Source organism: Vitis vinifera, chromosome 13 (genome assembly GCF_030704535.1).
Source record: "Vitis vinifera cultivar Pinot Noir 40024 chromosome 13, ASM3070453v1".
Classification (NCBI taxonomy): Eukaryota; Viridiplantae; Streptophyta; class Magnoliopsida; order Vitales; family Vitaceae; genus Vitis; species Vitis vinifera.
Window position 1 is genome coordinate 20169169 of NC_081817.1, and position 144179 is coordinate 20313347.

General features: G+C 33.6%; 6 protein-coding genes, 1 non-coding gene and 1 pseudogene across 34 annotated transcripts; 5 read left to right on the forward strand and 3 right to left on the reverse strand.

Annotated features, from left to right (window-relative positions):
* Positions 1-12220: 12220 nt before the first annotated feature.
* On the forward strand, positions 12221-21123 carry LOC100249912 (uncharacterized). Its single transcript, XM_010647171.3, has 9 exons — positions 12221-12342; positions 12465-12578; positions 14801-14846; positions 14961-15012; positions 16617-16712; positions 19962-20015; positions 20090-20155; positions 20777-20855; positions 20945-21123. Exons 1-9 carry the CDS (start codon positions 12280-12282, stop codon positions 21020-21022), a joined length of 648 nt encoding a protein of 215 aa, XP_010645473.1. The 5' UTR covers positions 12221-12279; the 3' UTR covers positions 21023-21123.
* Positions 21124-24764: 3641 nt separating this feature from the next.
* Positions 24765-24918, forward strand: LOC132255008 (5.8S ribosomal RNA; annotated as a pseudogene).
* Positions 24919-34093: 9175 nt separating this feature from the next.
* LOC104878644 (disease resistance protein RGA2-like) lies at positions 34094-43740 on the forward strand. Of its 16 annotated transcripts, XR_009467360.1 has the most exons (12): positions 34094-35795; positions 39267-39352; positions 39453-39538; positions 39635-39752; positions 39879-40199; positions 40287-40338; positions 40465-40918; positions 41598-41727; positions 41869-41962; positions 42357-42446; positions 42588-42711; positions 42830-43740. XR_009467360.1 is itself a non-coding variant. In XM_059741723.1 (2 exons), the coding sequence occupies exon 1, from the start codon at positions 34400-34402 to the stop codon at positions 38453-38455; it is 4056 nt and encodes a 1351-aa protein (XP_059597706.1). In that variant the 5' UTR covers positions 34094-34399; the 3' UTR covers positions 38456-38486; positions 39267-39352. The 16 variants fall into 16 exon arrangements, 1 of the variants encoding a protein (XP_059597706.1); XR_009467362.1 differs by having other exon boundaries at positions 39477-39538; positions 39879-40338; XR_009467363.1 differs by lacking the exon at positions 40287-40338 and having other exon boundaries at positions 39480-39538; positions 39879-40224.
* A 1-nt stretch (position 43741) lies between these two features.
* Positions 43742-97591, reverse strand: LOC100853276 (SAC3 family protein C). Of its 5 annotated transcripts, XM_059741726.1 has the most exons (9): positions 97273-97590; positions 59328-59428; positions 56636-56857; positions 55531-55752; positions 55346-55431; positions 55075-55171; positions 54606-54698; positions 54356-54510; positions 43742-44281 (listed from the first exon to the last, which is right to left on the reverse strand). In XM_059741726.1, exons 1-8 carry the CDS (start codon positions 97571-97573, stop codon positions 54358-54360), a joined length of 1275 nt encoding a protein of 424 aa, XP_059597709.1. In that variant the 5' UTR covers positions 97574-97590; the 3' UTR covers positions 43742-44281; positions 54356-54357. The 5 variants fall into 5 exon arrangements, with proteins under 5 accessions (XP_059597709.1, XP_059597707.1, XP_059597710.1 ...); XM_059741724.1 differs by having other exon boundaries at positions 55346-55752; positions 97273-97591; XM_059741727.1 differs by lacking the exon at positions 97273-97590 and adding an exon at positions 66902-66956 and having other exon boundaries at positions 55346-55752.
* Positions 47647-48690, reverse strand: LOC132254910 (uncharacterized). Its single transcript, XM_059741973.1, has one exon. It carries the CDS (start codon positions 48688-48690, stop codon positions 47647-47649), a length of 1044 nt encoding a protein of 347 aa, XP_059597956.1.
* LOC104877895 (putative disease resistance RPP13-like protein 1) lies at positions 74348-83034 on the forward strand. 9 transcript variants are annotated; one of them, XR_002029201.2, is made up of 9 exons: positions 74348-76041; positions 79585-79649; positions 79737-79788; positions 79909-80327; positions 80699-80827; positions 80907-81256; positions 81640-81739; positions 81881-82007; positions 82126-83034. XR_002029201.2 is itself a non-coding variant. In XM_010647283.3 (2 exons), exon 1 carries the CDS (start codon positions 74613-74615, stop codon positions 78750-78752), a length of 4140 nt encoding a protein of 1379 aa, XP_010645585.1. In that variant the 5' UTR covers positions 74348-74612; the 3' UTR covers positions 78753-78783; positions 79585-79672. The 9 variants fall into 9 exon arrangements, 1 of the variants encoding a protein (XP_010645585.1); XR_784845.3 differs by having other exon boundaries at positions 79927-80327; XR_002029198.2 differs by lacking the exons at positions 79585-79649; positions 79737-79788 and having other exon boundaries at positions 74348-78783; positions 79927-80327; positions 80907-81043; positions 81129-81256.
* On the reverse strand, positions 82962-95369 carry LOC100252235 (SAC3 family protein C). Its single transcript, XR_002029202.2, has 9 exons — positions 95330-95369; positions 92397-92497; positions 89640-89861; positions 88541-88762; positions 88356-88441; positions 88142-88238; positions 87672-87764; positions 87422-87576; positions 82962-83567 (listed from the first exon to the last, which is right to left on the reverse strand). It is a non-coding gene; the product is annotated as an SAC3 family protein C (transcript).
* A 33880-nt stretch (positions 97592-131471) lies between the features above and the next one.
* Positions 131472-141328, forward strand: LOC132252559 (uncharacterized). The gene is made up of 9 exons (XM_059741753.1): positions 131472-131549; positions 131672-131785; positions 134881-134926; positions 135041-135092; positions 136661-136756; positions 140114-140167; positions 140244-140309; positions 140980-141058; positions 141148-141328. Exons 1-9 carry the CDS (start codon positions 131487-131489, stop codon positions 141223-141225), a joined length of 648 nt encoding a protein of 215 aa, XP_059597736.1. The 5' UTR covers positions 131472-131486; the 3' UTR covers positions 141226-141328.
* The last annotated feature ends 2851 nt before the right edge of the window (positions 141329-144179 follow it).

The following is a 144179-nucleotide window of genomic DNA, read 5'->3' on the forward strand; positions in this document are numbered from 1 at the left end:
ATGGTTGAGACTTCTCGGGATTGGTCAGAGAAGCTCCCTTTCGCATTGTGGGCATATCGGACTTCTTTTCGCACCTCTACAGGAGCCACACCTTATTCATTGGTATACGGTATGGAGACAGTGCTACCAGTTGAGATCGAGATGAGTTCATTGAGAGTAGCACTAAAGTAGCAGATTCCCGAGGCGGATTGGGCTCAGGCTCGATTTGATCAGCTCAATCTCCTATATGAGATGAGATTGAGAGCAACAGACCATGTTCGTGCATAATAGAGGAAGATGGCCCGCGCTTTCAAAAAGCGGGTCAAGCCCATACCACTACATATCGGTGACCTAGTCTTGAGAGTCATTAGAGGTTTGATAAGAGATCCCAAAGGGACGTTTAGAGAAGAACGTTTCTGTTATGGGAGGAGCGTATCTGCCAGTTGTAGAGAAGAGGGAGATGCTTTTTGGAGGGGGGTTGGCAGAGGAGAAAGGGAAGTTTTTGGAGAAGGTTTTTTGGTCGGAGATATTTGAGAAGGGTATTGTTTTAACTTGAGGGGAACCAGAGGAAGGGGGAGAGAGCAATGGACTAGCAGTTCAGCTGATTTTACTGGAGAGGGGTATTTCCAGGTATGTTTCTTATCCATCTCTATTTTTTTCTCTTGCTATTCATTCTCTTTTGTTCATTAGTGGGTGTTATTTAGCTATTTGTGTGTGGATATCATATGGCTACTTTTGTTGATCTCTGAGCATCCACTGGATTTGCTATGACTATATATCCATCTATTGTTTATGGGTTTTAGTTGAGAGAAATAGTATGAATCTTGTCCAGTTTTATTGCGTGATGTCTGAATGTATCTCTCCTATCATTTCTCCTTAAACCCATTTCCCCTCCCACTAACTGGTAAGCCTGTTGATAATTTATGGGACCAGGTTTTGCTTAACAAACTCTCATTTCACCTATCCCTGTTTTGTTTTATCAATTTTCTTCTCTATACGTCTCTGTTTTTGGTGTTTGTCTGTGGTTTGCTTTGATTGGTGCATCTCCATCTGAGAACGCAAATTCAAGGAGCGGAAGCTATGATTACAGATGCTTAATCTCTATGGAGTACCCGAGATGCATGTTAAGTAGATTGAGGTTGGTTTAGTGTTTTATATCAGGGATGGAGGTCATAGTTGAGTAGCAATGCTTCAGAATATCACAGAGCCTTTAAAATGTCATCCACAGAGGATTTCTAAAGATGCCTCATGTCTGCTTCATTGTATCATTTCTTTCTTGTGCTGGCTATCCCTTGATACAATGGAGAAGTTTAAAATGACACTGAACTCACCACAAAGGACAACCAGTTGGCCTCTCAGACAGGGATGTGATTGCCAATGTTGCTGAAAGTAATGCAGAATATGTAAATCAAGCTTTCTTGGCTACCCGAAAGGCTTTCCTTCGGCTTCAATTACTTGATTCCATCTCTGTGCCTTTGAGGGAAGGGGTATATTCCCTTATTCCATTCTCTGCTTCTTAACGCACAACTCTCCACCCATTTCTCATATTTTTAACAACATTCAGCTTGTTGCTTACACCATTAGTTGGAGATTCATTTCAGGCCCATGAACTGTGATGGGAGTCTGTGAATGGCGGTTGCAACTGGTTTGTGTTCATAATACTAGAGGTGATGATGATGGGGGCATAACAGTTGACCATTTTCAACCATGCATCTAAATGGCTTCCTCTTCATTTTCTTGATCATGAAATTCAAAAAGTGACTACAACATGGACTAGGTTCAATCAATGTCTTCGAGGGCCACATCAGCTTGTTATCAGTTGGTGTGGACTAATTTCTTAACAGGATTTTGGACAACCTAGCTCTTGAAGTCATCTGGTGACAAGGCATAATCATTGTTAGCTTAAGTGGCGAGAAGCAAGGAGTCAACACTGGGATTTAAGTTATTATTTTGTCAAGGTTAGAGGATATATATTATTGAGAAAAATATAGATTAGTGGAAGGTTTAGTTCCACCTCCAGGCCAAAAGCAGAATCATCATACAGTTGCTCGCAAAATTGTATCAAGTGCATCTCTGACAGATCTGTGGCTACTTGTGCGTGAAGGGTCCTTGGCTGATATGGATTTGGTACTGGTGCAACTGAAGAAGAATGGAAGAAAGTTATACATGATCATGGAAATTTCTTGTGTCTTCGATCAGACATACAAAGAGCATCTCGATGGCGTGCGCCTAGGTGGTGATAAAATTTACCATGTCTTTGATAACCAACTTCCTGCTGCTCTGCCTAGCAACAGAACTTGTGATAGCCTGGACCTCGATAGTGGTGTTGGTGATACATGCAGTACCTAGCTGGTTATTGATGCTGAGACAGGGATATGGTTTAGTAGGAGTTGCAGTCATGATGAACCTATCGTGGTGGCTGAGAGCATATACACGGGCCAGTTCGTTTGCTGCAGTAAGAAAGCCACCCTCATTGCCGATAACGTTCTGCCCCTGCGCTCTACTCCCGAAGGTGCCGAGGTCTGTAACGTTGAAGATCACGTTGGTGATCGAGGTGTCTTCGCCAGGGCATCCGGCAAGTGAGCTATTGTCGTCAGCCACAACCCTGATAATGGCACCAGCAGGATCAAGCTCCCATCTGGGGCTAAGAAGATTGTTCCAAGTGGATGCAGAGCAATGGTTGGGCTTCATCCACAGAGGATGCTCTTGTGCTGGGTGTATGAAAGAGAATGATGGAGCGGTTTAATCATGGTGTCTCTTCACAAAATTTGATTTGTGAGGAGGGGTGCTGCTAGAATCACTGGTACAATCTTTCAAACGAGTTCAAGGTGCAGTTGCAGTGGAAATCCTTCCATCAAACTGATTTCATTCTCCAAACAAGCAGTTGAAACTTTGATGATAAGTGGGTCTAGTCGTTTATGGTCGGACTCTCCCGAGGATTGAGCACATAGTTATACAGTTGTGATTATATCCCCAAGTACTAACATGAGTGAAGACCTGAAATTTCAGCAGAGGTGGGAGTTCAGGAGGAGAGACAGTGACGTTGATTCTTCAAGTGATAATTCCAAATCGAGTTCCAGTGGTGAGCCAGTTCTCAAGAAGCACAAACTGGTTTCCTCTCTTATTTCGCCTGAAAATGATGAAACCAGTGGTACTCCTAGATCTCAACAAGAAGGTAAGTCTGATCGTAGTTCAGGGGATCAATTCAAAATTGGGAAAGCTAACAAAATGCAGATTGGATCAAGCAAGAGGAATAATTTATATAGTAAAGAGACGAAGAGGGATTCTTTCAAGAAAGTTAATAAGAAGAAGAGTAAGAGCAATGCATGTGATCCTGCAACATTGGATGATTTTAAAATCTTCATGGAGTCCTTATTAGAGGATCTTAAAGTTGCAAGAGAAAACTTGTTTGTTTGGATGAGGGAAGAAATGCATAACTTGATGCCTGATGGTACTAATTCTCGGTCAACAAGGAGAAAAGGCAGTAATAGCCAAGAGAACATCCAAGCACAACATCATGCTATCTTTGAATCATGCATAAAAGCTCAGAATTGTAGAGGTGGATCTTTACAGAAGTTTGTAAAAGGCAAAAAGAAGGTTGGTTCTGGTACACATCAACAAAGGAAGGCCTCATGAAGTTGCTTGCCGCTGGGGTCTCTTAATTTACCCCATTCCTATTGGTTATCTTATACCCAATTCCAGTACTCTTACCCGTAGACCTACTCTTGCATGAGTTGCATGGTCACTTTTGACATGTAGTCTTGGTGACCACGTACCACCTCTTTTCATTTCATCATCCTTGATTTTAAAATAATCCATCATATTCCAGTTTTCAAATGGTTTCTCAAATTTTAAATTCTTCAAATAATTTTGACATTTTTTTTAAGTTTTCATCCTTAGTTTATTTTTAGGACCTAAAAATCCCATTTTCAATGAAATTTGGCCACCATTTCCTTTCCGGCGAGCCACTTTTGAATTTTCCATGATTTTCAAAATGTTTCAAAATAAGTGTGAATTTATTTTTCGTAATTCTTGATGATGGAATTTACGAAATCGATTCACTCAAAAGTAGATGGGCTATGGTGGGGGCCCAACATCAAATAAATTTTCTTTAAAATAAAAATGAATTTGAACGAAATGTCATGCGTGCTATTGGTGGTTCTTTCTCTTGTTTGGTGATAAGATTGACACATTTTATGTTCATTACTATGCACTAATCCCATTTCTTGATAGCGCATTGTGGCTCATCACCCAGGTACGCATCTACTCCCATTCTGGTCTTTCTATATGTATGTTTTAATTCTCACTTGTGCATGATTACACTAAGTATTCATTGATTCCCTCATCAATTGCCACGTTAGCTTCATTTTATTAGTAGAGACCCGACTTTAGGGACTTAGAGGGGTGCTACGGTCTTTACCATACCTTCCCGATAAGTAACCTGACCCCCGAGCCCGATCCGGTTTTTCGTGGATTATCTTTTCCAAAATAAGGAGTCACACTTAGGGTTTTCTTTCGTATTTTGTTTACCCTTTAAAAATAAAACAAAAATAAGTGGTGACTCCAAGTCATTTTCTAATAAATAAAATCGTTTTTCAAATAAAAATCGAGCTCGCCATCGAGTGGAAGTGCATGAGCCGAAATGCGGGGTCCACATTATTAGAATAAGCAATAATAATTAATTTTGAAAAATAAAATGTTAGGATTTAATGTTGAAAATCTAAAATATAAAAATTAATGAATTAATCTCAATAATAAAACACATTTTTCAATTACAAATCCATAAATCCAAAGATACACCAGATAGAAATAATTGTTAACTTAGAAGTTTTGTTTAATATTTTCTTAGTAATCAAGCATAATTAGAAAGTCTCATTATTATATAATTATTCTTAACTAATTACAATATTAGTTATTGTAAAATTTTTATTATAGTAATAAATTTTGATATTTTGGAAAATATTTAAATTTAAATATGAAGACACACCATATAGAAATAAGTGTCAAATTAGAAATTTTTTAAAATATTTTTTTAGTAACCAAGCATAATAGGAAATCCTTGTTATTATCCAATTATGCTTAAATAATTACAATATTAATTATTATAAAATGTTTATTATCGTAATAATTTTGATATTTTGGAAATATTTAAATTACTATATATTTTAAAAATTGTAAATTTTTAAAACTAAAATAATAACAAATACTATAATTAATTTTGTAGACATTTTTAACAAGTGAAATAAATAAATTTAATACTTATAGTATTTTGACATAAGTAAAAATAAACAATTTAACACTTAACATATTTCAAATACAATAAAGCACAAAGAGTCTAAACACTTATGACATTTTGCTCTATTTAAATTCAATCCAAATTCAAATCTATTTAGATTTTAGAAAAAACAAACAAACAAGTAAAACATCACCTTAGGTGGTGTGTGTCTATATATATATATACCTTAATATAACTCAAAACTAAATACTATTTAATAGTGTTAAGTGTTATTTTTTTATATTATTTTTTTCTATAAGATTTGTCATTTTTAAAATGGTTATTTTTTAACGTATCATATTTTCTAAGATAATTTTGTGTTAATAGAAAAAGTAAATTTCTTTTTTACTTTTATCTTAAATCTTAAAACAACTTGCTTCAAAACTCAAGTTAAAAAACAAATAGCCCATTAATTTACTACAAGCTATGAGTCACTATGAAAAGATTGATAAGAAATGTTTCATACTCGATCTTGTTGGAATTGTATCATTCTCTAATTGATTTCTCAAGTCTAGTGGCTTCTCCTTATGGAATAAGAGAAAGTGATACGTACAATAAAGAAACAGAAAGGTGGGTGCACAAGATGAATGTATAGAAAGAATAATTTTGAGTTACATATGATAAACTATTTGTTATCACAAGATGGACCAGAATTTCATATTGATCAACATTCATACTTCCATGGATGAAAATTTGAACCTTGACTCAAACCTATCATTAGCACAAAGTGGAAACTATTTCTCATTGATTCACATCCCTCTTAACTATATATATATACACCAAGATTAGTCATTAGTTATCAAGATAACTTATCATAATAAACTTTTTGTTGAGCTAAGAAAGTGAGGCCTTGCCTTGAAGGATATATACTCGTTGAAGATGATAGTAAATGGTGTTGCCAAAACTACTTGAAGTAACTAGGCTATCTACCTAGGAGGTAAACTAAAACAAGACATCTTCGATTATTTTATATACTATTTAACCATTTATATGAAAATCTATTCATTGCTATTGAGATGTCCTCTAAGTTGGGAAGTATATCCCCAAGCTCTCACGCTTTCTTTTTCATGGAAGCTGTTAAACACTATATTAATGATTCTACATAAACATGATATGTTTCACCTACATGGAGGAGAATACCAAAACTTAATGCAGTAACAAGCAATTCACAAACAAAGGTTGTTAAAATTACTTAGTGCATAGATCTCATTGACAACTGTGATGTTTTATGAAGGGAAATTGCAAACGAACCACTTGAACTCTTTCTATATCCACCTATTTATTTTTATTTTTTAAAATCCAAAAATGGATATGAAAATAAAAATGTTTTTATCTTTTTCATACCCACACAAACCCTAGCCTTAATCCTTCCCTTTCACTACAACTCACCATAGACCTATCTCTCTCTCTCTCAAATTAGTATTTGTTGAACTATATTAATCTATAAGTAGGTTTATAACATCATATCCAACATACTACCTAGAGTAGGTAGTTATTCTATTGACGACATCATATTAACCACTACCATTATCCTAACAACCGGCGAAGGATAAATCACTAAAGTCACATTGGTGGAAACCAAATCAATCAAGTGCATAAAAAAAAAAAAAAGATAATCATCACTTTGTCACGAGAAAATACAATATAGCCAATGGCATCAAATGAAAGATAACTTATTGTTTTATTAATTTTGAAGATTGTGAAAGCATAGAAATTTAGATGAAAGATAATGTTACCTTTTCTTATAACTCATTTGATATAGAGACCATTATTTCAATATCCTAATTTGTTGGCCAATTTAAAATATTTGAATTAATATTTTTCTTAATTAGGAAATACTTATTCATGTTTGCTTATACTAACGGATGATGTAACTTTTGCTAAAATGGTTTTGTATATGCAAATGTTGATTAGATGATGGACTACCTTTGTGTTTAATTAAAATATTTTTAGAGAACTTAGAACATTATTTTTGTTGTGAGCTTGACATCTCTTAAGGCCAATGGCTATTTGGAGTCATCGTTGATTTGTAGTGATAATATACAAACAAAATTACATGGAAATTGTCTGTATTTAAAATAAAATATTAATTTCCACGATATTTCAATTTTTTATTTTAAACATTGTCCTCTCTTAGAATTTATTAAAACATGCATCTTCACTTTTAAAATTAAATAATAAGAAGCACCTATTTTAATAGTAAAATAAATTCATAAGGCAAACAAGTGAACATGAAAATTCTATTTTTATCTAAGTTTATTTAATTATCTATTTTTGTAAATATGGAAAAGAAAATCTAAAAGATAAAAAACAAATTTTACATTAACCAACTTTAAAACTTTAAAAAATCAAAATTTTCCCTAAATGAAACTAAGAAAAAATAATCTTTTATACTAATATAAAAAGAACATTTATTTCATAAAAAACTAAAGTATCACTTAAGGATTTGTCTTGGGTTAATTGTTATACCTCATTTTTTCATTTGATCATAAAATAGTTGTCTCTATTATCAAAGTATACCTTAGAATAAAATAGTTGTATTGGGAAATCTGACACATCATTCATCAATCTATAAACCTGCACAATTTCCCTTTTGGTATATATCATTTTCCTGGTGCTATGTTTAATATTTCTTTCTTCTTGGATTTTTCTTCTGTACTCAAAAGAAAAAAAAGGCATGAATTTTTACGTATTTTCCTACCTCCCATGAAAGAAAGCGTACAAGGATTATTAACCTGGTGAAGAACTCCGAGGAGTGTAAGGTCATCTCCAGGCTTAAGTGTTAAGTCATGGAGAATCCTAAGGATTGCTCTTGAACTAACATCTCTGGATGCATCCTGGACCACCACCACTTGCTGGGCATCTCTCGACATGATTTATCTGGTTGAAACTTTGTGACTAGGACTGAAAGTAAGCACAATTATAGATTTCTATACAATCAGTTTTCTCGGTTTCTTCCTTTGATAATGCCTTTAATATTCTTAAAAATATGTATAAATGTAGCTATATTTTCAGAAAAAACACAGGAAAAACACGCCATGGAGGTTCTGGTTATGGTCTGGTTATAACGAATTCATTGAGTATGATTTTCTGATACCATGAAAGGAGAACTCCACTCAGAAGGACGTACGTAATGGATGAAAAAAAAGTCAGAAAATGATGGAAAAAAATCATAAGAACTCGCAACTATCAGGAACTCTTCATTTGATTAGATTCTACTTCTAACAACATTGGGGTGGAAAGGGTGGTGGTGAATCTAGGCATCTTTAGTGTTAGTTCAAGAGCATATTCTGAGATGCGAGCCTCGGGTCTCTCAAGTTTTTTATGCTGTTGGGGAGGATCTCTTATTGTTTATGATTGGAATTGTTAATCCCTATGCTTAATTCAATACATTGTAGCATCGTGGAATCAAAATAAGCCATTGGATTACAAGGAACTGATCTTGGCAGCTCAATATAGACAAAGAGATAAACAATTTATATGGTTTGACAATATGCCTTCATCTATGGTAATGATAAGATGAATGCACTAAAGATATCAAAATAATATACAAGAATTATAAGCAATTCTCAAAAACTCTCTTGCTCTGTTTTCCTTCACTGAAGTTTCTTGGGAATTTTAAATGAAACTAATAAAACCAACTAAAATTATAAATTTATACCTTTTTAAAAACCTAAATAGTAATTATAACAACTACAACAACCAAAATCTAAATGTTCTAGTTCAAAAAGTCAAACATATAATTGACTATGTAATATTTAACTAAGTAATTTAAATGAAGCTAACCAAACAATCTTTAAAGATTTTGCTACTACACACCTAAAGGTACATTGATCCTTTCAACATGGATCACATTTAAATATGACCTACCTCATTAACATCAGTAATTTTCTAAAATAAGGTATGACTTTCTTCTAGAATCTCTTAAATAAAATGAAATTAGACATCAATATGCCTTACCAATGAGTGATGAATTTTATTCTTAAATAAATTTAGGGCACTCCCATTATCATAATAAATCACAATGTGATCTTGCTTTACTCTTAAATTCTCCACTAAACCATGCAACCACATAGCTTCCTTGACTATCACTGTCATATACTTTGCCTATGTAGTAAACAAAGTCACCTACATAGTAGACAAGGTCACTTGCATAGTTTGAGTTTAATTGTTCCAAATATATGTATTAAAATCTATTTTTCTATTTTTAAATATTTTTTCCTAAATTATGCATATACAAGAACATGTAAGTGAAATATCTTAATGAGAAGCAAGTCGCATATGTGATATAAAAAGGATGCATAAGCACAATGGGTTGGAGAACCAAGTGGTGTAGGCAAAACATAAGAGTTCTATATCTTATTTCTTGGAACGAAGATGCATAAGTGATGTGGAAAGAATGCAAAATTGTTCTACACTCATACAAAAATGTTTGAGTGAACTAGTTAATATTTGTAATCATCTTCACTAAACATCCTAAAGTAATTAAGGAAAAATGGCTAGCAACCAAGGATGATTATGAAGACGTATAAGCATCTTCGCCTAAATTATGATTGTTTCAATGCTAAGTTTAGGATCACTCAAGAAGAGTTAAGGAATGCTCATGTAAATTTATAGAAATCTACTATGCTCGAGACATTATAGAAAATGATTAAACAAAATGAGAATGATTAAAGGGCACTTAAAGAAAAAATGTAATCATTCAATGTGGAAGGTAAAGGTTTTGAATTTATTATATATCCAACATGTAAAACCTTGTTTACTTACATTCTTTGACATCGTAAGCTAATTTTAAGTATTCATTGCATGATTTAAAACTTAAAGAAAACACTAATTACAATCGAGAATCAAATTTTCATTCATCATACTATTTGTACATGAAAGGGAAAAAAAAAAATCTTGCTCACAAGCCCTTGTTTAAATAAGTTTTGCAACATCTTATTGTGGTTCTAGTTGGTCATTCTTTCCAAAATACATCAAAATAGACTTTAACACAACAATAAGCTAACAACACTACACACAAAGTCTAAGAAGAATTCTTCATACTTCAAATCAAGTATCAATTTTTCTTCTTACTTTGACCACTTTAGCCTAATCTAAATAATATGTTTATAAGACGATGAGTCATACAAGCCATTGTGGACCATTTCTATATTAAAGTTTAAGCACTTGATGTATTTATTAGATATACACAGTTGAAAACATAATATTTCAACTCATTAGATCATCATTAACAACATGATCATATCAAGATATATAATTATTTTATACCTATTTCATTAATACCTAAATTATGGGAACTCTTACCAAAGAGATATATCTATGCCCCCAATTTGATCCTAACAAGAATCTCTCTGAGCATGTTTTTGGTCTCTTATCCCTTCCTTTCAGCCACTACAACTTCATGTGAGCCTCAATGGTTGGTCACTCTCAGCCACATATTCAATAACTCACTCACCTATTTGTTTCCTCTATAGGTTGGACAGGCCACTACTAGTTCCCACAATTTGCCATAGTGGAAGACTACTAGGAAAATTTTAGCTGTAGTTTACCCTTAATTAAGTCACTAATCAGTCCTACTAAATATTTTAGCTGTAACCTACCCTTAATTAAGTCATTAATCAGTCCTGTTAAAAAAAAATTCTTCAAATTGGTTCTACATGATGAAGACTAAGCAAATTCATTACTATTATATTATTTATTAGTTTATTTAAAATATGAAATTTATAAAAGGGATAATGAAATAACTATAACTTTTGCTAGTTTTATTACATTACACTATAAGTCTATCATTTTTGTTTAATTACTAAAATATTTTTAAATATTCACACTTGTGTTTCATGTTACCATTAAAATTAGTGAATAGTAATATAATTTATGACTTTGATATATACTTAGCTTTTAAAATTTTATTTTATAATATGGTTTAATTTATAATTTGAAATATGTCTTTTATATATTAGGAGATTCCATTATATGTGGTTTATTTGATAATCCATGAAAACTCGTGGGAATCCATAGAAACTTTAGTTGTTAATGAGTTTAGTAACTACCAACCTTACTTTGAATCGAGTTTAGCATAGGTTGGACATATTGGTAACTAGGTTTGGCTTGGGTTAGCCAACCCTAGCTAATTGGCTGCAAATATTATTCAACAAATAATCAAAGACTTCAAATGCGATAACTAATTGAATTCTATTGTAATTCTTCTCTACCATAAATTAATCAACTCACTTGTAACATTGTTAAGGTGACTATTTAAAACCATATAACAATTTGGTCAATTTACAAACATACTGTTCTTTTTTAGGTTATTTACGGTTTTTAAGAACAATTAACACATTAAATTATTTAAAAAATTATTATCAAATTTAAATTTCTTTAAACTTTTAATGACATGTATATATTTTTTATAAGTATTTTTTTTTATATAAAAGTTGTTATTATTTTTTAAAAAAACAAGCCATTAAGGCATGACTCAAGTGGTAAATGATTCGGGAGGACTTGTGGGAGGTTCCACAGGTCCTAATGAGAACAAAAATTTACTTATAAAAAAAATTAAAATTTTAAAAATAGAAGTTATTCTTATTTTTTCTTTTTTTTTGTAAAAATGAGAAAATAGGAAAAACAGGTTATCGGATGATTTGGTACATATGAGTGTGTCGCTAAGGATGAACATTAAGAAGTGTGGTCTCAGTAAATGACATATGGTCCTAAGTTCGAAATTTGTCATTAATGATACTTTGAATATACTCTATGCTGGTTATTATAGGGTGATTAGCATCCCGAGATTTAGGCTCCATGGAGAGTTCTAAGGCCTTCATCATGGATGGCATATAAGGTATGGTGGACATTACACTTCAATAACCTGAAAATAATAATAGCAATAAAATAATAATAATAATAATAAATGGTATAGCTAGACATTGCACTTCAAATAACCTGAAAATAATAATAATAATAATAATAATAATAATAAATGGTATAGAAAGAATATTTTGGAGGGATTGTTGTCGGAGGCCGGTATGCTCATGTCTCTCCCGTCGAAAGTTTGCCTTCACCAGCTGAAGCTGCTTTCACATCATCAGGTGCGTCATACACACTCTTCTCTATTTCATTTTTACGCTTCTTTTTTATTTCTTGGATTTATTTTTTGTGTTTGATTCTTCAATTTCCAATTCTCTCTCACAATCCTCTTGTTTCAATCCAGGGTTTCAATCCCAGCATTCCTAGGGTTCCCACATTCCACAAACTCAACAATTTCTCCCAATTCCACCACCATCATCGTCATCTGCGTTTCTGCTCAATCAATGGCCATGCTGGTGTGAGTCTGCTCTCCCAATTCTGCAAAATCTGTCTTTTTTTTTTTTTTTTCTATTTACATGCGCAAGCTATAGGGTTTTTCGATTTTATACGGAAATGGGGATTTCTCACATAAGCTACTATGTGGAAATATTGCTGAAATATTATTATAAAAATTATGAAATTAAATAGGGAAGTATATTTTAATTGCATTTCTGTAATCCATACTCATTGAGGCAGTTAGGATGTTAGTGAGATTATGGTTGTAGTTTGGTGTTGGAATGACATGCTGAGATGATGCACATGTCAACTAGTAAGAAATTTTAGTATGATTTGCTAGTTCATAAACATTTGTTCGGATAGATAACAGAGTTAGGGCAATGTTAATTGGTGGGTGAAAAATAAGTAGAAAAATCAACCTAAAAGGACCTGATGGCAAAATAAAAAATAAAAAAATAGCCAAGAATTTTATGTGCTTCAACCAAAAATAAGTCTATTCCCTCAGCCACAGAACCCTAAATTATTGGAGATTTAAAAAAATGGGTGTTTCCTAGAACCTGGATAGAAGTAACTTGCAAAAATTTGAAGAGCTCAAAAAGAAAAACAGAAGACCAAAGTTGTTCTCATTTAAGGGTGGCATAGCCATGAGGACGCCCAAAATTGAAGCTTCTGACAACAGTAGAATAATAAATTGATACCTATAAATATGGAATTGGCATAAAATCTAAGAAATAATTTTTATCCATACGTAGAATTGTAAATAGTTTTCTGCCTCTAAGCTTGCCTCAAGTAGCAAGTGGTGGGTTGGGAGGGGCAGGTTTGAAATTGAATTCTATATATTGGCAGAAAAAAAAAATTCCATGCTAATAAAATTTTTTGCATAGTTTTCCACAATTGGTTCATTCATTGGCAAATGACAAACTTTGTTGCTTTATTTTAATAAGCATTACCTATAAAGTTCCAAAATTTGAAAATTATTTTGCCTATTATTTTTATTTTCTTAGTGTAAGAAAATTAAAATTCCTTTTATACTAATTTCTATTAGACTCAAAGACCTAAAGGAAACTTAAATTTAATAATATTAAAGAAGGTATTTTTTAATTGCTCTCAGGATTTTCTTAGTGTAAAAGGATGGAACCTTAATTTCTAATGACTGATGTAAATTATGATATATTAAGAAATTAGTTATACACCTCAAACCTCAACAGCCGTAGTAGTCAATTCATAAAAACATTGGCTTTTCTAACTCAAATAAGAGAAGACATTGGAAAGGACTTCAAAAAATGTGTATTACCTTAAGGAAATTTTGGAGTGGGTTTGTGAGTATATAGTTTAAGCTCTTCATCCAAAATTTTGTCACAGGCTTTTAAAATTGCAAATTACTTAGAAAATAGTTTCTAAGCCCTGCAAAGGAAGATTTGGAAGGTTTTATAGTCTGAACCTATTATGACCTGCTACAGGCTAACTTGTACAGGTGTAATGCTGATTGGAGATTGGTACACGTGATATGCATTCCGATATGTTGGTGTGTTTTGGTGTTAATTGCTGATGATACCATTTCTATTGGTTGATATAATTTTTTATTTTTTTTCTGGAAATTAAAATTAAGATTTGATCTTGGCCTATACTTGCATGTTTTTCTGGGTCTAATTTGCTTACTACCAGTGTTTTACTTTAATATCTTTGGAAAGTCTTTCTATGTATGACTGGCATGTTAGTGTGTCCAATGCTAATTCTGGCATGTGTCCACATGTCCACACTATTCTATATTCTGGTATGCTGATGAATGGAATTGCATGCCTTCTTGCTATGGGACTCATTGTAAAGCTATTATGTTTTCCTTATTTGAAAACTCACCGGGGCTTGATGTTCAAGGCCTCATTTTAAATGGAAAGTATGTTTACCTAATCCTCAAGTAAATGCAGATGGTTTGTCTGCACTAAGAACATGTCATAATAAATATCCCCCCACAAAAAGCAGACACGCATTCAGAGATACACAAATTTGCTGCAGCTATGTCTAGATTAGTTACTTGTTTGATCCTATATATGTGCTAGAATGCAACTGCATATCCATTGATCATAGGTTTTTTTCTCAATATATTCCTTGTTCCTTTCATTTGGTTTTTCATTTTTGGAAAACAATTGAGTGTGATGATTTGCTATTTGTTCATTTGTTTGTCTTCTGTTTTTTTCATTGAATTTTGAATATTGCTTTTTCAACATTGCCTTTGTTGTAGGTTAGGCTTCTGGCATGTCAAATGGTCATGACTACTCTGCCAACCATGAAGGTATCAATATCTTTCAAATGATAACTAGAAAAATGGTGTAGCTTTCTGTGATACCATATTTTACATTTGATAAACTTGATATTTCTAAAAATCTACTTATACATATTTTTATAGACTCCAGTGCAAAGGGCGAAAATGGTGAAGGAGAACTGCACACATCAAAAGAGTACTTCCTACTTGCCTTACAGTGCTATTAGTCTATGTTATAGACAAATGATTTATTAATGATGGGATGGCAGTTTATATAGTTGTTTTTGTGTACCCATGTATTTTACATTTTACATCAAATTTTTTGGCTGATTGACAGAGTCAGAAAGGGAATTTTATCTGGAGGTTACTTAATGGGATAACATGCTAGGGAAGAATACATTGTGTGGATTATAAATAAAACAAGTGTGGTGATATGCAGTCACAATTCTTGTTTCTTTTAAAAAAAAATATGCAGTCACAATTCTTAACTTTACTGTTTGAACTGTTTTGAATGAATTTCATTTATAGCAGTATGTTCTTCTATTCTTTAACATGGAATTTTTGGAAACAACATTGTTTAATAATTTTCTTTTAGTGTACTTCTAACGTAATGGTTGTTGGAATGATTACCCATTTATATGCATTGATGGACCAGGTTGAAGTCCTTGTCTCCCTGTTTAGAACTTGTAGAGTCATTTAAGATAGAACTTGGATGGTTTCTCTCTTTATGAGCCAATATTTTAGGCTTTAGCTGTATTTTTCAATTTTATTGTCTTACCTTTACCAAACTATCATGAGGTCTATGCTGCTAATAGGCATGTGGAAGGAGCACTAATGGAAGCGAAACAAGTGAATGAGGGATTTTAAATATGATTATTCAATGTGTATGGAAATGAATAAAAACATGCAATTCTCTGAAGTTAATTTGCCATATGATCTGCATCTGAAAATCCCTCACCAAAACTTAATCATAACTTAATTTCTCCCTGCCTTCGCAGCTCATGGTCCTCAATGATGTTTTACATCACATTCCTTGTATGCTCAATAATATTGTCAGCTTCAACACTGCACAAGGGACAGAAGAATGATTGAGAATTTTCTGTCTTAAGTCCACTACATCCCACCAAATGGCATAACTTTGTCCAGCCACCCCATGCCTGTAGTGGATGAAATTTACCTGCAATTTCTCAATAATGGAGACAAGCCATTTATTGATCCACGTGTTTGTCATTCCAAAGCAAGTTGTGAAACTTCTTGAAATGTGTCTGACCAGCCTCTATGACATATGCACATACATGCATTTATCTATAGATATAATATGTATGTATTATACATGGAAATCCCATGTTTCTTTTCTTTCCCTCTGTTTTTTTTTTTTTCCTCCTGTTTTTCTTTTCTTTTTTGTATCTTCCTTTTTCACATTGGGAGTTTGAAATTCAATTTCAATGCAAGGATTTGGTCGTAGTCTGGGTGCTAGCAGTGTAACAACCAAACTATTGCAACAATGTCTTTTCTTTCTTTTTCTATGTAACCTTATGAATTTAATGTAGTTTGTTAACATTATTGGAACATGACACAAAAGATTCATTTTGTCTACTGCATGATTATGCTTTAGACCTTTTCTCTGTAAATAAACTATTGTTTGGATGAGTGATCTTGTCCCAATCATTTTAATTTCTCTTCTACTACTGAATTTCATGCAAACAATCTGTAAGAAGTGATACCTCAATCCTTTTGCCCTTTGTATGCTGAAATGCATGTCTACTTACATTGAGAGCTCATTCTTGCTTAACCTTTCAGTCTTCTAAAGAAACTGAAGAGATATGGAATTTCTGGAATATTATCCTATGGACTCCTGAATACTGCATACTATCTTACAACGTTTCTCTTGGTATGGTAAGTAAATAATTCATTCATGTAAATTAGTCAAGGATGAGGTATTTGTGACTTGTGAGTATGCATAGCTGCTGAGCATTATTCTTTTGAAATTTAGGACTATTTGATTTATTGTTGTTGTATATAATTGATGAAAAAAGTGTCTGGCCTAAAACTTATGATTTTCTTTTTGTTCAGTCATTTATTGTCTTCAGCCATTTATTCTTTGGTTGATTAAGATGCAAATACTTGGTTGTTGCACAAAAATGAATGTTTTTCTCACGCCTTGTCAGACCATTTACTTGTGCATAGTCACCTGATGATGTTTCTACAAGATAGTTTTTTTTAAGAGATTAGTACCTATTATTCAGCCTCTTTATGCTCATACCATTTTCATTGATCTAATTAATAAAATAGCAATAAAAAAGTTTAGTTCAACATTAGGAACAACACTACATAAACTGTAAATGTCTAAATGAACAAGATGAAAAGGACTAGTACTCCTCTTATTGATTATAGAACAAAAAGGACTAGAACAACACTATGGTGATGCTATTTGCTTGACTCACAAACTTGGTGCTTTAACTTGGAGTCCAATATAACTAGAAGTCCCATATGCTAAAGATGCGTAGTGAAAGGTGTGCCACTACATAGAAGAAATGGAAGTACGTAGAGCAATTGGAGTAAAAGGTGGGCCAATATGGTGATAAATTCCACTTACTTCATGCCCTCCACCAATTGTCTTGTTCATTAAGAGATCTTGAAATACACTATGGGAAGGGAAGGAATGTTGCAAAACAATTAAGTGACTTGGTTAATTCGCTTAGAGATAAAAGATTTATAGGAACCTTCAAAAGGGAGACTCCAAGTGGAAGCAAAATTTTCTAGATTTTCTTGAATTAATTAAAAGGGCTTAAAATGCTCTTTTAAGGGGGGTGAGGGTGGGGGTGACTCAAGGGAGACGAGGTGGCATGGGCATGGCCACACTTAGGGGCTTTGGTGCAAGTCCTCAAACATGAGCAAGGCACATGGGCAAGCCTTGCTAGCAACCATATATGGGCTCCATGACATGTGATGGTGTGCAACTCAAGGTTGCAACGACATGGGGTGCTATGCAGTCTTCCCTTCCCAACGGTAGCATGAGGGGGAAATGCCTTGTGCAATGAGGTGGCGTGGCACAAGGGCACAATGCCTTGTGCATAGAGATGAGGAGTCATGGGTGCAATGCCATGACTCGTTGCTGCACCAAGAAGAGGGCTTGGGCATGGCATGATGCCATAACAACAGCTAGGCAGAGCAAACTTGGGCAGGTTGCCTCAGCATGGACGTGATCCAGATGCGGGAACACATATGAGCATGACTGACACGCTCAAGGAACAACAAGGGGCTACAGCCAAAGGAAAGATTGGCACCAAGGAAAATTGCTAGATCTGTAGGCTAAGAGAGGGCTTGGCATGCACACTAGTTGCATAGAGACACATGTAGTAGGCTGCCTAGAGACGCTATAGCAAGCTGATCGGATGCATCAGCTGATTCAAATGCATGAATGGACTGACTCAAGGCACAAGAGTGGGTAGACTTCAGGCAGAACACAACAAAGATGTCTTGGCATTGGGACAAGCTTAAGGAAGATATATTGCACCACAAACCAGGGAATTGAAGGGCTGATATGTGGCCTGATACAAGGAGTTTCAAATGAAAGAGGAATGGGCCGAAGACATTTGAAAGTTCAGAGTTGAATTCAAATTGTTATTGTAATTTGAGTTTGAATAGGAGTTTAGATTCTTATTTTAATTGTAGTTTGAGTAGAACTAGGATTCGTTGCTCCTTATCAAATAGGGAGTGGTTGGTGTCACACCTATAAAAGGAGGACTGGAGTGCCCTTTGAATTATCGTGCAATCTGGAGATCATAGAGAATATACATAGCTTGAGAGAGAGCATGAACTCACCAAAGAGATTGTGGAAGTCTTGTTAAGCTATGTCTGGTATTGTTATTTAGAGAAGAAATAAAATACAAGTTAGGGATTGAGCTCCATAGCCTTGTGTGTCTTTGTGAGGTTTTTCTTGATTGCAATCTCATGTGGGTTTGAGTATGTTGGCTTAGAGGGCTTCTAAGCGCTGTGTGAATGCGAAAAATTTGTGGGAAAATTCGTGCCCATGACAACTACCGTCCCAAGTCATTTAAACTATGATAGATTGAAGTAACTTACTTGAATAACAAAATGAGCAAACTGCAACTTCCAGTGCAAATCAAGTATGCAACTAGGAGTTAAGAGTTTGGAGACTGCTTTAATACCATGTTAAGGAGAAGAGAATGTACTTACTCTTGTTTCATTCTTTTTTATTAAATATTAGATATTGATATGAAATTTTTATTTGTTCAAAATTTTAAAACAACCCTATTCTTGTGCTGTACAATGTATATTATCGTATAGAGTATTGGAAAACGGAATTGCATGAAACAAATAAATTCAAGACTTTTCAATTTCTCATCTCCTCCTCCCCACCTTACCAACTGTATGCATTACCTCTGGTTCTTATGGCCAGTGTAAATGACACTGCCAACATTCAAGTCAATGCTTTTGTTATTGACCTTCCCAACATTGTGGCTGTTATTCCCATCTGAATTGGCTTTTGATCACTTACTGATGGCATATTCAACTATAGCATGTCTAAAAATGAACTTATGGTGGATCTCTTTATTTGGCAAAGGTTGTAACTTGGCTTTCTGCATCTGGAATGGGGAGTCCTTGTATTTGGTTCCCTTCATTATGTCATATAAAGAAGTATTGCATTTCCATCTTCATTTTTATCAAGCTTATGTTCATGGTAGAAAAAATTTAATCTGATATACTGGGTCTTAACTTGCTTTAGTGGATATTATTTCAATGTGATGTTAGTTGCACATGATGGAATACAAATGTGACATCCATGCCCTTCAATCTAGAGTTATTAGAATGCTGGTCTAGTTCATAAACATCATGCTTAATTATTAATACTGGAAACCGACATAACTGGGATTCATGGCTAACAATTGCATATTGTTGCATATGGACAAATTCAGTTTGTTAATTTTTTTTTTCTTTTTTGTATTTTATGTTATGTTATTTTATTTATTTATTTATTTATTTAATTTTCTAATCAAATACCTTATAATGTAGTTTGAAATATGCCTTAGTGTTTTACCACATCCTGCAGTCTCTATCATAGGTGTTCAGAGTAGATTTCAAATAACCAGTATAACTCTGAATTCACTATGCTGCTTCTAGGTTTTATATTGCTCCAGCACCAGGAAGGATGGGTTATTTGGCGGCAGTTGAAAGGTAAAAACTTATTCCAAAAAGTTTCTTTTTGCACAAGTTTTTCAAAATATCTTGACATGGAATCCAATTGGCAGATTTGTCAAAATCATGGCTATGGTGTGGGCAGGCAGCCAGGTCACTAAACTTGTCAGAGCTGGAGGGTAAGCAGCTAAATTCTGTTTTAAATCTTTAGTTAGCGTAACAGTTTATTGGGATATTGCAATGCTCTTATCACAAAATAACCCAAAATCAGTGAATTTCAGCTAAATTTTGTTCAGAGATTTATGCTCGATTCCTTCAACAATGATTTTTTTGGCCTATCAGTTCTCTCATATATGTTTTCTGTTCATTTTCTTTCTTATCCTTATAACTTGCAACTGGGTTTATGATGATTGTTTAGTCTATCATGCTGCTGCTTCTTTGAATCAAAATGACAATTGAAGAATGAAAAAAGAAAGTCTTCAAGAAATGGTGTCAATTTTTGAACCTAGCGTTGATGATGGGCCTTGCATTTTCATTTTCACTGAGGAGGTTAAACTTGCTCCCATCCAACCCAATCTTTGACCTCTGTAATCCAAATGGCTCCTTATCCTTTTTTATTCTAGATTTCTCTGATGAAAAGGCCTTTTAGTGGCATTTGTAAATAAATATTAAATCTGACATTTGGAGATTATTTGTTGCAGCCTCCTGGTTTCTGATAGACTAGTTTCTATTTATTTACTCTTTTTTTTTTTTTTTCCTTTGGGTTTTCTGTGATTTTTGTAGAGGTGCTTCTCATGCAGGGCCCTTGCACTTGCACCTATTGTAGATAGAGGATTGTCATGGTTTACAGTAAAATTCAAGTTTGAATCTCAGGGAAAGGTAAGTAAGTCGTACATGAGATTTTGATATTGTTCTCACTTGCTTAATGATTCCTTACATGTCTCTAGTTACATTTCCTCTGCATCCAGGCTTTCATGGCGATTGTCGGATTTTGTTTCGGGTTAGCTCTCATTCTATTCTTCATTGTAACATTGCTTTGGGCATGACACATTTTTCAGCATTTTTCTTAGTCATCCTGGCGGAGAAACTCTTTCATTAACTAGCATTTTTGAATCTCATCAATGTTAATTTTTTTTTTCATAATTCAGTCAGTTATCTCTCGTCTTCATTTCACTATGAATTGTAGAATCTAAGAAATCTCACAATGAAATCTAACAATTTTGCTTATGTTTGGATACATTTTTTATTTTTCATTTTTTAAAATAGAGTTTTATATCAAATATAGGAATTTTTATTAAAAAAGAAAAAAGTGGATATCTTGGTATTTAAAAATATTTTTAAATTTGTTTAAAATTTTAGGACACGTCCTCATTTTTTTTTAATATTGAAAAGTAGTTTTAAGATTATAGGATAAATTTTTATTTTTTATACAAAGGGTTGTCATATTTTATATCAAAATTTTAATTTTAAAAATAAAAAATAGAATATGTATCCAAATATGACCGTAGTGTCCTATTTGATTAATTTAATTTTACTTGAATTTTGTATGGTATTATTACATCAAATCTCTGCTCAGCTATATTGATAAATTTTATTATGATAAGCTAGTTGATCCTGCATGAAAATTAAAGTAAAGTTTAGTGCTTTGTTAAATTAAAATATAATTTACTTACAAAGATTAATGGAAAAAAAAACAAAATGAAGAAAAATTTGTTTGTTTATCCGAGATCAGAAAAATACTAATTGGATCCATTGAAATATGTTTTTATTTATTTATTACATTTTGGTTTCAACTGGTATTTATGGGTTTCTATTTGAGTTGTACAAGATGAAATTTTCATATACGAGTTATGAGAGTGGAAGCTCCCTTGGTTAACCTATCTCAATAAAGTCTATGGTTGGTTCGAAGAACGTCACGAGATTGAGGCTATTGCAAATGATATAATTAGTAAATATATTCCTCCTTGTGTCAACATATTTTATTATCTAGGAGGAATTATGTTTACTTATATTTTAGTATAAGTAGCTATTTAAAAGAAAGAATAATTCGTACTAATTGGTCATATCTTTATGTACTGTATATTCATTGAAATCGTGTCAACATATTTTATTGTTTAGGAGGAATTACATTTAATTTTTAATACAAGTAGCCATTTGAAAGAAAGAATAATTCGTATTGATTAGTATCTTTATATATTATATACTCATTGAACTTTATAATATCGGTTGTGCTATAGAAATAGAATTGGTTGAAGTTGATAAAATATAAAATAAAGGACCCAAAGGGTTTCCATTTATATTTTTGTCTATTTTTGTCATGTTGCATTTATAAATGGAATAAAATACATGAAAAAGTTTAGTGTTTTGTTTCCTTGAATTTAAAGAGGTTACTTTTGTTTTGTATCACATTTTAATTTCTTTTTCTTTTAAGGTATTTAACTCACATACTGTCTTTGCGTTTATGTGGTAGCAAAGGGAGAAAAAACTTATAAAAGAATTTTAAATTCTATTGTAATTTGATATATGAAATAGGAAGTGGACAAAGTATAATAAAAATCATTTAAAATTTGAATATTTTCTAATTCTTTTATACTTCATATAAAAGATGATTAAGGTTCCATTTGAATATATATATATATATATATATAAATGAGAAACAAATACTAAAGAGAAAATATACTAATTTTCTTGCACAAAGACAAGAAAAGTTTTGGAAAAAAAAAAAAAGGTGTAGTCGATGATTTAATTTTTCTTTCCAACTTTTCCACTGAGGAGCAATTAAGTAAAATATCATTTTTGTGGTGCTGGAAAAACTGAGACCATTTGTTGTGCAAACACAAAAAGCCTGATACCACCTGTTATTATGTAGTAGCAAGTTAGAAATGGGCAAGAAAATGAAAAATAAATGAAAAAAAAAATCATATGAGAATACAAGATTTAACATAATTTAGCATTTACCTACATCTAGAGGGAGAAGGTAAATTAATTCACTATTATCAATTATTTATATTCAAAGGTGTAATTACAATTCTAAAACTCTCATATTTTAGTTCTAATTACATAAAAAAAAGATTCATAATTTCAATAAAAACTCTTCCTATATTCCTTCTTAATTTCATAGGAATATTTCACACGAGGAAGAACCTATTTTCATAACAAATCTCATCATAGGACTACCTTATGTAACAAGAGAAGACTTCCCAAATATCCAAATAGGATATATCAAACTTAGAAAAACATAAAATTGAAATTTGAAACATTTTTAGACCATCTCTTCTTTAACTCAAATTTCCAAACTTGTAAACATCTTCATATGTGCTTTTCCCAAAATGCTAAATTGTTCTCCTTTATACTCTGCCTAAGCTTTCCAATCAACCAATCCCCTATTTCAGGGACATCTCTGCATGGGCCTATCATTTATTGGTCGATCCGATTGGCAGCTCTTGCATCTCCGTAGGGCCCCTTCATACAAATTTACTGCTAGGAGTCCCTCTAGTCAAATCAAGAATCAATGGAAGTCCTAATAGAAGTTGATTGACCTGGCTCTTCGATAAAATTGACCTTCCATGTTCTACAAAATGAAAAATTAATGACATTCAACCAATGCTTGAACTTATCCTTAAGAACAACTTTAGTCAACATGTGCATTGGATTCTCATTTGACATAGCACCAACACATTGATAACTATCATCCTTCCTAATTGAGCCCCAAAAAAATTTAAAGATCTCCTATTCCAATAAATAATGAAAAAAAATTAAAATCTTAAAATTGATGTCCTTACCCAATTCGATGATTCTTTAGAGCAATAGAGAAAGATGCCCATATAAAGTTCTAATAGGGACATCAATTAGGAGGGATTTCATATTTAATGACATTTTTCTCAAATTTCATCTCGATGATTGGTCATGTAGTTGAATTTTTTTTCAATACCAATTTCATTTGTCCTTGATCTTTCTTTAACATATGTTTTTCATTGAATTCATCTCTGCTCACCACTTTTTTTTCTTTAATTGTTGGATCCCAAAGTCTATAGTCTTTAATCAATCCTTTTTTCAAACCCAAGGAATATATACCTTTTTTATTTTGGATTGAATTTTTTTTTCACCTATATATGAATATAAGTGCAACAATCAAATATTTCAATAGATGAAAAGTCAATTGATTTACTTGACACTTCTTTTGGAATATTGAAAATAATTGTAAAACTTGACAACTAAGTAATTACATGATAAGTTATGTTGATAGCTTTAGCCCTTAAATTCTTAAGTAACCCAATGGTTAATCTTAGCCACCTAGTCATTCCAATGGTGTTCTATTCATCTTTTCAACCACTCCATTTTGCTTTGTAATTTCTTTACATGTGATGTTAAGTAATATAAGAATTCTCGCAATACTTTGTGAACTTCTTGTTCTAATGCTCAAGTCCACTATCAAATCTAAAATATTTTATCTTCCTCCCTACTTAGTTTTCAACTTTTGTTTACCATCGATTAAATATCCTAAAAACCTCTTATTTATATTTCATGAAATACTCTCATAGTTTTATTAAATAATCACCAATGACAGACAAAATAATATATGCCACCAATGGAAGAAACTAAGCGTGTAAGATGCTAAATTACGGCCCACTCTGTATTATCCCTTTATTACAAAGATTCACAAAAGCCCTCTTGAGCGAACAACAAACTTTGGCACAAAACGCGCTAAGTAACTTGGGCGAAGCAACACGCTCCAGTTGCCTTGATCTTGGGCATGTCGGTTAGGCGCCTTTGTTTTCATACATAAAGAATTCTTGACAATGGATATCTAGGCTCTCTTATTGATGAAGAACGTCGCAAAATGCAATACTTTGTATGAATTGTAGAATCTTGTGAATCATCAAGTCTTTCAATGCAAGTTGCTCCCAAAGCCATAAGGTCAAGCATATTTACCTTGGTGTCACACACTTGTTGCCTCTCTCCCTCCTAGAGCCTTGTACTAGAGGGGTGTGGAGCGAGGGTAGACATTGGCCTCCCGTGGATGCCCTCATCCGTGATTACCCGACGATGTATGTCATGACAAGTGATGGTTTCACAAACCCCTCCCCTTCTCGTGGAGCAACTTGGTGCATTATTGCCCATTAAAATGATTTTACAAACAATTTACATGTCAAACCAGTCTCTACAAGGGCTTGTATGGTACAAGTAGACAATTCCTAATTCAAGCATTTTAAAAACTATTAACAAATCTACTTTTGATTTATTACCTTCATTTCGCAACTTTAAGAACACTAGTTACACTTGTAGGCTTCTTTGATTTGTTTTTTTTTTTCTTCATTTTTTAGGTCTTTTTCAAAATTTCATAAATTTTATGATATACCCCTTTTTGTGATAGTAGTAGTGATACTCTATGTCTTGCCTTAGGTTCTTGGAATTATTTCTATTCAATAATCTTCCTTTATAATGATCTCTTCCCTTTTTCCATGTAGTCCTTTCTTTATTGTTTTCCACCAAAAGTTTAATTCTTTTTGTCCTATGGTCTTTTCTTTAAATATTAACCCAAATTGCAAATCCAGTGTTGTAGTAGATCTGTATTTTCTATCATACATGAACCATAAAACTTTACACATAACTTGTTCAACAAGTTTCTCACCATGTACTAAAATCAAGCAATGTGCCCTTCATACTTCTTAAATAGTTGCAATGTACATTTGTTATTTAACAATGTTAGCTTTAATGAATGGAAGTGTCATGTGCTCAACACACGAGGGTAAATTTGTAATTTCATATATATATATATATATATATATATATATATATATATATATATATATATATATATATATATTGCAATTTTGTGAGTATTTTAAACCCACTTGTGGAATTAACTCTTTTCTTTTTTAAGTTATTTGATTAAGAGGACGAAATAGTCTCAAATTTGTAAATATAAACCTATATATATTTTAGCCTTAAAAAAAGATCAATTTTTAACAAAAATGTCTTTCATGTTTTCCTGTCAAAATAACACTTTCTTCTAAAATTTATATTAAAATAATCCAAATATTGAAGAGTATTTATGTTGGAAATGAGTTATTTTTCAAATTCAAACATAGAAGAAGTTATTTTTGCAAATTTGGGATTATTTCATCCATCTTAATAATTAAAAAACATAAAATTACTTATATATATATATTTTTTTTTTGAAAATAAAAAATATAAGTAATTTTAACTTTTAAAGGAATCATATTGAAAATATAATGATATTTAAATATTGATTAAAAATTTTGAGGTATTAAAAAATTTAAAATTTTTTATTTTATAAGGATATAAGGTGAGCCTTATATTTGTTGGATAAAATTTTTACTTTCTATATAGAAGCTCCTATTTTTATTTATTTTTATTTCTTTTTAAAAAAAACACTGAAGCTTATTTAAAAAAAAAAATCAAAAGCACATTCAAATAAAGTCAACTCTCGAATTTAAATTGGAAAATGTTCTAACATTATGTTAAAGAATTCTTGACGCTTAGGGGTTGAATCATCCTAACTCTGATTTTTATCTATGAAATCTATGATTAACTAGAGTCTCATGCACCCATGGGATTTTGGGTCAAAATGGCATCTTTGATCATAAAATTTATACCTTTTAAGCCACTTTTGAAACTTATATTCAGTATGGCTTTTTTCTAGTAACGTGAGTGTCACATAATCCTTCCACAAAAGTAAAGCCTCAATTGACAATTGAGATTTCAGTTTTAAAATAAAACCGCAATTGTCAATTGAGGCTTCAATTAAAAAATTAAGTCTTAGTTGACGATTGAGGTTTCTTTTTTTAGTTGAAACCTCAATTGGCAAGTAAGGTTTCGGGTTAAAAATAAAGTCATAATTGATAATTGAAGCCTTAATTGGCAATTGAGGCTTCAACTTAAATTAAATATATATATATATATATATATATATATTAGTGATATGACTCCTATGTGATAATAAAAGGATCATTTTACACATTAGTTTGACAAAGTGGTTAAATTTAATATTTTTCCCATCAAAAGGGTTGTTTTAACCCAAAACTCTGCACTCATGGGTACAATTTCTCTCTTTGCTAATCTTTTTATTTTGTAGTACAAATATGAATACTTTTTCTTTGCTAATCTTCTTGTTTTGTAGAATAGACAGGGGTGGTGAGTTTAACAAACTAATACCTTTTAAATTTCCTAATTTTCAAAATGATTTGTTAGGTAAAACTCAACTTTTACTTGTTCACATATCCACATGTGATTTTTGAATAAAAAATTTGAGTTGAAGGCTAGATGGACCTGCATATCATTTGGAAAAAAAAAAAGAGGCTAACTCAAATTAAGACTTTTTGCTATAGACCAGCTTTAACCTTATTCAAGTTTTTTTTCTACATCGGAGAAAATAGGAGAAGAAATGCCTCAATCATTGTCTTTGAAGACTTAAGGTTGGTGCAAAATCAATTGGGGATGTTACACTCTAATATTGTTGAGTTAATTGAGAATAACGATGTAAAATGTATAGAGTAGACTTGCATGAAAATTAATAATAAAATTAATTTAAAAGAGAGTTTTAAATTGATAATTTAAAAAGAAAATATTTCTTAAACTCTTAATAAATTTGAAAATAAATTAAATTGAGAATTTAAAAAGGAAACATTTTCTGACTCTCTTTGAATTTTTTTTAAAATTTATCTTTCCAAAATTCTTGAAGTTTCTTAAATTTATTTTTTTATTTTTAGTAAAATACATGCTTTAAATTGAGTCTTAAGTTCACTTAAAAACTCACACACAAAAGCTATGCATTATTACTCTTTGTGCCTAACCCAAAACTCTCAGAGCTAATTTGAATTTCATTATGAAGTTTGTGAGAAATATTCACATCCTTTCAAGTCACTTAAGAGTACGATGGTGTTGCATTGTAGATATGAGATTAGTGTAGGTTGGTAGATAAATTTGTGTTTCTATTCTTGATTCAGTGGGTTGGAGTTCTACAGTCTTTGGCCTTATGGTTTTTACATCTGTAAACTCAAGATTTTATCAGTCCCTTTTCACGTAAATTGTTTCTCGATGTGGCTGAAATCTTACCTTGATTAATAAGTTTCAATTTAAGTAAAAAAAAATTATAAAAAATAAAAATTCATAACTTTGGACAAAATTTAAGAAAACTGTTAATTCATCCCCTCTTAGTAGTTCCATGACTGATTAAACTTTCACAGGTCTTTTAATAAAACATGGTTCTTATGCTCTTTCAGTTCTCCAATTTCATATGACTTATTGTACTCTTACCATTAAGTTTTCTACTCAGGAGAAATCTTGAAAACTTCTCCAATGGCAGCATAAAGAATTCTTGAACATCCTTCTTCATTTTCTCGATTACTTCTTCTGCTACCCCATGGTTTAGTAACTATTTCATTGCAGCATATTCAAATCAAAATGAAATGCTTTTCAATAAAGTAAAATTTCTTTCTATTTTTCACCAAATGACAATCCGAATGGTTTGGAAATTGAGTTGACATGATTTGAACACCAACAAAATCTATTCCATTATAATGTTATGATATCGTGAGGTAAAAATATTTAAGCAAATTAAGTGGTTTTGGGAATGGAACAATTTTGGAAAAGTGCTACCAAATAATAATAAAGACATTTAGCATGAAAACCCAAACTCATTCTGGTATTTTTGGCATCTATACCCTATAATTCAAACCTACAAGCCTTGTTTGGTTCTCGAAAATTATTAAGGAAAGAAAAAAAAATGTTAAAGAAAATGATTTTCTCATATGTGAATTACACCATAGAAAATACAAAAGAAAGTCAAATATAATTAAAATTCTTTAAAAAATGATATATTTTTTATTATTTAATATTTATATCAAATGGTTAAATAATTATATAATAGAAACTATTTAAAATAATTCAAGTTTTATGGGGGTCAAAGGTACTACTTATATTATTAAAATATAATACCTAAATTATCAAATATAATATATTTGACAAAAAAAATGCATGAAATGATAATTATTTTTAGATGAATGCTTAAAATTTGTATTTTATAAACTTGAGTTCCTATTTTATGAATTTTTTTTTCATACGAATGTATCGAAATATACTTTTCCTAATCTATTTTATAAAGAAAATCAAATTCCTTGTTTTTATTTATTTTAATCATATTGCTAAAAAATCTATCCTTTTTAGCTAATTAATATAAACATGTCTTATACAGTTTCATTTAATTAAATTTCAAAATAAAGAATAATAATAATTGAACCTTAAAATGAAAAATAAATTAAGATAATAGTTGCCACTTGAAAAAATAAAATAAAATAAAAACTATATGATTGTTAAATAGATTTAGAAAAAGATTTTATTTATTATTAATTTTTCTTGAAATCTTAATATATTAATTATCATGAGTACTTAATTGTCCTTTTTTAAAAAACACCCTTAAGGGTATTTTGAGCATTTTTGACTCACAAAGTGGGTTTATATCTTCCACAACAATCTACAAACCTTTTCTACCTTTTTAGTTCAATTATGCAAGATTTGTACCCTTTAGTCATTATCAACTCCATCCACTCCTTAAATATAATTGTTCCCTATGTTTTGTCATTCCTTTAACATTTTTTTTCCTTCTTTTAATTTATTTAATTGTCATAGGGTGGTGTATATTGACAAAGGGATTTGGAAGCCAAATTTCAAAGATGCCTACTTGAATTATTGTCCAAATCTTCATAATGATTTTTAAATTTTAAATATATTAGTTTCCCTTACTTTAATTATTTTTTAACCTCCAAGTGGATGTTAAGATACATCATATGTGGAGCGTAATTATTATTATGATGGTATTCATCCTAATGCAAATTGACTCTATGTAGAGACAATATGCAGATTGCTAGTAGATTAATGAAATTTTGTAAGGATATTTTAAGTTGAGGCATTTTAAAGATTTTACACATGTAAATCTATAAAAATAATATATAAATCTTATTTTAATTTAGTTGATAGATTAACTAATTTTAATTTTAAATTTTTATAAATCTTTACTAAATATATTTTAAAAATAATATTTTTAAAACATAATCTTTGAATTAAAACTTTGTATTTCCATGAAATCAAATAACATAAAACTAATTTTATTTTTTACAAAAATTTAAACTCTTTACAAAAAATTTCATCCCATAGAACCTTAAGACTATAAAATCTTCGATCAATCTCCTCGTCACCAAACAATTCTTCAATCTCTCCATTCTCAATCCTCCATATAAAATGATTCAAAATTGTATAAATTTATGATATATATATATAAATTTCATTTTAATTTAGTTGTTAAATGAATTAAAATTTATTTTTAATTTTTAATCTCATTTAAACAATATATTCTTAAAAGATAAGATTGGTTGTTATAAATTTTTTTGTTAGTGTTAGATATGGTACATTAAATTTTAATTCTTAACTAATAAAATAATATTGTAAAAAAAATTGAAAGTCTTGTGCATAAGATTCTAAACCTTTAAGCTATATTTGGCTCTTGGAAAATTTGAGGGAAAATGAGAAGGAAAGAAAATAGAAAGAAAAAGTAGAAAAAAAGAAAAAATGAAGGAAAATAAGAAATAAATTTAAATTTAATAAATTATTTTTATACATTTCTTCAAACTCGTTTTACTTATTTTTCTAAATTATAAAAAGATTAGTGATTCCTTCAAGTCTTCTATATTTTGGTAATTCAAAATTAGTCCTTTGAGGTATGTGTTAGCCCAATGATTCTCCTAATCATGTTTTGATTATAACAAATCATGGTTAAGTTACTAATTGATTTGAATTATAAAGAATTTCAGGTGTTAATTTGGAAATTCATTAAAGGACCTAATGAATGCAAGATCAAGACTTTTGAACGACCTTTTAATCATAGGAAACATACGTAAGATGAATGCATGAGTGTACTTAGGGTATTCATATCATTTCATACATCTTTAAAACTCGGTTTATGCATTAAAGTTACATTTCCATCAAAATCCGAGTTCTATCAAATGAACCTTAGGCAAAACATTTCAAAATTGACATATTATTTTATCTAAAGTCCTTACCTAAGTGCTAGAAGCAAAAAGACCAGAAAAAGATAGGTTTTCAGACTAAAAATGGTGAACTAGTCGAGGCACTGGCCAATCGGCTCAATCAGCTAAGGTATCGGTCTACCGATTACTCTTTCTATGTCAAGGTCCGGTTGAGAGATGTGAAAAACATTCTCTCTCTTCTAGTAGCCTTTCTTTCCTGGTTGATGGATTTGCCTTCTCAGTTAAGGTTTGGTCGAGGGTAACGGTCACCTGCCAAGCATTTAATGTTCCAACGGCTAATGAACCAGTCAACCCCCAGTTCAACCAGTTGAGACTGTTTTTTGGCTTTTTAGCTCCTGAGGTTAGAAACCTATAAATTGAGAGCTCTACCTCATTTATGAGTAAGAGAACACTTGCATTTATTTGTTTACCTACTTATTATTGCCATAAAAGCTCTCATTATTTTATTAGTGCATTAAATTTTCATTTGCATATTCTTTAGTGCACCTTAGTGATTCATCCTAGCCTTGAGTTGTATTTGAGTCATTGTTGAGCTAGGTTGAGAGATTCAAACTTGTTAATTGAGTGTTAAAACCTTCAAGTGAGTAAAGACTTGAAAAGATTGTGTAAGAGTCCATTGGAGATGGAATCCAAGTGTAAAAAGTGATTAGAAGTTTGGTTGAAACTTCAAGTATAAGTGGAACCCTCACTCGATTAGGAGCTTGAGGAGAGTGGATGTAAGTAAGGAAGTGTCGAACCACTATAAATTTGAGTTTACTTTCTATAACCTTACTTCTTTATATTTGTACTTCTTATGCTTAATTTTATTGTGTTTAAAAAGAAATTTTTTAACTTCTATTCACCTCCTCTCTTGGGTGTTTTTATCTATTTAGAATAGCCCTTTATTTTCTCAGTATGGAATAACAACAAAAAATCCTACTAGTTTGTTTTGTTGTTTTTGCTCCACCCACCTCACGACACCATGTTTGGCATCACTTCTTTGTTTTTTCTTAACTTTTTTTTTTTTTTCATTTTCTCATCACTCAATTATGGTGTTTGGCAAATAATATGGACATCGGGGTCCACCACCATCAATGATTCCATCAAGTATTCTGTATTTTGATGATTCAAAATCAATCCTTTGAAGTATGGAATAGCAACGAAAAGTCTTGCTAGTTTACTTTGTTGCTTTCGCTCCACCCACCTTACAAGACCATGTTTGTCATCACCTTTTTTGTTTTTCATTTTCTCATCACTCAATTATGGTGTTTGGCAAATAATGTGAACATCTTGGTCCACCACCATCAATGATTCCTTCATGTCTTCTATATTTTGGTAATTCAAAATTAGTCATTTGAGATATGGAATAGCAATAAAAAAATCCTACTAGTTTGTTTTGTTGCTTTTGCTCCACCCACCTTACAAGACCATGTTGGCATCACCTTTTTTGCTTTTTCTTTTGTTTTGTCATCACTCAATTATGGTGTTTGGCAAATAATGTGGACATCTGGTCCACCACCATCAATGATTCCTTCAAGTCTTTTGTATTTTGGTAATTCAAAATTTGTCCTTTAAGGTATGGAATAGCAATGAAAAATCCTGCTAGTTTCCTTTGTTGCTTTCGCTCCACCCACCTTATAAGACCATGTTTGGCATCACCTTTTTTGTTTTTTATTTTCTTTTCTTTCATTTCCTCATCACTCAATTATGGTGTCTGACAAATAATGTGGACATCTGGGTCGTCCACCATCAATGATTCCTTCAGCTCTTCTGCATTTTGGTAATCCAAAATTAGTCTTTTGCAGTTTGGTGGTATCGTGGTAATACAAACTGATAGTTGAATTCCTGTTGGAAAGAATATTTAACTATTAAATCACAAGTGTGTCTAAATTGTTATCGGTGGAAGTATTTTTTAAAGAAATGTTTTTGGAAGATGTTTTTTTTAAGGAAATATTGTAAATATTTTTTTAACATTTTAAAAATATATTTTAATTTTAAAAATATATTTTAATTTTTTTAAAAGTCTAATTTTTATTTAAATATATATTTTATATCAATAGTGCTTTAATTAAAAAAATGGGCATGTGTGAACTCTCTGTTGAAAAGTCAACACTGCACATTTGGCTTTTAGGTTCATTGAATTTAAGTGCATTATTGCAACACGTTTTGTTTGTCAAAATTGTGAAAAAAAAAAGTTTTTGAAAATTATTTTATGATATTTTATAAAACAAGAGCTTGAGAAGATAAAGTGTTATTAACTAATTTTCTATATTTTAAAAATAAATTTTATTTAAATTATTTTATTTTTTATATTTATATAATTACTTTTTAAAAACAAATAAAAGTAACTAAAAGGATATGATCTAAAAATGCCTTATTTTTTATTTTTAAAAACAAAAATTATGTTTTATTTCTAATTATTATATATATATATATTAAGGATAAAAGACCATTTTAAAAAAACAATGATAAAAAATGGCCTTAATTATCACAAGATGAGTTAGGGATGACAACGGGACGACATTGGGATGGATCGATCCCATCCTAATCCCGTCCCATTTAACTTTTTTTTGAAAATTTTTAAATTTTTTAAAATTATTTTAATTTTTTTAATTGCATTAAAATAAATGTATTTTATAAATAATAAAATTATTATATTTTTATAATTTATTTTATTAAAAAAATTATTTTTGTTATTATTATATTATAAACTTTTTTTGAATCAAATAATAATATTATTATTAAATAATAATAACCATAATATTCAAAATTTTAATATGTCTTATGCATATATCATTGTTTATGTGAAAATACTAATAAATTTTAATAATAACATAATATAATAATAATAATTATTATTATAAGCAATAAAAGTAAGGATACTAATTATAAAATCCTGATACTAATATAATTATTAAAAAATAATATTAGTATAAATATTATTAATAATAAATTTTATAATATTAAGAATGAAAATGTTATAAACAAATATTTGTGTGTATATGTCTACTAATAATAATACTAGAAGAAAGAAAGAAGAAATGCGTAGATGAAAAAGAAAAATACCGAATGCTGTTGTTGATTCTGCTTTCCTTGGGGAAAGCGCATCTACCTCCCACTCGCTTTTCCTGTTCTTTTTCTCACCACTATGGTGTTTGACAAATATTGGCAGCTGGGTCACCACCAATAACTTCAAGCATTCTGCAGTGTAGCTGGGTCCACCACCAATATCTGGCAGCTGGGTCCACCACCAATAATGATTCCTTCAAGCATTCTGCAGTGTGGTAATCCAAACCCAGTCTTTTGCAGTTTGGTGGTATCGCGGTAACAGAAACCAATCCTCTGAATTCCTATTGCAAAGCAACAGTCGACACAGATATGGCGGACGCCCTCCTCTCAACTTCGCTTCAAGTTCTATTCGAAAGGTTGGCTTCTCCAGAGCTCATAAACTTCATTCGGCGACGGAGCCTTAGCGATGAACTCCTCAACGAGTTGAAGAGGAAACTCGTGGTTGTTCACAATGTGCTCGATGATGCGGAGGTGAAGCAATTTTCGAACCCAAATGTCAAAGAGTGGCTCGTCCCTGTCAAGGATGCTGTGTATGGTGCGGAAGACCTGCTGGACGAGATCGTTACCGACGGAACTCTTAAGGCGTGGAAATGGAAGAAGTTCTCTGCTTCTGTGAAGGCCCCATTTGCTATCAAAAGCATGGAGTCCAGGGTCAGGGGCATGATTGTTCAACTGGAAAAAATCGCACTAGAAAAAGTTGGGTTGGGGCTGGCAGAAGGTGGGGGCGAGAAACGGTCACCAAGACCAAGATCACCAATAACCACTTCTTTGGAGCATGACTCCATTTTTGTCGGCAGGGATGGAATTCAGAAGGAGATGGTGGAGTGGTTGCGTTCTGACAATACAACAGGCGACAAAATGGGGGTGATGTCCATAGTGGGCATGGGCGGCAGCGGCAAGACCACGCTTGCTCGGCGTCTCTATAAAAATGAGGAAGTGAAGAAACACTTCGACTTGCAAGCATGGGTCTGTGTTTCCACTGAGTTTTTCCTTATCAAACTCACCAAAACAATTCTTGAGGAAATTGGTTCTCCACCTACTTCCGCTGACAACCTAAATTTGCTTCAGCTTCAACTCACAGAGCAACTTCGTAACAAGAAATTTCTGCTTGTTCTTGATGACGTCTGGAATTTGAAGCCTCGTGATGAAGGTTATATGGAGCTTAGTGATCGTGAAGTTTGGAATATTCTACGAACTCCACTCCTCGCAGCAGAGGGAAGCAAGATTGTCGTGACCAGTCGTGATCAATCTGTTGCAACAACCATGCGAGCAGTCCCTACTCATCATCTTGGGGAATTAAGCTCTGAAGATAGTTGGTCCCTGTTTAAAAAGCATGCATTTGAAGATAGAGACCCCAACGCATACCTTGAGCTTCAACGCATAGGCAGACAGATTGTGGACAAGTGCCAAGGATTGCCTTTGGCTGTGAAAGCACTCGGCTGTCTCTTGTATTCTAAGGACGAAAAAAGGGAATGGGACGATGTGTTGAGAAGTGAAATATGGCATCCGCAGCGTGGCTCCGAAATTCTTCCGTCTTTGATATTAAGCTACCATCATCTTTCTTTACCTCTGAAGCATTGTTTTGCTTATTGTTCTATTTTTCCCCAGGACCACCAATTCAACAAAGAGGAGCTGATTTTATTATGGATGGCAGAAGGTCTTTTACATGCACAACAAAACAAAGGAAGGAGAATGGAAGAGATCGGTGAGTCATATTTTGATGAGCTTCTTGCCAAGTCTTTCTTTCAAAAATCTATTGGAATAGAAGGATCATGCTTTGTAATGCATGATCTAATACATGAATTGGCTCAATACGTGTCTGGAGATTTTTGTGCTCGAGTGGAAGATGATGATAAGTTACCACCAGAAGTATCTGAGAAGGCTCGCCACTTTTTGTACTTTAATAGTGATGATACCAGGCTTGTTGCATTTAAGAATTTTGAGGCTGTCCCTAAAGCTAAATCTCTTCGGACATTCTTAAGAGTGAAGCCATGGGTTGATCTTCCTTTGTATAAGTTGAGTAAAAGAGTTTTGCAAGATATATTACCAAAAATGTGGTGTTTACGCGTGTTATCATTATGTGCATATACAATAACTGATTTGCCTAAATCGATAGGTAATTTAAAACATTTGCGTTACTTGGATTTGTCTTCCACGAGGATTAAAAAATTACCTAAATCAGCATGTTGTTTATGCAATTTACAAACGATGATGCTGAGAAATTGTTCAAAACTTGATGAATTGCCTTCAAAGATGGGAAAATTGATTAATTTGCGCTATCTTGATATTGATGGATGTGGTTCATTGAGAGAAATGTCAAGTCATGGAATTGGTCGATTAAAAAGTTTACAAAGGTTGACTCAATTTATTGTGGGCCAAAACGATGGATTAAGAATTGGAGAATTGGGGGAGCTGTCAGAGATTCGAGGAAAACTTTGTATTTCAAACATGGAGAATGTGGTGAGTGTTAATGATGCATTAAGGGCTAATATGAAGGATAAAAGTTATCTTTATGAGTTAATCTTTGGTTGGGGTACCAGTGGTGTTACACAAAGTGGTGCAACAACGCATGATATACTCAACAAGTTACAACCTCATCCAAATTTAAAACAACTCTCCATCACAAACTATCCTGGTGAAGGATTTCCAAATTGGCTTGGAGATCCTTCAGTGTTGAATCTCGTGTCCCTTGAGCTTCGGGGTTGTGGCAATTGCTCAACATTGCCACCACTTGGACAGCTAACCCAGCTTAAATATCTGCAAATCTCAAGGATGAATGGAGTAGAGTGTGTGGGTGATGAGTTATATGAGAATGCTTCCTTTCAATTCCTAGAAACACTATCATTTGAGGATATGAAGAACTGGGAGAAATGGTTATGTTGTGGAGAATTCCCTCGTCTCCAAAAGCTTTTTATACGAAAGTGTCCCAAACTCACTGGGAAATTACCAGAACAGCTTCTTTCATTGGTGGAACTTCAAATTGATGGATGTCCGCAGCTGCTTATGGCTTCACTCACAGTTCCTGCAATTCGTCAGTTGAGGATGGTGGATTTTGGTAAACTGCGGTTGCAAATGCCAGGTTGTGACTTCACACCTCTTCAAACTTCAGAAATTGAAATTTTAGATGTGTCTCAGTGGAGTCAACTTCCAATGGCACCACACCAGCTGTCAATTAGAAAATGTGATTATGTGGAGTCTCTGCTAGAGGAGGAAATCTCGCAAACCAACATTCATGATCTGAAAATCTGTGATTGTATTTTTTCTAGATCCCTGCACAAAGTTGGTTTACCCACTACACTGAAATCACTGTTAATCTATAACTGCTCGAAATTAGCGTTTCTCGTACCTGAGTTGTTCAGATGCCATCTCCCAGTCCTTGAACGTCTAATCATCGAACGTGGTGTTATCGATGATTCTCTGTCGTTATCCTTCTCATTAGGCATCTTCCCCAAGTTGACTGATTTCGAAATCAATGGTCTTAATGGGCTTGAGAAGCTCTCGATTTTGGTTTCAGAGGGTGATCCCACATCTTTATGTTCCCTGCGTCTAAGAGGTTGCTCTGATCTTGAATCTATCGAATTACGCGCTCTCAACTTGAAGTCTTGTTCGATTCATAGGTGCTCCAAGCTCAGGTCATTGGCACACAGACAGTCATCTGTACAGTACTTGAATTTATATGATTGTCCAGAATTGTTGTTTCAGAGAGAGGGTTTGCCTTCCAACCTACGTGAACTTGAAATTAAGAAGTGCAACCAACTCACGCCCCAGGTGGAGTGGGGTTTGCAAAGGCTGACCTCTCTTACTCATTTCATAATCAAAGGTGGATGTGAAGACATTGAATTATTTCCCAAAGAGTGTTTGCTGCCCTCTTCTCTGACTTCTCTTCAAATCTGGAATCTTCCAAATCTCAAGTCTCTTGACAGCGGGGGTCTTCAACAACTCACCTCTCTTTTAGAATTAAGGATCTACTTCTGCCCAAAGCTCCAGTTCTCGACAGGATCGGTTCTTCAACACCTTATCTCTCTAAAACGATTAGTAATTTGTCAATGCTCGAGGCTCCAATCATTGACAGAAGCGGGTCTTCAACACCTCACCTCTCTTGAAAGTTTGTGGATCCATGAGTGCCCAATGCTCCAATCCTTGAAAAAAGTGGGTCTTCAACACCTCACCTCTCTTAAAACATTGGAGATCATGATCTGTCGTAAGCTCAAATACTTGACAAAAGAGAGACTTTCAGACTCCCTCTCTTTTCTGAGGATCTACGGGTGTCCTCTACTGGAAAAACGGTGTCAATTTGAGAAAGGGGAAGAATGGCGTTATATAGCTCACATTCCAAAAATAATGATCAATGGTGTGCTATATTAATCAAAGTGCCACTCCGCCAATATAGAGTCAGGTAATTCTTTTGCACTTGAACTTTTCTTTCAAGTTCCAATTCATTCGCTAGTCCTATTTATTTGATTTAAGATTTTCTTTTTCTTGATGCTTCAAGCCTGAAACAAATATTGAACACGTTTTCATGCTCTGTTTTGATTTGGTGGTTTGCAAAAATAACCATTTATAACCATTGAACAACGCTGTTTATTTTCGTTTGTTTGTATTTTATTTTCTGGTTTTTTATTTATTTATTGTGTTCTCTGTTTATTTCTTATATACATAGAACAACTCTAGGGCATATTCTAGTTAGTTGCTTTATTAGCAAGTCATTCAAATTGCTTTGTTTTTTTCTTGCTTTAATATACCAAATTTTATGGACAACTTTAATGACATGAATTTCAATGCTTTTAAATAATTTTATTCACAATTTCATTTCATGTGTTTGATTAAACTTATTTAATTGGAATTAAATACATTTAAATTATCGATTTGACAACATCTAAAACATTTTTTGTTCCTCAAAAGTGTTAAATAGATTCCTCATAAATATTTGTTTTTCCCTCAATTTTCCCATAAACAATCAAACAAGAGAAAAAGTTTACACTTTTTTTTCCCTGCTTTCCCATAAATTTTCTGAGAACCAAACTAGTTTTATAATTGCTAGTTTTAAAAAATTATTAAATTCATTTTTTTTTTTACTCTTTCCTTTTTCATACAAGAAAAAGGGAATTGTGTGTGCTAAATTTATCAAACCAAACTAATCGTCATTTTTTGTGTTTTTTTTTTCTTTTCATTTCAGTGTTCATTGTAAGTAATCAGGATGAGCATAGAAGATTTGTTATGATAAACAAAGTTTCAATTATGACCATGGAAGAAACATGTAAGGTAAACAACAATAATTTTATGCCAATGTTTTTTAGATATGAGATCATTTGGAATTCATGTGAAGCATTTTTATGATACTTGAGTTAGTCAATTTTTTTAGATGTTTGAACCTCCTTTGGTTCAGCAGCTTGCAGTGATTGGGCGTCCATGTAAAATGTGCTCTAACCAAGTGGACTTCTGCAAAAGGTAAGCAATAGGCATAAATCTCTTCTTGAGACAGTTGATGCACTTATTTTTGTCTCAATTTTGATGATATTTTCTTCATGTTTTGACTTTTGCAAGGAAGTGGAATATGAAGAAAGATAGATTGTTCAGATTTTCCCTGTAGAGGAAGGGAGATTCCTGGGTGCTCAACACTTGATGCTCATTGCTCTGTTCAAGAAGACTAAGAAACTCAGAGGTATAAGGTTCATCTCCCTATAATTATCTCTAAAATTTTTTATTATTTCATTTATACATTAATCAATTGAAGAGATTCGGATCCTCTTCTGTTAAATATCTACTTGTGTGGGATTTTTGATTTCAGGATCAGTTTCAGAAATTGCTGCTTGGCCCATGGGAAGGTTAACAATCCCCTCAACTGTGAAACAGTTTTTTGATGAGGTTGGCTAAATGATCAAATTCCACCAGTTCACTATGATTTATACTGTAACATGATCATTGGTATAAACCCTAAAGTTCTTATATAAATGCTGAGAATCTTCTATTGGGCCCTAATGGATTATGGAAGTTGTGTAATTTTGGAAGCACCTCCACCAATCATAAGCACTTTAAGAAGCCTGAAGAAATGGGCATTGAAGAAGACAATATCAGAAAGTACAGTACACCTGCACATACAGCTCCCGAGGTTGAATGGAAAACTATGTTTTTTGGTAAGTTAGTGCTTTTGGTTGAAAAAATGTTGACTCCCAGTTTCTTCCTTTTCCTGTCCTAGATGTGGGGATTTGATTAGGAGGAAACCTATAAATGAGAAAGTAGACATTTGGGTAAGTCAATTTCTGGGGTATAATTTGCCTCTTGTGAAGTTTCCTGTGCTTTTCAATAGAACCAAAACCTGAAGTTTACCTTTTTGTACCCATTCATGTGTCTGATAGGTTTTCTTCTCATAACAGCACAGAGAAAAGATTGAAGCAACAGACTGGGAACTCCAGCAAAGAAAATCCGTTTCCCCTGGCCCAGACTCTGATCTTTGGCAGGCTTTCTCTGAGGCAGGTGCCCAGACAACAATAGCAAGTCTGTTAGGACCCGAAATGGCCATCACAACAAACCAGCCACAGAAGGAACTTCTGGCCCTGAAACTTGGGGTTTTGGAACAGAGAGTTTTACAGCCACCCCTGCTGCCGGCTCTAATATTTCCAGACCCTCCATTGGAGGCAATAATGCCCAGCTGTTTGTTGACTCAAAGAAGATTGAGGGCAAGCTGGCTACTCAACCTGCTGAATGGGCTGGTTTCTAACTTATTTGGTGAGGTTATATCATCCTGGGCACTTCTGGCCATAAGAGATGGGAATAGGTAAAAAAGCAAAACAAAAAGGGATTCATGGCTTTCTGGGCATGATTATGCTTGTAAGTATTGAGTGTTTGCCTTATGCAATAGAATACAACATCTGCATATGTTCCCTGGTTTCCATGGACTACTTACAAACTTGTACTGTTCTGAATGCCTCGATTTTCAGGTCGGAAAAATAATAATTTCTTTTAATATTGTCCTGTCTGTGACCTTATCCTTCTATTTTGCCATCTATTTTTGTTTAATCCATGAAAATCTTGTATCATATTTCATTTGCATTTGTTACATGCATAAATCTCTTTATTAGATAGTTGATGTACTTGTTTCTGTGCCAATTTTGATGTTGTTTTCTTCTTGATTTTTGGCTTGTCTTATGTCTTGAGCCCAAACAACATCCACTGTCTCTTAAGACCATAAATGGTCATTGTAACATTTTATTTGGTATTGAAGTGGTGTCAAGGAGAGGGGTGGATTCTTCATCCTGGTTTTATGTTTCTGTTTTTAAAAAATTATTAGTCAAATGAGTTTTTGGACTGTCTTTAGCTATTTTCGACTATTTTTCCATATGTTATCTTAGATCTAAATGCATTAGCTGGACAATAGAATGGTGGTTACTTATCTAACAGATGTTGTTTTACTAGACCATGGGTGAGCTCTCTTACCAATTCTTATCTTTAGAAGGGCTTCTATATACAAACTTTTAGTGTTTCATTGATGTTTTTAATCTTATTGCAGAATGAAAGAAAACTCAACCCTCTCGTCCGTAATTCAGAACCATCTAAAGCCTGGGCCATGGAATAAGCTCAAGCCTTTCTGTACAGAGCAGCTGGACTCTCTCAAATTTTTGATTTGTAAATATCCAAAGGTATTTCCTTTTCCTTTTCCTTTTCCTTACTGATTGATAGTTGTTGACTTGTTGATGTATTTTGATTTTGATCAAGGCTTTCTTGATGTATACTCTGATGTTTTGCTCAAATTAATCCTGATGATTTTCTTAACTGGAAAGGTGACTTTTCCCAGTGGAGGAATTGGAGGAAGGGGAGATTCCTGGGTGCTGAACTATTGATGTTCATTGCTCTGTTCAAGAAGAACAAGAAACTGTGAGTAGAAGGTTCATCACTTTAGAATTGTCTCCTGAACATTCTGAAATATAATTTACTCATCCGGGTTGAGCTCTAAAATTATGGTAATGGTTAGAAAGCAAAGGCCTCTTCCAGAATTTATGGTCTTGTCATTTTGTTTTCTCTCCAGTGTTGAAACTTTCCCAGTCTTACAGAATTTTGTTGTTACTCCAAACAATGAATAGGATTCATTTATACATTAAATCGATTGAAGAGATTTGGATTATACAAAATAGGAATGAAGTTATACATAGAAACCCCTAGAGTTCTTGTATAAATGCTATAACAAACACCACTGAAAATGCAGAATGATCCATTTCTGTTCCTTATTATTTAGTTTGAAGGAAACATTGATGAATCCCTTGCTTTGCAGATTGAACCCTGGCATTGAGCTGATGCTTCATAACGTGTTATTATAAGTGTCCGAGTTGTCTGAATATACCCCATAGTCCCTCTGATGCCTGTGAGTGTTCTAGTCTGGTTGCTTATCAGAAGCTTTCCCAGTCGAAGTTTGCAACTTTGGCTGTAAAAGAATCATCCAAGAGTTATGTTCTGAGGGCTTTATGTCACAATGGATGATCTGTTTACTGCATTCTTCATGTAGGTACACAAGTCCTCGGGCGCCTCCAGAAAGGAAGCTTGATAAAGAGCCATTGTGCACAAAAAAAAACCAGTAGTCAGTGTTCACCCTCACAACAGTAACGCAGCAAGTGTCCTTGATTCTTATGGTGAGTTTGGCCCATCACATTCACTTCTGCTTTGAATTCTTTCTCATCTTCTCCCACCACCTTCTCCAACTTTTCAGCAACAGAATTTCCAGAACCTGATGGTAATATCCCTTTATAGACAGTGCCAAAGACTTCTACCATCGCTTGTACTCAGGATTCTGTGATAAAGCTGCAGATTTTTGAGGTTCAAGCGGTAGAAAACTAGTGAAATTGCAGCCAGAGAAACGAAGAAGAAGAACGCAGAGGGGCCTAAGAGGACTGAGAGTATTAGAATTGCTTTATTTTGCTTGCATCTGCCTGAAGTTAGTTCACTGGACTTCAATATCTTGATTAGAGCACTTCTGGAAACAGCAGTTTGATCCAACCTCCCATTTGAAAGAGGTAGTCTTTTCCTCCAACAGCTTCCAGTTCCATTTGGAAACCTCAGGTCCTCAAAAATAGCAACTGCACAGTAGGCTCCAACACCAATCCCTGGGTTGGCAATATGGTATTAGTTGGGTGCTTGAAGCTCTCCCATATACTGGTATACAATTTCCATCTCCAAGCATGGCACCATGCACTGATTCGCTGCTCACATTACCAGTCTTTGTCTTCCATATATCTAAGCCTCTAGAGAACAAGCTGTCCATTGGTGGTAAGCCCAAACTTTTGATCCTCTTGGCACCAGTTAACTTCCATTTGCAGTCCAGATAGCAAGAAGGAATAGGTCCTCTTCACTTGGAGAGGGTCGGAATCCAAATGCAAAATCACCAGAAAGGCAAAGCCCATGTGGAGTTTTCATCAGTGGCATAGAGAGATGAACCCAAGCTTATATTACCATAAGCTTGGCTGATGAGTAACAAGTAGGGGTAGAGAGACAATGTATGTAAGTTATTATTCACTGCTTTTCTCTGCATGTTGATTAAGTTGAAAGAGACTAGCGAATATTATTTTCTTCTATGATTGAACATTCTCCTGTAATTGAATAGTGTAAAAGCATTTTTTTTTCTTCTTCAACAAATGAATATTGAGAGCATAGAATTACAGTAAGTGACAGCTGATAAGATTTCCTACTATTGAATTTGACATATTAATTTCAGAAGCTCTGTTGTCTTCTGCAATATCATATTGATATACATCATGCTCACCAATTCTCGGAACATCTTAAACCTACTCAAGCTTTTGAAACTCATCCCCTTGATCTAGATCCTTCCAGGGTGATATATATCAGAAACATATATGAACCTGGCATCAACATTCATCTGCCCATATACAAACCAGATCACAAAGGATACGTATACTTCGCCGATCTCTAAGTATCACCAAGGGGACATGTACAAACCAAACAGCTTATCCCCATGAAACAACAATTCCTAAAACACATTGAGTGGGAGTTTTAGGTCTTTATCTGCAATTTGACTCCAAGTTTTCATTGAGAACATCTTTCTTTCCTTAGTCTTTTGAAGCTAGTGATCTTGATAAAGTCTCTACAAACCATGTTTGGGAGTCATTGTAGTGCAAACCAAAGTGTCCCCAGTTATATGAATGTAGGCCACCACAGCACCATAGATTCATGGAGTTTCGAATGTTTCTGCAATTTGGATCAAATTAAGATGAAGTTAATGAGCTTCAAGATGAAGTACAACACACTTTTTTGCCATTTTTTATGTGATCAAAATAATTGCTAGCTGTAGAGGTTTAATGGCATTTGTCAAATGTAACGTTCTTGGCGCCCATTTGGATGGTGCAGTGTGACATGTATTTGTTACATATTTTGCCTTGATTGAATTATGATTAATCAGCATTGAACCACCACCTAGTCATGCCCATCCTGAAAACTATTAAAACTCATTCGATTTTTTGGGTCTTATAGGGTGTTTGGAAATCATTCATTAACTTAATAACTTAATTTAATTATTAAATAGATTAAATATATTTGATAAAATAACTTAATATTATATCTTAAAGTTACTTTTAAGTGTTAAATCAAAGTAATTAACTTATTCTTAATCTCAATTTTTTTTTTTGTTTCATTTATCTGCATCTAGTTACCAAATTAATGAAGGTAAATATGACAATTTGATAATTTAAAATGATTTTTAAATTAACTTTAATATTTAAAGTAAATATTAAATAATAAATTTTACGTAAATAACTTAAATATAATATAACTTAAAGTCAACTTAAATTATTAAGTAATAAATATTAAGTTTTATCAAATAAGCCTTAATCAACAGCTTAAAAATAGGATCTCCTCTACTTAGCACTACAATAAATGTTAAAATTCTCTATTCATTTAATGACATATAAACTTTTATTAAATAAGAATATTTACGTAATGTGCCTATAAAAATATTTCGATGAAGTTTGTATTATTCATTTATTACTATTTTATACTCTTGAGGTATTGATTAATAAGGTCAATAATTTAATTTAGTGTAATTACTCATTACTTTAAATGTCCAAAAATATGACAAATTAATACATCTCAACCATAATATAAGTTTTTATATATAGAGTAAAAATGTTCATACAATATGCCATCTTTCGATGAATCTAATTAAAAAATGTAGTCTTATCTTATGATTCACACCTTCTAATCTTTTCTTATTCTTTTATATTTTCTAGGTATTAATTAATGAGATCCTTAATCTAAACAGTTTTTTTTCTCTCTATATATAAGAAATCTAATCAAATTATGTACATGGATATATTTTTTTTTTTTGATAAGTAAAGCAAGATATATTAATGAAAGGGCAAAGAGTTACAAGTATACAGGGGTATACAAAGCAACAAACCCCTCAAAAAGCCAAAAAAATAGCTGGCCTCACCATCCCTTAGTTGGACGCCAACCATTCTAGGAACCCTATAAGGGACATACGCTCCTTACCAATATACAATCTAGCCTAGCTCCACAAACTACACACAAAAGAATTCTTAAGCTTTTGGATATCTAACACTCCTCCCCTAAAAGCTAGCCTATTTCTTTCCTTCCAAACCGTCCAAAAAATACACAACAGAATGGATTTCCATATCTTTTTCCTTTTCTTTCCCACAAAAGGGCCCCTCCAGCTAGTTAAAACCTCCTTTACAGTTTCTGGAAAGACCCACTGCACACCTGATAACCCAAGAACAATATCCCACAGAACTCTGACTACTATACAATGAATAAGAATGTGATTTACAGTTTCTTCTTCACAACCACATAGAAAACAACAATTAGGAAGCTGCCATCCTCTTTTCTGAAGTCTATCAAGAGTGAGCACCCTCCCCCAAGTAGCCTCCCAAGCATAGAATGCAACCTTGGTTGGTACTGAATCCACCCAAATGCATCTAGAAGGAAAAACAATATCATTGGGTCTGGTCACCAATCTATATGCTTCTTTGACCCTAAATTTACCATTCCTTCCTCCCTTCCAACAGACTGAATCTTCCTCCATAGAAGGCTTGTAATCCCTCAAAACATGCAGCAAGTTCCCTATCATATCCAGCTCCCAATCATTAAAGTCCCTCAAAAATCTTAGATTCCACCCCCCTTGGCCAAAATTCTGATTCCACATCTCCTCCACAGTCGCATTCCTATGCAAAGCCATAGCATATAGGTGGGGGAAGTTTTGGGACAGCCTTGTACCCTTACACCAAGCATCAGTCCAAAAGTTGATTTTGCTTCCCTTCCAAACTATGAACCCCATGTTATCCCAGCACCAATTAGATTCCTTCCCTATTTCCTTCCAAACCCCCACGTCGATAGTCCCATAAGCCCTCTTTGCTCTCCATCCATGACCCTCTTGCCCATATTTCGCTGTTATCACTTGCTTCCACAGATCATCTTTATCATAAGCAAATCTCCAGATCCATTTACCAAGCAGAGCTTTGTTCAGGAGCACTAGCTTCCTTAAGCCTAGTCCTCCCTTGCTCTTATCCTCACAAATCGCCTCCCACTTGATTAGATGAGCTTTCCTTTCCTCACTTCCCCCTCCCCATAGGAAATCTCTTTGAACTTTATCTAATCTCCTAGCCACTGACTTAGGCATTCGGAACAAAGACATGTGATAGATTGGCATGCTAGCCAAAACGCTTCTTATAAGAGTGATTCTCCCCCCTTTTGAAATATATTGACGTTTCCACCGCGCTAGTCTCCTCCTCACTTTCTTTTCCACCCCATCCCAAACTGAGGAGGCTTTATTAGGAGCCCCTAAAGGCAAGCCCAAGTAATGAGAAGGAAGAGATCCCACCCTACATCCTAATTCTACTGCCATCTCCTCAATCTCCTCCACCACACCAACTGGGATAATTTCACTTTTGTCCAAGTTGATCCTTAGGCCTGAGGCTGCTTCGAACCACAAGAGAATCCAACTCAAGTGTGTTAGGTGCTCTCTGTTAGCCTCACAGAACACGATTGTATCATCAACAAAGAAAAGATGGGAGATTTTTAGATTGTGACTCCTATCACCCTTGATACTGCAACCCGAAAGGTAGCCCCCCGCAACCGCCCTCCTAATTAGGGCATCTAACACTTCCATTCCCAAGACGAAGAGGTAAGGAGACAATGGATCCCCCTAACGAAGCCCTTTAGAACTCGGGAAGAAACCAGCTGGAACCCCATTAACAAGAACTGAGAACTTGGCTGTAGAGATACAACTCCACATCCACCCCAACCACTTAGAGCCAAAACCCATTTTGTGTAGAGTCTTCAACAAGAACTGCCAATTGATGTTGTCATACGCTTTCTCAATATCCAACTTGCAAATGAGCCCTTTCTCTTTTCTTTTCTGCCATGAGTCTATCACCTCATTCGCAATAAGAGAAGCATCAAGGATTTGTCTTCCCATCACAAATGCATTCTAAGTTGGGGCTACCACTTTGTTTAACACTCTCTTGAGTCTATTAGCTAACACTTTAGCCATCAATTTGTATAGCCCCCCCAGAAGACTAATGGGTCTAAAATCTCCCAAGTCAGCCGCCGCCCCCTTTCTTAGGAATCAGAACCAAGAAAGTGTTATTGAGGCTTTTGAGAAAAGATCCTTGCTCATGAAACTCCTTAAACATCTCCAAGACCTCATCTTTCACGAAATCCCAAGAGCTTTGCCAAAACGCCATAGTAAAACCATCCGGCCCAGGGGCTTTATCCCCACTCATCTCCATTAAGGCTGAATGGATCTCATTTTCAGATAATGGAATCTCAAGACTCTCTGCTTCTTGCTGGCTAATCTGATCTAATTGGATCCCCTCAATATCCGCCTTCCATCCCACGTCTTCTGAGAGCCTCTGATGAAAAGCATTTGCAATCCCCTCCCTTACATCCTGATCCTCTTCCAACCAAACCCCATCAATCTTTACTCTATCCAACGAATTGTTGTTACGATGGGCATTCGCCATTCGATGAAAAAATCCCGTATTTTTGTCCCATTCCTTAAGCCAAACCTCCCTTGAGAGTTGTCTCCAATGACTTTTTTCCAACAGAACCCATTTTTTATAGCTTTCCTTTGCTTCCTTTTTTAATTCTGTCTCTTCCAAGGACAAACTTCTTTCACTTTCCACACCATCCCAATAGTCCACTTGCTGCAAGGCTGCTCTTTTGTTACCTTCCAAATTACCAAAGACCTCTCTATTCCAAACTTTCAGTTTCTGTTTGAGCTCCTTCGTCTTTGCTGCCAATCTGTAGCTAGCGGTGCCCCCGACCTCAGTTTCCCTCCACCAACTCCGGATAAGGTCTAGAAAACCCTCAACTTTTAACCACATATTTTCGAACCTGAAAGGAGAAGGACCTCTTCTTAGCCCGCCTCCTTCTAGCAGAATAGGAAAATGGTCTGAAACAGGACGAGGTAGTTTCCTTTGAATCACCCCACTGAACTTGTCTAGCCAGCTAGGAGACACCAAGAACCTGTCCAACCTTGCCCAGGACTGGTTGTTCAGGTCCCCACTCCAAGTAAACACTCCCCCTTGCAACGGGAGATCTACCAGCCCTAAATCATCAATGATATGAGCAAACCTCCTCATGGTCGGAGTTATTCTCCCTTGGCGGCTTCTTTCTCCTTGATAAAGGGTACTATTAAAGTCACCTCATAGGCACCAAGGCTCGTCCCAGATTCCTCTTACAGCCCCAAGCTCTTCCCACAGGCCCTCTCTTTCCTCTTTGGTGAAAGGGTCATAGACTCCCGTAAACACCCAAACAACCCCATCCTCCACATTCTTGAATCTACACGAAAGGGAGTACTGTCCTTCCTTCCAGTCCACAACTTCCAACGATCTTTTATCCCAGCAAATCAACAGGCCTCCCGTCGCCCCATCCGCATCCAAAGCCCTCCAATCTAAGAATCTTCCCGAGCCTAAACTTCTCACCACCCCCTCCGACATTGGCTGAATTTTTATCTCCTGAATACACAGTAAGTCAACTTTTTGATTCCTTATAAAAGTCTTAATAATTTTCCTCTTGAACCTGTCATTTGCCCCCCTCACATTCCAACTTAATAGCTTCAGCTTCATTAATCTACTGCAAGTTGATCCCCTTTGCCCTGTAAAAGGCTTTTTTGCTTACGTTCTTTCTCATAATTAACTAAGCACTCCAGTCTCTTCAATTCCCTCTCAAATTTTGACTTCTCCATCACTTCTTTGCTATGAATTCTCTCCAGTCTCTTCCTTATTTTGATCAAGAAATTCAAAATTTCCTTTTCCAACCCTTTTGTCGAAAAGTCCAAAAAATGACTGAACTTGGCAAAACTGCTTTCTTCCCATCTATCCTCTTTCTCACTTCTGGCTTCTTGAAGTTCTGTCCTCTCTGAGTTCCACTCCACCCCCCTAGCCAAATTTGGGTCCTTATTGAATTCTACCAAGTCCCAGCATCCCCTGTCATTCATTCCGGGACCAATTTCATTGCTTTCCTTTAGCACCCCAGAGTGATCGAAAGGCTCCCCCACCGGAGTCCGATCAAAAGAATACAAGATGAGATGAGAAGACCCGTAACCCATTTCCCTCTCTATCCTTAGACCAGAATCATACCTCATGGCCTCCTCTGCCAGCGCCTTGTCTGTTGCTGAAGGTATGACTTTCTCCCTTGTCTTCCTTGCTTCCTCTGACTCCCATATGACTAGGTGTTCCCCCTCTAAGGAGCTCCCGTTGCTAGCAATTCTACAGTCCAGAAGACTTCTTTTCTCCAGGGATTTTTTACCTTTGTTTTGGACCGTGGGTTGATTTAAAATGGCCTCTTCCAATACAGCCACTGGGCCTCTCCCAACCTGAGCCCATCTTTTGGGATGGCTAATCTCTGGTCCAATGGGAATGGGCATCCTTTCAATTAATGTCGGGCCCCTCTCTGTATTCGGCCCACCTGAGCACTTCTCTATCTCCCCTAACCTTGACTCCTGGGCCTGATCTCCTTTTTCTGTCCAGCCCAAATTACTCTCCTGCCAGCCCATCTTTTTATCTGAATTTATCAAACCCGTGGGCCGTTCAAAGTGGGCCTTGGGCTTAATTGAAATGGCTCCATTCATAACACAGCCTTCCCCTTCAACAACCCAGCTCTTGGATGGCCCAGCCTGTAGCCCCGCCCCTTCTTCCATTACTCCCTTTAGTTTTAGGCCCAAATGATCCGGCCCACAGACCCTATAACCTATGGGCATTGACTGTTGGGCCCGGTCAGCTGTCCCCTCCTAGCCCATATCCCTCTCCTGTCTCCCTGTCCCCTCCTCTAACGGTACCAGTGCCTCGGTCCTTTCAATGGCCGATTCCACCTCCACGCGCGAGCCAGAGCGTGAACTACTGTCGTCCTTGACCTCCCCCCATCTTCGACTATCAACCCTTAGCTTCTTGACTGTCGGCCTGATCTCCCACTAGAGGGCAAGGGTGAAGACTTCCTCCTCGATCCCAATCTCCAGCGTGCTCGGTTTGTCACTGCCGTCCGACCTAACCAAAATCCTAGCCCATTGAAGCTCTTCCAGCTTCTTCGTCTTCGAATCGATATCAATGAAATCACCACATTCCTCCCCCACCCTTCTCAACATAGTCGGATTCCACAACAGCACTGGTAGACCAAAAATTCTAACCCATATCTCGTTGCTTTCTTCCTTTTCCTCTCTGCATCCATTCCATGGACTCCATTTCTCGAAACACAGCCTTACCGCTCCCATCATTTTTTCACCTGACAGGGAAACCCGTTTAGCTTCTTCCAAATATTCAAACTCCAACAAGACTCTGCTTTTCTCCAATTTTGCCAACCCTAGGCTTCCTTTCAATCCCCAAGAACTAGCCAGAAATCTCCCCAATTTTTCCAAATCTTCTTCATCCCCAAACCTAGGGTTCCAACTCCCGACAACACAATGCTCCAATTTTTCCAGATTACTTTGGATTTCCTTCCTCCATACCTTCACTTGAACTGGGCTTATACCTCTGCAGATCGGTTTCTTCACCACTTCCGCAAAAGTTCTCTTCAGATCCATGTTTTCCCCTACCTTTTCTTCTTGCATTTGGTTCTTTCTATCGATTGACCTGCGCAGAACCTGTAGATTTTCCGCCATTGCAGACCATCCCATTTTTTCTCCTCTACCTTTTGGGATGTAGATCCGGTATTGTTTTCGTTCCAAATCCGTTACCCCTAGCCTGAGGAAACATCCCGCTTTATTTACACTTCGCAGCAAAGAGAAGGATCTCCCCTGTTCCTTCCACTCCTTCATCCACCGGTCTTCCTTCTTCTCCCTTATGCAGTGGTTTAGGCCCTCCATTAGAAACCCTAAGCTCTCCACTCCCATTTTGACCCAAGACGAGACTCCCCCTTTGCTTTCCTCTATAAATATTTGGGGTTTTCCTCTTCTCTCTAAAAGCTCCAACTCAAACATCTTGGATTCGACTGCGAACCTAAACCCCCTTCGCCTCCTTCGATTCCCCTCTTTATCTTCATCTCCCTCGCCATCGTAATCTCGCCGTTTTCCTTCTTCGCGAGCTCGCTCGCTGCCGCGTACACTTTCTCTCTCTCGCTCTCTCTCTCGCTCTCTCTCACCCATAAGTGTGTCCCAAACTTTTGCTTGGCATGTACATGCATATATAAAGTCTCTTTTTCTATCGTTTATTTTAATTAATGTATCAGAGGTGTATATCTTTTTTTGCACATGTTTAAGGGATAATGGACTTGTGTTTCATACCAGAGATAGAAGGGCAACAAGGTTTAATTTTCACTTTATTACATATACGTTCCTTTGTCAAGGCTTTGAGTATACATTAAGCCAAGTCATTTGAGTTGAAACACTTACACAATACCTAAAATTGAAAGATACCTAATTTGATATTCCATATCGAATAAGAAGAAATTCATGATATTATATACATATGAGTTGCTCTTAACCATGTGGATGCAATTTAAAGTGACGATGATCCATTGAAATTAAAACAAATAATATTTACACGATTGGAAGAATCATTATACCCTGCTGTCACTTAACTATTGAGCACCAACCCAAGCATTCCTCTATTAACTTCACAACAAGATGAGAACAAAAATCAAACTACCCTAAATTTCTTTCTTTATTTTTCTTATATCCTTTGTTTGGTTGTGGAGAATGTGAAGGAACAATCAAAAGTTTTGGCATTAATTTTATACCACATTAATTGCTTCACTACCTAAACTTGATAACATATATCTATATATATAAATGATTTTTAAGTTTTGATTTCATTTCTTAGTTGGAGGATTATATTTAAGTATATATTAGATGTTGTGCACAAACTCTGGTCAGTTAAAAGTTTTTTACAATATAATTAATTTTACCTTTAAAATAAATTAATATTAGATGAGTAATTTAATAGGATGAGACAATTAAAAAAATTAAAGAAGAGAATCCAACCATTTAATAGTGTATGATATTCAACTTTCATACAATATTTTATTAAATATTTGAAATGTAAGCCATGTAATTAATTTTGTTTTTTCTAATTTTTGTGGTATTTTTTTAATCCTCAATCTCTATTGAATAAATAAAAATATTGATAACAATTAATATGACGACATCTTTGGACTACCTAATATTGTTGTCCGTTGTCATGTCCCAATTCAGAAATGTTAACTTGATTGCCTTTCAAAGCTCGCACATTGTGTGCTGTTAGATGAGCTTCCCCCGTCTCTTAAGATTGACTAACCCATGTGCAAGTGTTGTTCACATGGAACCTTCCCATCACAATGAAATTTCAAAGATTACCCGACCTGTCAATAAAGGTTAGAGACTCATTGAATACATTAATGTAACGCACGTGTGCCTAAAACATCTAAGGGCATCACAGACATATTATCACCTTAAACTTCCTTGGCCTAAGCGATCATGGTCCCTCTAAGAAGCTAGCTATAGAGGTTCATCTTCACATAGCTAGTTAGCAATCCTTTTAGTATTAGTTTTTCTTTTTGGTGTTCTTTTTGGGTTTGAAAAGACTAAAGAGCCCATCATATGGTGACGTGGCACTACAGTATTGTTGGACGAACAAAAAGTGAGTAACTGCATAAACTCCAATCTATGTGTAATGCATGCAAAAGAAAATACATGCAACGTGTGTAAAGCCCTCCAGTTTCCACACCAAAACCTCTCCTAACAAAAATTAGTACCCAAAATACCACCTCAAAGAGTGGGCCATGCCTTAAAATCTGGAGGGTAGTTTAGGTATTTGAGAGACTACCACAAATTTAGTACCAAAATACCCTTAAAAAGAGCGCCATGCCCTAAAATTTGGAGGGCTTTTTTGGGATATGTAGAGAATAATGTGGGCTCAGCAATGGGTTGTCTTTTTGTATAAAGGAGATGATGCTTTGTAGAAAAGAATCAAAGCAAAAATGGTGATTAGAGGGTCTCTTCTTGTGTTATTCTCTGCTATTGTTGGATCAGTGGCCCCAAATATTTCTGATATCTCTAGCTATTGGTTTTGTTCAACTTGCCATGTAACACCTTATGAACTTCCTGTTAAGTACATCCTTTATTGGTAGTTGTCATAGGGAAATATTCTAGAAACTTTTACCATCTTACATTTAGCCTCAAACTTTGTGTTAGCACAAGAATCATCTGTTGTGTTGGAAACAACTCTGATACCACTTGTTATGCGGAGACAATTGAACAATAAACAACAAAATAACAAAATAAACCAAAAAATAATTAACATGATTCAAGAATGTGCTTACATCCGTGGGAAGGGAAGAAATCAACTCACTATTAACCTAATTTTTCTTTGCTTTCCAAGAGCCAAACCAAGGCTAAATTTATAGAATTTCCCTTTCAAGTTAAGTTACAACATCAGTTGATAGCTTACAAGAGGTCAACTCTAATATTTACACATAAGACTCAAAGACAATTTTGAGAAAACAATATTACAATAGATGGAATACTCTTAGAAGATTTTAGAAATACCACTTATCATCAGTTGCTATTATTCCATTTGGCACAATACTGCATGATTGGGATGCAGAAAACATGCATCTCCATGCACAGACATAAATTTGGTCTTGCGGGGTTATCTACTGTTCCTTTGACGATAGTTTCTGGGAGTGAATAGATTGCTTTACTCTATTCCCAAAAAAACTAACCACTAGAAGGTGTCATAAATTCTTGAAATTATGGGATCAGAAATGGTTGCACATGCAAGTTATATTTGTATAATAAGAAGTTTGAAAGAGTAACTAGTTCCAATTGATTGTTACCTCTAAAAGTGTTCCAAACCCAAAAGGCAGTAGCTTGGAAAGACTTCCTTGGGATAGTGGAAGTTTGTTTGCTTGGTTGATAAGAACTTATTTCCCCGTTCATTAGTGCTGGTCTCAAGACCACAAGCAGTGCAAAATGATTCCACATCTAATTCCTAAAAAAATGCAAATGAAGTCTTCAAGGTTCAAAAGATATTGGAACTTTGGATGACAAATTTTAGCAATTTAATGCTAGTAAATGCAATCATACCTTCATCATCAAGAGTTTGGACAAGTGTGCAATTGGATACAGATGAAGTTTGTAGCCACAATAATTTACACATGACAATGCCAATGCTCGAACCTTTTACGGTCAAAAGAAAACCAACAAAAATGTATATAAATCAGGCATGTCTTTTAGAAGCACTAAAAAATGGAATTGAGAAGAACTTCTAAATAAGACCTGGTTTATGAAACAAGCAAATTGAATTTGAACACTTCAAATGAATGAAGAAAGTGAGGAGCAATAAACCACATAAAGAAACAACTGGTGAGAAATTTAAGAATAATGAAGTACAACTACTAACAAAAATGAAAGAAAAATAAAACCTAAAAGCACAAGTACTCGAGTCTAGATTTTAGATATATTCTCATAAATGAAACTAGAAAACAATAAATCAATAAAGAAGCATATATTTTTCAAACTGAAAAATCTAGCAAAATCAACATATTTAAGCAACCTCATTGATGTAAGGTTCAATTATGTAGTACTGTAAATAAGATGCCTCAGTTGCTGTAGTACAAAGGAAACGCTTATAATTGCCCATCCGAAATAATCTGTTACAAGAAAAGACTGATCTTTCAGTTCATGAAAACAAAATTTTTAACATTGGGTACTAAAAGAAGAGAAAAAAATCGATTGGAAAACAGAACCACTCTACATTGAGTTAAATGTAAAATGAATATAAACAATTTAAATGCAAGTCGAATCTATAATAGCTTTGTGGTCACCTTAAAAGTCTCCGAGCAAAACACATTTCCTTTGACTTCAAAATGAGAGAAGGTACACGACCCAACCATAAAGAGAGTGACTCTCCCTTCAAAACAGAAATAGTAACATATTCAGAAACCAATACAAGGCAGCAAGAGATACTGAAAAAGATGAACTCAAACAAACAATGGAAGCAAGTATCCACCAATGGTTGGCTGTTAGAGCCAAGATGAAGAAGAACGTGAAATGAGTAGAACTCAGGTTCATTCTTGTAAATAGAATTTGAATTTCGATTTTCTTTGTACAGAGCATATAGAGATATCAGACACTTTTTCAGCTGCTCCATATTGAGGTAATGAACTGAAGAAAAACTTGGCTTGCTGCTACAACTGCGAAGCTTGTGGTGGGATATAATATGAAATTTCACCTATATTATGAAACAAACCACAAGTCAGAACATAAGATGCGGCTTTTAGCTAACTCAAAGGTTTTAGGATGAGATTAAAATATTTGATCTATTATCATCCAAAAAACACAATTCATTCATATGCATGCTTCTTGTGCATTCTATTGCTTGGCTAAAAATGTTACTGGCCATGAATTTGTTCCTTTGCTTCAAGAATTTGAATCAAAAGTGAGAGAGAGAAACTATATAAAATTTTGAGGAACAAATTGATGGAGTTCTTGTTAAATAATTTCCTCATTTTTCCGAATTACTAGGATAAAGATATATAGGTTTAAAAAACTTTAAGAGAGGGAACAGGAAATACAACTTTTGAAATATGGTTAAGAAACTTCTATGATTGGGAATTAGGAGGTGGTAGCCCTTTTTGTAGGCATATTCTACAAAGTCAGCAAGTGTACTGGAAAACTTGACATTATGGAAGAGAGCACCAATTCCTATCACAGGTGGTGTGAGTTGCTTTGGTTCTATGGGTCTTTCATAACTTGGAGGGTGACTGGAAATAGACACTTAATAGTGGATAATTTAATTAGAATGGATTGGATAATAACTAATGTGCCAAGAAAGATTCAGAATCAGACCATTCATTTATCCATTGTAAAGTAGGCTTCAAGTTGTGTGATCACAGTTTCACCTCATTTGGACTCCACTGAATAAATTATCTTATTCAATAAAGCAAAAGGAGAGGATAATGACTCAATTATTCAACATTTTATCTCTTGTATACTTTGATTATTTTCTCCAACTAGGAGAGTGTTTAGCAATGGGTTGGCTAACTTATTGTATGTTGAGGAGATGAATGCTCAGAAAAAAAGGTAATTGAGATTGTGTTTCAAGAAATTCATACCATTTCTTCAAACATATGAATTGTTTGATCATTAACGATATTCTGCATGCTAAGATCTTGTCTTATTGATCTTGTCCTATCAAATCCGAAATCATGAACCACTTCAAAAGGATGTTCCGTGGCATCCAACAGGTTTAATAGGTAGTTCAAAGTCTCTTCCAACACTGGAAGTGGCCGCACATCTGACGCCTGCATGTGCTTAGTGGCAATGGTTCTGCAAAACTAGTGAGAGAGATGGAGGGTGAACAGCTTTCTGCATCAAAATATAGACATTTCATGGCATTATAAAATATCAAGGAACAAATTGGAGAAAAAGATCCTACAATTTATGGCATCTTCATTTCTCATGCATCAAGTGTATAAATGATTATAAGCTAAGATGATGTTGAATCAGAATAATAAAAATGACGAGATCAAATCATGACACCCAACATAAGCTTCACAAGATGTTGCATTATGATAGATTAATATTTTGCTATAATAATGTTATGCAATTAAACATATGAAAGGAAAATCAAAAGTAATTATTGTAACAACCTGCAGCCAACCGTATAGATATTATCCATCCTATGCTTAAGTGGCCTTCATGACTTTAAAATATGTGTACAAGGATAAGAGGAATATATATATATATATATAACGTTAGGAACTTTTTCTCCTATGTAATGTAGGATATTACAATCACCCTCTCATGCAGACACAACGTCCTTATTGTGTCCCACAGGATTGTAGGGTCAAATAAATGGACACCCATTTTAGGCCAAGCAAACTCTCCTACCGAGGTCGAGGATTGACTTTGATACCATTTGTAACAACCTACTCCCAGTTGTGTGGATATTATTTGCTTTGAGCCTAAGCGACCCTTGCGGCTTAAAAACGAATCAACAAGATTAAAAGAAGTTCATACATATATAGCACTAGGAACTTTTTCCTCTATACGGTGTGGGATATTACAATTATACACTTTGACAAAGACAAAAACAACCAAAAGAACATACAAGACAGCAAACACTTACCAATGATTGAATAAAGATATATGTTTAAAAAACACAAATGCCACTTGTTTGAAGGCCTCTTCCTGAGTTCGAATCCACACTAATGGTAAAAGAAGAAACAAGATGAAACCTATTCTAGGCCAACTTGCCTTTGTTTTTTCCTTTTTCGTTATGAAACATAAACAGTTTTTGCAGAGAATAAAAAGTTGATTGGTGATCCTACAGCCACAATAAAGAAACAAAGAAAGCAAACGAGCAAAATAAACAAAAGCATCCCAACTAAAACAACAAGAAGATTACCATTTAGAAAGCATAACACAGGCTACAACCTAGAGCACATCCAAAATTGAGACCACAGGACTCCCAAGGTCAAGGGAGAACCAAAATTTTTACAAACCCAAAAGGAGAGGTGGCAATCCTCTTAAGCAAGCTATTGTCTTCCTAGTTAACCTATCTAGGCCTCCACAAAAAAATTTGCAATATAAGCCTCTTGCTAGAGTCAAGATCCAAAAAGCATCTACTTGAAGCATTATTTTAACTGGAGTAGTTCATAAAGCATAAGAAAAGCAACAGGTTGCAGCCACCTAACAATACAAGAGCCAACAGAAAAAGAGGAGCTGCAACTTGAAGATTTCGCAATAGGACTTTGGTTACAATACCAATTTTAGTGACATGATGACAAGCCTATGATAATTAGCCTTAAGATTGATTTGAAGCAAACTTTGAAGTATCCTTTGATGGCAGCAGGGAGTTGTGGTGTTTGTTTCTTGGTATAGTTTCATAAGGTAAAAGCATAAGAGGCAAGGGGGTTTACATCTTGCTATGATAGGCCTAAACCCTCAAGGGGTTGAGCCGCTGAGGCCTAAGCGCTCCCTAAATTTTCAATTTTACTAAAAAAATATAATTTTTTGAGCACAAGAAAATAGATAATAAATGAGTTTTTTTTTTTAAAACTATAGAAAGGTTTAGCCTGTTCCATACATTTTAGAAGCATTTAATGCTCATAGGAACAATAGATTAAACAAAACAAAAAAGAAAAGTTACATGACAATAATAGTGCAACAAAATAAAGCACACCCCACAATAATAAGGAAAAATAAATTAATGGTGGCTCCATCAAATTCAAATGTCACAAATTCAAAAAAAAAAAAAAAAAAAAAAAACTAAGAAAAGAAAACAAATGAGATAGATGTAATATCAAATAAAAATATTGAATAGTGAATCAAATGGGATCATTAAAATTCAAACAATAATGCTTTGCACGTCAAGAAGCAAAGGAAAAAAAAAAAAAAAAAGTTTCAGCAAATGCTTGATCAACAACAAACACAAATCCAACAATAGCACCGATATAACAGGGGAAAAAACAAGTTTTCTACTAGAGAAACTAAAAAATCAGTTTGGCATAAACCCTGTAACAGATCAATAGCTTATTAGCATAGTCTTACTTTACATCAGCATTAAGATAGGCTTTGGTGTCTAACACAGATATAGGTCATCCAACACAATCACCTCCAAAACAAAACAAGACAAGATAAAACAAAACAAAACAAAAGCACAAGTATCAGTGCCTGAATTAGCGCTCAATAAGTGCACATGTTGATGGCTGATATGGTAAAGATGATTCAATAAGAGTATCATTGTCCGATGCAAGATGAGAAGCTAAGATGCGGTATAGAGGAATGAGATGTAGGGTTTACCTTTTTGACAGCAAGGCTTGGAGATGTTTTCCCAGGATTTCCATGTAACCTCTCAAACACAGCCAAGTCCCGAAGGCGTTCACGTTGGGCCCTTTCTCCAGCTATTTATTACAAATGAACATCAGAGATAAGAGTTGTTAAAAGAAATTACCAAGTATAAGTTGTTGAAATAATTAAACAACATCTTTATTAATAATTCATATTAAGCCATTGAAAATTCAATAGCAGGCAATGTGATTGCAGAAATCCTGATCAAAGAGTCAGAATAAACTCATCAGGAAATAAATACAAGCATAAGAAATACACAATTTGACTAGATGCATGCATCATTATGGTAAATAGAAAGGAGTAGACATATAAAATGCAAATTAGCTACGATCATGGCAGCATGGGTTTCAAAACATTTTAATTTGCTTGGTTGCAAAGAGAAACATTAGTCCCATCAAGTGTTTTTTCTATTTCAACCTATGGAATAAGAAAGGTCTTATGGAAGCAGGGTCGTGTAACTTGCTTTCTACTATATTAGTGGCAACCAACCTGTAATAGCAAGAAAGGAAGAAAAAAGGAAAAGAATGGTATGATGTAGTTGTGAGACTGCATACTTAAGGAATTCAGTTTAATAGAAGATGACTGTGTTTAATATGAGAGTTCTCTTGATCACTAAGCATTTGGTGCAAAAATATCCCATATAAGGAGTTGTGCAATCTAGAATACAAATACTTTAGTACCATCATCTGGATGGTAAAACCAGAATAACTATGCTCCTGAAGCATAATTATACAGCTATAGGAACATGATGCACAACCACCCAAATCAGCAAGACAAAGAACAGGATAGAACTTGTTGGCACAACCAGAACAGGACAAAATCCATAATAAAGTCCTCAATTACCAATCTATGTACGACACTACACCATTTGGAATGCTACAACAGATTCACTTTTGACAGGAGAGTTTATAACTGCCAATGGAACATTACCAAGCAGCAGATTTGTTGGAGAACATTACCAAGTAGTTTGAGGGGAAAATGATTCCTATTATCTGTGTCAAGACAAGTACCAGCTTCAGAGACACTAATCTGGTGAAAATCTCAAAATTTTCCATAAACGTAATCCTTTTGCATCATAATTTGTTATTTATTTTAGTAAGGAATCAAACAATCATTAATGGAAGCAGGAAAGATATACAAGCAAGCTTGAAAAATGAGGAATTTTCAAGAAAAATCAAAGAAAATTACATTACCAAAAAGTAACATCAAGGGGCATTGGCCAAACCTATCCAAAAAAGAGACAATGCTGAACAGCCCAACAACCTACTGTATAGCTCTAGCCAATAGATCTAGGTTTTGCATATTCCATAACAGAATAAAGTCCTTCCATCATGTAACATAATATCTCTTTTTTTCCTTATAACAAATGAGAATTTATTGAGTTAAACAAGATCAAAAAGAGGGATGATATGCATGTATGGCAAGAAGAGAACAGAAAAGCCGCTCCATGCCTCAAACCAATCAAAGAGCAGTAAGTGTTCTCAATAAAAATTTTCAGATATTAGCATCCCTATAAGAAAAATATAGCCATGCACCTGGCTAGCTGATCTGGGCCTCAATAGAGAAGAACAAGCATTGTCTCTAGCATGATTATGAAGCCACCCCATCTGATGAGCAATCCACTAAGGACCTTTGCCTTCAAAGAAGGTTCTGAGACAATAACAAAGGAATCCCCTTCAATATGGAGGTTCATTACATCCAGGCAAACAACCATGTCCGAATCTTCCTCGAGTGCTAAACACTCAGCTTCAATAACACCATTAAAGAGCCTGCAGTTTGAAAAACAACCTCAAAATATCCAGTCCCTTTGTGCCATCCAGGTTCAAGGCCTTCCCTATTCAAAGTATGTATCATACATGAAACCCCAATCTATGTGATCATAAACTTCCTCAAAACCTATTTTAAAAACCATCCCTTCGTCCTTAGAACAGAATTTTTCATCTAGAATTTCGTTACTAATGACAACCACATCTAGTATTTGTCTAGGATTTCATTACTAATGATAACCACATCTAGTATTTGCCTTCCATTAACAAAAGCCCCTTAAGCTAGAGAGATGGCACTATTAAGAAACTTTCTAAAGCAACCCAAGGGTAAATTGGAAGTATTCTCCTAAAAATTAGTGACTGGGTTGACAGGTATAAAATCCCAAATCAAGTTGGATCCCTCTTTCTGAAGATCAAGATAATGAAGGTGGAATTGGTGCTTCACAACTCCGAAATAGTTCTTCACTTGCCAAATTTTTGTGAAGGAACTTTGGGGTGAAGAAGTATCAGTGGTTATTTATTACCTCATTAATGTGAAAGTCTTCAATTACATTTTCTTTTTTTTGATAAGTAAATAAAATTTCATATATAAAAGAAACGCTAAAAAAGCGACTCAAAGTATATAATACCTATACACCCGCCTCCAACAAGGCTAAAAAACAAAGATAGCCCAACAACCCAATCCTACTTAGAGCCCAACCAATCAATAAAATTAGCTATAGTTAGAGGGCAATCATCTATGAACAACTTAGTATCGGACCAAAAAGAAAGGATAAAAGAGTGTTTCGGTCGCTGAATTGACAACATATCATCCTTGAAAGCCAATCTATTCCTCGCCTTCCAAACCGTCCAGAAAATGTGAAGAGGAGCAGCTCTCCACGCCTTTTTGCGTTTTTTGCCCACGAAAAAACCATTCCAGCTTAGAAGGGTCTCTCTAACTGAAGAAGGCAATACCCAAAACACCCCAAATAAGGTAAAAAGTAGATCCCATAACACCCTTGTTCTTGAACAATAAAGGAGCAGATGGTTTATGGTCTCCTCTTTCTCAAGACACATAAAGTATCTATTTGCCAATGCCCGTCCTCTTTTCTGGACCATATCCAAGGTTAAGGCTTTGCCCCACGTAGCCTCCCATGCAAAGAAACTAATCTTGGGCTGCACATTCACATTCCAAATATAGCTTGAAGGAAACAGAGATGAACAACCCGCTTCAAGGGCAACATAGAGAGACTTGATCGAGAATTTACCACTCTTAGTTTTAGTCCAGGACACTATATCCTCCACATCCTCAATAACTCTTTTACCATGAAGCCTCTCCAAAAATCTTTCCGCCTCCTCTACCTCCCAATCATTGAAAGCTCTTAAAAAACAGGGGTTCCAAACCCCCCCCCCCCCCCCCCCCAACCCCCCTCAGCCAAAGGGTCCCAAAAATCTGCCACCCACGCTTCCTTTTCAACAGTCAAATCAAAAAGAGAAGGAAAAGATATACACAAGGAGAACCCCTGCACCATCTATCCCTCCAAAATCTCACCCTCCTCCCATTACTAACAATGAAAACCATCCTATCGCTCACCAACTCCCTATCCATCCTTATTCCTTTCCACAACCCCATACCATGAGCCTCTCTCATTTCCCGAGAGCACCAACCCCCTCTATCTTCTCCATACTTCCCTCTAATCACTTGATTCCACAAAGCTTCTCTCTCATTTGCGAAACGCCAATTTCATTTAGCAAGAAGAGCCTTGTTGAGAATGTAAAGGCATTTGACCCCCAAACCTCCTTTCTTCTTACTTAAACACACTAACTCCCATCTTACTAAATGAGGCTTTCGCTCCAAATTACCCCCACCCCAAAGGAAGTCCCTTTGGATTTTCTCTAATCTCCGTCTGACTGACCTTGGTAAGCACAACAATGACATGAGATAGATGGGTAAATTCGATAACGTGCTTCGAATAAGAGTCGCCCTCCTCCCTTGGATAAATATTGTCTCTTCCACATTGCTAACCTTCTTCAGAAGCGCTCTTCCACACCATCCCAAACTATAACTGACTTAAAAGGAGCATCCAAGGGCATCCCCAAATAGGTGGTTGGAAGGCTATCCAATCTACAACCAAATTCCCAAGCAAGATCATCCATATTCTCTACCCTCCCTACTGGAATGAGTTCACTTTTTTCCAAATTTATTCTTAATCCCGAAACGGCCTCAAACCACATAAGCAACCAACTGAGATAAGTCAATTGATCTTGTGAAGGTTTACAGAACACCAGTGTATCATCAGCAAACAACAAGTGGGAAATTAGGACCCCTTCTTCACTCCTACCCTTCACCCTACAACCCGATAAGAAACCTCCCTCTACAGCCCTTTTAAGAAAAGCACTAAAGACCTCCATAACTATCACAAAGAGATAAGGGGAAAAGGGATCGCCTTGTCTCAAACCCCTGGAGCTTTGGAAGAAACCCGTAAGGGTTCCATTGACCAACACGGAGAAACTTGCAGTGGATATGCACCACTTAATCCACCTAATCCATTTTTCCCCAAAACCCATTTTCTGCATGACTGTGAGAATAAAAGTCCAGTCCATGTTATCATACGCCTTCTCTATATCCAGTTTACACAAAATGCCACTCTCATTATTCTTGAAAATCGAATCAATGGCTTCATTAGCTATCAACACTGCATCTAGAATTTGTCTACCTTCCACAAACGCCCCTTGAGCCTTGGAGACCACCTTTCTAACCACCTTTTTTAGCCTATTGGCTAAGACCTTGGTCAGCCACTTGTACAAGCTTCCCACCAAGGTTATAGGCCTAAAATCCCCTAAGGCTTCAACCCTTACTTTTTTTGGGATTAGGACCATAAAAGTTGCATTTAGGCTTTTAACAAATTTGCCATTTTGATAGAACCCCTTGAAGAAACACATCACATCACATCAGCCTTCACGAAATCCCAAGCAAATTGCCAAAAGATCATAGAGAATCCATCTGGCCCTAGGGCTTTATCCCCATTATAGCCCAATAGTGCATCGAAGACCTCTTCAAAAAAATGAATCTCCAAGGCACTAGCGTCCAAAGGCTCCAAAGTCTCAAACTATAGCCCGAAAACATAAGGGCGCCATTCCCCCGGATTGGATAGCAACAACCTAAAAGCATTGGCAATCCCTTCCCTAATTCCATTCTCCTCCGTAAGCCAGGTTCCATTAATCTTAATTCTATCCACATTATTCCTTCTCCTGTGAGCATTGGCGTTGTGGAAAAAACCAGTATTTCTATCCCCTTCTTTCAACCACACTTCCCTAGATTTTTGCCTCCACGTGATTTCTTCAAGTAAGACCCATTTTTTATAATCTTCCCTCGCTTCTTTTCTAGCTTCCAGCTCTTCCAACAACAATCTGCTAATTTTCTCCTTGGTATCCCAAAACTCCACCTGCTCCAAAGCCAAATTCTTTCTATATTCAACCCTACCAAATGTGTTTCTGTTCCACTTCTTCAGCTTAGCCTTCATAAATTTTAGTTTTTCGGCCAAGATAAAACTTGGGGATCCACTAAAGCTACCTTCCTCCCACCAATGCTTCAAAAGGTCCTTAACACCTTCCACTTTCAGCCACATATTCTCAAATCTAAACGGGGAAGGGCCTCTTCTCAGGCCCCCTCCGTCCAGAAGAACCGGAAAGTGATCGGACACAAGTCTTGGTAGAACAAACTGCCTCGCATCACCAAAATGACTATCCCACCCCTCATTAACCAAAAAACGATCTAGCCTTGAAAAAGACTGGTTATTCACCCCTCCAATCCAAGTAAAAGGACCCCCAACCATAGGCAGATCCTTTAACTCTAGATCTTCTATAACTTCTGAGAACCTTCTCATGTTTGAATTCAATCTTCCTCCTCTGTTGCGCTCTTCCGGACTTAGAATGGCATTAAAATCCCCTACAACACACCACAACCCATTCCAAAGCCCCTTAATGGTCCCCAACTCCTCCCAAAAACTCTCCCTATTCCTCCTCAACGTTGGGTCATAAACCCCTGTAAACATCCATATGAAACCATCCTCGCAGCTCTTAAAAGTGCAAAAAATAGAGAACAATCCTTTTTGAAGGTCAACCAAATCCAACACCCTGTTATCCCAAAACACCACTATACCTCCAGCTGTGCCCCTTGAATCTACAGCTCCCCATTCAAGGAATCTTCCCACTCCTTAGCTACGGATAATGCCCATTGACATTTCCTAAATCTTGGTTTCCTATAAGCAAACCAGATCCACCCTATTCTTCTTTATCAAAGCTTTGATCACCTTCCTCTTATCACAATTATTGGCCCCTCTTACATTCCAAGTGAGCAGTCGGAGCTTCATTTAGACCTACTCGTACTTCCCCCCCACTCTTCTCCTCTTCCTCCAAGATAATTCACTGTGCATTCCAACTTTCTCAATTATATTTCGAATTTTGACGACTCCAATTTTTTCCTTTTTCTGCCATTCAACTTTCCTTTTTGAAGTTTCCTCTCTTTCATTCTTTTAAGCAAAAACAAAATTTCCCCTTCGAAGCCCTCCATCGGCATTCCAAGATAGCGGTTGAACTTAGCCAAGCTACTGGAATGACTACACAGTTCCCCCTCTTCGTCCCTCTCTTCCTCATCCTCTTGGGAGACCCTTTTCGAAACCCCCTCGCCTCCTCGAAAGTCCCAGACTCCCTATCCGCCAAATCCGAGACCTCGGCCTCCCTCCCATCCGCCAATATCATCCTTAACGGGCCCATAACAGCTCCCCCTACGGCTTCTAAACCATTGCCCCGATTGGAAACCCTGGCAATGGCAACACCTTCCCCATCCCGCCCAGAAGAAGTATAAGAAAGAGAGGTTTCCCGCTTCCCCAAAGAAAACAAAGAACAAGAGAATTGATCAGAGTACCTGGAAGCCTCCAACAACAACGCTCCGTCGGCGTTTGCTGTGAGATTAACGGTCGGATGAAGCAACCCCAGCTGGGAACCAAACATTTCCCCCTCTTGCTCTCCACAGACACACTCTTTCGATTACTTTTAACCTTAATGATTTCCCAAAAATCTCGTTAAACCTCAAATCCACATTGAGAAGACATGAAATTAGAAATGGCCCCCCACCACCCCCATCCTCCCCACCCCCCTGTCATTTGGGGGGCTTGGAGTCCACTCGAAAGTGACGCCCACCATAGAGGCAATAAGCTCAATATCTACCACAAGCTGAATCCTACCCATTCCTCTAAGAAATCTGCCTCTTCATTCACAGATTTCAAAGTCTACAAGAAGGTGACCTCCACCATAGCAGCAATAAGCCCAACCTCTCCATGCAGCTAACGGGGATGGACTGTAAATTTGTTCTGTTGCTCATACTTTTCTCCTAGTAGTCCTAGGAGGTGTAGCTTAGCAATTGCAACAAAGTTATCCTCATATCCTCTGACCAAAACTTTCTCACATTACCCAACTTATCCTTAACTTCCATAAGTAGTAATTATGATAAAGTTATCCGCATATTTGTTGACAAAATTATTTTGCTTTTATGACACTGAACATTGTAAAACAAGTGCTTATCATCGTTAACTGGATGGCCAATCTGAAGTTGTAAATCATTGTTCTGAACAATACGAACATTTTTTGTCAAGAATCACCCTAGCACTTGGTGACCAATGCCAGCATTTTTTGGTCAAGAACCAGCCATACATTTGTTACATTTTCTGGAATAGGCAAAATGGTGTCACAATATTACCTTTCACACCTTGGCATGAATACCTTTCAAGTTGTGTGCAGACATCATCAGCCTGTCATGGGTGAGTCATCTGCTGAGAAACTGGAAACCGACATAACTGGGATTCATGGCTAACAATTGCATATTGTTGCATATGGACAAATTCAGTTTGTTAATTTTTTTTTCTTTTTTGTATTTTATGTTATGTTATTTTATTTATTTATTCATTTATATAATTTTCTAATCAAATACCTTATAATGTAGTTTGAAATATGCCTGGGTGTTTTACCACATCCTGCAGTCTCTATCATAGGTGTTCCGAGTAGATTTCAAATAACCAGTATAACTCTGAATTCACTATGCTGCTTCTAGGTTTTATATTGCTCCAGCACCAGGAAGGATGGGTTATTTGGCGGCAGTTGAAAGGTAAAAACTTATTCCAAAAAGTTTCTTTTTGCACAAGTTTTTCAAAATATCTTGACATATGGAATCCAATTGGCAGATTTGTCAAAATCATGGCTATGGTGTGGGCAGGCAGCCAGGTCACTAAACTTGTCAGAGCTGGAGGGTAAGCAGCTAAATTCTGTTTTAAATCTTTAGTTAGCGTAACAGTTTATTGGGATATTGCAATGCTCTCAACACAAAATAACCCAAAATCAGTGAATTTCCCTAGTTCAGAGATTTATGCTCGATTCCTTCAACAATGAGTTTTTAGGCCTATCAATTCTCTCATATATGTTTTCTGTTCATTTTCTTTCTTATCCTTGTAACTTTCAACTGGGTTTATGATGATTGTTTAGTCTATCATGCTGCTGCTTATTTGAATCAAAATGACAATTGAAGAATTAAAAAAAAGGGTCTTCAGGAAATGGTGGCAATTTTTGAACCTAGTGTTGATGATGGGCCTTGCATTTTCATTTTTACCGAGGAGGTTAAACTTACTGCTATCCAACCCAATCTTTTGACCTCTGTAATCCAAATGACTCCTTATCCTTTTTTATTCTATATTTCTTTGATGAAAAGGCCTTTTAGCGGCGTTTGTAAATAAAATATTAAATCATTCGTACATGCTTTTTCATTACAATGACATCTGGGGATTATTTGCTGCAGCCTCCTGGTTTCCAGTAGACTTGTTTCTATTTATTTATTCAAATTTTCATTTGGGTTAGAAAATAGTAGAAAAATGCTTTTTCCCCCTTGGGTTTTATGTGATTTTTGTAGAAGTGCTTCTCATGCAGGGCCCTTGCACTTGCACCTATTGTAGATAGAGGATTGTCATGGTTTACATTAAAATTCAAGTTTGAGTCTCAGGGAAAGGTAAGTAAGTCATACATCAGATTTTGATATTGTTCTCACCTGCTTAACGATTCCTTACATGTCTCTAGTTACATTTCCTCTGCATCCAGGCTTTCACGGCGATTGTCGGATTTTGTTTCGGGCTAGCTCTCATTCTATTCTTCATTGTGACATTGCTTTGGGCATGACACATTTTTCAGTATTTTTCTCAATCATCCAGGCGGAGAACCTCTTTCATTAACTAGTATTTCTGAAACTCATAAATTGTTATTCTTTTTCATAGTTCGGTCAGTTATCTCTCATCTTCATTTCACTATGAATTGTGGGATCCAAGAAATCTCACAATTTAGCCTATATTTGGATACAATTTTTATTTTTTATTTTTAAAAATAGAGTTTTATATAAAATATAGGAATTTTTATTAAAAAAAAAGTGAATTTCTTGTGTATTTGAAAATATTTTAATTTTTATTTTATATCAAAATTTTAATTTTAAAAATAAAAAATAGAACATGTATCCAAACATAGCTACAGTTTCTATTTGATTAATTTAGTTTTACTTGAAATTTGTATAGTATTATTACATCAAAGCTCTACTCAGTTGTAGAGACAAATTTTAATTATGATAAGTTATTAATCTTGCATGAAAATTAAAATAAAGTTTAGTGTTTGGTTGAATTAAAATATAATTTATTTACAAAGATTAATGAAGAAAAAACAAAATCAAGAAAATTTTTTTTGTTTATCCGAGATTGGAAAAACACTGATTGGATCCATTGAAATATGTTTTTCTATCATATATTTGTTTCAACTAGTATTTTGGATGTTTTTGTTTGAGTTGTATGAAATGAAATTCTCATATATGGTTCTCTAATGGAAGGAATTATGCTTACTGTTTAGTACAAATAGCTATCCGAAAGGAAGAATAATTTGTACTGACTAATATCTTTATATATTATATACTTGTTCAAATTTATCATATCTGTTGTGTCATAAAAATAGAATTGGTTGAAGTTGATCAAATATAAAATAAAGGACCTAAGGGGCTTCCATTTATATTTCTATCTATTTTTGTGATGCTACATTTATAAATGGAAAAAAAATAAAACGAAAAGTTTAGTGTTTTGTTTCCTTGAATTTAATGAGGTTACTTTTATTTTTTATCAAATTTTAATTTCTTTTTTCTTTTAATGTATTTAACTCAAAAAGGGTCTTTGCATTTATGTGGTATATGAAGGTGGACAAAGTATAATAAAAAACATTTTGATTGTATTTGATTTTTGAAAAATACTAAGGAAAGAAAAAAAAAATATAAAGAAAAATGATTTTTTAATGTTTGGTTGTTCTGTGAAAAATATAAAATAAAATTAAATATAATTAAAATTAATCAAAATTTTATGTATGTTTAAATTATTTAATCTTTATATGGATGAGTTCAAATAAATAAAATGAGTTTGAAGTAACAAATAAAAATAATTTATCGACTTTTAATCTATTTTTTATTTTTCCTTTCTTTTTACTTTTCCTTTGTATTTTTTTTTCCTTACATTTTTCCTCAGATTTTTCGAAACCTAACATGGCCTTAAATTTTGAATATTTTTAATTCTTTTATACTTTATATGAAAGAAGATTAAGGTTAGGAAGTATTGAAGAAAGAAAAAAGAAATGCTTGGGGGGAATTCAAATTCTTTTATGTGGTTCATATGGAAAGTCGGGGGAAAAATAAAATGCAATGAAAAAATGTTTAAATTTTAAACAATTTCAAATTCTTCATTGTTTATTATTATTATTATTAGTATTAGTAGGGTGATTTAGAGGTTTTCTGCACTTTCCTTTGCTTTTCTTTCATTTTCTCATCAATCAATTATGGTGTCTGGCAAATAATGTGGACATCTGGGTCCACCATCATCAAGGTCTTTTGCATTTTGGTAATCCAAAATCAATCATTTGCAATTTGGTGGTATCGCGATACAAATTGATAGCTATATTCCTATTGAAAAGAATATTTAACTATTAGATCAGAAGTATGTTTGAATTGTTATCAATAAAAGTGTCATTTAAAGAAATGTTTTTGGAAGATGTTTTTTTAAGGAAATATTGTAAATATTTTTTTTAAACTTTTTAAAAATACATTTTAACTTTTTTAAAAGTTTAATTTTTATTTAAAAATATTTTTTATATTAACAGAGTTTTAATTAAAAAAATGTGCGTGTCTGAACTCTTGGTTAAAAAGTCAACAATGCATATTTAGCTTTTAGGCAGGATGAAAATGTCATAACCTTTGACACGATACATAGAGGGGAAATATCGGAGCCACGATATATCGCTGCCACGTCATCATCCCCATTTCTTTTTTTCCCCAAAATACTTATAAGAGGTCCAGACCCAATACGCACTCTTCCCAGCCTAGCGCGTGCTCAAACCCAACATGCAGCGTAGGTCCAACGCCAGCCCCGCGTGCTCTGCACGCATGTTAGCCCTCCACCACTTCAATGTTTAAATACACCTTTTTGGTGTCATGCACCGTCGGTGTGGGATTGCAAGAACTAGAATTTTTAAAAGGCAAGGGAAAATCAAGAGGAATGGAACCAGTGATGAAAGAATCGAAAAATATCGTCGAAATATCAGCAGTATTTTGGATATCGGAGGTGGTCGAAATGAAATCGGCCACCGATTATCGATTGGGGGATTTTTTTTTCGGTAAAAAATCGAAATTCTCGTCGAAAAATCTGATGTGAAGAGCACGCGCTCGTGGAGGAAATTTTCCTCCAAAAATCACCGATTTTTTCACGATTTATGAGCGATTTCTTTGAAAAGTCACCAATTTTTTGGGTGATGACATTTTTCCCTGTTTTTTTTTTTTAATTATCCATTTTAAATTTATATTATCATTTTATTTTATATTATCATTTTATTTTTAACTACTTTTCATATTTATTTCATTAATCCTCTTTTTAAAAATTATTATCACTTCACTCTTAATTTTTTTTTTATATTTATCCTTTCCATTTATTTAATTTTAAATGTTTTTATTTTAAAATATTAAAAATATAATTTGACCCAAAAAAATTGCTACAATATAAAAAATTAAGGAAGTTCTAATATTTTATAAATTAAAATTAATTTGATAAGATAAATTGTTAATAATTTTAATTGTTTAAATAAATTAATGTTAATAAAAAAAGTTGTTATCACATATTTTTAATAAAATTTTAAAAATTAAATCTCAAATAAAATATTTTATGTAAATTAATTTAATTTTTCATTTAAAATGTAATAAAACATATTTTAATAAAAGTATTTTAAAAAAATTTAAATAAATGAATATAAATGTATTAAATAAACTAATTTTTATATAAAAATTTGATAAATGTTATCTTAATTATACTTATGTCAATTACACTTACAAAATAACTTTAATACATAAAATATTTCATATTTCTCCGATATAATGGTGCTTACACCAACACCAACCGAACAACCATGCTTCAATTGATTAATTTTAATATATAAATATATATATATATATATATATATATATATATATATATATATATATATATATATATATATATATATTATAAATAAATTAATTTTGGTTATTATGACTTTTATATAATAATTACATATAAAATAAATATAAATTTTTGAATAAAATTATAAAAATTTTAAAATAAAAATACTTATACAAATTATCATTATTTTTTTATCATTAAATATATCCAAAATAGATTAATATGTATGTTTTCAAGTTATAAAAATTATTATTAAATATCACAACAGTACATATATGATAATTTATTTTATATCATTTAATACAATTGAATTAAATGGATCACAATTTTAATATTAAATATATTTTAAAATTAGACATATTATAATCAAATATCACAATATTATTATAAAATAATATTTGATGTAATTTAATAATAAATGTATATTTAAAAAATTCATATTTTTTATTGATGCATATGATATTATTATCAAATATGATAAATTATATTACACATATATCAAATTCTTCAACAAAACAACTTTAAAATGTCTATTATATTTTTAATTACATTTCTACAAGGTTTTTCTTATATTTCCATTAATTTTGATCAATTTTAGGTCTGTCGATATTTTTTTTCAAAATATATCTCCAATATTTTCGATATATCCATAAAATCGAAGTACCGATATATCCGTGATTACAATATTTTCATCCTTGCTTTTAAGTTCATTGAACTTTAAGTGCACTAATGCAACACATTTATCTTTCTTTGGACCTTTTATTTTTATTTATTTATTTTTGTTTTGTATTATTCCAATTGTGGTTGTCAAAATAGTTAAAAAAAAATGTTTTTAAAAATTATTTTATGATATTTTATAAAACAAGACTATGAGAAGATGAAGCATTCTTAACTAATTTTCTACATTTTAAAAATAATTTTTATCTAGATTATTTTATTTTTTATATCTATATAATTACTTTTTTAAAATAAGTAAAAATAACTAAAAGGATATGATCTAAATATACCTTATTTTTTATTTTTAAAAACAAAAATTATCTTTTATTTTCTAATTATTAAATATATTTTTCATTTTTTTAAAAGGTTTGGCATCACATTTTTTTTTCCTTTGCTTTTCTTTCGTTTTCTCATCACTCAATTATGGTGTTTGGCAAATAATGTGAACATCTTGGTCCACCACCATCAATGATTCCTTCATGTCTTCTATATTTTGGTAATTCAAAATTAGTCCTTTGAGATATGGAATAGCAACGAAAAATCCTACTAGTTTGTTTTGTTGTTTTTGCTCCACCCGCCTTACAAGACTATGTTTGACATCACCTTTTTTGCTTTTTCTTTGTTTTTCTTTTGTTTTCTCATCACTCAATTATGGTGTTTGGCAAATAATGTGGACATTTGGGTCCACCACCATCAATGATTCCTTCAAGTCTTCTGTGTTTTGGTAATTCAAAATTTGTCCTTTGAGGTATGGAGTAGCAATGAAAAATCCAATTAGCTTGCTTTGTTGCTTTTGCTCCACATCTTGTAAGACCATGTTTGGCATCACATTTTTTGCTTTTTCTTTGCTTTTCTTTCGTTTTCTCATTAACAAATAATGTGGACATCTGGGTCGTCCACCATCAATGATTCCTTCAGGTCTTCTGCATTTTGGTAACTTTTTTTGAAATTATTTTAATTTTTTAAAATTATTTTAATTTTTTAATTACATTAAAATAAATATATTTTATAAATAATAAAATTATTATGTTTTTTATAATTTATTTTATTGAAAAAATTTATTGTTATCATTATTATTTATTAAAAATAAGAAAATAAAAATTAAATTAAATTAATTTTAAAAAATAATTTTATATATAGTTAGGGTGGAACGGGACAAGGCAATACTCAAACCCACCTTGAATCCATCTCGAATTTTAAAAAAAAATCCCAAACTCTTCCTAAAAATGAAACTTGCGCAATGCCATACATAAGAAAGGGATTTTGAATTCAAAGTTAAAACATGAAAACTGAATTATTCTCGGAATTTTTTATAATGATTTTAAATTTTTCAAGTTACTAGCTGTTCTCTTGCTTTGATGATCTCAATATTTGAAAAGTAATGAATTTAAAAGAAGGTGAAAACAAAATTATTAATGGGTCTTATTTCTTTCTCTCTCTCTCTTTTTTTTTTTTTTTTTTACACATATCTCAATTTAAAAAAAAATTATGTAACCATCCAAAGTTTTAACCACCATGATGTAGAAAACAACAATTTTCATAATTTGATAAAAAAAACTCCCAAATAATGAATCATAATATTAGTTTATAATACATATATACAATAATGAATCAAATAATAATATTATCATTAAATAATAATAACCATAATATTAAAAATTTTAATGTCTTATGCATATATCATTGTTTACATGAAAATACTAATAAACTTTAATAATAATATAATAATAATAATATTATTATTATTATTATTATAAGCAATAAAAGTAAGGATACTAATTATAAAATTATGATACTAATATAATTATTAAAAAAATAATATTAGCAAAAATATTATTAATAATAAATTTTATAACATTAGGAATGATAAAGTTAAAACAAATATTTGTGTGTATATGTCTACTAATAATAATACTACAAGAAGAAAGAAGAAAGAAATGCGAAAAAGAAAAATACTGAATGTTTGTTGAAGTGCCATCCACCGTCCACTTGCTTTTGTCTTGGGGAAAGCGCATCCACCTCCCACTTGCTTTTCCTTTTCTTTTTCTCACCACTCAATTATATGGTGTTTGACAAATATCTGGGGGGCTGGGTCCACCACCAATAATGATTCCTCCAGCCATTCTGCAGTGTGGTAATCCAAACCCAGTCTTCTGCAGTTTGGTGGTATCGCGGTAACAGACACCAATCCTCTGAATTCCTATTGCAAAGCAACAGTCGACACAGATATGGCGGACGCCCTCCTCTCAGCTTCGCTTCAAGTTCTATTCGAAAGGTTGGCTTCTCCAGAGCTCATAAACTTCATTCGGCGACGAAACCTTAGCGATGAACTCCTCAGCGAGTTGAAGAGGAAACTTGTGGTTGTTCTCAATGTGCTCGATGATGCGGAGGTGAAGCAATTTTCAAACCCAAATGTCAAAGAGTGGCTCGTCCATGTCAAGGGTGCTGTGTATGATGCGGAAGACCTGTTGGACGAGATCGCTACCGACGCTTTGCGTTGCAAGATGGAAGCTGCTGACTCCCAAACCGGCGGAACTCTTAAGGTGTGGAAATGGAACAAGTTCTCTGCTTGTGTGAAGGCCCCATTTGCTATCAAAAGCATGGAGTCCAGGGTCAGGGGCATGATTGATCTACTGGAAAAAATCGGAGGAGAAATTGTTCGGTTGGGGCTAGCAGGATCACGGTCACCAACACCAAGATTACCAACGTCCACTTCTTTGGAGGATGACTCCATTGTTGTCGGCAGGGATGAAATTCAGAAGGAGATGGTGAAGTGGTTGCTTTCTGACAATACAACAGGCGGCAAAATGGGGGTGATGTCCATAGTGGGCATGGGCGGCAGCGGCAAGACCACGCTTGATCGGCATCTCTATAACGATGAGGAAGTGAAGAAACACTTCGACTTGCAAGTATGGGTCTGTGTTTCCACTGAGTTTCTCCTTATCAAGGTCACTAAAACAATTCTATACGAAATCGGTTCTAAAACTGATGATTTTGACAGCCTAAATAAGCTTCAGCTTCAACTCAAAGAGCAACTTAGTAACAAGAAATTTCTGCTTGTTCTTGATGACGTCTGGAATTTGAATCCTCGTGATGAAGGTTATATGGAGCTTAGTGATCGTGAAGGTTGGGAACGTCTACGAACTCCACTCCTCGCTGCAGCAGAGGGAAGCAAGATTGTTGTGACCAGTCGTAATAAATCTGTTGCAGAAGCCATGAAAGCGGCCCCTACTCATGATCTTGGGAAATTAAGCTCTGAAGATAGTTGGTCCCTGTTTAAAAAGCATGCATTTGGAGATAGAGACCCCAACGCATTCCTTGAGCTTGAACGCATAGGCAGACAGATTGTGGACGAGTGTCAAGGATTGCCTTTGGCTGTGAAAGCACTCGGCTGTCTCTTGTATTCTAAGGTCGAAAAAAGGGAATGGAACGTTGTGTTGGAAAGTGAAATATGGCGTCGGCAGAGTGGCTCCAAAATTCTTCCATCTTTGATATTAAGCTACCATCATCTTTCTTTACCTCTGAAGCATTGTTTTGCTTATTGTTCTATTTTTCCCCAGGACCACCAATTCAATAAAGAGAAGCTGATTTTATTATGGATGGCAGAAGGTCTTTTACATCCTCAACAAAACGAAGGAAGGAGAATGGAAGAGATCGGTGAGTCATATTTTGATGAGCTTCTTGCCAAGTCTTTCTTTCAAAAATCTGTTGGAAGAAAAGGATCATGCTTTGTAATGCATGATCTAATACATGAATTGGCTCAACACGTGTCTGGAGATTTTTGTGCTCGAGTGGAAGATGATGATAAGTTACCAAAAGTATCTGAGAAGGCTCACCACTTTTTGTACTTTAAAAGTGATTATGACCGGTTTGTTGCATTTAAGAATTTTGAGGCTATGACTAAAGCTAAATCTCTTCGGACATTCTTAGGAGTGAAGCCATTGGAAAACAATCCTTGGTATGATTTGAGTAAAAGAGTTTTGCAAGATATATTACCAAAAATGTGGTGTTTACGTGTGTTATCATTATGTGCATATACAATAACTGATTTGCCTAAATCGATAGGTAATTTGAAACATTTGCGTTACTTGGATTTGTCTTTCACGATGATTAAAAAATTACCTGAATCAGTATGTTGTTTATGCAATTTACAAACGATGATGTTGAGAGGATGTTTAAAACTTGATGAATTGCCTTCAAAGATGGGAAAATTGATTAATTTGCACTATCTTGATATTGATGGATGTGGTTCATTGAGAGAAATGTCAAGTCATGGAATTGGTCGATTAAAAAGTTTACAAAGGTTGACTCGATTTATTGTGGGCCAAAAAGATGGATTAAGAATTGGAGAATTGGGGGAGCTGTCAGAGATTCGAGGAAAACTTTATATTTCAAACATGGAGAATGTGGTGAGTGTTAACGATGCATCAAGGGCTAATATGAAGGATAAAAGTTATCTTGATGAGTTAATCTTTGATTGGGGTGACGAGTGTACTAATGGTGTTACACAAAGTGGTGCAACAACGCATGATATACTCAACAAGTTACAACCTCATCCAAATTTAAAACAACTCTCCATCACAAACTATCCTGGTGAAGGATTTCCAAATTGGCTTGGAGATCCTTCAGTGTTGAATCTCGTGTCCCTTGAGCTTCGGGGTTGTGGCAATTGCTCAACATTGCCACCACTTGGACAGCTAACCCAGCTTAAATATCTGCAAATCTCAAGGATGAATGGAGTAGAGTGTGTGGGTGATGAGTTCTATGGGAATGCTTCCTTTCAATTCCTAGAAACACTATCATTTGAGGATATGCAGAACTGGGAGAAATGGTTATGTTGTGGAGAATTCCCTCGTCTCCAAAAGCTTTTTATACGAAAGTGTCCCAAACTCACTGGGAAATTACCAGAACAGCTTCTTTCATTGGTGGAACTTCAAATTCATGAATGTCCGCAGCTGCTTATGGCTTCACTCAAAGTTCCTGCAATTCGTCAGTTGCAAATGCCAGGTTGTGACTTCACAGCTCTTCAAACTTCAGAAATTGAAATTTTAGATGCGTCTCAGTGGAGTCAACTTCCAATGGCACCACACCAGCTGTCAATTAGAAAATGTGATTATGTGGAGTCTCTGCTAGAGGAGGAAATCTCGCAAACCAACATACATGATCTGAAAATCTATGATTGTAGTTTTTCTAGATCCCTGCACAAAGTTGGTTTACCCACTACACTGAAATCACTATTAATCTCTAAGTGCTCGAAATTAGAGATTCTCGTACCTGAGTTGTTCAGATGCCATCTCCCAGTCCTTGAAAGTCTAGAAATCAAAGATGGTGTTATCGATGATTCTCTCTCGTTATCCTTCTCATTAGGCATCTTCCCAAAGTTGACTAATTTCCGAATCCATGGTCTTAAGGGGCTTGAGAAGCTCTCCATTTTGGTTTCAGAGGGTGATCCCACATCTTTATGTTCCCTGTCTCTAGGTGATTGCTCTGATCTTGAATCTATCGAATTGCGCGCTCTCAACTTGGAGTCTTGTTCGATTTATAGGTGCTCCAAGCTCAGGTCGTTGGCACACGCACACTCATCTGTACAGGAGTTGTATTTAGGGTCTTGTCCAGAATTGTTGTTTCAGAGAGAGGGTTTGCCTTCCAACCTACGTAAACTTGGAATTGACAACTGCAACCAACTCACGCCCCAGGTGGAGTGGGGTTTGCAAAGGCTGACCTCTCTTACTCATTTCAAAATCAAAGTTGGATGTGAAGACATTGAATTATTTCCCAAGGAGTGTTTGCTGCCCTCTTCTCTGACTTCTCTTCAAATTGTAGAGCTTTCGAATCTCAAGTCTCTTGACAGCAGGGGTCTTCAACAACTCACCTCTCTTCTACAATTAAAGATCAGAGACTGCCCAGAGCTCCAGTTCTCGACAGGATCGGTTCTTCAACACCTTATCTCTCTAAAACGATTAGAAATTGATGGATGCTCGAGGCTCCAATCATTGACAGAAGTGGGTCTTCAGCACCTCACCTCTCTTGAAAGGTTGTGGATCGAAAACTGCCCAATGCTCCAATCCTTGACAGAAGTGGGTCTTCAACACCTCACCTCTCTTGAAAGTTTGTGGATCGGTAACTGCCCAATGCTCCAATCCTTGACAAAAGTGGGTCTTCAACACCTCACCTCTCTTAAAACATTAGGGATCTATAACTGTCGTAAGCTCAAATACTTGACAAAAGAAAGACTTCCAGACTCCCTCTCTTATCTGCACATCGACAGGTGTCCCTCACTGGAAAAACGGTGTCAATTTGAGAAAGGGGAAGAATGGCGTTATATAGCTCACATTCCAAAAATAGTGATCAATTATGTGCTATATTAATCAAAGTGCCACTCCGCCAATATAGAGTCAGGTAATTCTTTTGCGCTTGAACTTTTCTTTCAAGTTCCAATTCATTCGCTAGTCCTGTTTATTTGATTTAAGATTTTCTTTTTCTTGAAGCTTCAAGCCTGAAATAAATATTGAACACATTTTCATGCTCTGTTTTGATTTGGTGGTTTACAAAAATAACCATTTATAACCATTGAAAAATTAAGAAAAAATAACGAAGAACCATGGATATTTCGCTTGTTTGTATTTTATTTTCTGGTTTTTTTTAATTATTTATTGTGTTATCTATTTATTTCTTATATACAAGGCACAGAACAACTCTAGGGCATATTCTAATTAGCTGCTTTATTAGCAAGTCATTCAAATTGCTTTATTTTTTTCTTGCTTCAATATACCAAATTTTATGGACAACTTTAATGACTTGAATTTCAATGCTTTAAAATAATTTTATTCACAATTTCATGTGTTTGATTAAACTCATTTAATTTGAATTAAATACATTTAAATTATCGATTTGACAACATCTAAAACATTTTTGGTTCCTCAAAAATGTTAAATAGATTCCTCATAAATATTTGTTTTTCCCTCAATTTTTCCATAAACAATCAAACAAGAGAAAAAGTTTACACTTTTTTTTCCTTACTTTCCCATAAATTTTCCGAGAACCAAACTAGTTTTATAATTGCTAGTTTTAAAAAATTATTAAATTCATTTTTTTTTACTCTTTCCTTTTTTATGCAAGAAAAAAGGAATTGTGTGTGCTAAATTTATCAAATCAAACTAATCATCATTTTTTGTGTTTTTTTTTTTCTTTTCATTTCAGTGTTCATTGTAAGTAATCAGGATGAGCATAGAAAGTACAGTACACCTGCATATACAGCTCCCGAGGTTGAATGGAAAACTATGTTTTTTAATAAGATGGTGCTTTTGGTTGAAAAAATGTGGACTCCCAGCTTCTTCCTTTTCCTGTCTTAGATGTGGGGATTTGTTTAGGAGGAAACCTATAAATGAGAAAGTAGACATTTGGGTAAGTCAATTGTACTTTATTTTTCTTCAATAAGACTGGGGTATAATTTGCCTCTTGTGAAGTTTCCTGTGCTTTTCAATACAACCAAAACCCGAAGTTTCCCTTTCATGTGTCTGATAGGTTTTCTTCTCATAACAGCACAGAGAAAAGATTGAAGCAACAGACTGGGAACTCCAGCAAAGAAAATCCGTTTCCCCTGGCCCAGACTCTAATCTTTGGCAGGCTTTCTCTGAGGCAGGTGCCCAGACAACAATAGCAAGTCTGTTAGGACCCGAAATGGCCATCACAACAAACCAGCCGCAGAAGGAACTTCTGGCCCTGAAACTTGGGGTTTTGGAACAGAGAGTTTTACAGCCACCCCTGCTGCCGGCTCTAATATTTCCAGACCCTCCATTGGAGGCAATAATGCCCAGCTGTTTGTTGATTCAGAGAATATTAAGGGCAAGCTGGCTACTCAACCTGCTGGATGGGCTGGTTCCTAACTTATTTGGTGAGGTTATATCATCCTTGGCACTTCTGGTCACAAGAGATGAGAATAGGTAAAAAAGCAAAACAAAAAGGTTGTTTTCTTCTTGATTTTTGGCTTGTCTTAGGTCTTGAGCCCAAACAACATCCACTGTCTCTTAAGACCATAAATGGTCATCATAACATTTTATTTGGTATTGAAGTGGTGTCAGGTAGAGGGGTGGATTCTTCATCCTGGTTTTATGTTACTGTTTTTAGAAAATTATTAGTCAAATGAGTTTTTGGACTGTCTTTAGCTATTTTCAACTATTTTTCCATATCTTATCTTAGATCTAAATGCATTAGCTGGACAATCGAATGGTGGTTACTTATCTAACAGATGTTGTTTTTGGGCTTCTATATATAAACTTTTAGTGTTTCATTGATGTTTTTAATCTTACTGCAGAATGAAAGAAAACTCAACCCTCTCATCCGTAATTCAGAACCATTTAAAGCCTGGCCATGGAATAAGCTCAAGCCTTTCTGTACAGAGTAGCTGGACTCTCTCAAATTTTTGATTTGTAAATATCCAAAGGTATTTCCTTTTCCTTGCTGATTGATAGTTGTTGACTTGTTGATTATCCTGAAATTCATGTTTGCCTCCCTTCACACAGCTATGATTTCAAAGTCATTAAATGTGCCAATCCCCGTCAACCTCAATCAGTGTGTTAGACTGTTACCATTGATCACCTCAGTCCAAAAGACATTCCATTCAGGGAAGAGGAAATAGAAGAAAATGGCAGCTCTTGATGTATTTTGATTTTGATCAAGGCTTTCTTGATGTATACTCTGATGTTTTGCTCGAATTAATCCTGATGATTTTCTTAACTGGAAAGGTGACTTTTCCCAGTGGAGGAATTGGAGGAAGGGGAGATTCCTGGGTGCTGAACTATTGATGTTCATTGCTCTGTTCAAGAAGAACCAGAAACAGGAAGGGGAGATTCCTGATCATATGTCCTCTAAGGTTCATCACTTTAGAATTATCTCCTGAACATTCTGAAATATAATTTACTCATCCAGGTTGAGCTCTAAAATTATGGTAATGGTTAGAAAGCAAAGCCCTCTTCCAGAATTTATGGTCTTGTCATTTTGTTTTCTCTCCAGTGTTGAAACTTTCCCAGTCTTACAGAATTTTGTTGTTACTCTAAACAATGAATAGGATTCATTTATACATTAAATCGATTGAAGAGATTTGGATTATACAAAATAGGAATGAAGTTATACATAGAAACCCCTAGAGTTCTTGTATAAATGCTATAACAAACACCACTGAAAATGCAGAATGATCCATTTCTGTTCCTTATTATTTAGTTTGAAGGAAACATTGATGAATCCCTTGCTTTGCAGATTGAACCCTGGCATTGAGCTGATGCTTCATAATGTGTTATTATAAGAGACATAGGCTGCCCGAGTTGTCTGAATATACCCCATAGTCCCTCTGATGCCTGTGAGTGTTCTAGTCTGGTTGCTTATCAGAAGCTTTCCCAGTCCAAGTTTGCAACTTTGGCTGTAGAAGAATCATCCAAGAGTTATGTTCTGAGGGCTTTATGTCACAATGGATGATCTGTTTACTGCATTCTTCATGTAGGTACACAAGTCCTCGGGCGCCTCCAGAAAGGAAGCTTGATAAAGAGCCATTGTGCATAAAAAAAAAACACCAGTAGTCAGTGTTCACCCTCACAACAGTAACGCAGCAAGTGTCCTTGATTCTTATGGTGAGTTTGGCCCATCACATTCACTTCTGCTTTGAATTCTTTCTCATCTTCTCCCACCACCTTCTCCAACTTTTCAGCAACAGAATTTCCAGAACCTGATGGTAATATCCCTTTATAGACAGTGCCAAAGGCTTCTACCATCGCTTGTACTCAGGATTCTGTGATAAAGCTGCAGATTTTTGAGGTTCAAGCAGTAGAAAACTAGAGAAATTGCAGCCAGAGAAATGAAGAAGAAGAACACAGAGGGGCCTAAGAGGACTGAGTATTAGAATTGCTTTATTTTGGTTGCCTCTGCCTGAAGTTAGTTCACTGGACTTCAATATCTTGATTAGAGCACTTCTGGAAACAGCAGTTTGATCCAACCTCCCATTTGAAAGAGGTAGTCTTTTCCTCCAACAGCTTCCAGTTCCATTTGGAAACCTCAGGTCCTCAAAAATAGCTACTGCACAGTAGGCTCCAACACCAATCCCTGGGTTGGCAACTCAGGTGCTTGAAGCTCTCCCATACACTGGTATGCAATTTCCATCTCCAAGCATGGCACCATGCACTGGTTCGCTGCTCACATTACCAGTCTGTCTTCCATATATCTTAGCCTCTGGAGAACAAGCTGTCTATTGGTGGTAAACCCAACTTTTGATCCTCTTGGCACCGGTTAACTACCATTTGCAGTCCAGATAGCAAGAAGGAATAGGTCCTCTTCACTTGGAGAGGGTCGGAATCCAAATGCAAAATCACCAGAAAGGCAAAGCCCATGTGGAGTTTTCATCAGTGGCATAAAGAGATGAACCCAAGCTTATATTACTATAAGCTTGGCTGATGAGTAACAAGTAGAGGTAGAGAGACAATGTAAGTTATTACGTGAATAATTGGTCACCCGACTGCTTTTCTCTGCATGTTGATTAAGTTGAAAGAGACTAGCGAATATTATTTTCTTCTATAATGAACATTCTCCTGTAATTGAATAGTGTGAAAGCAATTTTTTCTTCTTCTTCAACAAATGAATATTGAGAGCATAGAATTACAGTAAGTGACAGCTGATAAGATGTCCTACTATTGAATCTGACATATTTCAGAAGCTCTGTTGTCTTCTGCAATATGTTGATATATATCATGCTCACCAATTCTCGGAACATTTTAAACCTACTCAAGCTTTTCAAACTCATCCCCTTGATCTAGATCCTTCCAGGGTGATATATATCATAAACATATATGAACCTGGCATGAACATTCATCTGCCCAGATAAAACCAGATCACAAAGGAGACGTATACTTCGCCAATCTCTAAGTATAACCAAGGAGACATGTACAAACCAAACAGCTTATCCCCATGAAAGAACAATTCCTAAAACACATTGAGTGGGAGTTTTAGGTCTTTATCTGCAATTCGACTCCAAGTTTTCATTGAGAACATTTTTCTTTCCTTAGTCTTTTGAAGCTAGTGATCTTGATAAAGTCTCTACAAACCATGTTTGGGGGTCATTGTAGTGCAAACCAAAGTGTCCCCAGTTATATGAATGTAGGCCACCACAGCACCATAGATTCATGGAGTTTCGAATGTTTCTGCAATTTGGATCAAATTAAGATGAAGTTAATGAGCTTCAAGATGAAGTACAACACACTTTTTTGCCATTTTTTCTGTGATCAAAATAATGGAGTTCGAGTTTTTCCTCCTGGAGTTTGGAGAAAAAGAGAGATACAAGAAGAGAGTGATCTTCTAATTGCTAGCTGTAAAGGTTTAATGGCATTTGTCATTTGTCAAATGTAACATTCTTGGCGCCCATTTGGATGATGCAGTTTGACATGTATTTGTTACATATTTTGCCTTGATTGAATTATGATTAATCAGCATTGAACCACCACCTAGTCATACCCATCCTGAATACTATTAAAACTCATTCGATTTTCTAGGTCTTATAGGGTGTTTGGTAATCAGTCATTGACTTAATAACTTAATTTAATTATTAAATATATTAAATATATTTGATAAAATAACTTAATATTATATTTTAAAGTTACTTTTAATTTTAAGTGTTAAATCAAAATAATTAACTTATTCTTAATCTCATTTTTTTTTTCATTTATCTACATCTAGTTATCAAATTAATGAAGGTAAATATGACAATTTGAAAATTTAAAATGATTTTTAAATTAGCTTTATCAAATAACTTTAATACTTAAAGTAAATATTAAATAATAAATTTTAAGTAAATAACTTAAATATTATCTAACTTAAAGTCAACTTAAGTTATTAAGTAATATATATTAAGTTTTATCAAATAAGCCTTAATCAACAACTTAAATATGGGATCTCCTCTACTTAGCATTGCAATTAATGTTAAAATTCTCTATTTATTTAATGACATATAAACTTTTATTAAATAAGAATATTTACACAATGTGTATAAAAATATTTCAATGAAGTTTGTATTAATCATTTCTTACTATTTTATACTCTTGAGGTATTGATTAATAAGGTCAATAATTTAATTTAGTGTAATTACTCATTACTTTAATTTTCCAAAAATATGACAAATTAATACATCTCAACCATAATATGAATTTTTATATATAGAGTACAAATGTTCATACAATATGCCATCTTTCAATGAATCTAATTCAAAAATGTAGTCTTATCTTATGATTCACACCTTCTAATCTTTTCTTATTATTTTATATTTTCTAGGTATTAATTAATGAGATCCTTAATCTAAGCAGTTTTTTTTTTTTTCTCTGTCTATATATATAACAAATCTAATCAAATTATGTACATGGACATGTAGAGTCTCTTTTTGCATCATTTATTTTAATTAATGTAACAGATGTGTATATCTTTTTTTGCAGATGTCTAAGGGCTAATGGAGTTGTGTTTCATACTAGAGATAGAAGGGCGACAAGGTTTATTTTTCACTTTATTACATGTACATTCCTTTGACATGGCTTCGAGTATACATTAAGCCAAGTCATTTGAGTTGAAATGCTTATACAATACCTAAAATTGAAAGATACCTAATTTGATATTCCATATCGAATAAGAAGAAATTCATGATATTATATACATATGAGTTGCTCTTAACCATGTGGATGCAATTTAAAGTGATGATGATCCATTGAAATTAAAGCGGATAATGTTTACACAATTGGAAGAATCATTATACCCTGGTGTCACTTAACTATTGAGCACCAACCTAAGCATTCCTCTATTAACTTCACAACAAGATGAGAACAAAAAATCAAACTACCCTAAATTTCTTTCTTTATTTTTCTTATATCCTTTGTTTGGTTGTGGAGAATGTGAAGGATCAATCAAAAGTTTTGGCATTAATTTTATATCCACATTAATTGTTTCACTACCTAAACTTAATAACATATATCTATATATATAAATGATTTTTAAGTTTTAATTTCATTTCTTAGTTGGAGGATTATAGCATGGAAAAGTATTTAAGTATATATTAGATGTTGTGCACAAACTCTGGTAAATTAAAAGTTTTTTACAATATAATTAATTTTACCTTTAAAATAAATTAATATTAGATGAGTAATTTAATAGGATGAGACAATTAAAAAAAATAAAGAGGAGAATCCAACCATTTAATAGTGTATGATATTCAACTTTCATACAATATTTTATTAAATATCTGAAATGTAAGCCATGTAATTAATTTTGTTTTTTCTAATTTTTGTGGTATTTTTTAATCCTCAATTTCTATTGAATAAATAAAAATATTGATAACAATTAATATGACAACATCTCTAGACTACCTAATGTTGTTGTCATTGTCATGTCCCAATTCAGAAATGTTAACCCGATTGCCTTTCAAAGCTCGCACATTGTGCGTTGTTAGACGGGCTTCCCCCGTCTCTTAAGATTGACTAACCCATGTGCATGTGTTGTTCACATGGAACCTTCCCATCACAATGAAATTTCAAAGATTACCCGGACCTGTCGGTCAAGGTTATAGACTCGTTGAATACATTAGTGTAACGCATATGTGCCTAAAACATCTAATGGCATCACAGACCTATTATCACCTCAAACTTCATTGGCCTAAGCGATCATGGTCCCTCTAAGAAGCTAGCTATAAAGGTTCACCTTCACATAGCTAGTTAGCACTCCTTTTAGTATTAGTTTTTTTTTTTTTTTTGGTGTTTTTTTGGGTTTGAAAAGACTAAAGAGCCCATCATATGATGACGTGGCACTACAGTATTGTTGGACGCACAAAAAGTTTGAGTAACTGCATAAACTCCGATCTACATGTAATGCATGCAAAAGAAAATACATGCGACATGTCTAAAGCCCTCCAGTTTCCACACTAAAACCTCTCCTAACAAAAATTAGTACCCAAAACACCACCTTAAAGAGTGGGCCATGCCTTAAAATCTGGAGGGTAGTTTAGGTATTTGAGAGACTACCACAAATTTAGTACCAAAAATACCCCCAAAAAGAGCGTCATGCCCTAAAATTTGGAAGGCTTTTTTGGGATATGTAGAGAATAATGTGGGCTCAGCCATGGGTTGTCTTTTTGTATTAAGTAGATGATGCTTTGTAAAGAAGAATCAAAAGCAAAAATGGTGATTAGAGGGTCTCTTCTTGTGTTATTATCTGCTATTGTTGGATCAATGGCCCCAAATATTTCAGATATTTTGTTCAACATGCCATGTAACACCTTACAAACTTCCTGTTAAGTACATTCTTTATTGGCAGCTGTCATAGGGAAATATTTTAGAAACTTTTACTATCTTATATTTAGCCTCAAACATTGTGTTAGCACAAGAATCATCTAGTGTGTCGGAAACAACTCTGATACCACTTGTTATGCGGAGACAATTGAACAATAAACAACAAAACAACAAAATAAACCAAAAAATAACTAACGTGATTCAAGAATGTGCTTACATCCATGGGAAGGGAAGAAATCAACTCACTAACCTAATTTTTCTTTGCTTTCCAAGAGCCAAACCAAGGCTAAATTTATAGAATTTCCCTTTCAAGTTAAGTTACAACATCAATTGATAGCTTACAAGAGGTCAACTCGAATATTTACACATAAGACTCAAAAAGACAGTTTTAAGTAAAACAATATTACAATAGATGGAATACTCTTAGAAGATTTTAGAAATACCACTTATCATCACCTGCTATTATTCCATTTGACACAACACTGCATGATTGGGATGCAGAAAACATGCATCTCCATGCAACATACATAAATTTGGTCTTGCGGGGTTATCTACTGTTCCTATGACGATAGTTTCTGGGAGTGAATAGATTGCTTTACTCTATTCCTAGAAAAACTAACCACTAGAAGGTGTCATAAATTCTTGAAATTATGGGATCAGAAATGGTTGCACATGCAGGTTATATTTGTACAATAAGAAGTTTGAAAGAGTAACTAGTTCCAATTGATTGTTACCTCTAAAAGTGTTCCAAACCCAGAAGGCAATAGCTTGGAAAGACTTCCTTGGGATAATGGAAGTTTGTTTGCTTGGTTGATAAGAACTTATTTCCCCGTTCACCAGTGCTGGTCTCAAGACCACAAGCATTGCAAAATGATTCCACATCTAATTCCTACAAGAATGCAAATGAAGTCTTCAAGGTTCAAAAGAAATTGGAACTTTGGATGACAAATTTTAGCAATTTAATGCTAGTAAATGCAATCATACCTTCATCATCAAGAGTTTGGACAAGTGTGCAATTGGATATGGATGAAGTTTGTAGCCACAATAATTTACACATGACAATGCCAATGCTCGAACCTTTTACGGTCAAAAGAAAACCAACAAAAATGTATATAAATCAGGCATGTCTTTTAGAAGCACTAAAAAAAGGCAGTTGAGAAGAACTTCTAAATAAGACCTAGTTTATGAAACAAGCTAATTGAATTTGAACACTTCAGATGAATGAAGAAAGTGAGGAGCAATAAACCACATAAAGAAACAGTTGGTGAGAAATTTAACAATAATGAAGTACAACTACTAACAAAAATGAAAGAAAAATAAAACCCAAAAGCACAAGTACTCGAGTCTAGATTTGAGATATATTCTCAGAAATGAAACTGAAAAATAATAAATGAACAAAGAAGCATATATTTTTCAAACTGAAAAATCTAGCAAAATCAACATATTTAAGCAACCTCATTGATGTAAGGTTCAATAATGTAGTACTGCAAATAAGATGCCTCAGTTGCTGTAGTACAAAGGAAACGCTTATAATTGCCCATCCGAAATAATCTGTTACAAGAAAAGACAAATCTTTCAGTTCATGAAAACAAAAATTTTAACATTGGGTACTAAAAGAAGAGAAAAAAAATCGATTGAAAATCGAATCTATAATAGCTTTGTGGTCACCTTAAAAGTCTTCGGGCAAAACACATTTCCTTTGACTTCAAAATGAGAGAAGGTACACGACCCAACCACAAAGAGAGTGACTCTCCCTTCAGAACAGAAATAGTAACATATTCAGAAACCAGTACAAGGCTACAAGAGATACTGAAAAAGATGAACTCAAACAAACAATGGAAGCAAGTATCCACCAATGGTTGGTTGTTAGAGCCAAGATGAAGAAGAACGTGAAATGAGCAAAACTCAGGTTCATTCTTGTAAATAGAATTTGAATTTCGATTTTCTTCGTATAGAGCATATAGAGATATCAGACACTTTTTCAGCTGCTCCATATTGAGGTAATGAACTGAAGAAAAATTTGGCTTGTTGCTACAACTGCGAAGCTTGTGGTGGGATATAATATGAAATTTCACCTATATTATGAAACAAACCACAAGTCAGAACATAAGATGCGGCTTTTAGCTAACTCCAAGGTTTTAGGATGAGATTAAAATATCTAATCAATTATCATAAAAAAACACAAGTCATTCATATGCATGTTTCTTGTGCATTCTATTGCTTGGCTAAAATTGTTACTGGCCATGAATTTGTTCCTTTGCTTCAAGAATTTGAATCAAAAGTGAGAGAGATAGAAACTATAGAAAATTTTAAGGAACAAATTGATGGAGTTCTTGTTAAATAATTTCCTCATTTTTCCAAATTACTAGGATAAAGAGATAAAGGTTTAAAAAACTTTAAGAGGGGGAACAGGAAATACAACTTTTGAAATATGGTTAAGAAACTTCTATGATTGGGAATTAGGAGCCTTTTTGTAGGCATATTCTACAAAGTCAGCAAGTGTACTGGAAAACTTGACATTATGGAAGAGAGCATCAATTCCCATCACATGTGGTGTGAGTTGCTTTGGTTCTATGGGTCTTTCATAACTTGGAGGGTGACTGGAAATAGACACTTAATAGTGGATAATTTAATTAGAACGGATTGGATAATAACTAATGTGCCAAGAAAGATTTAGAATCAGACCATTCATTTATCCATTGTAAAGTAGGCTTCAAGTAGTGTGATCACAGTTTCACCTCATTTGGACTCCACTGAATAAATTATCTTATTCAATAAAGCAAAAGGAGAGGATAATGACTCAATTATTCAACATTTTATATCTTGTATACTTTGATTATTTTCTCCAACTAGGTGAGTGTTTAGCAATGGGTTGGCTAACTTATTGTATGTTGAGGAGATGAATGCTCAGAAAAAAAAGGTAATTGAGATTATGTTTCAAGAAATTCATACCATTTCTTCATACATATGAATTGTTTGATCATTAACGATATTCTGCATGCTAAGATCTTGTCTTATTGATCTTGTCCTATCAAAGACGAAATCATGAACCACTTCAAAAGGATGTTCCGTGGCATCCAACAGGTTTAATAGGTAGTTCAAAGTCTCTTCCAACACTGGAAGTGGCCGCACATCTGACGCCTACATGTGCTTAGTGGCAATGCTTCTGCAAAACTAGTGAGAGAGATGGAGGGTGAACGGCCTTCTGCATCAAAATATAGACATTTCATGGCATTATAAAATATCAAGGAACAAATTGGAGAAAAAGAATCCTACAATTTATAGCATCTTCATTTCTCATGCATCAAGTGTATAAATGATTATAAGCTAAGATGATATTGAATCAAAATAATAAAAATGACAAGAGATAAAATCATGACACCTAACATAAACTTTACAAGACGTTGCATTATGATAGATTAATATTTTGCTATAATAATGTTATGCAATTAAACATATGGAAGGAAAATTAAAAGTAATTATTTTAACAACCTACACTCAACCGTATAGATATTATCCACCTTATACTTAAGGGGCCTTCATGACTTTAAAATACGTTTACAAGGATAAAAGAAGTCTATATACATACATACATACAGACATATATATATATATATATATGTTAGGAACTTTTCCCCCTATCTAATGTAAGATATTACAATCACCCTCTTTCTCATGTAGACACAACGTTCTTGTTGTGTCCAACAAGATTGTAGGGTCAAATAAACGGACACCCATTTCAGGCCAAACAAACTCTTCCACCAAGGTCGAGTATTGACTTTGATACCATTTGTAACAACCTGCTCCCAATTGTGTGGATATTATTTGCTTTGAGCCTAAGCGACCCTCACGGCTTAAAAACGAATCAACAAAATTAAAAGAAATTCATACATATATAGCACTAGAAACTTTTTCTTCTATACGATGTAGGATATTACAATTATACACTTTGACAAAGACAAAAACAACCAAAAGAACAGACAAGACAACAAACACTTAACAATGATTGAATAAAGATATATGTTTAAAAAACACAAATACCACTTGTTTGAAGGCCTTTTCCTGAGTTCGATTCCACACTAATGGTAAAAGAAGAAACAAGATAGAACCTATTGTAGGCTAACTTGCCTTTGTTTTTTCCTTTTTCATTATGAAACATAAACAGTTTTTGCAAAAAATATAAAGTTGATTGGTGATCCTATAGCCACAATTATAAAGAAACAAAGAAAGCAAACAAGCAAAATAAACAAAAGCATCCCAACCAAGACAAGAAGATTACCATTTAGAAAGCATAACACAGGCTACAACCTAGAGCACACCCAAAATTGAAACCACAGGACTCCCAAGGTCAAGGGAGAAGCAAAATTTTTACAAACCCAACAGGAGAGGTGGCAATCCTTTTAAGCAAGCTATTGTCTTCCTAGTTAACCTATCTAGGACTCCACAAAAAAAATTTGCAATATAAGCCTCTTGCTAGAGTCAAGATCCAGAAAGCATCTACTCGAAGCATTATTTTAACTGGAGTAGTTCATAAAGCATAAGTAAATCAACAGGTTGCGGCCACCTAACAATACAAGAGCCAACAGAAAAAAAGGAGCTGCAACTTGAAGATTTCGCAATAGGACTTTGGTTACAATACCAATTTTAGTGACATGATGACAAGCCTATGATAATTAGCCTTAAAATTGATATCAAGCAAAATTTGAAGTATCCTTTGATGGCAGCAGGGAGTTGTGGTGTTTTTTTCTTGGTATAGTTTCATAAGGTAAAAGCATAAGAGGCAAGGGGGTCCACATCTTGCTACAATAGGCATAAACCCTCAAGGGGTTGAGCCGCGGGGCCTAAGCGCTCCCTAAATTTTCAATTTTACTAAAAAAAATATAATTTTTTTAGCACAAGAAAATAGATAATAAATGAGTTTTTTTAAAAAAACTATAGAAAGGTTTAGCCTATTCCATACATTTTAGGAGCATTTAATACTCATAGGAACAATAGATTAAACAAAAAAAAAAAGAAAAGAAAAAAAAAAGTTACATGATAATAATAGTGCAACAACAATTGAACAAAATAAAGCACACCCCACAATAATAAGGAAAAATAAATTAATGGTGGCTCCATCAAATTCAAATGTCACTAATTCAAAAAATTAAAAATATAAAATATAAAAATAAAAACTAAGAAAAGAAAACAAATGAGATAGATGTAATATCAAATAAAAATATTGAATAGTGAATCAAATGGGATCATTAAAATTCAAACAATAATGCTTTGCACATCAAGAAGCAAAGGAAAAAAAAAAAAAAAAAAGTTTCAGCAAATGCTTGATCAACAACAAACACAAATCCAACAATAGCACCGATATAACAAGGGAAAAAACAAGTTTTCTACTAGAGAAACTAAAAAATCAGTTTGGCATAAACCCTGTAACAGATCAATAGCTTATTAGCATAGTCTTACTTTACAGTACCATTAAGATAGGCTTTGGTGTCTAACACAGATACAGGTCATCCAACACAATCACATCCATAACAAAACAAGACAAGAGAAGATAAAACAAAACAAAAGCACAAGTATCAGTGCCTGAATTAGTGCTCAATAAGTGCACATGTTGATGGCTGATATGGTAAAGATGATTCAATAAGAGTATCATTGTCCGATGCAAGATGAGAAGCTAAGATGCGGTATAGAGGCATGAGATGTAGGGTTTACCTTTTTGACAGCAAGGCTTGGAGATGTTTTCCCAGGATTTCCATGTAACCTCTCAAACACAGCTAAGTCCCAAAGGCGTTCACGTTGGGCCCTTTCTCCAGCTATTTATTACAAATGAACATCAGAGATAAGAGTTGTTAAAAGAAATTACAAAGTATAAGCTGCTGAAATAATTAAACAACTTCTTTATTAATAATTCATATGAAGCCCTTGAAAATTCAATAGCAAGTAATGTGATTGCAGAAATCCTGATCAAAGAATCAGAATAAACTCATCAGGAAATAAATACAAGCATAAGAAATACACAATTTGAGTAAATAGAAAGGAGTAGACATATAAAATGCAAATTAGCTAGATCATGGCAGCATGGGTTTCAAAACATTTTAATTTGCTTGCTTGCAAAGAGAAGCATTAGTCCCATCGAGTGTTTTTTCTATTTCAACCTATGGAATAAGAAAGGTCTTATGGAAGCAGGGTCGTGTAATTTGCTTTCTACTATATTAGTGGCAACCAACCTGTAATAGCAAGAAAGGAAGAAAAAAGGAAAAGAATGGTATGATGTAGTTGTGAGACTGCATACTTAAGGAATTTAGTTTAATAGAAGATGAATGTGTTTAATATGAGAGTTCTCTTGATCACTAAGCATTTGATGCAAAAATATCCCATATAAGGAGTTGTGCAATCTAGAATACAAATACTTTAGTACCATCATCTGGATGGTAAAACCAGAATAACTATGCTCCAGAAGCATAATTATACAGCTGGTAGGAACATGATGCACAACCACCCAAATCAGCAAGACAAAGAACAGGATAGAACTTGTTGGCACAACCAAAACAGGACGAAATCCATAATAAAGTCCTCAATTACCAATCTATGTACGACACAACACCATTCAGAATGCTACAACAGATTCACATTTGACAGGAGAGTTTATAACTGCCAATGGAACATTACCAAGTAGCAGACATGTCTTATGTAGTTTGGGGGGAAAATGATTCCTATTATCTGTGTCAAGACAAATACCAGCTTCGGAGATTCTAATCTGGTGAAAATCTCAAAATTTTCCATAAACGTAATCCTTTGCATCATAATTTGTTATTTATTTTAGTAAGGAATCAAACAATCATTAATGGAAGAAGAAAAGATATACTAGCAAGCTTGAAAATTGAGGAATTTTCAAGAAAAATCGAAGAAAATTACATCACCAAAAAGTAACATCAAGGGGCATTGGCCAAACCTATCCAAAAAAGAGACAACACTGAACAACCCAACAGCCTACTGTATAGCTCTAGCTAATAGATCTAGGTTTTGCATACTCCATAACAGAATAAAGTCCTTCCATCATGTAACATAATATCTCTTTTTTTCCTTATAACAAATGAGAATTTATTGAGTTAAACAAGATAAAAAAAGAGGGATGATATGCATGTATGGCAAGAAGAGAACAGAAAAGCCGCTCCATGCCTCAAACCAATCAAAGAGCGGTAAGTGTTCTCAATAAAAAATTTCAGATATTAGCATCCCTATAAGAAAAATATAGCCATGCACCTGGCTAGCTGATCTGGGCCTCAATAGAGAAGAACAAGCAATGTCTCTAGCATGATTATGAAGCCACCCCATCTGATGAGCAATCCACTAAGGACCTTTGCCTTCAAAGAAGGTTCTAAGACAATAACAAAGGAATCCCCTTCAATATGGAGGTTCATTACATCCAGGCAAACAACCATGTCCGAATCTTCCTCGAGTGCTAATCACTCAGCTTCAATAACCATTAAAGAGTCTGCAGTTTGAAAAACAACCTCAAAATATCCAGTCCCTTTGAGCCATCCAGGTTCAAGGACCTTCCCTATTCAAAGTATGTATCATACATGAAACCCCAATCTATGTGATCATAAACTTCCTCAAAACCTATTTTAAAAACCATCTCTTCGTCCTTAGAACAGAATTTTTTATCTAGGATTTCATTACTAATGATAACCACATCTAGAATTTGCCTTCCATTAACAAAAGCCCCTTAAGCTAGAGAGATGGCACTATTAAGAAACTTTCTAAAGCAACCCAAGGGTAAATTGGAAGTATTCTCCTAAAAACTAGTGACTGGGTTGACAGGTATAAAATCCCAAATCAAGTTGGATCCCTCTTTCTGAAGATCAAGATAATGAAGCTGGAATTGGTGCTTCACAACTCAGTAATAGTTCTTCACTCACCAAATTTTTGTGAAGGAACTTTGGGGTGAAGAAGTATCAGTGGTTATTCATTACCTCATTAATGTGAAAGTCTTCGATTACTTTTAATCTTAATGATTTCCCAAAAATCTCGTTAAACCTCAAATCCACATTGAGAAGACATGAGATTAGAGGCGATAAGCTCAATATCTACCACAAGCTGAATCCTACCCATTCTTCTAAGAAATCTGCCTCTTCATTTTCACATTTCAAAGTCTACAAGAAGGTGACCTCCACCATAGCAGCAATAAGCCCAACCTCTCCATGCAGCTAAGGGGATGGACTGTAAATTCATTCTGTTGCTCATACTTTTCTCCTAGTAGTCCTAGGACGTGTAGCTTAGCAATTGCAACAAAGTTATCCTCATATCCTCTGACCAAAACTTTCTCACATTACCCAACTTATCCTTAAATTCCATAAGTAGTAATTATGATAAAGTTATCCCCATATTTTTTGACAAAATTATTTTGCTTTTATGACACTGAACTTTGTAAAACAAGTGCTTATCATTGTTAACTGGATGGCCAATCTGAAGTTGTAAATCATTGTTCTGAACAATACGAACATTTTTTGTCAAGAATCACCCTAGCACTTGGTGACCAATGCCAGCATTTTTTGGTCAAGAACCAGCCATACATTTGGTACATTTTCTGGAATAGGAAAAATGGTGTCACAATATTACCTTTCACACCTTGGCATAAATACCTTTCAAGTTGTGTGCAGACATCATCAGCCTGTCATGGGTGAGTCATCTGCTGAGAAACTGTTACTAGAAGTTGGGTAATGAATCACAGGATTGTGAAAAACTGGTCCATCAAGTTAAGCTCTATCTGTTGCAAGGTCAAAATCAAATGGAAATGTCAGCAAATGAGCACTGTGCCAACCGGAAGATTGCAATTGGCAATTGGGGTTTTCTCTTCTCCCTCTCCTTCCTTCCTTCCTTGTGGCCATACTGCCGAAATTCAGTGGTGACCAAATAATGAAACTTGCCTACCAGTTTATGGGCCTTATCAAGTTCTGGAACAAATTGGTACTGCAGGCCTGCAGCACACAAGTCAAATCTTCCTTCCTCAGCCCACATCCACCCACCCTTCATGCTTCCTAGTTCAAAAAGAAGTTGGGCTCTGTATGGGGAGAATACATCAATATTCATACGGTCATGCACTCCCCAATCACTTCCAAAAGTAGAGTTAAGGTGACCTATCCATCCCATCTAATTTTACAGTACAAAATCATGGTTCACAGAAGTGCTTCCAAGGCCTAACCAGAAAGTAAAAAGGTATAAAAAGCCTTCATCCCTACTCAACAGGTAACTGATTCACATTATGACCTCTCTGTTTTCTCTTATTTGCTCGGGAAATTAATAACAGCATCAGAGAGCCTTTGGTCAGTGTCACACCAGTATTCAGCCAATTGCAGGTACATAGGAAAGTCCATAGTTTTCTAGGCTGAAGGTGTGGTATCTGATTTTAATCCATTCAAGCAGAAGAAATAATTATGTCAACAGGCCTCTTCATTGCCACCTTCAACTGTGAAAGGCTATTTGCAACTTGAACTTAAAAAAAAATCTGATGATGATTAGTACAACAATCAGACAGTCACAATGTTCTCATTGACTGGAAGAACTTGCCAATTGCCACATAAATGGACTTCTAGGAGGCTATTCCACTCAGAAGCATGTCACCAAAGTTCTTGCCATGACAACATAGTACTAACTTTGGGGAGGGGAGGGGAGGGAGGAGGAAACATAATCTTCCAATGCATGTTCCCATACATGGAATGAACACATACCAAAAGACTCCATAGTGTTCATCTCTACTCTATGATTATCTACATTGTGAAAATCTCTAGCATCACTTGTATGTCTTTGGGTATAACATGAACAATTTGCATCCTTTTAGCACTCCCTAATGTAAGGATAATAAATAGAATTTAGTCATTTATAATCAATATCAACACCCTATGCTGATATAGAGTGAATTCCAGATATACAATGAAATTATTCTCTGAACATGATAGGCTGGCCACCAGTCTTACCAGAATTTTCCTACCATTTGTACAGAATAGCACAAGGGTTGTCACATCAGCATGTGGAACCGGTGGCATAAAAGGCAGCAAGACAAGAAATGTCCTTATTTTGTTCGTATGAGAAGGAGATAAATCAATTTGGCCATATATGTGAGCAAAAACAAAAGAAATCCCTTTCCCTTCTCATGGAGCAATAATCATAAACAATCAAATTTCTTCTGGAGTCTTAAGATCCAGTAATTCAAGTTTTCAACACCATTTGACATTAGAATAAATGCTCTACTCCAAATACAGTGTTTGATTACATGTAAACCTGACATGGTAAAGGAAAAGTGATAAAAGAGGTGGTAAGTCCATTTTCCATTATAAAAGATTTGGGGGAAGTAAAGGCAAAAGCGAATTTTTTTTTGGGATTCCTACATCTTCTTCAGATTGGTATCTAATAAAGGGGGGAAATATCAATTTTATTTGTAAAATTTATGTAAAGCCACAAAAATGACACAGAAATTCCAGATTCACTTCTCTTTTCTGCTGTTTTCCTCCAATTTCTCGGAAACCAAACACAGAATAACAGGAAAATAGAATTTTAAAAAAATGGAAAAATAAGCACGCATTTTTACCAGGGCACATGAATGGGCAAGTTCCAACTAAGGAGAGAAGATTGTTCGGATCTTGCTCTCCTTCCTCCTCTTGCTCTGGTCTTTGTGGCTTCCCACATTTGCTTTTCAATTGGTGAGCATCCTCCAGGGAGTTACTAGTTTTTGGGGGATTCGAGGAGAATTTCTCTGAGCGGAAGCTCGATGAGGATGAAGCTGGAGATGAAAAGGCAAAAGAAGAAGCAGAAGGGTTTCTCCGTTGCCTCCGGTCCATGACGGCTTGTGCTCTGGTTTCAGCTAGGACGATCCATTTTGCCAAGAGCATTTATTTAGATGATGAAATCAAGTGCATTTTTTAGATTGTATCCTATAGTTCTCATATATTTTGTGGTGAATACATGAAAGTAGTTATAAAACATAAGATAGCAATATTCTCCGGTCTGGGCCTACTAGCCAAATGTACTCGATATTATTGGTAAACCGATTTAATAGCCTAAAGTGACTTAATAATTTAATTTAAGTCATTAAATAAATTAAACATATTTAATAATAATATAAAATAAAAAATAATTTTAAGTAATAAATATAAATAATTAATTTATTTTTAAGTTCATATTTTTATTTGATATTTTTTTACCATAATTTGTCTCGTTACCTCTATATCTTTTACTACTCCATGACATCCATTGTTATTTGATGTCCTTTACTTTAATTATAATTTATGAAAATAAATATATTGATTTGATAATTTAAAATAAATTTTAAGTTAATTTTATCAAACAGTCTTAATAAATTTCAAGTTAATTTTATCAAATAGTCTTAATATTTAAAATAAGAATTAATAAGTTTTAAATTAACAATTTAAGTATAATTTAATTTAAAGTCAACTTAAATCATTAAGTAATAAATATTAAGTTTTATTAAACACCTTAGTTTTTTTTCCATCATTAATATCATTTAATGAGAAGCATAATTGTTTTCGACCTTTATTAAGTATTGAATTACTTATCTTGTTTCTATTATTATGGTAACATGTCTCGTCTTATTTCCTATTATTATTATAGTAACATGCCTCATAATAAATCTATGTTTATGGTCCATTTCATGTGAAATTACTCTTTTTCTCTTACTATAAGAGTAATTATAATATAAATTAGAAATACTTGTGTCAAATGGATAAGATGATCCCAATATTTTGAAAAACAATCTCCACTTATTGAGTATTATAATTATAACCTCATTTTAATATAGCTACCCTTATACCTTTTTTTTTTTTCCAATAAGTGTTCGATTGTGAAATGTTGATAAAACAATGGAGGGTATTTTTGTCCAAAAAATGAAATTTATTGTTTTTAAAAAATAGAAGTGATTCTTATGAATATGTAATTGTTTTATCCTTTTAAATTAAATAATCTTATAAATTAAGGTTGTTAAAGTTATGTCATACATGGTATTAAAGTTGAAAGAACAATTTCCACGTTATTTAATAATAGTAGTAGATTTTTGTCATAAAGGGGAAAAATAACAATTTCTCGTTTGGGATTCCATTTATTCTCATTTTTTTCTTCTAAATTTATGAGTTGTGACAAAAATTATTTAGAATTTTGCCCTCGCCATTAAGGTTGAACTAAAGTCATCACAAAGAATTAGGCAAGGATTTTAGAGCTTCTAGGTTCAAGGTCATTAGAAAATGAGGCTATTTTCAATTATTCATTGACGCTACATACTGGTTGTTACTACCACTTTAGTTTATGGTTTATTTTGTTCATTATGTCTTTTAGATAATAATATTAGTTTTAGATTTTGTTTGAATTGGTTTTTGACAAACAAATTTTTTTTCTTAAAACTTAATTAAAGTCTCTATTAAGAAATTTTGTTACGAGTACTAACTTACGAGTTAAAAAGTGCTTAATATGAAAGTGAATGTTACTTCCCCTAAAAACTCGATTTTGCCTTCTATAGAAATTCATATTTACTGAACTATATTAGTACTAATATGTGAATATTAGTCTTAACTATAACTTTGTGTTGGGGTTTGAAAGTTGAAGGTTTGATCCATAAGTAGTGGACCTTCTTTTTTAGTTGAAAAGACTAGTTTTTAAGCAATAATTAAAATCATAAAATGGGCAATAACTAATGTGATAACTAGACTAACATGAAAAGATTCTTGTTTGACAACTATTTTCAAGAACAATTTTCTATTCTTCAGAATAAAAAAACTAAGAAAACATGTTTGACAACCAAAAACCGTTTTTTATTTTCTGTTATAACAAAATAAGGTGTTTTCAAATAACATCTTTTAACCGTTTTATGTTATTTTCACTTATTTTTTAAGGGTTGTCTTAAAAAAATAATTATATAAACATGTAGAATGATTAAAAATAAAATACTAGACATAAAAATTATTTTTAAAACATATTTAACAATATTAAAAACATGTTAAAAATATTTTGGGTTTCCAAACAAACTTTTGTTCTACAAATTAAACATTAGAGAATAATTTTCAAAAACTATTTTTCAGAATTATTTTTAAAAACAATTATCAAACAGGCCTTTAAACTCTATTTTTTTAGGATTGTTGTATAGTGTAACAATTAGAGGAAATGAGAGAAGTTTTCAAAAAGAAAAAAAAAAAAAAAGGGGGGTTATGTAATAAAAGCAAAAAGGAGAGTTTGTTCTCAAAGTTGTATCTTTTTGGGTTGTCTTTCCTTGTATATTGTTGACTTAAATATCAAGGTTACTCTCCATCATGTTTTGAAGACTTGTATGCAGAGATTTCTCCAACTTTTATAAGCTTGACAACATGCTTGTTGTGTGTGTGTTTTAAATTTCTTCTTTAATATTTGTAATACCATAAGTTTCGAGTTAAAACACTATATAGATCATTGTATTCCCATTTTTTATTAATAGAAGAAAGTTACTTCATGATTTTTTTTACCTCCTTTAATTAGGAAGGAGTTTTCAATGATATATTAGGTATTTTTTTTGGTTTTCTATCATTGTCATTGTCTTATTTGAATGCTATAGCAAGTCGGTTGAAGAGTGTTTATAATGAACTAGATTTGGGATTCCAGTTTAGCTTTGCAAACTAGGTTGGGCATTTAATTTAATCATGTATACTAGTCCAAAGGTTGTGTGTGTATCATAATAAATAATTAGGGAGTCTAGTTATATGACTCAATTCAATAGGGCGTTGAGCTACATTATCTAACTTGAACTAGTGTCAAGTTTGACAAAAAATAACTTTTTTTTTTGTTGGTTTTGTTCTTTTAACCTTATCATTTTAACTTCTAACTTGAGCTAAAAATAATGTTATTCCAAATAGTGTCTTATCTACTAAAGTAACGGACTGTTTTGGGGTTAAAAGTTTAATTGTTAATAAATTTGATGATGTTTTATTGTACATATATATTTTTAAACATCTTTGAATGCTATAAGTCAAAAGAATGAGTGTATTTTTGTTGATGAAATCAATGTTTTAGTGCATTAATATTTTTAAATATTTTTAATATGGATTATTATGATGCTCATAAATGACCACATGAATGAAGTTTTTACTAACTAGAGGAACATTTTTCAGTTGATAAGACCAGTTTATTTAATAGGTCACATAGAGGCATATGTTCTTACAACATCATAATGAACAATAGGTATTAAGGTTATGTAGTGTTGTATGGTTGCAAAAAATATGGTGATCATTTCATTAACTCAATCACAACCAATTGGATTCATTATAAGAAAAATCAATCAATAATGACACTTTTTACCTGTCAAGAAAGACAAACAATGTCAAGAAAGACAAACAATGACACTTCTCCGCAGTGTCATCTCTTAGCTTGTCATAATAAGTTTCTACAAACAGTTACACTTCTTAAAAGCATGAAATCAAGTGTCATTGTAAAGAGTGTTTAGCGATGTTGACACTTTTAAAAGCGTCATTGTAAATATGGAACAAATAATGATGTTTTTTAGAAGCATTGAGGCGTACCAATTTGCCAATGTTATTGTTGATTTTGTAAATAATAACACTTACAAAAACTGTTATTGTTGAAGATGAAATAACCTTGACGCTTTTTGGAAGCATCATCGTTCACCTTTTCCATTGTTGATTGCTCTAAACCTTGACACTTAGTGGAAGTGCCAAGGATTGTGACAATCTAAAGTTAGCTTCACCTATTGCTCTTTTATTTTAATTGGCATTTGATATTGAAATAACACAAATATAAAGGAATGACAATTATTTATCCATCCAACAACTATCAAATAATTAAATAAAATTAAAGTAATTATTATTTATCTATCCCATAAATGAAGTGCTAAGAGTAATAAATTTATAATATAAAAGAGAAATCACATTGCATATTGTATATATGAGTAACACAAGAAGTCTGAAAAAAAAAAAAAAAAACATATCCGTAGCTAAAACAATAACTTCCTTTGACATGTTTTTTTAAATGTCACCCAATTGTGCCTTCATCTTTAATGGAAGTTGTTCATTTCTTGAATTTTCGTCATAGCTAGAGATCATCTTCCTTTGTGCTAAAATGCAATGGTGACATTCCTTCCCTTTCAAATTTTCTCACTTTCTTAGGCTTAGTGATTTCCTAATCAATTAATACAACAATGTTCCATATAAGTTCATGTCATGAAAAGGTTATTTGAAAAAAAAAATGGAAATTAATAATATTATCTTTCATAAGGTATAATAAGTCATTTTTTTCTTCAATTTGGTTCAAATTGAGGTGCTCTTAGATAAAATTCATCTCAACTATAAGCTAAACTAGCCCATAACATATTATTAATTGATTGAAAACAAAAAAAATAAAAATAAAATAAAATAAAGTGAGAATTTGAGTTAGAATCTAAGATGTGTAGGAGTCATTGTAATTCTAATTTGTGAAATAATTTTTAAGATGTAACAATAATTATATGAAGTCACTTAGACTTCGAATTATCCAAATTTGTAACATAGATATTATATATAACCAAAATTTGTATAGTATATTTAATTAACTAAATGTAAGATATGTTATTCCATATAAGCTAGACCTAAGGCATATCTTTGTTCAATATTCAATCTTGTGAATTAAATATACTCCATAATAGTCCTTCACCTACAGTATATTTTCAGTAACCATGAAGGAAAATTGGAATCGATTATTCCCATGAAATGGGTAATCAAGATCGGTGCAAACAAGTCAACTACAAATAGCTAATTAAACAATTAACTTGGATTTCAACTTTCAATTTCAACAACAATAAAATTAAATCAAATACCCAAAGATCAGATACAACAAACAAAATGGTAGACCACACCGGTGAACAATTGCACCATACTTTCTCCAAATTTCAAACACAAACCCTAATAAGAAACTCTAATGGGTATAAATGTGAGAGAGAAAAAATCATCAATTTGCAATTAAAAAAATTCAATTTTAATACCAACAAAAAAACACAACACACCAATTTTATACAAATGAAATTCAATAACAATGCCTATGAATTCCAAACTTGAATAATTCTTGTGATTTTGTGAAATGTTCTCTCTCATCTTTTTTATTTGGGAAGGCAAATGTGAGGGGTAGTCTTTCCAATAGTGTAAGCTTGTCTTTGCCAATATGAGAATCAAGTGAATTGATTATTTCAGAATTCAAAGGCCTCTTATAGGAGGATGTGTTTTGATTTGATGATGAAATTTCAACCCTATCATGATGAACGTTATAGAATTAGAGGGTGGAAATGTAGAAGAACCTGTTAAGCTTATCAGACAAAGGCACCATGAAGCAGTTGATATAATTAGGAAATGAAAAATATATGCTACCTTTTCATCGAGATTGATCTCAATGCAGGAGTAGATTAGCTTGGTTGAACTACGCAATACACTATCAACAACCAAATAGTTAATACCACCTTCATTAAAATTGTTGAGAACCCAACAAATGTCTAACTCCTTGGTATGATAATCCTTTGTGATCCTCATCATAGTCATCGATATCTACTTCTCAACATCCATGATGGTTAGAAAAATAGGATTGGCATTTGCAGAGGAACTTTCCTAATTGACAAGGTCAATCTTTTTTATATATACCTTCCTTGGTCAATCTATTGGTACTTTCCACACTAGCAAGATTCATTGCTTAGTAATTTCTAATTAACATAAACAAGTCTAAACTCTAGATTTTTTTTTTTTAAGTTCCCATATCTAAGATGCATTAATACATTTTCATGATGTAATTCTCACTTTATGGTGCATTTGTAGATTTCGTGAGTGCACTAATAAGGACTGGATTTTGGGAGTTGGGGTTGACACTAGGGGAAAAAAGCTTGTGAACTCAAAGAAAGGACCCCAAAGTTTTGAGTAGTCCAAGATGAGCCTTGACAAACACCTTGAGTATGGTAGCATGTTTGTCAAAAAGCAAGAGAATGTGAAAAGATATCATGCATGCATGGTCTGACACACCAAACTAAGCCTTACTATGAACCATAATGACATTTCTCAATAACAAAATTTATGTCATTGGGTTTTGTAGTTTTAGTGCCAACATCAAACTAATCAACTAATTTATGACTTTCAATTCAAGATGTCACATCAATTATCTCTTAAATTTCAAGAACAAAATCTAAGTATGTAATCAGGTCTTGTAGTTTTAGGGCCAACATCAAACTAATGAGCTAATTTATGACTTTCAATTTAAAATGTCACATCAATTATTTATTAAATAAATTTTATTATACCCATTGTTAATCATATATAATATATATGCTAAAAGGGAGAGTATTTTTTTCTTCATTAAAAAAAAAGTCTAACAAATGTAAGAATGGAATATTTTAAATTATTTTATTCAAAAATAAATTGTAGAATAAAAAAAAATTATTAAGGTCCTATTTGTTTAGATGATTTTCTATTTCCATTATGAAAGAAAACAAAAATCAAACTAAAAACAAGTTAAAGGTTTTACCTCTATCTGCAGCCATAGTGTTGCCCATAACTTGCTCTTTATGATAAAAAAAAAAATTGCTGCTTCGAGTTCTTTAGGACAAACAACTATATTTGCTAATCAATAAATTGTGAGGATTTATACCATTTGCTAAAATGAGAAGTCTCAAGTTTCTAGGTTTTGAAACAAAGTTGGGCCATTTATGGTCAATTAGCCATGATAGAGAGTTAGTTGGATGACACATTTTGTCATCTAAATCTCTTCCTTAGGTATGCCATATGAGGTCTTTTATGATTTTTGATGATTGAAACCTTCTTATAAATCTTGGAATTGGAGGAAAATACCACATTACTTTCCTAGGAGTTCCCGTCTTTTAGTTCCTATATTATCTACCTTTCACCTTGAAGTTCCATAGATAGGACATGAAATGCATTTTTCAACTTATTCTTGTAAAGTATACAATCATGGGGCATGCGTGTATTTTTTCATATTCCATTCCTAATGTATTCAATGTCATTTTTGCCTTATACATAGACAAGGGTAACTCATTATTTAGAGGCAACATATATCTACGCATTTTTAAAAGCTCTGAAAAGCTTTTATCAGACTACTCATAGTGTGTTTTCAAGTTGTATAATTTAACCAATGCAAACAATTGTGTGAATTTTATACAACTAGGATATAAAAGGTTTTTCAACAATTTGAAGTAATCTTTCAAGCAATTTTAGGTCCTTTTGACATTCAACTTGTACAGCTTCAACCATTTCTATTATACTATCTACATCATTAAATTGAACCATATTATAATGTTCTACCCTTCTAGTTGGTGGTTCACTTGGAGTTGTTTCCCTATGCCAATACCATATATGGTAATTCTGATTAATTTTATAGAAAAACATATGCTCTCTAATCTTTTGAGGAAATCTTTGAGGAGTATGAAATATCATATTACCACTCTATAAGCATGGACATTTAATGGAGTTTTTATATGTAGAATTTTATATTGCAAATGTGATAAAAATGTTCTACCCCATCCTCATACTCCTTTAATCCTCTATCCTTTGAAATCCACAAACAATCCATTTTTTAAGATCAAACTTTCAATAGTGATCAAACTTCAAATTGAAGAAAATAGCAACATTTTCTATGCTATTCTTTTTACAACCTTTTTTTTTTTTTTTTGTTCAAATAATAATCAAGAAAATGTAGTTCAACATTTGTTTAAGATGCCAAATTTAAAAGAAAAAGAGTAAGCATTGTTCTAACCATTTTGATCTATGAACATAGATCTACACTTTTGAAATATCACGCTAATTATTTACATTTTTAAAAGTGCCAAGGAAAAAACAAGGTCATGGTATATCTTATTTGTAGTAGTGACTAATAAGTTATAAATGTTGTTGACCATGAATACTTGCATTAAAAGGGATGTATAACCTCAATAAAACTAGTTCATATTAATATTATTATATTGGGTTTGTCCATGACCTTTGCATCAAACATTGTCTATACCTATTTTCTCAATAAACTCCTTAAGCGACACAAGAAAATCATTTGAGTATGTCAAATTTTGATGCATGTTTTATGCATTCTAACATCTCCAACATCCTAAATTCGATAGTAGTTCCTATCCCATATAGAAATATATAATCTCTATGTGTCAATGACCAATGTGGTCAATTTCATTTTAAAGAAATTTTAGTAGAATTTCCCTATAGTTCTCTAAGTATGTAAAATGGACAAGGCATACTATGCAACTTTATCCAAATATGCACCCAGAGAATAAGAGGAAAGACTACCAAAATTTATAAAAATTGAATTAAGAACAATCAATTAACTTCATAGATATTATGTTTTCTACACTGTCTAATTAGACAATTCAAGTATCATTTGTGGGGAAAAGTTCTTTATCACATGATAAACAATTTAAAAGTTGTCAACTTGAAACTAGCCTAGATAAAACCGTTTTCACTTTTTGATAACTTAAATCTCTTTAGTATGTAATAAGAGAAACTTTTGTCTCACAATGATGCCAATGATACTTGAATTGTTTCATGCATGCCTAGTTTATTAAAATTAAAACACAATTACTTATTGAAATATTATAACAAAGAAACATAAATCTCATTATATCATGTTTATCTCAAATATATAATGTTAAGATAAAGCCCTTAAAAGCATGATATGATGTAATAAATTTGGAATTCATTGTTTATTTAATGATGTTCCAGTTTCACTTTTATCTATTCTTATTCTATATATTATACTTTATGAGCATTATTGTCTGCATTTTTTGTATTGTACGTGATTTAGGTGCATTAGGAGTTGCACAGAAGATCTAAGTCATGGGTTCTTTGCAAATAGATGACTTTTTCACAACTGGTTCATAGGTTTAGGTAACCCATTAAAGGTTGTAGTGCACCACCTCCTAATTGGAGGGATCACTGATCTTGGTTATCGGGATGGGTTTCCCATGGTGAGTGCACTAGTGTGTATGGTTACACATTGGACAAGACCTATGGTGAGTCATGACTTAAGGCTATTATTGAGTCATGACCTCACCAAGTTGTTTCATTGTGTTGTCTCTCAACCTTGAGAGAATATTGAGTTTGTGCTAAAGTTGGCAATGACTTTGACCTACGGGTGAAATCATAAGTTGATCATATATTCCATATGGATTAGGTTATTGTTGATAGAAGCTAGTACTAATAGGTATTTTCAATAGAGACACTATGATATCTCTTGGGATTGAGACAATGTGTCCCCTTGGGTGATCTTAAGGAGGTATGTTCATGGAAACTATGGTCATGTAGTTCATTAAATGGAAGTTGACATAGGCTATTTGAGAACTAAGATATGTTAATTGAACACAAAATAGGAGGTAGAGGTAGTCTTGAAAGACTAATAGCTTTCACCTTATTAAACTACGGACATTAGTTCATGGGGAAATTGAACACAATGGATAGCAAGTCACAGACCTGATCACTTAGTGTCTTGTTGTTATTTACATAGGATATTGGACTTTAGTTGATTCTCTGTAGTGTGATATTGAATCAACTTTAGAATTGGATTTTGAGGGAGTCAGTATTTCTATGGGTCCTAATGGTCTCCGCTTTGAACTCATATACCTTGTTGGCATGGGTTATGAGGGTTGAATTGGCTCTAAGTTCACTTTTGTGCATAAGGGCATTTTGATAATTACGCAAGGTTGTGTAGGGGTAAGTGAACAAGGTCTCTTGATTGGGCTAATTGATTAATTAGTAAGCCTTATTGGGTTAATTAATTAGTTAGAACTCATTTTGGGTTAGATTAAGTGACCCAAGTCTGTATGGGCTCAAGTCACTTAAGCCCACTTAGGAACCCTATAAATACCCCCTAGAGGTTAGGGTTTCCATGACTTTTATCTTCCACCATCCAGAGAGATAGAGAAATATAGACTCCACCCTCATTTCCTCTCCATTGGAAGTGTGCCAAGATCAAGGTTTGAGTCATCGGGCGGAAGACTCGGGAACATCCGAATTTGAGGTATAGTTTTTGTTAGCACTTTCTAGATCCTCATAAAGTATAAAAAAATTATTATTATTTTTTTGTGCATAGAATTTAGAAAAAGCCTAGGATAGTTATGCATATTCCTAACCTGATCCAGACTGAGGAAACAGAGAGATTCATATTTTTTTTCCATCATATAACATTTAACATGGAGGCATAAGAACCTTTTTCACAAGTTAGAGTAATGTTTTCTAGAAAATAAAAGATATATTTCTACCACTTACAATGGAAAGTCATAGGTTTGAATTAGTGACATGGAGAGACACTAACATAATATTTTCACTCAAATATATTGCAACAATTCATGTAATTACTAGTATTTTTCCAAAGCTCATTTCATTCAAATAATCCAACTCATCAATGTCCACCATTAGTATGAGAAACGAGGAGATACAACCCAAAAAAATATTCTATACTTCACTATGTCATCTTCAAACATCCTTAAAATAATGTCAATCTCAGATCCTTAATTCCTTATTATCTATTCACTAAATAGAATCAAAAGCCCATAAATCCAAACAAATGAAAAACACATGGAGATTGGTCAAAGCATGAGTGGTTTATAATTCGGAAAAAGTCAAGAAAGTTAAAAAGATATTATCCTAGCAATAACAAAATTAGCTCTCGCCACATCAGGAAACTACTCATTTAGCATAATTTATTAACAATATCTATGAAAAGAATATATAAAAACAATTCTACAATTGGTAACTATGGAATAAAACAATTTAAGAGAGATGGATAGATGAAACACAATTGAAATTCATTTCCTCATGACTTATAGGAAAAAAAAAAGTGAAAACTCAAAGTTGGTAATTGAACATGAACTAAATCTTGAAGAGAGCTTTGAGAAACAACTAGAGAAGATGACTATGAGATATTGTGAAATTCTAGTTTCAGATCTTACACAGATGCAAAAATGTTTAAATTAAAGAAGACAAGTGATGTCTTTTGGTTTGTGAGAGGTGCATGTTCCACTTATAGTTATGTCAGAGACTATAGGGCAAACAATTAGATAAAAACTAAGATTAATCACTAAAAAATATTAAAACTACAAAGTGCATATGTAATTGGGGATGAGAGAAAGTAAAAGTTGACACAATTGATAACTATAACAATGACCAAGCTAAATGTTTACAATATTGAAAAGAATATATTTAAGGCATTTGAGAGCACTAGCCAAAACATGTTTGCCTCAATCAAGAGGGATAAGAATGAAAATAAAAAATTGACAGAGAAATTTGAGTAAACAAACAAGTAAAAAGATGGTGCATTTGTACACTTTCTAACCACTTTGCGATGCATAATTTGCATTCTTGGCATAACACAATTGATCAATTTAATAAGGATTGCAAATATGTCCCATCACAAAAATTTCATGCTTCAAAACTGCATGTTTGGCTAGGGGACTTGGAGCTCAGTTTCTCTAAAATAAACTAATCTTATCCTTTCAAATTTAGTTTATGCTTATGATTGGATGGTAAGGTATCCAAAGTATAAAATTTATGGGCCACTTAAATTTGAGGTGGTGTGCACAAACCAAAAATATGTATTAAAAAGCTTGTGGATCAATATAAGGGTGCTCACTTGGTGGTCTTACTCCTAAAAGGATTCATTGAAGAGGTAAAAAGAGGAGTATGATTTGTACTAACATATAAGAAGATACAATGCAACATAGAAATCGAAAGAACTTTCTTGAACTATAATTTTTGAAATACTAAGCAGAAGAAAATTTAATAGGAAAGTTGGAAACTAATTATTTTAATAGTTATTACGTAAAGGATTCTTTAATTAACTATAACCATATGAAGTTATTGAATAGACACATCTAGTTGCAAACAAAAAAAAAATAGAAAAAGAAGCTAACAATTATTTAACAAACTAACAATTCTTTACTTAACTTCTAACCATAATGCAAGATACCCAAATATTCTAATACTCCCCCTCAAAATGGAGAATGAATGTTGTGAATTCCCATTTTACTAAGAAGAAAAAGAAATTGAGGTGAAGAAAAAGGTTTGGTCAACAAGTCCCCCACTTGATGTTTAGATGAAATATGTAGTGTCTTCAAGCTTCCATTTTGCAGTTTCTTTCTAACCAAGTGATAATCGATCTCAATGTGCTTAGTGTGCTTGTGAAAAATTGGATTAGCTACAATATAAAGAGTTGCTTGATTGTTGCAAAATAGCAAGGCAGGCTTAGGACGAGATACATGCAAATCTCTAAATAAAGAAAGTAACCACATCAATTCACATGTTGCATTTGCCATAAATCTGTCCTCAACTTCAACAAAAGATCTTGAAACTGTATGCTGCCTTTTTATTGCTGGGAAATTAAGGAATCACCAATAATAATAATAATAATAATAATAATAAAAAGCAAAATCCACTAACAGACCACACAAGTTGCCTAATTTGAATCAACAAACCCTTTCAACTTTATTAATGAATAAATAAATAAATAAATAAACCTTGTCCTACATAACTTTCAAGCATGGTTTGAAATGTTGCAAAATTTTGGCGAAATATTGTCGACATTTTGCTTATCAGGGAGAGCTAACACGATATTCCACACTGAAAGTAAATTGTTGAAATATTGGGGAGAGTTGACACGATATTCCACACTGAAATGTTGCAAAATTTTGGTGAAATATTGTCAATATTTTGCTTATCAGGGAGAGCTAACACGATATTCCACACTGAAAGTCGATCGTCAAAATATCGGGGAGAGTCGACATGATATTGCACACCGAAAGTCAATCGACTTTATCGAAAAGATGCCGATATTTAGGTAAATTCCTTCAAATTTTTTTCTATTGCATCCAAGGGGATTCAAACCCAAGCCCAAAGGCTTGGGTGAAGCCTGGCTACTATTGGGCCAAGTCCACATTTGTAAATATATGTTCACAATAAATATGTTAAAATTCATCATTAAAAGAATAAATAAATTAATTCTAATTATTTTATTTAAAATTTTATTTAATTAATTAACAAAAGTATAAAACCATCATTATAATTTTCTTAATAAGTCTTTTATTTTATTTTATTTTTATGTCATTTATATGACAATTATATAAAAAAAAAATATAAATATCAAAAAAATTATATATGCATCATAATTTATTTTATATTGTTGAATGTATTTGAATTAAATAAATTATAGTTTTAATATTAAATGTATCATCATTTGTCTCATTAATCTTATTTTTAAAAATTACTATCACTTCACTTTTATTTTTTTTTTATGTTTATCCTTTTAATTTTATTTAATTTTGAATGTTTTTATTTTAAAAATATTAAAAATATAAATTTATTCCAAAAAGTTAGTAAAATAAAAAAAATAATGAAGTTCTAATATTTTATAAATTAAAATTAATTTGATAAGATAAATAATAAATTATTAAGCCTGATATATCCCTCAATATTTTTCTCATTGACCATACTTATGTCAATTCCACTTACAATAACTTTAACATATGTATTCTTGCTTATTTTATCATTTTTTTTAGAGTTTTCCAAACATTTCCATGAATTTTGAATAATTTTTGTTTTACCAATATTTTTGTCAAAATATCCATCGATATTTTACCAATATTTACTAATATTTTACCAATATTTCCAATATATCCATAAAATCCAAGTATTGATATATCCGTGTTTACCAATATTTCAAACCATGCTTTCAAGTATTGAAGCACATGTTGTATTGCCCACATATGAAGAACTCTGGGCTTTGCAAGAAATTGATTGAATTTATGTACTGAAAATGATAAATCTGGGTTTGCTATGGTTAGATAAAGCAATTTGCCTATCATTCTTCTGTAAAATAAAAGATCTTCTATCATATCACTTTTGTCTTGTGTGAGCTTCACATTTGGATTTATAAGTGTTTTCCTTGTTTTACAACCAAAATAGCCTACATCTGATAGTAATTGTAAGGCATAATGGTGCTAACTAAGGGAAATTCCCTTATTAGACCTCACCACCTCAAGGCCCTAGAAGTATTTAAGCTTTCCTAAATAGAACTTTTAATTTCTCAACTTGCTCATCACTATTACTAACAATGACAATGTCATCCACATAAACTAATAGAGCAATGAAGTGAGTACTGACAACTTTGACAAAAAGAGAGTGATTTGCATTAGAATGTTTAAAAACCTTCAACAAGTAAGAAATTGGAGAGTTTGGAAAACCATTGTCGTGATGCTTGTTTCAAGCCATATAAGGACTTTTGAATTTTGTAAACAGAGTGTGAGGATAATGATTTTCCTTCACGGTGATAACTAGGAGGCATAGTCATATAAACTTCCTTAAAAAGATCACCATGTAAGAACGCATTATTGACATCCAGCTAAGGAAGACTCCAACCATTAATGGTAGCCAAAGCAAGCAAAACCTTAACAGTAACCAATTTGACAACATGAGAGAAGGTACCTAAATAGTCTATGCCCTCTTGTTGTGTGCAGCCTTTAGCTACAAGGTGAGCTTTGTATTGTTCAATAGTTCCATCAACTCTATACTTATTTTTGTACACCCATTTGCACCCAATAGCATGTTTTCCTTGTGGCAAAGTAGTTAAAGACCAAGTGTCATTTTGTTCAAGAGCTCCTAACTCAGTAGACACTGTCTCTTGCCAATCTAGAATAGTAGCAGCCTTGAAGTATGTGGTGGGTTCAAAATTAGAGGAAATAACACAAACTTTTTTTTTATTTTTTTATTTTATGAATTTGACAATTTTGTGTAATCCAGGACATGTGTGAGAGGATGTGAGGTAGAAGATGTGCTGTGAGAACAAGAATAGCAATAGTAATATGCTAGATAAGAAGGAGGCCTACGAACACGATTAGGATGACAATGAGACGTAGAAGGTATGAAAACAGTAGGAATTGTTGATATTGGCAAAGATGTAGATTCAAGAATGGAATAAAAAGAAGTAAATAGTAAAATTGTATTAGAGAAAATATCTGGAAGAGGAGAATAAGTTTGAATAGTTTTGAAAGAAAATATAGACTCATGAAATACCACATTATGGGAGATAAACACAGAATTAGTGACTAGATTCAATAATTTGTATTCTTTATAACCAGGTGGGTACCTAAAAAAAGACAAAAGGAATGACATGAGGTGAGAAATTTGTCCTATGACGATCTAAAGTAGATGCATAACATAGGCAACCAAAATTATGAAGATGTGGATATGCAAGCTTCTTTTTTCCAAAGAAGTTCAAAGGTTGTTTTGTTGGACAAAAGTGGGAATGAAGTTTTATTTATTAAGTGTACAATAATAAGAACGCAATCTCCCCAATAAACCAATGGAATATGTGATTGGAAACATAAATACCATACAACATTTAAGATATGTTGATGCTTTCTTTCTGCTATTGAATTCCGTTGAGGCTAATCAACACAAGAATGAAATGAGATACTCATTTTGCACTAAAGAAGTCAAAAAATGCAAATTCAGGAGCATTATCTGAGTGAACTAATTTTATTTGTGTTCCAAACTAAGTTTGAATTAATAAGAAAAAAAATTAGGAATAAATTTGGTAACATTAGGCTTAGCACGCAAAAGATACACCCAAATAAAACGAGTACAATCATTAACAATAGTAAACAAATATCTATAACCTTCAATGGTAAATGTGTGAAGGAGACCCTAAACATCACAATGTATGAGTTGAAAAGGCAAAACAAACAAATAATTGTGAGAAATAAAATGTAATTTGCATTGTTTGACTAAATGGAAAACTAGACAATGACTTGAATCACCAAAATTTGGTTTAACTTCTATTTCATCTTTGAGTGTTTGTAACATTACATAAGAAGGGTGACCTAAACGGTAAAACCAAATTTTATTTTGAGACAAAGAAACATTATTATAAGGACTGAAAATTTGTGTAGTGGAATGAAAATTGACTATATTTAAGAAGTATAGACTGCCATGTCTTCTACTCATCCCAATCATTTTGGTCCATGCATGGCCTTGAATAGTACAAGAATCAACCATAAAATTAATAGAAGATTTATAACTCTGAGTGAGAGAACTGATAGAGAGGAGATTGAAATGGAAATTAGGAACAAACATGACATTATTAAGGATGGGATTAGGAGACAAAAACACAACCAATACGATTAATAACAACAGATTGACCATTAGGCAAAGTTACAAAAGAATTTTGTGCTGGAGTAAGATTGTGTTAATGTGCTTAAGGAACAAAAAACATGATGTGCAACTTCTATGTCCAAAATCCAAGTGGAAAAAGAAATTGAAAAATTATGAGATAGAAGAAAAAGATAGTATACCATTGAACTGGGAAACAAAGGGTTCTAGCTATTGAGATTCTGACATAACAAGAAAGTTGTTATGAAATTGAGAGCTCAAGAATGCAAGCAATTGATGACACTGAGCTAAAGTAAGATATCTGATTCGTGCCCAGTCGGGTATTTTAATAAAAAACATTTATAAATCCTATGACCTCATACTAGCGTAGCAAAGCTACTATAGTATAGCAGCTCTAGGGTCGAACTCTGGGATGGGTTTTCATTCTACCAGTGATAGACTCAAGATTAGAAATTGAATCTGATGATTTCCTTTGTCAAAAACTTAAAGTTTAAAAGAAAATAAAATTTGTTTTGAAAGTGGTGTTTGAAACTAAACTAACATAAAACTAAGTAAAAATGGAAGAAATAAAGTCTCTCGGAGCTAAAGGTTGCTATGATCAAGTTCAGAATGCAAAGTGGAAAATTCCGGATTTTTCTCCTTGTATTGGGGACAACAACATAAAGGATGGTTGTTCCCGAACTAGTATAGGTTTAACAATGAAGATTTAATCCATAAAAAGTCAATAGAAATGGTAGTCAAGTTCCATTAATGGCTTTAGATGCTATGGGTCTTCACTTTGAGCCACTTTCCAATGGCTCGTACATGATAACTAATGGTCTGATGTGGATCTAGCAATAAGTATCCACAGAGACCTAAAACTTATCATGTATTGGCCATTCAAAGTGATTCTAAGGGATTTAAAGCAAAACTTTAGATTTAAAAGCCATTTATGAACTCTAACTACCTGTATTTAATGCATGAGAGTTTTCCACTTTTGCATCTGGACTTTTCACCTAGCTTCCTTCACTCCAAGAAACCAAAGGTTTTGCCTCTCATCCTCTGGGAAAACATCCTCAGAGATTGTTTGGCTTCCAAGAAAAAGAGAATAGAAGAGAGAAAAGGAAAGCAAAGAGAACCCTGTATATCTCCCCGAGAGGAAAATTTTACTAAGTGTAAAAATATACAATATGTTAGTTTTTCGAGAGATGATTTCCACACCTTTTATAGTCTTTACAAAAGCAAAGCCTGTGATTGGCTAATTACAGGGATAAGAAAGGAATTTACATCAAAAAATACAAAAGAAAAGATCTCATGTGGAGTCGGCAGAACAGAGGAGATTTCGCACCAAAGACGCATGGGCTGGTGCGAAATTCGCACTTGCATGGCTGGTGGTGCAAAATTCGCACTTGCTTGGGCTGTTGTGTGAAATTCGCACTTAGCTTGATGCAATTGTCTTCCGAATGCCATATCTTCCTCATTTCAGCTCCAAATCATACATGGTTTGAAGCGTTGGATTTTTGACTTCCTGAGATTTGAAATGGTATATAGCATGTAGAAAATGGACTTCAGAAAGTGCTCCAAAAGTGCGAAGGAAGACTACAGCTGTTGTCCTCTATTTTCTTCACTCCGTTTTCCTCTTTGCTTTTCTCCTTTACTTGGCTTGTCTTAATGATCCAAAAAGCTGTCAAAACACTAAAACTAGCCACAAATATGATTAGAAGTCATTGCTAGGTCCTTAACATGCCAATTGGAATAAAAATGGAGAATTACTATACAAAAGTGCTTAAAACATAATGAATTAAAAGCGCAAAATAGCACTTTTTGGGTAGTAATCAATATCCAAGGGGTGAACCAGAGTTAATAGTCTCATTAATAGTTGCATTGACCTAGGTGGCTTGAATTTTTTACTTCAGGTTTCTTTGATTTTGACTTATAGCCAGGATGATAGCCATGTAACTAATAGCATTTATTTACAGTATGTCCTTGCAAGCCACAATGGGAACATTAGGGTCACTCACGCTTGGGTTTTAAAGTTGAATTTCTAGAAAAAAATTGTTATTGCAACAAAACCAGAGGAATTTGAAATGTTGGGCATAAGAGAATCGGTAAGTAAAAAAGAGCCTTGATTGATAGTACATTGGCATTCTTCTTGAACAACTAATGCAAAGACATCATTAAGATTTGTGTTCAAGTTTGAGCATTTGACTTAATCAAACCCATAAGAAATTGCATGATGTACTCCTATTGTTGGTGTCTAACCAATATTTTGTGCTTCCATAGTGATAGACAAGAATGGGTTGTTAATTTTTGAGCTCATCCTAGAGGACCTTGAGCTTAGTATAGTATGTGTTGACATCCATAGATCTTTGCTCAAGAACAACTGCGTGTTTCTCAATTTAGAAGATTCGTGGGACATTGCTTTGGTGGAATCAATCATAAAGATCAACCCAAGCATTAAAAGTGCTATTAGCATAGAGAAGACTATCAACAATATCTTTAAAAATAGAGTTCAAGATCTAGGATGTAACCATACTATCACAATGGATTCAAACAAAGGAAATGAGATTGTCTGTTGGAGGTTGAAGAAGAGTGTCATCAACCAAGCTGATCTTGTTCTTAGTTATAAGAGCCATGTGCTTAGATCTACTATAGGAATTATAGTTAGCCCCAGTGAATTGATGTGAGACAAGAACCAAGCCTAGGTGATCTTTATTATGGAAGAAAAATGGACTACTCGAATCTTCCATTATAGAGGAATTAGGAGTGCTAACTACTGCTCAATTTACATTAGCATTTCCACCACCACAAGCCATCAGATAAATGGGAGGGGAAAGTTAGAGATGGCACAAAGACGAAAGAAATGACTTTAATACCATATTAGAAAATTGACTAGAGAAAGGAAAGAAGAGAAAATGAGTTCTCTGGTAATTTTAGAATATTCTCACTTGATGTTTTAGTAATACAAAGAAAGCCTTTATAATAAAGATTGGTAACAAAGCTATCACAACCTACTAGTTTACCAGTTGCAAAAAAAAAAAAAAAAAAAGAAGTTACTAACGATTATTTAACAAGCTAACAATTATTTAACTAACTTGTAATCATATTGCAAGATACCTAAATATTCTAATACCATTAATTCCCACTCCCTGGTGCTCAAAATATTGAATTAGGTGGAATAAATATTGTGTGATTTTATTGAAATTATGAATCTTTGTGTAGTTGTTAGATCGTTGGTTGTAAATTCAGGCTTACTATTTGTAAAATACATGTGTAGTTTGGTCTTTCAAATGGAATTCATGAAAACTACAAGATATTGAAGAGACTATGAATTTGAACAACAACAAACCATTTGAACCAAATGGAGATGTGTAGGGTGCATTATTCAGTGCTTAATTTTGAGGTACATAATAATATAAAGTTGACCCTAGTTGTAGCTAAAGCATTGGAGCTAAAACCAAAAAGTTCATTGTCTATATACCAATGTGAGGTAATTGATTACTACTCAAAAAGTACTCTTTTATAGCTTGAAACTAACTGTTTTAAACACTTTTGAGTAGTAGTTAATACCTTTTAACTCAATTGGCACATTAAGGAACCTAGCAAGGGTTACTAATCAGCTTTTGACAAGTTTTGGTGTTTTTGATAGCTATTGGATCATTGGAATAAGCCAAGAATGAGAGAGAATTTTGTGAAATCCATGGCAATGAAAGTTGAAGCTCAAATACATGAAGAATCCGAGCTTTGGAGCACTTCATAGCCCTTTTCCAAGCTTAGAAATAAGTTGCCAAGCCAATCAGAGATACAAGGAAGGAAACCAAAGGAAGAAATCCAACAACCAGCATTTTCTCATAACATGCGAAATCAAGAGGAGAAGCAGTTGTAGGATTGAGAGCAGGACTGAGTGAAAGACAATTTTGCACACTATGCAAAATTTCGCATACTCTGCGAAACCACAAGAGGCAGCCAAAGAAATTTCGCACACCATGCGAAATTTCGCATGGTATGCAAAATCTTCCTGTGCACCAACTCCGTTAGATTTTTATCTCCAGATATTTTTGTGTAATTTCCTATTTTCTCCTAGTAATCAACCTAGATATTTTCATATATATCTTTTGGGTAACATCTTTTGAAAAAGGGGGGGGGGGGTTGTAAAGACCTCTCTATATAAGATGATCCTCTTGTATAATTATATATATCAAAACATTGAACACTTGTAAAATCGAATAGTAAGAAGTATACACGGCTTTTGCTCTGCATTTCTTTCTCATTTTGTTTTCACTTTTCTTTCTAGTCAAATAACCTCTGAGGATGATTTTTCAGGGGATGAGTGGCTAGATTTTACGTTTCTTGGAGTGATGGAAGCTAGGTGAAGGACCCGAATGCAAATATGGGAGTTGTCCTTGCTTTAAATGAAAGTAGTTGTTAACCATTAATGGTTTTTATTTTAAGGTTTAACTTTAAATCCCTTAAAAACACCTTGAATGGCCAATACTTGGTAAGCTTTTCGGATTCTATGGATGTTTATTGCTAGATCCATGGATGTCTATTAGTTATCATTTACGAGCCATTAGAAGGTGGTTCAAGGTGAGAGTCTTTAGTGTTTGAAGCCATTAATGGGAAGCAACTATCGTTTTTCACGATGACCATTTGGATCAAATCTTAATTGCTAAATATAAAACCGGTTCGGGAGATAACCATTCTTTATGTTATTGTCCCCATTGGGAGGAGAAGATCCAGAATCTCCCCCTTTGTCTAAGGAACCCGATCCTAGTGACCTAAAACTCCAAGAGACCTTTTCTTTGTAGTTAACTTCACTTATTATTTTTTCTTAACTTAAAATCAATCTTTGCAACCACAATTCCATTTTATTTAAAAGCTAATTTTCATAAGGAAAAACACCATTTTATTTCCTTCACTAAAGTCAACTGTACGATGAAAACCCATCCCTGTGGACGATCCTAGAACCACTATACTATGTTAGCTATGCTACCCTAGTGTAAGGTGATTTAGGTTTTATAAATTTTGTTGATAACACCCGTCTGGGCCAGAATCAAATAGCACGACTGCAATGGGGATGAATCAGTAATGGAGAAGCAATATGTGGTGTTAATTAGATTAATTCTAATGCAAAATGGAGAGAGGATGAAGGAAGAAGAAGTGGATTTAGTTAGAATAATGCATCCATGGGTGATGATCAAGGGTTGAGATGGAGACAAATAGAGGGCATGTATATATATACACACAAACTTTTTCAATTTGTGAAGTGGAGTATTTTACCAAGATAAACCTATGATTAGGGTATTGACAGATTTTCATTGCTTAAAGAGATGATGCAAAGACAACTTGTTTGACTTGGTATGGTAGCTATGAATTCTTGGTCATGCATTTTGGGTTGATTAATGCCCTTGCCACTTTCTGCAACCTCATAAACAACATCTTATTTGACTTCCTAGACTCATTTGTAGTGTATTATTTGGATGATATAGTGATCTACAACTACACTCTACAAGATCACTTGGTCCACTTTAGGAAGGTATTGCAAAGACTAAGGTAGAACCAGTTGTATGTAAAAGGGCCTTAACATTTGGTTAGTGTGCAAAGTAAACAATACAACATGACCAAAGCAAACCTTAAGATGTTAAATAATTAAAAAATCTACAAAGAAAGATGTATAAAATAGGTAAACATGAAAACAAGAAGAGATTATATTTGAGTAGAAGTTAATGTCAAGACATATATGTGCAAATAGTAGGGTACCAAAACACTTGGAGCAAAAGGTTGTAAGGAAGAGAAATCTCCATGACTTGCTCATTTATTATTTTTTTTCTTTGGAAGTTAGAGTGGTTGCAATTAGAACTAGAGGGTGCTAACCTAATAAACGGTAAAACTAAGAGTCATATAGGATTTAGGAGGGGCGTTGCGAATTTGACGAGGGTGATAATGAGAGATTGTATGGGATATTCAATGGAGAGAAAGGTGCATGTGACATTAATGTGGTGTAACTTTGAAGTAGTATTGCTTTTTTATAAGGGTGCTGGTGGGTTTTTTTATGTTAGCCATAGGCATGGATGAATTAATGCAGCGGTGGTGTTGTATAAGGTGGGGAAGGGTGACATTTTGTAGAAGTGTGAGTGTAGGTTTTTAGAGGCAGAGATGATGGGAATGGTGGTACAACAGTGGTGAAAGTTGTGGAATTAGAGATGGATTATGAGTTGCGTGATATGAAAAATTGATGACATTGGTTTGAAAATGTGTAGGGTTGAGGGATTGAGAAGAGAATGGTGCCAATGATGGGTTTTCATGGTGTTAGTCCTATGGTTTTTTGTGGAGAATGTGGTGTGTGCAATGATGAGCCCCATGCCATGTTCTCATATGGGTTTCCCAATATAAAAAAATAATGGTTTTTGCCTTATGAATATTATTATAATATGCTTTTGTATTTGAGTGCATAAAATATATTAATTCATATAACAATTCAATGTCTTTTGTTCCATTTCTATCCCTTATCCAATCATCATTTTTTATTTTTTATTTTTACAGCAAGCATGCACCATTTGCAATACATATCTTATTATAATTGTTTTCCCATTGTTAAGCACCGCAAGGTTGATCTATGTTTGCAACAAAAAGGTTCATCCAAATGTGAAGAATTTGTGAGCTTTAAATATTGGAACCTATTGCAAATAGGAATGCATCACAAATATGATTGCTTTGATGATTTTCTTTTCCTTTCAAGACCAATTTATTATGTCAAGTAATGGTTCTCTCAATATGTTCTTGATGTTTCTTAGAGAATGATAACGGTTTAATGTTATTTTATTGCTTGCATTTTCCTCATCTAATTTGCATAAACTTTTCCAATTTAAACTATTGGTTCTTTTTTTTTTTTTTGTCATATAAATACAAATATTTTTAAAACAATACGTGTCGTGGATTTTCTTTAGCATTTGACTTTTTAAAACAAATCAATTTGTCAATTGTGTGCAAGCAATATGAGGTTCTTGGCTTGTCTTGTAAAGTCCTTAAAACTTAAAACTAATTATTAAGTTATTTTATCTATTAACTAGTGATAGGTGTAGATCTGTTAAGGGATTTTTTTGACAATATGATATTACTAGTGAATAATGAGGATATTTCATAAATATAGCTTGATGAATTAGGAAAAGGAAAAAAGGAAAAAAGGAACTTGATGAATTTTAATGGTGAATTTAGCTCAATGTCCATACCTTTGATAAAGGGGTATCCATTACAAACTTGAGAGAAAATACATTCAAGAGATTTTTAACTCATATGAGTTGTGATAAAGTTGAGTCTAATTTTTTTTCCTATAAAGATGATAAAATGACGAATATTATGAACTTTTACCCCATAAACCATAAAAACATACCAAAAACTTTTTCTTTTTCTTTTCAATTTTTAGAAAACTTTTATTGAGATTCTTTTTAATAACTATTGTACCCTTACTTTAAAATGTTGTTTGTTTTATCTTTTTATTTTTTATTTTTTACCATACACTCTATTTTTGAACTTGATAGTTCCTAATTTTTTTCCTCTTTATATTGTTTTTTTTTTTTTTTTTTATCTAAAGATTTATGAACTTTATAATGAGGTTACAAATTTATTGATGTTTTATGGATGGTATTATCATTTTTGTCTCAATTCATTTTTATTGCTTTCTTTTCAATGGAATAAAAAAATGTGAACCAATGGTGTAAATGAAACTAGCTATTGATTTCTTAAAGTCGCATATAGATTTGGATGAACTATAATTTATATTTACAACTCAATTTTATGGTTAGGAAGTGTATCAATCTACTCTTTTTGAGTAGGCATTTATAGGTTTTTTCTTTTTCTTTTTCTATCTTTTTTTTTTTTTTTGAAAAAACAACATGAATTTCATAATTTAAGGGGATAGTAATTTTAGCAATTAGTTACTTAACTTTATAGTGCTAATACTTCACCTCATAAACTATAAAAACATTCTATTTTATATCAATTTACTTAGTCCTTACCATTTTCAATCAGGAAACTAATGTTTTTTATTATGTTGAATAACTAGGGTTGATTTTACTTTGATTACAAAACAATATTAATGTTAAATAATGAATTTTCCTAAAAGCTTAATTAAGTTGTTAGAATTTGAGCACATAACATATATAATGGTCCAACACCCCTCTTCTCTCATATGTGAGCCCATACCTACCATGGGGAGCACTTTATGGTCATAAATAATCAGATAGATAAATAATGAGGGGAGGACTTGGACTCAGGACCCCTATTAACTTCTCATCAGCAACCTCATATCTAGCCTTCTTTTTACTCAATAAATTAGGGAAATAATATGTCTTTAGGTCCAAACTAATAACCTTCGAATAAACAAGACTCTAATGCCATATCGAACTTTTGATTTTTCTAAAAGCTTAAACTATTAAGATTCGATCTCATTCTTTAACACTCTCTTTCACAGCAACCCCATACCCTTATATGAAGAGAAAAATTTTCCTATACAACTAACCTCATTTTAGACTTACATTGAGGCTCAATAAATCATGGAAATAATGAGGTGAGATTCAAACACACAACCTCCCACTAAACAAGACACTATTGGCATGTTAAGCAACCGATCTTCCTAACAACTGAAGTTGTCATGATTTGGGCTCATAATGTACATCATGCTCCAAAATTAGAAAAAACCTTCTAACTCCTTTCAAGTATTAAATTATATAACATTGTTTTCTTCATTCGAAAGTCATATTTAGACATAGGCAAATCAAAGTTTCTAAGCCTCGGGCTTTTTCAATATTTTTCTCATAACAAAATCTTAGATCTCACTTCCATTTTTTTTTCTCTAAAAAAGTATCTATAAATTTACAACTAAAACTTGAAAGTTTTAAATGTCCCAAGAGTTTAAAATGAGAGCAAAGCGAGAGTAGATGATTATGTAGAGATGGTAGCAGTAAGATCAAGGATAACAACAATATCACTTTTTTTTTCATTTGGATAGAAATGAAGTTTTTTTATAATGCTATGAAATAGTATTTTGAATATTAGTTATTCTATAAGGATATACACACTTCTTCATATGACACTTATAATGAAGACACACTTGTCACCTCTCTCATTTAAGCTAAAATGATATCAATGTGTGTTAATCCAACCTTGGTAAGTATAAGATCTAATTGCTAAACCAAGACGCTCAAACTAATCTTGAAATGCTAATGGTTAGGGAAACTAGATTTACCACTAAGGACACAAAGTCCATTCCAAAACCTTGAGCTTTGCTCATGAACTAGGTAGATTTATAAACATCAAGGCATTATGGTAAGGCTGACACATTAGAAGGAGGTATAAAAGATCATAAACCAATGACAACTATTAGTTTTTAGGAAGCATGTATTTTCTAGAATAAGAATAAAACAATTATCAGAAGCACATGATACCATCTTAAGGAAGAATAGAGTAAGAAACACCCCTACCCCCCTCCCTGGCATTCACTATGGGCAACATCCATGCTTCATAGGCATCCATGTGACTTAGGGTCTTATTGAAGATAAATATTCATTTTCAAATAATGTAGCACTATGGCATAGGAGATATGAAGGTAGAACATGGACCTATCCATGTATCAAAGATTAAGGGCAAGAAAAGTGTAATGAATGTCATGTTTATTAGAGAGATGTCTTCGATATGTAACACTAATCTTTGAGGCATGATGCTATATAATTAGTCAAACTCACACATCATCAATGAGACACATGAAAGACAATGATTGATCGCCATGGGCTTTACAAAATAAGATATCAACATTACACTTCAAAATAATAAGTGTACATGTCGTACTAATTTCACATTGGTTTTTAACATGGAAACAATAAAATAAGCATAACACAAATTCAAAAATTTGAGACTTCAATCACAAAATTGAAAATATTAATTAAAATGGTATATAAAAATCAAGAAAAAAAAAAGCAAAAAATACAAATACTAACATAAATTACTAACTTGAAATCTTAACATTTATACAATTGCAAGTCTCTAGTTTTTACTTTTTCTTTCTCTTAGTTTATACATTTTTGTTCAATTTTAGTTTCTAAACAAAAATTAGCTATTTAATTTTATGTCAACATTATTGAAATAAATTGAGAGCAAATTTTAGGTATGTGAAAATGGTGAAATGGTAGAGAATGAAAGAGTTTAAAAATAAATAAGAATTCAAAATATTTAAGAATTATGTTGCTTAGTTTAGAGAGAGATAATGAAATATGAAAACTATTATAAGGAAATCATTAAACAAAAAATTGACAGGCAACATTGCTAGAAATGTCCTCATCTTCTTCCTCTTCTCCAATTCCTAGTTCTAGTGTTATCTTCATTTTTCTTCCTCTTTCCCTACTCATTTATTACATCTTCTTCACTCTAAATTCAAGACAAAAACCAACTAAGAATGAAAAAAAATAATAAAGGACTATGATATTGTCTTAATTTGATATGTCTACTTTTTATTTAAAAAATAAAGAATTGAGGTTCCAAGAGAAAAGCATAGGTCCAAATATAATATTTTTTTTAATTTTTTTTTATGTTTAAAAAAAAATAAGTATGTGAAATTATATAAATTTTATCATCTTCTATGTCTATCCTCCCGCTTAAACCCTAATCCTAATGTATTTTTTCATTTTCAATCTCTCGCCTTCTTCATTTTTCTCATTATAAAAAAAAAAATAAATCTATGAAAATGATGATGAAATATCCAAACATGGTAAAAGAGAATAATAGAAAACAATAGACAAAGATAAACAATTTATGTGTTTTGACAATATGCCTTCATCTATGGTAATGGTAAGATGAATGCACTAAAGATATCAAAATAATAAACAACAATTACTAGCAATTCTCAAAAACTCTCTTGCTCTATTTTCCCTCAATGAAGTTTCTTGGGAATTTTGAATGAAACTAATAAAACCAATTACAATTCTAAATTTATACCTTTTTAAAAACCTAAATAGTAATTATAACAACTACAACAACCAAAATCTAAATGTTCTAGTTCAAAAAGTCAAACATATAATTGACTATGTAATATTTAACTAAGTAATTTAAATGAAGCTAACCAAACAATCTTTAAGGATTTTGCAACTACACACCTAAAGGTACATTGATCCTTTCAACATGGATCACATTTAAACAATGGCTAAACTTGACTTTAGGAAAAATCTTTCTCAAAATATGACCTACCTCATTAACATTAGCAATCTTTCTAAAATAAGATCTGACTTTCTTCTAGAATCTCTTAAATAAAATGAAATTAGACATCAATATGCCTTACCAATGAGTGATGAATTTTATTCTTAAATAAATGTAGGGCACTCCCATTATCATAATAAATCACAATGTGATCTTGCTTTACTCTTAAATGTTAGATAAATATCTTTGATAATTACAAGTAGTAAAACGAAAATCCAAGATTGTACCTCCAGCCATAGCAATCAAATTCACACAAAATAGGGATTAGTTGGCTAGTCCTTACAAAACCTTATGTTCATGCACCGATGGAACTCATAGACTTATTCTTGTATACTAGAGACTCTTCTTCCCTCTTTTGGAATTAATCATGTATCTATCTATTTATTTTCTCTTCTTCCCATCAAAGAAAACTTCGGGTAGTTTTCAACCGAGTAATATGTCCCACGTTTGTAGACATGGGTGGTTACTCCATAAGAGATACGCCCCTACGTTTCATTTATTTTAGGGAAAATAATATTTAAATAGGCCACAATTTAAAATAATTTTATTTTATTAAAAATAAAAAAACTGTTTCCAACATTTCTCCTACTTGGCCCATAAAAATTTTTTAATATGTATTAATTAAATTAATACATAACATATTTTTCTCTAAATCCTTATACTTAATCAAAAGTGTTTAAAGCACGTGAATCATGGCAGTAAGTCCTCTAAGAATAATATTACCTTCCATGTATTACAATGTAACTTTCTCTTTTGAATAAGAAGAATACATGAGTCATTCCTTTATGAATGAGTTTCCAAAATTCTCATTCAAGGTCTACTTAACATTCATAACATGCATATTTTCATTCTCTAAACTTTATGTATACAACCAAATGAGAAGACAAGATTGAAATAATTAAAGTTTTCATATTAACCAAAAAATGTGATAAAACACAAAAGATGTCTCAATTACATAAAATTTACAAAATAGAATTGAGTCCCATATGTTCAACCTGTTCTTTATAAGCCTTAGGTGACAATCCTTTCGTCAAAGGATCCGCAATCATCAATCCAGTACTAATATGCTCAATATCCACCTTGTTTGACTTAACATGTTCCCTAATAGATAAGTACTTTATGTCGATGTGTTTACTACGACTTCCACTCTTATTATTCTTAGCCAAAAACATTGCAGCAGAGTTATCACAATAAATCTTCAATGGCTTAGAAATTAAGTCAACAACTTGAAGCCCTGAAATAAAACTCCTCAGCCAAATAGCCTGTGACGTTGCTTCAAAACATGAAACAAATTTTGCTTATGTGGTCGAAGTAGCAACCAATGTTTGCTTTGCACTTCTCCATGAAATGGCCCCTCTAGCTAATAAGAAAACATATCCAGATGTTGACTTTCTAGAATCAAGGCAACCAGCAAAGTTAGAATCTGAATATCCAACCACATCCAAATGATCAGATCACATGTATGTAAGCTTGTAGTCCCTAGTCCCCTTAAGGTATCGCATGACTTTCTTTGCAGCTTCCAGTGTTCCAGACCTCGATTACTTTGATATATGCCCAACATTCCAACTGCATAAGAAATGTTAGGTCTTGTACAAACTTGAGCATACATTAAACTCCTAACTGCAAAAACATAAGGAATATTTTTCATCTCTTTCTTCTCCAAATCATTACTTGGGTGGTTCAAACTAAATTTGTCACATTTGACAATCGATGCAATACCAGGTGAATAATCCTTCATGCGAAATCTCTCAAGCACTTTATTGATATAGGTTTCTTGAGACAATCCTAATATCCGTTGAGATCTATCTCTCTCAATATTTATGCCAATGACATAAGAAGCTTCACCCATATCTTTCATATCAAATTGTTGCCAGAGAAATCGCTTCACCTCATGAAGCAAGCCCAAATCATTTGAAGCAAGCAAAATATCATCCACGTATAAGACTAAGAAAATCATTTTGCTCCCATTAACCTTATGGTATATACATTGATCCATAACATTTTCTATAAAACCAAATGAAGAATTAACATCATGGAATTTTAAATACCATTGACGGGATGCTTGTTTTAGTCCATATAAGATTTCTTAAGCTTGCAAACAATGTGATCATTTCCATTTGTGATAAACCCTTCTAGTTGTTTCATGTAAACCTCTTCCTCTAAATCTCCATTAAAGAAAGCTGTTTTCACATCCATTTGATGTAGTTCCATATCAAAATGAGCTACTAATGTCATGATTATCCGAAATAAATCATTCTTGGAAATAGGAGAGAAGGTATCATGATAATCAATTTCTTCTTGTTGAGTGAATCCTTTAGCTACAAGTCTTGCTTTATATCTTTCAATATTGCCCAAAGAATCTCTTTTAGTCTTAAAAACCCATTTACAACCAATTACCTTTGCACATTTGGGCAACTCAACAAGATCCCATACTTGATTATTAGCCATTGAATTCATCTTATCTTTTCACTTCCACCCATGGCTTGTGAAAACGTAATAGGGTCATCTTCAACACCACTATCAATGTCATATTCTTGTAAGTACACAACATAATTAGAAGAAATTGCAGATCTCCTTTCTCTAGTAGATCTTCTTAATGTTATATCAACATTCCCTTGTTAAGGATGTTGAATAACTGAATCCACCAAAAAATCCTCATGATGTGGTTCATTAACAACTAGTGTTTCTTGGATTGTCAAATCTTGATGACTATCCGGGAAAATAATTAATCCACTTGAAGACTCAAGAGTGGGTTCAATATTGTGGCGTTCCTCAAACACTAAGTGTCGAGATTCATTGCTCTCACTAATCACATCATTCTCCAAAAACCTTGCATTCTGAGATTCTACAATTTTCGTAGCACGAGAAGGACAATAAATTTTGTATCCTTAGACTTTTCTGCATAGCCAATGAAATATCCACTGACTGTTCTTGAATCCAAATTTTTCACTTGTGGATTATAAATTTTAACCTCAGTTGTGCAATCCCATACATGTACATGCCTTAGACTGGGTTTCCAACATTTCCATAACTCAAAAGGCATTTTAGGAACTGCCTTAGTTGGAACCCAATTTAGTACATATGTTGTTGTCTTTATGGCCTCACTCCACAAGGATAATGAGAGGTTGGAGTTACTAACCATACTCCTAACCATGTCCTTTAGGGTTTGGTTTCGTCTTTCAGCCACACCATTTTGAATGGTGAGCCGGGCATTGTGTATTGGGCAACAATGCCACGTTCCTGTAGAAACCTTGCAAATGGACCAGATAATTGTCCTCTTTTAGTGTACCTACCATAATATTCACCACCTCTATCGACTTCACAATCTTAATTTGTTTACCAAATTGTTTCTCTACCTCTGCTTTATAGATTTTGAAAGCATCTAGTGCTTCACACTTATCATAAAGCAAAAAGAGATACATATATAGTGAGTAGTCATCGATAAAAGTGATAAAATATCTTTGACCATTTAAGCACATATCATAAAGACCACTAATGTCAGTGTGTATGATTTCTAAAACATCAAAAGTCTTCCTAGCACTTTGCTTCTTAGTCATGTTGATCTGCTTTCCCTTAATGCAGTCCACATAAATATCAAAATCAGTAAAATCAAGAGCCTCAAGGACTCCATCATTTACCAATCTTTTAATTATTTCAATAGAGATATGACCTAATCTCTTGTGCCACAATGTGGAAGATTTCTTATTTATAACACCACACTTAATGCCAACATTTCCATGCATAGTTGTAAGGCTATGATTAAAACTTTGATTTAAATTAAGTTTTAATAAACCATTATCCAAAATACCATCACCAACAACAACATTGTCTTTTATCAAATGAAATGAAATATCAACAAATTTAAAACTAAAACCATATGGTAAAAGTCTCGAAACTAAAATAAGATTCCTAGAAAATGATGGAACAAAAAAAAAAGTTTTCAAGGTTTAAAACAAAACCAGATCTAAGAACAAGTATGTAGGTCCCAATCGCTTCCACATGTGAACTTATCTGATTTCTTGAATAGATAGAACGTTCACTTTCCGTTGGTTTCCTTTGGTTTAAGAAGCCCTGCATGGTATTGGCAACATGAATTGTAGTATCAGAATCAATCCAGCAAGTGTTATAAGAAATATGAACCATATTAGATCTGTAACACACTAAAGAGATGAGATTACCATTCTTTTCAAGCCAAGCTTTAAATTTGGGACAACTCTTCTTGATGTGTCCTTTCTTCTTGCAAAAGAAGCACTTGATATCGCTCTTATTAACTTGATTAAAATGTGTCTTTTGCTTTCCTTTACCTGTCTTGCCTGGTTTCTTTTCTTAAGTCACCAAATGTGCACTTTCAATCCTTTCTTGATTTAGTCTCCCTTCCTCTTGCACACACATGGTCAAACATTCATTGATAGACCGTTTTTCCTTATGTGTGTTGTATGAAATCTTAAAAGGTCCATACTCAGATGGAAGAGAATTAAGAATGAAGTGAGCCAGAAATGACTTAGACATCTCTAATGACTTAAGTTGAGCAGCAATATCCCTCATTTCCATTATGTGCTCATGCACTCCTTTGGTGCCATTAAACTTCATAGAACACATCTTTGTCATTAAGGTGCTAGCCAAAGCCTTGTCAGAAGCCTCAAACTGTTGCTCAATAGCCTTGAGATATTCTTTCACCTTAGCACATTCAAAAATTGAACCACGAATACTTTTCCTAATACTAGGCTTGATAAACATCAAACTTAAGCGATTAGATCGCTCCCAACGTTCATATGATGCTTTCTCAGTTTGGGTACTTGATTCCGTAGGAACCAGTGGCTCATTCATACGAAGTGCTAAATCAACTTCAAGCAATTAGCAAGCGTCTTCTCTTAAGGTTGTTAAGTGTCCCTTCAATACCTCATATTTAAACACTTATTTTAGCCCTTTTTAATACTGATTTGATGTTGGCAAGAAGCCACTACAACTTCATGTGGGCCTCAATGGTTGGTCACTCTCAACCACATATTCAATAACTCACTCACCTATTTGTTTCATCTATAGGTTGGACATGCCACTACTAGTTCCCACAATTTGCCATAGTGGAAGACTATTATGAAAATTTTAGCTGTAGTTTACCCTTAATTAAGTCACTAATCAATCCTACTAAATATTTTAGCTGTAACCTACCCTTAATTAAGTCATTAATCAGTCCTATTAAAAAAAAATTCTTCAAATTGGTTCTACATGATGAAGACTAAGCAAATTCATTACTATTATATTATTTATTAGTTTATTTAAAATATGAAATTTGTAAAAGGGATAATGAAATAACTCTAACTTTTGCTAGTTTTATTACATTACACTATAAGTTTATCATTTTTGTTTAATTATTAAAATATTTTTAAATATTTTTAAATATTCACACTTGTGTTTCATGTTACCATTAAAATTAGTCACTAGTAATATAATTTATGACTTCGATATATACTTAGCTTTTAAAATTTTATTTTATAATATGGTTTAATTTATAATTTTGAAATATGTCTTTTATATATTAGGAGATTCCATTATATGTGGTTTATTTGGTAATCCATGAAAACTCGTGGGAATCCATAGAAACTTTAGTTGTCAATGAGTTTAGTAACTACCAACCTAACTTTGAATCGAGTTTAGCATAGGTTGGACATATTGGTAAGTAGGTTTGGCTTGGTTAGCCAACCCTAGCTAATTGGTTGCAAATATTATTCAACAAATAATCAAAGACTTCAAATGCAATAACTAATTTAGTTCTATTTTTAATTCTTCTTTACCATAATTAATCAACTCACTTGTAACATTGTTAAGGTGACTATTTAAAACCATATAACAATTTGGTTAATTTACAAACATACTATTCTTTGCTAGGTTATTTACGGTTTTTAAGAACAATTAACACATTAAATTATTTAAAAAATTATTATCAAATTTAAATTTTTTTAAACTTTTAATGTTATGTATAAAAAAATTAAAATTTTAAAAATATAAATTATTATTATTTTTTCTTTTTCTTTCTAAAAATGAGAAAATAGGAAGAGCAGGTTATTGGGTAATTTGGTATATATGAGTGTATTGTTAAAGAAACATTAAGAAGTGTAGTCACAGTAAATTATATATAATCCTAAGTTCAAAATTTGTCACTAATGATACTTTGAATTTACTCTATGCTGGTTGTTGCAGCGTTATTAGCACCGCGATATTTGGGCTCCATGGAGAGTTCTAAGGGGGTCTTCATGGATGACATTTAAGAGTGTACCCTGGACATTACACTTCAATAACCTGTAAATAATAATAACAATAAAATAATAGTAATAATAATAATAATAATAATAATAATAATAATAAATGGTATAGAAAGAACATTTTGGAGGGATTATTGTCGAAGGTCGGTATGCTCACGTCTTTCCCGTCGAAAGTTTGCCTTCACCAGCTGAAGCTGCTTTCACATCATCAGGTGCGTCATTCACACTCTTCTCTATTTCATTTTTACGCTTCTTATTTATTTCTTGGATTTATTTTTTGTGTTTGTTTCTTCAATTTCCAATTCTCTCTCACAATCCTCTTGTTTCAATCCAGGGTTTCAATCCCAGCATTCCTAGGGTTCCCACATTCCACAAACTCAACCATTTCTCCCAATTCCACCACTATCATCGTCATCTGCGTTTCTGCTCAATCAATGGCCATGCTGGCGTGAGTCTGCTCTCCCAATTCTGCAAAATCTCTGTTTTTTTTTTTTTTCCTATTTACATGCGCAAGCTATAGGGTTTTTCGATTTTATACAGAAATGGGGATTTCTCACATAAGCTACTATGTGGAAATATTGCTGAAATATTATTATAAAAATTATGAAATTAAATAGGGAAGTATATTTTAATTGCATTTCTGTAATCAATACTCATTGAGGCAGTTAGGATGTTAGTGGGATTATGGTTGTAGTTTGGTGTTGGAATGACATGCTGAGATGATGCACATGTCAACTAGTAAGAAATTTTAGTATGATTTGCTAGTTCATAAACATTTGCTCGGTTAGATAATAGAGTTAGGGCAATGTTAATTGGTGGGTGAAAAATAAGTATATATATATATATATATATATATATATATATATATATCCGAGAATTTTATGTGTTTCAACCAAAAATAAGTCTATTCCCTCAGCCACATAACACTAAATTATTGGAGATTTAAAAATATGGGTGTTTCCTAGAACTTGGATAGAAGTACCTTGCAAAAATTTGAAGAGCTCAAAAAGAAAAACAGAAGACCAAAGTTCTTCTCATTTAAGGGTGGCATGGTCCTGAGGAAGCCCAAAATTGAAGCTTCTGACAACGGTAGAATAATAAATTGATACCTATAAATATGGAATTTGGCATAAAATCTATGAAATAATTTTTATCCATACGTAGAATTGTAAATAGTTTTCTGCCTCTAAGCTTGCCTCAAGCAGCAAGTGGTGGGTTGGGAGGGGCAGGTTTGAAATTGAATTCTATTTATCGGTAGAAAAAAAAAAAATTCCATACTAATAAAATTTTTTGCATAGTTTTCTACAATTGGTTCATTCAATGGCAAATGACAAACTTTGTTGCTTTATTTTAATAAGCATTACCTATAAAGTTCCAAATTTTGAAAATTATTTTGCCTATTATTTTAATTTTCTTAGTGTAAGAAAATTAAAATTCCTTTTACACTAATTTCTATTAGACTCAAAGACCTAAAGGAAACTTAAATTTAATAATATAAAAGAAGGTATTTTTTAATTGCTGTCAGGATTTTCTTAGTGTAAAAGGATGGAACCTTAATTTCTAATGACTGATGTAAATTATGATATATTAAGAAATTAGTTATACACCTCAAACCTCAATAGACGTAGTAGTCAATTCATAAAAACATTGGCTTTTCTAACTCAAATAAGAGAAGACATTGGAAAGGACTTCATAAAATGTGTATTACCTTAAGGAAATTTTGGAGTGGGTTTGTGAGTATATTGTGAGTGTTGTCTGACGACGATCTGACTGACCAGAAAGTATTGGGAGATGGGGAAGGTGACCGGAATGAAACACGGTCACCGGAAGGTTTCCCGGAGTTGATGACACGGGAAACAGGAAAGAAGGTTTCCCGGAGTTGATGACACGGGAAATAGGAAAGAATTAGGTTTTCTTCCAGTCGCCGGCCGTAGAAGTGCGCGTGGCCGGCGCGTGGAGGGTTTTCTGGCTCTGATGCTTTTGAAAAAGTTGGAGATCTCCTCCAGGCGCTCCTCTTGGTGTGGTCGGTGTCGGAAAAATATGTCGCCGGAAAGTTCGTCGGAAAATTTCGCCGAAAAATTTCGCCGGCGGTGAGTGTTGTCTGACGACGATCCGACAGAGCCCTAATACGGCTTCAGATTGCGGCGTGGCACCACCGAAAAAGGGAGACGGCCTCAGATCGCGACGTGGTACCACCAGAAAGGTAGAAGAACACTTCCCAAGGCACGTGCAGGGATTGGGGTGGAGAGAAAGTAGCCGGAACTTCGCCGGAAAGGCTGTTTGGAGGGCTGACGGAGACAAAAATCCCCAAAAGAGGTACGTGCAGGGCTCGGATGGGAGAACCAGGTAGGTAGGGATGCTGGTCGGCGGCAGGCGAGGCTGGAGGAGGAGGCGCGTCGCCGGAAAAGGCCTCACGCGCCGGCGCGTGAGATTCAGTCGCCGACCGTATTTTTTTTTTTATTTTTTATTTTTAAAGGAGAAAAACCTTAATTCTCATTCATGTGAAAAACTACTTACAATTGAGAGATATATATATATACAAGGCTAGGAGTCCTAACTACCATACATGTGACCTATATTAACAAGGAAAGATAATATACTATAAATACATTATATTCAACATATATAATTCAAGCTCTTCATCCAAAATCTTGTCACAGGCTTTTAAAATTGTAAATTACTTAGAAAATGGTTTCTAAGCCCTGCAAAGGAAGATTTGGAAGGTTTTATAGTCTGAACCTATTATGGCCTGCTACAGGCTAACTTGTACAGGTGTAGTGCTGATTGGAGATGGGTACACGTGTTATGCATTCTGATATGTTGGTGTGTTTTGGTGTCAATTTCTGGTGATACCATTTCTATTGGTTGATATAAATTTTTCTGTTTTTTTCTAGAAATTAAAATTAAGATTTGATCTTGGCCTATACTTGCATGTTTTTCTGGGTATAATTTGCTTACTACCAGTGTTTTACTTTAATATCTTTGGAAATTCTTTCTATGTATGACTGGCATGTTAGTGTGTCCAATGCTAATTCTGGCATGTGTCCACATGTCCATACTATTCTATATTCTGGTATGCTGATGAATGGAATTATATGCCTTCTTGCTATGGGACTCATTGTAAAGCTATTACGTTTTCCTTATTTGAAAACTCACCGAGGCTTGATGTTCAAGGCCTCATTTTAAATGGAAAGTATGTTTACCTAATCCTCAAGTAAATGGAGATGGTTTGTCTACACTAAGAACATGTCATAGTAAATATCGCCCCACAAAAAGCAGACACGCATTCAGAGATACACAAATTTGCGGTAGCTATGTCTAGATTAGTTACTTGTTTGATCCTATATATGTGCTAGAATGCAACTACATATCCATTGATCATAGGTTTTTTTCTCAATATATTCCTTGTTCCTTTCATTTAGTTTTTCATTTGTGGAAAACAATTGAGTGTGATGATATGCTATTTGTTCATTTGTTTGTCTTCTGTTTTTTTCATTGAATTTTGAATATTGCTTTTTCAACATTGCCTTTGTTGTAGGTTAGGCTTCTGGCATGTCAAATGGTCATGACTACTCTGCCAACCATGAAGGTATCAATATCTTTCAAATGATAACTGGAAAAATGGTGTAGCTTTTTGTGATACCATATTTTACATTTGATAAACTTGATATTTCTAAAAATCTACTTATACATATTTTTATAGACTCAAGTGCAAAGGGCAAAAATGGTGAAGGAGAACTGCACACATCAAAAGAGTACTTCCTACTTGCCTTACAATGCTATTAGTCTATGTTATAGACAACTGATTTATTAATGATGGGATGGCAGTTTATATAGTTGTTTTTGTGTACCCATGTATTTTACATTTTACATAAAATGTTTTGACTGATTGACAGAGTCAGAAAGGGAATTTTATCTGGAGGCTACTTAATGGGATAACATGCTAGGGAAGAATACATTGTGTGGATTATAAATAAAACAAGTGTGGGTGATATGCAGTCACAATTCTTAACTTTACTGTTTGAACTGTTTTGAATGAATTTCATTTATAGCGGTATATTCTTCTATTCTTTAACATGGAATTTTTTTGGAAACAACATTGTTTAATAATTTTCTTTTAGTGTACTTCTAATGTAATGGTTGTTGGAATGTTTACCCATTTATATGCATTGATGGACCAGGTTGAAGTCCTTGTCTCCCTGTTTAGAACTTGTAGAGTCATTTAAGATAGAACTTGGATGGTTTCTCTCTTTATGAGCCAATATTTTAGGCTTTAGCTGTATTTTTCAATTTTATTGTCTTACCTTTACCAAACTATCATGAGGTCTGTGCTGCTAATAGGCATGTGGAAGAAGCACTAATGGATGCGAAACAAGTGAATGAGAGATTTTAAATATGATTATTCAATGTGTATGGAAATGACTAAAAACATGCAATTCTCTGAAGTTGATAATTTGCCATATGATCCGCATCTGAAAATCCCTCACCAAAACTTAATCATAACTTAATTTCTCCCTGCATTCGCAGCTCATGGATCCTCAATGATGTTTTACATCACATTCCTTGTATGCTCAAAAATATTGTCAGTTTCAACACTGCACAAGGGACAGAAGAATGATTGAGAATTTTCTGTCTTAAGTCCACTACATCCCACCAAATGGCATAACTTTGTCCAGCCACCCCATGCCGGTAGTGGATGAAATTTACCTGCAATTTCTCAATAATGGAGACAAGCCATTTATTGATCCACGTGTTTGTCATTCCAAAGCAAGTAGTGAAACTTCTTGAATGTGTCTGACCAGCCTCTATGACATATGCACATACATGCATTTATCTATACATATAATATGTCTGTATTATACATGGAAATCCCATGTTTCTTTTCTTTCCCTCTTTTTTTTTCCTCCTGTTTTTCTTTTCTTTTTTGTATCTTCCTTTTTCACATTGGGAGTTTGAAATTCAATTTCAATGCAAGGATTTGGTCGTAGTCTAGGTGCTAGCAGTGTAATAGCCAAACTATTGCAACAATGTCTTTTCTTTCTTTTTCTATGTAACCTTATGAATTTAATGTAGTTTGTTAACATTATTGGAACATGACACAAAAGATTCATTTTGTCTACTGCATGATTATGCTTTAGACCTTTTCTCAGTAAATAAACTATTGTTTGGATTAGTGATCTTGTCCCAATCATTTTAATTTCTCTTCTACTACTGAATTTCATGCAAACAATCTGTAAGAAGTGATACCTCAATCCTTTTGCCCTTTGTATGCTGAAATGCATGTCTACTTACATTGAGAGTTCATTCTTGCTTAACCTTTCAGTCTTCTAAAGAAACTGAAGAGATATGGAATTTCTGGAATATTATCCTATGGACTCCTGAATACTGCATACTATCTTACAACGTTTCTCTTGGTATGGTAAGTACATAATTCATTCATGTAAATTTGTCAAGGATGAGGTATCTGTGACTTGTGAGTATGCATAGCTGCTGAGCATTATTCTTTTGAAATTTAGGACTATTTGATTTATTGTTGTTGTATATAATTGATGAAAAAAGTGTCTGGCCTAAAACTTATGATTTTCTTTTTGTTCAGTCATTTATTGTCTTCAGCCATTTATTCTTTGGTTGATTAAGATGCAAATACTTGGTTGTTGCACAAAAATGAATGTTTTTCTCACGCCTTGTTGGACCATTTACTTGTGCATAGTCACCTGATGATGTTTCTACAAGATAATTTTTTTTAAGAGATTAGTACCTATTATTCAGCCTCTTTATGCTCATACCATTTTCATTGATCTAATTAATAAAATAGCAATAAAAAAGTTTAGTTCAACATTAGGAACAACACTACATAAACTGTAAATGTCTAAATGAACAAGATGAAAAGGACTAGTACTCCTCTTATTGATTATAGAACAAAAAGGACTAGAACAACACTATGGTGATGCTATTTGCTTGACTCACAAACTTGGTGCTTTAACTTGGAGTCTAATATAACTAGAAGTCCCATATGCTAAAGATGTGAAGTGAAAGGTGTGCCACTACATAGAAGAAATGGAAGTATGTAGAGCAATTGGAGTAAGAGGTGGGCCGATATGGTGATAAATTCCATTTACTTCATGCCCTCCACCAATTGTCTTGTTCATTAAGAGATCTTGAAATACACTATGGGAAGGGAAGGAATGTTGCAAAACAATTAAGTGACTTGGTTAATTTGCTTAGAGATAAAAGATTTATAGGAACCTTCAAAAGGGAGATTCCAAGTGGAAGCGGAATTTTCTAGATTTTCTTGAATTAATTAAAAGGGCTTAAAATGCTCTTTTAAGGGGGGTGAGGGTGGGGGTGACTCAAGGGAGACGAGGTGGCATGGGCATGGCCACACTTAGGGGCTTCTGTGCAAGTCCTCAAACATGAGCAAGGCACATGGGCAAGCCTTGCTAGCACCCATACATGGGCTCCATGACATGTGATGGTGTGCAACTCAAGGTTGCAATGACATGGGGTGCTATGCAGTCTTCCCTTCCCGACGGTAGCATGAGGGGGAAATGCCTTGTGCAATGAGGTGGCTTGGCACAAGGGCACAATGCCTTGTGCATAGAGATAAGGGAAGCCGACTCAGATGTGATGCCTAATGCTTAGCACAAAGGCACAATGCCTTGTGCGTAGAGATGAGGAGTCATGGGTGCAATGCCATGACTCGTTGCTGCACCAAGAAGAGGGCTTGGGCATGGCATGATGCCATAACAACAGCTAGGCAGAGCAAACTTGGGCAGGTTGCCTCGGCATGGACGTGATCCAGATGCGGGAACACATATGAGCATGACTGACACGCTCAAGGAACAACAAGGGGCTACAGCCAAAGGAAAGATTGGCACCAAGGAAAATTGCTAGATCTGTAGGCTAAGAGAGGGCTTGGCATGCACACTAGTTGCATAGAGACACATGTAGTAGGCTGCCTAGAGACGCTATAGCAAGCTGATCGGATGCATCAGCTGATTCAAATGCATGAATGGACTGACTCAAGGCACAAGAGTGGGTAGACTTCAGGCAGAACACAACAAAGATGTCTTGGCATTGGGACAAGCTTAAGGAAGATGTATTGCACCACAAACCAGGGAATTGAAGGGCTGATACGTGGCCTGATACAAGAGGTAGCAGCACAAGGAGTTTCAAATGAATGAGGAATGGGCCGAAGACATTTGAAAGTTCAGAGTTGAATTCAAATTGTGATTGTAATTTGAGTTTGAATAGGAGTTCAGATTCTTATTTTAATTGTAGTTTGAGTAGAACTAGGATTCCTTGCTCCTTATCAAATAGGGAGCGGTTGGTGTCACACCTATAAAAGGAGGACTGGAGTGCCCTTTTAATTATCATGCAATCTGGAGATCATAGAGAATATACAGAGGTATATTGAGAGGGAGAACTTTCTTAAAACATAGCTTGAGAGAGAGCATGAACTCACCAAAGAGATTGTGGAAGTCTTGTTGAGCTATGTGTTGTATTGTTATTTAGAGAAGAAATAAAATACAAGTTAGGGATTGAGCTCCATAGCCTTGTGTGTCTTCATGAGTTTTTTCTTGATTGCAATCTCATGTGGGTTTGAGTATGTTGGCTTAGAGGGGCTTCTAAGCGCTGCGTGGATGCGAAAAATTTGTGGGAAAATTCGTGCCCATGACAAATACCATCCCAAGTCATTTAAACTTGATAGATTGAAGTAACTTACTTGAATAACAAAATGAGCAAACTGCAACTTCCAGTGGAAATCAAGTTTGCAACTAGGAGTTAATAGTTTGGAGACTGCTTTAATACCATTTTAAGGAGAAGAGAATGTACTTACTCTTCTTTCATTCTTTTTTATTAAATATTAGATACTGATATGAAATTTTTATTTGTTCAAAATTTTAAAACAACCCTATTCTTGTGCTGTACAATGTATATTATCGTATAGAGTATTGGAAAACGGAATTGCATGAAACAATTAAATTCAAGACTTTGCAATTTCTCATCCCCTCCTCCCCACCTTACCGACTGTACGCATTACCTCTGGTTCTTATGGCCAGTGTAAATGACATTGCCAACATTCAAGTCAATGCTTTTGTTATTGACCTTCCCAGCATTGTGGCTGTTATTCCCATCTGAATTGGCTTTTGATCACTTATTGATGGCATATTCAACTATAGCATGTCTAAAAATGAACTTATGGTGGATCTCTTTATTTGGCAAAGGTTATAACTTGGCTTTCTGGATCTGGAATGGGGAGTCCTTGTATTTGGTTCCCTTCATTATGTCATATAAAGAAGCATTGCATTTCCATCTGCATTTTTATCAAGCTTATATTCATGGTAGAAAAAATTTAATCTGATATACTGGGTCTTAACTTGCTTTAGTGGATATTATTTCAATGTGATGTTAGTTGCACATGATGGAATACAAATGTGACATCCATGCCCCTCAATCTAGAGTTATTAGAATGCTGATCTAGTTCATAAACATCATGCTTAATTATTAATACTGGAAACCGACATAACTGGGATTCATGGCTAACAATTGCATATTGTTGCATATGGACAAATTCAGTTTGTTAATTTTTTTTTCTTTTTTGTATTTTATGTTATGTTATTTTATTTATTTATTTAATTTTCTAATCAAATACCTTATAATGTAGTTTGAAATATGCCTTGGTGTTTTACCACATCCTGCAGTCTCTATCATAGGTGTTCAGAGTAGATTTCAAATAACCAGTATAACTCTGAATTCACTATGCTGCTTCTAGGTTTTATATTGCTCCAGCACCAGGAAGGATGGGTTATTTGGCGGCAGTTGAAAGGTAAAAACTTATTCCAAAAAGTTTCTTTTTGCACAAGTTTTTCAAAATATCTTGACATATGGAATCCAATTGGCAGATTTGTCAAAATCATGGCTATGGTGTGGGCAGGCAGCCAGGTCACTAAACTTGTCAGAGCTGGAGGGTAAGCAGCTAAATTCTGTTTTAAATCTTTAGTTAGCGTAACAGTTTATTGGGATATTGCAATGCTCTCAACACAAAATAACCCAAAATCAGTGAATTTCCCTAGTTCAGAGATTTATGCTCGATTCCTTCAACAATGAGTTTTTAGGCCTATCAATTCTCTCATATATGTTTTCTGTTCATTTTCTTTCTTATCCTTGTAACTTTCAACTGGGTTTATGATGATTGTTTAGTCTATCATGCTGCTGCTTATTTGAATCAAAATGACAATTGAAGAATTAAAAAAAAGGGTCTTCAGGAAATGGTGGCAATTTTTGAACCTAGTGTTGATGATGGGCCTTGCATTTTCATTTTTACCGAGGAGGTTAAACTTACTGCTATCCAACCCAATCTTTTGACCTCTGTAATCCAAATGACTCCTTATCCTTTTTTATTCTATATTTCTTTGATGAAAAGGCCTTTTAGCGGCGTTTGTAAATAAAATATTAAATCATTCGTACATGCTTTTTCATTACAATGACATCTGGGGATTATTTGCTGCAGCCTCCTGGTTTCCAGTAGACTTGTTTCTATTTATTTATTCAAATTTTCATTTGGGTTAGAAAATAGTAGAAAAATGCTTTTTCCCCCTTGGGTTTTATGTGATTTTTGTAGAAGTGCTTCTCATGCAGGGCCCTTGCACTTGCACCTATTGTAGATAGAGGATTGTCATGGTTTACATTAAAATTCAAGTTTGAGTCTCAGGGAAAGGTAAGTAAGTCATACATCAGATTTTGATATTGTTCTCACCTGCTTAACGATTCCTTACATGTCTCTAGTTACATTTCCTCTGCATCCAGGCTTTCACGGCGATTGTCGGATTTTGTTTCGGGCTAGCTCTCATTCTATTCTTCATTGTGACATTGCTTTGGGCATGACACATTTTTCAGTATTTTTCTCAATCATCCAGGCGGAGAACCTCTTTCATTAACTAGTATTTCTGAAACTCATAAATTGTTATTCTTTTTCATAGTTCGGTCAGTTATCTCTCATCTTCATTTCACTATGAATTGTGGGATCCAAGAAATCTCACAATTTAGCCTATATTTGGATACAATTTTTATTTTTTATTTTTAAAAATAGAGTTTTATATAAAATATAGGAATTTTTATTAAAAAAAAAGTGAATTTCTTGTGTATTTGAAAATATTTTAATTTTTATTTTATATCAAAATTTTAATTTTAAAAATAAAAAATAGAACATGTATCCAAACATAGCTACAGTTTCTATTTGATTAATTTAGTTTTACTTGAAATTTGTATAGTATTATTACATCAAAGCTCTACTCAGTTGTAGAGACAAATTTTAATTATGATAAGTTATTAATCTTGCATGAAAATTAAAATAAAGTTTAGTGTTTGGTTGAATTAAAATATAATTTATTTACAAAGATTAATGAAGAAAAAACAAAATCAAGAAAATTTTTTTTGTTTATCCGAGATTGGAAAAACACTGATTGGATCCATTGAAATATGTTTTTCTATCATATATTTGTTTCAACTAGTATTTTGGATGTTTTTGTTTGAGTTGTATGAAATGAAATTCTCATATATGGTTCTCTAATGGAAGGAATTATGCTTACTGTTTAGTACAAATAGCTATCCGAAAGGAAGAATAATTTGTACTGACTAATATCTTTATATATTATATACTTGTTCAAATTTATCATATCTGTTGTGTCATAAAAATAGAATTGGTTGAAGTTGATCAAATATAAAATAAAGGACCTAAGGGGCTTCCATTTATATTTCTATCTATTTTTGTGATGCTACATTTATAAATGGAAAAAAAATAAAACGAAAAGTTTAGTGTTTTGTTTCCTTGAATTTAATGAGGTTACTTTTATTTTTTATCAAATTTTAATTTCTTTTTTCTTTTAATGTATTTAACTCAAAAAGGGTCTTTGCATTTATGTGGTATATGAAGGTGGACAAAGTATAATAAAAAACATTTTGATTGTATTTGATTTTTGAAAAATACTAAGGAAAGAAAAAAAAAATATAAAGAAAAATGATTTTTTAATGTTTGGTTGTTCTGTGAAAAATATAAAATAAAATTAAATATAATTAAAATTAATCAAAATTTTATGTATGTTTAAATTATTTAATCTTTATATGGATGAGTTCAAATAAATAAAATGAGTTTGAAGTAACAAATAAAAATAATTTATCGACTTTTAATCTATTTTTTATTTTTCCTTTCTTTTTACTTTTCCTTTGTATTTTTTTTTCCTTACATTTTTCCTCAGATTTTTCGAAACCTAACATGGCCTTAAATTTTGAATATTTTTAATTCTTTTATACTTTATATGAAAGAAGATTAAGGTTAGGAAGTATTGAAGAAAGAAAAAAGAAATGCTTGGGGGGAATTCAAATTCTTTTATGTGGTTCATATGGAAAGTCGGGGGAAAAATAAAATGCAATGAAAAAATGTTTAAATTTTAAGCAATTTCAAATTCTTCATTGTTAATTATTATTATTATTATTAATATTAGTAGGGTGATTTAGAGGTCTTTTGCGCTTTCCTTTGCTTTTCTTTCATTTTCTCATCAATCAATTATGGTGTCTGGCAAATAACGTGGACATCTGGGTCCACCATCATCAATGATTCCTTTAGGTCTTTTGCATTTTGGTAATCCAAAATTAGTCATTTGCAATTTGGTGGTATCGCGATACAAATTGATAGCTATATTCCTATTGAAAAGAATATTTAACTATTAGATCAGAAGTATGTTCGAATTGTTATCAATAAAAGTGTCATTTAAAGAAATGTTTTTGGAAGATGCTTTTTTAAGGAAATATTGTAAATATTTTTTTTTAACTTTTTTAAAAGTTTAATTTTTATTTAAAAATATTTTTTATATTAATAGTGTTTTAATTAAAAAAATGTGCATGTCTGAACTCTTGGTTAAAAAGTCAACAATCCATATTTAGCTTTTAGGCAGGATGAAAATGTCATAACCTTTGACACGATACATAGAGGGGAAATATCGGAGCCACGATATATCGCTGCCACGTCATCATCCCCATTTCTTTTTTTCCCCAAAATACTTATAAGAGACCAAGACCCAATACGCACTCTTCCCAGCCTAGCGCGTGCTCAGACCCAACATGCAGCGTAGGTCCAACGCCAGCCCGGCGTGCTCTGCACGCATGTTAGCCCTCCACCACTTCAATGTTTAAATACACCTTTTTGGTGTCATGCACCGTCGGTGTGGGATTGCAAGAACTAGAATTTTTAAAAGGCAAGGGAAAATCAAGAGGAATGGAACCAGTGATGAAAGAATCGAAAAATATCTCGAAATATCAGCAATATTTTGGATATCGGAGGTGGTCGAAATGAAATCGGCCACTGATTATCGATTGGGGGATTTTTTTTTGGGTAAAAAATCGAAATTCTCGTCGAAAAATCTGATGTGAAGAGCACGCGCTCGTGGAGGAAATTTTCCTCCAAAAATCACCGATTTTTTCACGATTTATGAGCGATTTCTTTGAAAAGTCACCAATTTTTTGGGTGATGACATTTTTCCCTGTTTTTTTTTAATTATCCATTTTAAATTTATATTATCATTTTATTTTATATTATCATTTTATTTTTGACTACTTTTCATATTTATTTCATTAATCCTCTTTTTAAAAATTATTATCACTTCACTCTTAATTTTTTTTTTTTTATATTTATCCTTTCCATTTTATTTAATTTTATATGTTTTTATTTTAAAATATTAAAAATATAATTTGACCCAAAAAAATTGCTACAATATAAAAAATTAAGGAAGTTCTAATATTTTATAAATTAAAATTAATTTGATAAGATAAATTGTTAATAATTT

What these genes read in the sequence shown, in the direction of transcription:
- LOC132252559 (XM_059741753.1), top strand. Translation starts at nt 131,487, where the DNA reads ATGCTCACGTCTTTCCCGTCGAAAGTTTGCCTTCACCAGCTGAAGCTG. An exon ending in ACAACGTTTCTCTTGGTATG is followed by an intron (nt 136,757 to 140,113) that starts GTAAGTACATAA and finishes TGCTGCTTCTAG; the next exon opens with GTTTTATATTGCTCCAGCAC. An exon ending in AGTTTGAGTCTCAGGGAAAG is followed by an intron (nt 141,059 to 141,147) that starts GTAAGTAAGTCA and finishes CTCTGCATCCAG; the next exon opens with GCTTTCACGGCGATTGTCGG.
- LOC104878644 (XM_059741723.1), top strand. Translation starts at nt 34,400, where the DNA reads ATGGCGGACGCCCTCCTCTCAACTTCGCTTCAAGTTCTATTCGAAAGG.
- LOC100249912 (XM_010647171.3), top strand. Translation starts at nt 12,280, where the DNA reads ATGCTCATGTCTCTCCCGTCGAAAGTTTGCCTTCACCAGCTGAAGCTG. An exon ending in AGCTGCTTTCACATCATCAG is followed by an intron (nt 12,343 to 12,464) that starts GTGCGTCATACA and finishes GTTTCAATCCAG; the next exon opens with GGTTTCAATCCCAGCATTCC. An exon ending in AAACTTGTCAGAGCTGGAGG is followed by an intron (nt 20,156 to 20,776) that starts GTAAGCAGCTAA and finishes CTTCTCATGCAG; the next exon opens with GGCCCTTGCACTTGCACCTA.
- LOC104877895 (XM_010647283.3), top strand. Translation starts at nt 74,613, where the DNA reads ATGGCGGACGCCCTCCTCTCAGCTTCGCTTCAAGTTCTATTCGAAAGG.
- LOC100853276 (XM_059741724.1), bottom strand. Translation starts at nt 97,573, where the DNA reads ATGCTCTTGGCAAAATGGATCGTCCTAGCTGAAACCAGAGCACAAGCC. An exon ending in TTCATATGTTTGAAGAAATG is followed by an intron (nt 55,753 to 56,635) that starts GTATGAATTTCT and finishes TTCATAATATAG; the next exon opens with GTGAAATTTCATATTATATC. An exon ending in TTTGCTCGGAGACTTTTAAG is followed by an intron (nt 55,172 to 55,345) that starts GTGACCACAAAG and finishes TTCTTGTAACAG; the next exon opens with ATTATTTCGGATGGGCAATT.
- LOC132254910 (XM_059741973.1), bottom strand. Translation starts at nt 48,690, where the DNA reads ATGAGGAGGTTTGCTCATATCATTGATGATTTAGGGCTGGTAGATCTC.